Source organism: Alexandromys fortis, unplaced genomic scaffold (genome assembly GCF_014885135.2).
Source record: "Alexandromys fortis isolate MF-2015 unplaced genomic scaffold, M_Fortis_MF-2015_v1.1 scaffold_157, whole genome shotgun sequence".
NCBI classification, from domain to species: Eukaryota; Metazoa; Chordata; class Mammalia; order Rodentia; family Cricetidae; genus Alexandromys; species Alexandromys fortis.
The window spans coordinates 1,514,636-1,651,880 of record NW_026068041.1 but is presented as its reverse complement, the minus strand read 5'-3'; the positions used below and the strand labels follow the sequence as shown (position 1 = coordinate 1,651,880).

The following is a 137,245-nucleotide window of genomic DNA, read 5'->3' as shown; positions in this document are numbered from 1 at the left end:
AAACTGCCTTTTACCTAAACTGAAGATCACCAGACAGTGGACAGAATTGCTGGAAAAAACAGCCTAGCTTCTCAGGTCAAGGTAGGCTTATCTTCCTACAAATTTCTTAGCCCACAGGATCTTCTGGGGCCTGGCAGACCCTGTGCTAAACAACAAAACAAAAACAACCCTCAGAGACCATGGAGGACCGTGAGGAATAGCTCTAGATGCCAACCAAGGAAGTTCTCTGTCGTTTTTAAATCAATAACTCAAGTAAAATTTTATCTTTCTCAAAGATCTCTGATGCAGTTTGACAACTGAGAGGTTTTGTCAGTTTTAAAAGGACCTCGCCAAATAAATTTCAATAAGATAGTCTCTTTCACACTGCCTTTCGTAGTCTTAGTTTTTGCCTTTTGTGGTCTTAAAGATACTTTTCATTACAGTCATTCTGATACAAATATGCTGCTGTTTAAAACTTATGTTTTCATAAACCCAAAAGATTCTTGTAAGTTCCAGAGAGCTGAATAGAAGGATCCACCTTAAACAGGTCAGATACATCCCTCTCAATTCCCTCGTCCTAAATTTTTTTTTCTGTAAACTTAACATTGTCCTCTGTTCTGCCAATACCTTAAACAGGTGTAAGAGACACCAGACAGTTCCATACCACAAACACTGGACAGGAGCAAAGAGATCAGCTATGCCAGGATGTAACCAGCACCCAGCTTTCTCAGGTTCCCCACCTCCAAAGATGCCCACAAAAAAGCAGGAAGCAGTCTTGAGAATCTGCCATCTCAATTCTTTTAACCTGTTGTGCCTAACCTCCCGCCTTTTTATTATAAAAAAGAGATGGGAATGTAACGGTCTGTCCTGTCTCTTAAAGAGACAAGCCCCGCCCAGCCCTCCCCCATCTGCTGAGGCAAGCAGATCTTCCTTCTGCTTCCAGCCTGAGTCCCTTCCTTTCCCTCTCTCTCCTGAAGAGGCAGCTTCTGCCCCTCTCCCTTCTCCCCTCTTCTCCCCTTACTCCCCTTCTCCTTTCTCCACTTCTCCCTTTCCCCTCCATAACCCACTAAATAATTACCCACTTTCCCTGCATGGCGTGCCTAATAGGTCTCTGCCTCTCACCCGTGGCTCCCACCCGCCATGCAGCTCCCTGCCTAGGACCCACTGGCCCTCATGGCCTATGGGCCACTTGGGAGAAAGCCGTTTTACTTTTGCCATAACACCAGCTCCTTCTGGACACCAGCAGTTGCTGTGGGTCTCAGGAGATTGTGATAAGTAGTACTGTCCACTGGACAGATCTAAATCACTTTGGTGATGAGCTGCTGCGCATGCTTCGGGAGTTGACTGGGGTGGGAAGATCACCTGCTGTGGGTGCCACGTCCCCTACTGGGATCCTGGACTGTGAGTGGAGAAAGGGAGTGAGCGGCACCATGCGTTCAGAGCTCTCACTGTTTCTCAGGTGCAGACATGATGGGGTCAGCTGCTTCAGGCTCCTTCCTGACAGCTTGCTTTCTCCACCAGGATGGAGGGTGCCCTTGAACTGCGGGCCAGAGCAGAGCTTGTCTCCTTTAAATTGCTTCTGTCGGAGTATTTTAGCACAGCAATGGGCAAAGAAACTCAAATAGGAATTCACCAGGGAAGACGCTTTCTAGACAGTTAATGTTCTGGGCGGGGAGAGACACAAACCATAAGCGTGCAAAGAAATACATAGCGGTGTAAAGTGTCTGCCTAAATGTTTGGGTCAATCCCCAGTGCCATATAAATCTCCAGGCTAGGCTATAAAGACTCTGAAGAGAAGTAGAGATGTGGCTCAAATGGTGCAGTATTTGCTTAGCTTGCAAAAAGCCCTAAACCCCACCCACCCCCAGGGCTGGAGAGATGGCTCAGTGGTTAAGAGCAAGGCCTGCTCTTTCAAAGGTCCTGAGTTCCATTCCTTGGAGCTATAGCTCACAGCCATGTGTAATGAGATCTGGTGCCCTCTTCTGGCCTGCAGGCATACAACATGCAGACAGAACACTGTATACATAACAAAAACTAAAAAACGAAAACAAAATAAAACAAAAAGCCCTTTCCCTTGCAGGTGTGGTGGGACTCTCTGAAGGCGGAGAAAGAGGATCACAAAAGTTCAAGGCTACATGAGACCCTGCCTCCGTCGCCCCCAAAATGTGCCTGTGACTCCAAATCTGACTCTAAATCAATTTGACAAACGCAGTTTGGGCTTTATTCCATCAACAATTTTAATAAAAGGAAACCAAGAGGGCCAAGCCTATCTCGTGCTGGCTTTCGTCGAGGGACTATAAACACACATATCCCCTCTGTGTCTTCTGGGTTGCGGCAGAGAATTAAATGTCGCAGTGAACGATGGGTTCAGGAGAAAACCTCCCGAAATGAGGTCACTGTGGTTCTGCAAGGTGAAGCTAGATCCCTCCCCTAAGGCCACAGGCTCGCGGAACTGGATTCGCCGGTTCCTTGGTCTCCCTTTTAACTCTCCCTGGCGCGGGCTCGCTGGAGAAGGCACCCATGGTCACTTCCCAGTCTGGCCACCAGGGGCGACAGAGAGCATCTGACTGGGTCTTCCTGAGACCTACCCAAGGCGACCCGCAGAGGCTGAAAAAAGCTGAGGAAAGAACGGAGTATCTCGCATTGTCGCCACCTGAACTGCCCCAAAGCAAGAGCCAGACTTCGTCACTATCCCAGTTTGGGGAAAGAGCCCCTCTCATTTTGTTACCACTCTTCGGGCTTCCCTTGTGTGTGTCGTGTGTTTTAAGATATATTCCACATTGGCCAGTGCTGGCGTTAGGACGTGTGAGAACACGCCCAGCTCCCATCACCTTGTGGGATATTTATCTGGCCTGCCTTTCTCTTCAGTGATAGTCACACATAATACAATGAGCCTCTTCACGGTTTTGTAAGCTGATTGCAGAAGGAAGTACCCTGTGCAAGCGCTCTGACCCCTGGGTGACCGCAAGCAAACTCATTACCTGGCTCCCGGGTTTGAGTAATGGATTCACGGGGGGGGGGGGGGCACTTAGACCCTTGCTGGAAGTAGTGGAGCGCTCCTTTAATCTTAGCACTTGGGCGGCTGAGGCAGACAGATCTCATGAGTTCCATGAAGGCCTGGTCTACAGAGCGAGTTCCAGGACAACATAGTGAAACCTTGTCTCAAAGGGGAAAAAAATGTTTAGACCCATGCCTGAAGCACTAAGCGCTAAACAAACGTTAGCTCAACTTGATCATTTTCGCTGGGACCACTGTGTCCAGTCGCCCTTTTAAGGGCCATCTCCACTGTCCCACTTAAGCGGAAGTACCCCCGAGAATTCCGGAAGTGACTTCAGAGCCCATCAGAAACATGGCCCCGGAGCGTTGTTCCGGAAGCGGTCACGAGTATCTGCGTGACGCTGACCGACTTAGAGCGTCCCGTGGTGTTTCTATGGTGCCGCCCGCAACCCCCAGGCTCTCCGCTTCCTTTCCCGCCTGAACGCCTGGAGCTGTGAGACCGCCGGCGGGTCCCACCCGCGAAGCAGCCAGCCGCCAAGGGGAGGGGTTGGCAAGGAGCTGACGCTCTGGGCTAGAGCGCCTGCGTCTCGATGGTGCCCAGAGCTCCAGCGCCCCGTTCCGACTTCTCCAGGCGGACGCGGCCCCTTTAACTGGCCGAGGGCGGAGCCGACGAGTTCCCGCGAGAGCGGCGGGGGGCGGGGGGCGGTGCCGAGGCGGGGGCCCGTGGCGGATGGAGCCCGCGATGGAGCCGGAGACTCTGGAGGCGCGAATCAGTGAGTGTCCGGGAGGGGCGCGGGCCGGACCGGAACCGGAACCGGGGGCGCGAGGTTGGCCCCTTTCCCGACGGGGGCGGGGTCCGCGCGCCCCCTCCTCACGCCCCGCCCCCGACCCGGGAGGGGCGGCGCCCCAGTCCGCCGCTCGGACCCTGGCAGCTGCGCAGCCTGGCTGTGAGCGGGCGCCGCCCACCCACCCGGTGACCCAGTTGCCAAGAGCACCCCGAAACCCTGAAGGCCCTAACTGCTGCACTGAAGAGCAGTCCCCTTTGAGGGGTTCCCCCCCAGCTCAGGGCCTGAGTCTTCACTCTGCCCGCAGCTCTTCTCAGATCTGCTCATTCCCCGGTCCAGAAGGGGTGGACTCTTGGCCAACTGATCCAGCTCTGGCCATGCTGGGAGAAACTCCCAGTGCTTGAGCTTCGAAGGGTCCCGTCTCAGACTCCATAAAGTCCTCTGTCAATGCACCCAGCCCAGTCTCACTCTACATCCCAGATTGCTTCCCTAGCCCCTCCTGAGCTTCCTCCCAAGGCCTCTGGGCCCTTATTTCCTGTCTCCTCAGAAACAGCTTCCTACAGCTCTGGCTTCCAAGCCCCCAGCCCCTCCCTCTGCTCTCCCTGTCCCATCCTGCTGAAGATCCTTGGCTTTGCAACCCCCATTCCTAGACTCTGCCCCTGGGAGCTGCAGGCCGCCTCTTCTGATCCATCTAGTGACAGGTCTCTCCCGTGGCCTTTCTGAATGGGGCTGTCCTCAGCTGAACCTCTTGGCGTCAGGCACACACAGATCTGTGCAGGTTATTGTGGGAAGTCAGGGCCAGCACCTTTGAAGCCAGTCTTGAACAGAGTTGGACCGGGAGGTTGATTCCAAACCACACCGTCTAGGGGAATGTAGGAGAGTCAGCCTGCCAGTGGGGAGGGATGGGGCTGGAAGAAAACTTAAGAGGCCACTACTGCACAAGTCTCAGGAGGTCAGAGGTCAAGGGTAGCTTCTAGGGAGGACCATAGATGTTTTCACAGTCAGAAGAGTCACTCCCAGTTGTGAAACACCTCTCTGCTCCTCAAGTACTCCCCTGCCACCTGCCAGGGAGATGCTCCCCCAGGTGGAGGCCGGGGGAAGGGGAGGGGGGCTGTCTCCAGCGCCAAGATAGTCAGTTTGCTGAATGCTGGGGAGACGCTGGTCTGGGCACTCAGATTTTTCTCGTCCCTGCCTCCTGACTTCAGATTGACTCGCTCCACCCTGGCTGGAGCTCACGTGCCTTTGACACTTCGAAGGACTTCCTGTTTAGCCCTTTTCCCAGCTGTCATTGAGAGGCCAGTAGCCTGTATAGTCTCCCTGACTTCAGACTGGAGTCTCTTTCCATTGTTCAGTCCTTGGCCATTGTGGGGGACTGGGAGTAAATGTGCAGCCTTCGCCAAAGAAGCAGGGGGTGTTCCTGGTGTCGCTGGAGGCTCACTATGACTTCTGTTCCTCTCAAGGACTAGGTAGGGCCCCCACAAAGGGGATAGATTTGTACCAAGATAATGCTTCTTCCATCCTCTGCCCAGCCGTATTGCCTCTGAGCGCCTAGGAGAGAACATCCTATCCCAGTACCTTCCATCCTTTCTGCCTGCCCTGCCTTTCTTTATAGCCCTTGTGTGATCACTAATCTGAGTAGTCAGCGCTGCTTTGTTTAGGCCAGTGAGCTTCAGGAGAGCAGGGCTTTTGTCCACCACTGTATTTTTTAAAAATAAATATGGATCAGGTGATTGGCTGCCAGGCACTCAAGTGTCTAGGTCCCCAGCTGGGCAAGTGCCACATACTGGGCCCTGGCCTCCTCCTGTCTGCAGATCATTCACAGCCCCAGCTCTTGGACTGTGACCCTCTGCACCACCAGCTTGAGCAGAAGTGTCTGGGGATGAAGCATTTGTCATCCAACCTGTGTTCTACAGGTGGGACAGTGGGAGTTCAGGGATCTTCACCCAGCCAGTGTTGGGTGCTCGAGAAGGGGGTTATCTGGTATTACTGACCCCGCTCTTCATTGCTATTCCTTGTTCCTGCACTCTGACTTTCCCAGCCTCGCCCTACCTGCCACTGATCCCTCATACGTCCATTCATTCTCTCACACACTGGCAGGAGTGCACAGTAACACTGTAGAATAGTCCACTTGGGCCCACAGTAAAGAACAGTCAGGGACATAGCCGCTGCCACCCTGGGCAGAAGCGAAGGACTAGAGAGGATCATCAAACGAGGTGTTCCTGAGCCACTCCCCAGGGACAAGGTCTGGCAGACCAAGGCATGAGGTCCAGGGTACAGTCTTTCCCATGTCCGTACCCTTAACTGGGCAGATGAGCCCTCAGCCTGGTTGGCTCCTTCCAGACTTAGCTGAATTGTTACCTCCTCTTGGCAGTTGCCCTGACCCAAGGCTGACCCAAGTCTCTTACCCTGGGTTTCTATGGTTTCTTGGCCACTCTCCTTTTCTTGAGAGCCTGGCTTGTCTTGGTGCACTCCCCAGCTCTACAGTTCCTCAAGGACCAGAACCCTGACCTTTTTCCTTAGCCCTAAATCTCCTGAGTGCAGATTCCAGGAGAGTCAGGATGCTTTCTTGATAACAGAATCAGAGATGGTAAAGTCAGCATGCTGGGATACAACCATGGAAGGTGGTGCCTGAATGTAGTCTCTGAAGACGGGGCCCCTGGGTGGAAAGGCACAGTGAGCGACAGTCACATGTTCTTCTGCCCATTGATTCCACTGGACTGTTGGTGCTCGAGCTTGGGGCTGTCCAGCAGGAAGTGGAGGGAAGCCTTTCCCATGTGCTCAAATCCTTCCTGACCCATGCCAGTTGCAGGGAATAGTGAGGGGAGACAGAAATGCCACTGGCCTCACTAGCTCCCTCTGCTCCTGCAGATAGAGCCACAAATCCCCTGAACAAGGAGCTGAACTGGGCCAGCATCAACGGTTTCTGCGAGCAGCTCAACGAAGACTTTGAGGGGTAAGTGGCTCCACTTGGCTTACACACTCAATACAGCACACTGTGTCCCTGTCAGGCAGACTCCAGAACCTGGTCTTGGGCAGGCTAGAAACCCAGTTCATATTCTATATGCAGTCACAGTTAACAAGGACAGTGGCGCTTTTTGCTGGAGGCTACATATGTGCCACCCTCTTGAGGAAGCCTTCCTGGACCTGTTTTATAAATGAAGAAAGGCTAAGCTGTTTGCTCTTGACTCTCACCAGGACACTGGCAGTCCTAAGCTTGGTCAAATCTAAGCCTAATATGACTGATGATTTATTGGGGCCTTTCAGAGGGCAGGCTACACCGTCCCTAGCAGGCCCTTCATGTAAGAAAGAACTAGAAATGCACATGTGACCGCCCCAAGGGCTTGGATTGGACATGCCTAGGTTCCCTGGTGCTGCTGAATCACAGCGACAGAGTCACAGTGCACTGCTCTCTCTAGCAGCCCTTGGTTTGGGGTTCATGGGCATTGGGGCAAATGAGCCCCACCTCTGATTAGTCCTGGGGAGGTCATTTACCACTCTGAGCCTCGCTCTCCTCAGCTGGCACTGGGCCTGGCACTGGCAGTATTGCATATGTAGGGGTTACTGGGGTTTCCTGCCACTGAGGAAAGCAAGGAGCCGAGGTGTTTGTGAGCCACCTTGCATGGCCTTAGCACTCAGGCTGCGGCCACCTGTTCTTCCCTTCCCCTCTGCAGGCCAAGGACATAGCTGCTTTTGCTTTTGGTGATGAATTTGAGCTCAGGGTCTCACTCACCTATGCTGGGCAGGTGCTCCATCAAAAAGCAACATCTCCAGTCCCATGTCATAGCTCTTAAAACCAAAACAGGCTAAGTTTATACCTCTTAAAGGTCCCTGCCTACACTGGTTGCCTGGCACTGGCTGTCACCATCCCAGGTCCTGTTTGATCTGGAGAGAGATGGGCCTTTGTGCTTCACAGGGCCAGTAGAGTTTAAAACTAAACTGGTCCGGTCCACGCTCCAGTCACCACGCGCTACGGGAATGAGGCTGAGAATTTAAAATCATACACACACACAGACAAAGACAGACAATAGATGGGGCTACGGGGACATCCTTGAAGCAAGAATGCCCACTTGACTGCTCTGGCGACGCCCCAGCTCTCGGAATCTTTCAGCGGCAGACTCATCTGAACCCACTCCCCTGCCATCAAGGTCTCTGCTCAGAGCAGCTGCAGGCTGAAACTCAGGGTCTGGTAGCCCACGATCCCCAACAGCAGAGGGCTGAAGTGCTGCAGACTGACATGTGACTGTCCCTTTGAGTGAATCAGGTACCATGTCAGTCACGACTCTGTTCCTTGCATCCAGGCCTCCGCTTGCCACCCGTTTGCTGGCCCACAAGATCCAGTCCCCGCAGGAGTGGGAGGCCATCCAGGCCTTGACGGTAAGAAAAGATCCTGGGGTTCCATGAGCCTAGGGGAATTGTGACCAGGTGATCCAGGATATAGGTCTGGGCCGGCCCTCAGGGTTCCCAGCAGCAGACACTGGGCTAGCCTCCTGTCACAACTGGGCCTCTAATGGTGGTGGCAGGGATTCTCCACTTCAGCTGCCCAGTGGACCCCTCCCCAGGATACATGTTAAATACAGTCAGGGCCCGCAGCATGCATGGTTTTGGGTCTGTGTTTGTAAAGTTTCCGGGTTCTCTGCAAGGGTCATCCAGGCCACACAGGATCTGCAGACCCTGGGCAATACCATCCTTTCAGTGAGAGCAAGGCTCAGGATTGAGATTTCATAGCTATACCAGGAACAAAAGAGGGGGGCTGCTGTCTGTGACTCCCTGCACAGCCCACATACCGGCTACCTTAGAATGAGCTTGTCTGAGGCCAGGTGAAAATTGCTCTGAGTAACTATACATGTTCCAGCATGTTAGTTTTTGTTTGGGGTTTCTTCGTCAAGTATGCGAGGATCTTGTGATTTCACAGATTTAGGAAAGGCCAGAGTAGTGCTAAATTGTTTTGTAAAAGAAGAAAAATAGCCAGGCAGTGGTGGCACACACATTTAATCCTAGCACTTGGGAGGCAGAGACAGGTGGATCTCTGTGAGTTTGAGGCCAGCCTGGTCTACAGAGTGAGTTCCAGGACAGCCAGGGCTACAGAGTAAAACCCTGTTTCAGAAGAAAAACAGTAAAAAGGCCATGTACAAGTGATACATGGCCCACGGCATGGAGGAGCCTGTGGTCATCCTGCAGCTTGAGCAGAGCTTGTCGGTGGGGACTTCTGACTCCGTACTCTAGGGAGTGATGAGCAAGCACAGAAACCTCTGAGCCTCTGCACCTGAGCCCTCCAGGGTCCTACCCTTACTCTGGGCACTGACCAGGTCAGGAACTCCCTGACTCCTCCCTTCCCAGGTTCTGGAAACATGCATGAAGAGCTGCGGCAAGCGGTTTCATGACGAGGTGGGCAAGTTCCGCTTCTTGAATGAACTCATCAAGGTCGTATCTCCCAAGGTGCGTCCTAGCCAAGGCTTGAAGTGCTGGGTCTGATGGAGGCTGCAGAGAAAGAGTCCCTGGGGCCTTCCCTGTTAGGGACCTGGCTGAGTCAGGACAGCCTGGCTGCTGAGGAACCACTCAGTACAGAAGGAGAGCCAATCCCAGGGCTTACACATGCTGTCATTGGGTGTGCCCAGCCCAGGTTTCTTAGGTGTTTGACATTTCTCTTTGTCCCCATCACCTAGATGTGGTTTCCTTGAGCCTCAGCATCTGAAGCCACAAACCTGAGTCAGTTATGTTAGCAAATGGGCCACACCCTGGCTACTGGCCTTTGGCCTGAGAAATCCTCTCATAGGTTGAGTGCATATTTGATGCCCACCCCCCTTGCCCGTCCTCTGAACAGAGCTCCAAGTGGGCCGGGCAGCCCCATGTCTCCCAGTAGAGAACTGTGCAGTGAAAGTCTCTTGGCCTAGTTTGCTGCTGGAAATGGTGTGGGGGGGCTCATGGCTGCACATGAGCTTTCCCTCCACACCTGGAGCCCCAGGCCCCTTGCTGGAGTCACAAGGTTCAGGTCTCTGTGCTCTGAGCAGGATTTCCTGCTCTGGGCCTTCAAGATCCACATGCCCACAATGAGGAACCTGAGTCACAGACAGCTGACACAGCCAGTGGTGGTTTGGCTAAGAACTGATCTCAGTTTACACCAGGCTGGTTGCAGGGCATTTGAAGGCGTTGGTGGGAGGCTTGGGGCTCGAGTGAGTGGGGCTGAGCGGTCTCAGCTCCCCTTTTGTATGTCTCTGAAGTACTTGGGCTCCCGAACATCAGAGAAGGTGAAAAATAAGATCTTGGAGCTGCTGTACAGCTGGACAGTCAGCCTGCCTGAGGAGGTGAAGATTGCAGAAGCCTACCAGATGCTGAAGAAGCAGGGTGAGCATACCCCCACCCCCAGGCTATCAGGAACCAGAAACATGCCACACCTGTAGTCTCAGGGGCTCTGTCAGCAAAGTCACGGGGCTTCCCTTAATGTCTCCAACACACAACCAGCAACCAGCAGGGCTTCTCTGTGGCTATGCCCAAGGCCAACTTGAATGAAAAAAGTGGTATGGGGTCAAGCTTACCTTCAGAGGGTGTCCTTAAAGCATGGGTGCCCAGGAGCCAGGGATGTAGTTCAACTGGTAGAATGCTTGCCTAGCATATATGAAGCTCTGCCTTCCATCTGCAGCACCAAATACTCCAGGTGCAGTGGTGCACATCTGTTATCCCAGCACTTAGGAAGAGGGCAGGAGGACCTGAGGTCCAAAGGCCACCCTGGCTGCAGAGTGAGTTTGGAAGGATTACATGATAGCCTTTCACAAAAAGTATGTATAGGGCTGGGAGATGGTTCAGCAGTTCAGAGCACTTGCTGCTCTTCCAGAGGACCCAAGTTCAGTTTCCTGTACTCCTAAAGTGGCTCACAAGCACTTGTAACTCCAGCCCTATGGGAGTTGACACTTTTGTACTCCACATACCCATACCCACATGAGACACAGACATCGATCACATCATACATAATTAAAAATAAATCTTTGAAAACTAAAAAGGAACTATTATTTAAATTATATTTGTATAAATTACATATATATTAATATATATTGGACCCAAACCATCTCTGATGGAGTTCACTGTGCAGGTCAGAGGTAGTCCCATTGCCAAGTGTTGGTGGTGTATGCCTTTAATCCGGCACTCTGATGGCAGAGGAAGGTGGACCTCTTTGAGTTCAAGGCCAGCCTAGTCTACAGAGCAAGTTACATGGAGGGCTACAGGGCCACACAGAGAAACCTTGTCTTGAAAAAGAAAACCAAAAATGAGGGGGGCTGGAGAGATGGTTCAGAGGTTAAGAGCACTGACTGCTCTTCCAGAGGTCCTGAGTTCAATTCCCAGCAACCACATGGTGGCTCACAGCCATCTAGAATGAGATCTGGTGCACTCTTCTGGCATGCAAGCATACATGGAAGGAATGTTGTATACATAATAAATAAATAAATAAATCTAAAAAAAACTTTATTAAAAAAAAGAAAACCAAAAATAAAATAAAAGTTTAAGAAAGGTAGTCCTGTCTATTAAAGTCCAGAGCCGGTAAGCCAATGAAAGATTAATCTCCCTTCTGTAAGCCCCTGGAGCCACGAATGGCCAGGCCCCTCCCCCAAGGACCTCTAACTGCCCTCACTACTGGACCCTGTCCCCACCCTACAGAGTAAAAAGCCTAATCTCTGAACACTAAACCCCACCAATCTCCACCCTGGAAAGCTCCACCCTGCAAAGTTCCACCTGCTTCCCAAGAAACTCTATATAAGTCCTGATTCCTGTTCAGTTTGCTGCTGTTTCTCACCTGAGCAGAGGCAGCCACCCACCTGGTTCTTTCCCTTCCAGTAAATCTCTTGTGTGAGGTTTGTTGTTCCATGTGACTTTGTAATATTCCTTGGCTCCTGGCTGCCAGGATACCTTTCCATGCAAGCTGTAATGCTTACATTTGGTGCCGTGACTCAGACTCCCTTTGTTACACCTTTGACCTAGCCACTCTATTCTCATATCCCCCTCCTACCACCCCTGGTCCTGACACTTACTGACAGCCTTCCTAACCCTGTCTTCCCCAGGCATTGTGAAGTCTGACCCCAAGCTTCCAGAGGATGCCATCTTTCCCATTCCCCCTCCACGGCCCAAGAATGTGATCTTTGAAGATGAGGAGAAGTCCAAGGTAAGGCAGAGTGGCAGCCTGCGTGTCAAGGCTTCTGCCCCCTAGAGTAGAGGCTCATGCCAAATGTGATCCCCGTGGAGGTGACTGTGGGAGGAAGCAGCGCTTAGTGCCTGCTGAATACACTGACCCATGCAAGCATCTGCATTCAGTAAGCACAGTTTATGATCCAGGGTTGGTTGAGGAGCTGCAATGCTTTCTGTCTTTCTATACCAGTTGACTAGCTTTTAGCTAAAGAAGCATTTGTTTGGAGGGGAGCTGTTGAAATAAGGATTTCAGCCCTTCCCTACCCAGCCCCCAAGGCTACCACTGTGGTTTCTGGTGTGTCCGCCTGGAGATTTCCAAAGCCACAGTGCTCTAGGGAGGGCTGTGTGCTGAGGACATTCTTCAGTGCTCTGTGAGGAATGTGTGCAGTATCTCACTTATCTGCACGGACACCCATCAGATGTCAATCGCTTTTCACCATTTTACCCAGAGCTTTAGTATCTTGCCCAGGTCCCACATACAGTCACTGAAGGGTCGGGTTGGGGTTGTAGATTCTGGCCTGGTACTGCCCTCAGTCACTTGTTTGTCTCTGCAGATGCTGGCTCGCCTGCTGAAGAGCTCACACCCTGAGGATCTCCGGGCTGCCAACAAGCTTATTAAGGAGATGGTGCAGGAGGTGATGGCTGGCCTGGGGTACCAGGGAAGAAGGGATGGGTGTGGAGCTCGGTCACCAAGCAGGAGGAGCTGTGTATGTGTACATATGAGGCCCAATAGTGGCCCAGCAGGACAGTTGCCACAGCAAAGAACCATCAGGTGCTAAGAGGCTGATGTTTAATGAGAAGAACTGCCCAGTAGTCTAAGTGAACCTGCTATGCATGAGCTCCTGGGGGCTAGTATTTGTTAGTAATGAGGCCAAGAATTGGTGGCATGCACCTGTATATAGTCCTGGAACTCAGAGGCTGAGGCAGGAGGATCATGAGGTTGAGGCTAATCTGGGCCATGTAGCAAGACCCTGTCTCAGAAAAAAAAAAAAAAAAAAAGAAAAGAAAAGAAAAAGTAATTTGAGAGCATGCAAGATGGCACAGTAGATATAGGCATCTGGCGTCAACCTGAGCTGGATACCTGAGGATACACATGGTGCAAAGAAAGAAGCAACTCCCACAAGTTATCCTTACTTCCACGTGCACACTAGGGCACATGTACTCCCACATATACACACATAAGTAAGTAAATGCACACATTTGAAGAAGTACTTTGGGGACATATTGGGCCTATAGCTTAGTAGTAGAATTCCTTTCTGACTTGGATGAGGTCCTGGTGTCCATCCTCAGCATATACCCCCAAACAAATTGAATCATAAAGTATTTATTAAATATATATGTAAATATGTATGTATATATATAGATGTGCATACACAGAGCAAAACACAGATGTTAATATGATTAATGTGTAAATTATATATTTTGGAAGTGTACACTGAAACTTAATAAGGCCAGATCATCCAAAAAGATGTTCAAGACTGGGTGTACTGGTGCACACCTTTAATCCTAGCACTGGGGGGGGGCAGAGGCAGGTGGATTTCTGTGAGTTCAAGGTCTATATAGTTCCAAGACAATCAGGGCTACATAGAGAGAGACAAGACTCTCAAAACAGAAACAAAAAATTTAAAAAGTATTCAGGATGGTCAAGGTGACTCACACCTCTAGTCCCAACACTGGGAAGGTCAAGACAAGAAGATAGCCTTGACTTGAATTCCAGGCTAGCCTGATCTACAGAATGAAACTTTGTCACAAACCAAACTAAAGATTTCAGATTAGCACTTAGTAGCACAAACAGAAGAGGCCAAATGTAACACAGCTCTCTAGGCTAAAGATTGGCAGCTGGGAAATAAAGGCTCTAGGCCTCAAGGCACCTCTGAGGCAGAGACAGCCCATCATGTACCTAAGATGACTACTCACCTGCAGCCCTGTGTATCTAGATCATCAGGTGATTTTTTTCTATGAAAATGTAGATTTCAAGCCAGGCATAGTAGCACAGGCCTTTAATCCCAGCACTCAGGAGGCAGAGGCAGGCAGATCTCTGTGAGTTTGGGGCCAGCCTGGTGTACAGAGTGAGTTCTAGGACTGTTACACAGAAAAACCCTGTCTCAAAAAACAAAAACAAAAAAGAAAATGCAGACTTCTACCTCAGGTCTCCCAGATCACTAATGATAGCAGCATAGAAATTTTCCAGGTGTTTTAAAAGTGTGTTCCTCACAGAAATTGCTAGTTCACTCTTCCTCAGAGGCAAGATCTAGTCATGCAAGTTAGTCAGGCTAAGCCTGGGCCCCAGATTGACTGTCAGGGGCTACTCTTTGGCCCCCTGCAGTAGGAGAGGGTGTCACAGGCCTGGATGGCTTATGTTCAGGTTGTGATAAAGGGGCAGGCCATGTGAGACCACCCTGAATGTACTCTCCACCTGCAACGGAGAGACGTAGATGAGCTGGAGAGAGTGAGGTGGCCTCCTACAGCTGCCTTTAAAGGCTGTGTGTCCTCCGCACTTGCCAGGCACCTACAGACACAAGGAAGGACACCGTACTTGTTTCTAGGTTGTGAGTGCTGACCAAGGACCCTTTGCTTTCACTGTCAAGTGTGGGAACGTGGTCTTCAAGAGACAGACATAGGGAGGGCAAGAACAGCCCAGGACCACAGGCATGAGTCTGGCAACTGTTGAGGTGATCTAGGGCCACTCCTGGATTGGAGACTCTGGCAGAAGAGTAGGAAGTGGCACAATAGTGGTAGACTGCTTCTTGGACAGGTCTTAGCAGGACTTGGCCACACAGAGCTGAAATCCTGCCCATGCAGCTCTCCCACACTCCCGTCCCATCTCCAGGGCCAGTGGCAGGCCTGAAACGGCCTCTGACCATTTGCTGCTCCACAGGACCAGAAGCGGATGGAGAAGATCTCAAAGCGGGTGAATGCCATCGAGGAGGTCAACAACAACGTGAAGCTGCTGACTGAGATGGTGATGAGCCACAGCCAGGGTGCCGCATCCAGCAGCAGTGAGGACCTCATGAAGGTGGGCCTGCTCCAGCCCCCTCCCAACCTGCTCCCGAGCCCCCTGAGTGCCCTCATCCACTCACCCTGTTCCCCCAGGAACTGTATCAGCGCTGTGAGCGCATGCGGCCCACACTCTTCCGATTGGCCAGTGACACAGAAGACAATGATGAGGCCTTAGGTGAGTCCCCAGGTCACTGAGAGCAAATCCAGCCCTGTCCCTTTACCTCCTCCCACTTCAGGCCCTGCTAGACACCCGCAGTTGGAAAGAGCCACCACGAGGGGGCCCCCTTTCTCTAGGACTGACTTGAAAAGGCCGCAGACAGCAGAGACTGCTCTAGCGGACTCCATGAACAAGGTCCTGAGCAGGCATCTCATCTCCTGCCCAGGAGGGGGAGCTCTCCCCATTTCCCAGCTGGGGTTCAACAAACAAAATGGCTAGCTCGGGTCTCAGAGCACCAGTGTGGCAGCTCATCCCCCCTCAGCCTCTCAGGCCTTCTGTTACCTTGCTGTCTCACTCTCCTCCCTGCCTGACTGTCCCCTCCATATTCTGGGTACATTTCCACCTACAAGTCTCAACACCAGCTCTGCTCTCTGGACCCCATAGACGCAATGGATTGCATGACTCTTCCCCCTCACATACCCTTTGGGGGGGGGTGTGGGAGGCTCCTCTTGCTTCTCCAGAGGCCCCACCACTTCCCCAGCCTGACCTCTCCCCTCCATTCCTATTCCAGCTGAGATCCTGCAGGCTAACGACAATCTCACCCAGGTGATCAACCTGTACAAGCAGCTGGTCAGGGGAGAGGAGGTCAATGGCGATGCCACAGCCAGCTCCATTCCTGGTGAGAAAATAGGAGGAGTGCTGCGGGGGCCCAGAGTGCAGGGTGGTATGACCTTCAGTGTGACTCTGGCCCCTTAAGACCGTGAAGGTGCCAGGAAGGGAGCTGAGGCATTCTGTGGCAAGCCTAAAGCTGTTGGGGAAGGAAGCCCAAAGTTGTCATGGAGCAGAAGGAAGGTTTTCTTTGATATATCCGGTGCCAGCTGTGTGGGGCTGAATCATACCCTAGGCCTGATTGTAGAAAAGGAAAGAGCTTTAGACATAGACATGCAGACCACTCAGAAAATGGCAGCGTGGTATATGAGGGTGGGGCACAGGAGATACTAGTGGTGAGTGGCCCTTGGAGGGTGGGAGGACCTTCCAGAGGCAGTCAAGCATGAGTGGAGCCTTCGGGTATGAGAGCAGCAGCGATCTAAGGCTGTGTGTGCCTCAGTTGGTATCACTGCATTCATGCTGATGCCACATTTGGGGCACATCCCTGACCTTCAGCCCAGCTGATTGCATTCTAAACACAAGTGCCATCTGCTAAAGAAAGGGCTTGGCAGGCCATTTGAACGGGGCTGGAGTGGCCACAAGGGCCCAGGAGGCCTGTGTAAGGAGTAGAGAATGAAGACAGCTGTCCCCACTCCTGCTGTGCTGAGTGGTCCCCAGGACTTGCCCGGCTCTCCTTTCCACTCAGGGAGCACCTCAGCCCTGCTGGACCTCTCAGGCCTGGACCTCCCTCCCTCGGGCACCACATACCCAGCCACGCCCACCCACCCTGGCAACCAGAGCAGTCCAGAGCAGCCCAGTGCCTCAGTGTCCCTGCTTGATGATGAACTCATGTCTCTGGGTAAGGAAGAGGGCAGTACAGGGGAAGAGGGCCGTGGCAGGAGCAGCCTGTGGGTGCCAGCTCTGCTCTCCACTGGGAAGCTGGTGGAGGCCATGGGGCAATCAACGTGCCTTCCCTGTACGGGGTAAAGCCGAGGCTCACGGAGACTAAGAACAAGGTCAGCCTGGCAGAAGGCAAGGCTGGCCAGCTCTGGCTGCCTGGCAGAGGAGGGTGATTTCTGAGTGAAGCTGTCCTGGGGAAGGATCAGCAGGTTCTCCAGACAGGAAGGACACAGTTTGAGACACAGTTTCTGTGTAGCCCTGGCTGTCCTAGAACTCACTCTGCAGACCAGGCTGGCCTCCAACTCAGAGATCTGTCTGCCTCTGCCACCACAAATCCTTCTCTGTGGTCTTAAAGGAATGCCACAGGGAAGACCTGCCAGTTGCTGGAGATGGTTTGCTAAAAACAGCGCTTCTAATCTTTTCTAAGTCAAATACAGGGCAAGCATGGCTGAGGTGTTCAGGATAGACAGGGCTCATGCTGGCTTTCCTGCCAGTCGAGGGATAGTCCCCAGGGCCTCCAGCACCAGTTAATTGGCCTTGTTGACCTATGCCAGAGACTTCAGTCTACCTGATCTGCCGTGCCATTGCCCACATGGACATGGGCTCTCCCAGGGTAGCGGTGGACATGGACTCTCCCAGGATAGCAATGGACACGGGCTCTCCCAGGGTAGCAGTGGACATGGGCTCTCCCAGGATCGCACTTGCCCATAGATGGTCTCCTGGACCTGTGAGCTCAGAGACTCTTGCCCTCCTCACTACCTCAGCTCCCGCTCCTGGCTGCTGAGGGACAGAGGTTAAAGTTCCAACTTCTGCCCATAAGCTGGCTTCTGTGAGGCCTTGCCAGGAAGAGAGGAAGCAAGTGTGGGCTGCAAGATGGCTGTTGGGACAATGGTTTCTATTTTTGCTCTGCCACTAGTTCCCTCTGAAAGCGTGGGTTTTACTCCTGAGCCTCTAAGAAAGGGAGGGATCAGACATTGTTAGTCTTTAGCTCGCCAGTCCAACCTCCTGTCTTGCTTTCTCTGCAGGCCTAAGTGACCCCACTCCACCTTCAGGCCCCAGCTCAGATAGTGTGGGATGGAACAGCTTCCAGGTAAGAATGCTGAAGCTGGCTCAGCCTATGAGACACCCAGGGGTAGAGGCTGGAGCCAGTAGCCTGAGGGGTGACAAACAGCCAGGTGGGTACCAGGCAAGGCTCCCTGGGGCAGGGAAGTTCCACCCTAGGGAAGAGCCTAGCAGTCTCTTCTAACCTCCAGTAGAGGTGCCTAGGCCTCAGTCTCTGGTCCCTGAAAAGACCACAGCCCAGCCTTCAAGATTAAGCCGGGGGCTCTTCTTCCCTTTAAAGGTGACTCTGGGTCATACAGGGTGGAGCTCCAGCCAAGCCCAGTGGTCTGCTGCAGCTTTCTCAACTGTCACCTGCAGGGAGGGGAGGGCATCAGGACCCAGGTGGTAAATGAGACACTTGAGAGGGTCTTACCCTGTCTCCTCCCCCAGTCATCAGATGGCGTGGAGCCCTCAGTTCCTCCTCCAGCCCAGGCCCCCAGCATGGACTGCCGACCTCCGGCACAGGCACCCCCACCAACAAGCAGCGGCTTGGATGACCTGGACCTCTTGGGGAAAACCCTCCTGCAACAGGCACTGCCCCCAGAAGCCCAGCAAGTGCGGTGGTGAGGCTGCTATTGCCAGTGCCCTCCCTTTCTCCACAAGCCAGCAGGAAATCCTCCATCACCCTAGTTCCTGGGATCCCAGCATGTTGGATCACCCACTGTGACAAGGGTTTCATGCCACAGAGTTGATGAGAATGGGGCACTGTGCCCGCCAACATGCCCCCTAGAGAAAGATAAAAGGGGGGTCGGTCAGCATGAGAGGATGGGGAGGCAAAGGTACTCTCACTGCAGGTGAGGACGCCCAAGGCGAGAGACACTGACCTGCAGCCACAGAGCTGCAGCTCGGTCCCCAGGGCCCCTACCAAGAGCACCAGAAAGTCACTCGCTAATGCACTGTTCCCATCAAGGGAGAAGCAGCAGCCAGCCCCCCGGCTCACCCTCCGTGACCTGCAGAGTAAGAGCAACTGCAGCTCGCCCAGTCTAGGAACCACCAGCCTTCTCCACAACACATCCCCGGAGCCCCCTGGGCCTCCACCACAGCCAGCACCCACCGAGCTCTCTTTAGCCAACATCACTGTGCCCCTGGAGTCCATCAAACCCAGTGAGTGGGATAGGTGGGGCGGGAGGGCCGGGCTAGGTCAGCTCTTGTGCCCAGGGCTTGCCACTGCTGACTCCGTGGAGTACTAGGCCTCCCCTTCCTAGAGTGATGCAAGGCTACTTTCTAATCTCTGGGTCACAGAGGAGGGGACTCCTTAGAGTTGAACCCTGACCCTTCCTTCCTAGAGAAGGCAGGGGCCAGAACTAGAAGGTTCCTATAAGATTATAAAACGGAACCTCAAAGGAACATCCAGGCCTAAGCCCCAGGCATTTCTCACCCAGGAGCAGGTGGTAACACTGGCTGACACTTGGCCTGAGTTGACAACTAGCCAGGTTGCCTTGACATTCTCAGAAGTTGTGACCAAGGGCATCACACCTTCTCTATCCTCCTTACCAGTAGAACTGACCTGGAGCCCAAAGAGTGTATGACCCAGACTGTGACAGGAGCTCTTGACCCCAGCCTGGGAGGGAACCTTGCTGTGACTTGACTTGGCTCCGGGGTGGGCATCCTGCCTCCATTGTCTGATCCCAGTGCGCCTTCACCTCCAGTGGAAGCCAAACCCTGGGTGGGGGCAGATAGGCTCCACCCACTCATCACTCTCCAACCTTTCTCCCAACAGGCAGCATCTTGCCAGTGACCGTTTATGACCAGCATGGCTTCCGCGTCCTCTTCCACTTTGCTCGGGACCCCCTGCCAGGGCGCTCTGACGTGCTGGTGGTGGTGGTCTCCATGCTGAGCACCGCTCCCCAGCCCATCCGCAACATTGTTTTCCAGTCAGCTGTCCCTAAGGTGACAGGGCAGAACAGGCAGGCAGGGTGACCTGAGACTTGATGGGCAGCCAGATGGCTGAGCATGGTGGGGGACAGGATCTCCCTCACTGGGGAGCTGGGGGAAGGGCGGTGGGAAGCCAGAGGGGAGATCCCTGACAGGGGAGCTGGTTGCTCAGCAGCGGCAGCCTGACCAGCTGTACACTTCCTGCCCCCAGATCATGAAGGTGAGGCTGCAGCCACCTTCCGGCACAGAGCTGCCAGCATTTAACCCCATCGTCCACCCCTCAGCCATCACCCAGGTCCTGCTCCTTGCTAACCCCCAGAAGGTGAGGGCCCAGCCATGACAGGGCAGTGCCCCAGGGTGGTACTGACCTCTTTTTCCTGTTCTAACCCCTATACTTCTGCCATTTATGCCCAGGAGAAGGTTCGCCTTCGCTACAAGCTCATCTTCACCATGGGCGACCAGACCTACAATGAGATGGGTGATGTGGATCAGTTCCCCCCGCCAGAAACCTGGGGGAGCCTCTAGGACAGGGGGCCTGGAGAGAGGAGAGGCAGCAGGACCTATTCCTGTTCAGCCTGGTGCTTCTCTCCTTCCTGTGGCCCCCAGTGACTCTTTCTTCTCCCTAGGCCTCTTCTCCTGCTGAGCCCAACCCGACAGGAGGCTGGGCCTGGGCTTGCCATAGCTGCAGGGACCCCCATCACCAGTGGGAGCCTGGGACAGGGAGGGCCTCTGTGCCCTAGAAAGACTCTCAGGAGTGAGGGAAGAAGCATGGCCATTAGGCCCAGCCCTGACCCCAGCCTGAGGTGGGGTCTTTCCCACCTGTCTTTTATGCCTTATGGAAAGGCCCAGCCATAACTTGGAGGCCATGCTGGAGCTGGGACCAGCCCAGGCCGCCTCTGTGGGAACCCAGTGACTGGGGGTGTTGCCCATGCCCTAGCTGTTTGCACTCGGTGTGTGGTTTGGCTCTTTGCTTTTCTTTTGGAATGGCCCTGTGGTCACAGAGCTGAAGGAGCTCCACTCAGCTCCCAGTCCCTCTGGAGGCCTCCTTTTGCTCTCGGGCCTCCTATGGGGCAATGGCAACGAAAAGCAAAGCCAGAGGACATGTGCCCCCGGAAGGCCATGGAGCTCCCAGAGTTCCATGCTTCATTTATCAGTGCTGGGGTCTCCTGTGAGCACCTCACCTCTGCCCAACCATCTGTGGTCAAAAGTAGGGTCAGTATGGGTGACAGTGGGAGTATTTATGAATAAAATGAACTTTTCCTGGAGTAGCCGTTCTTGTCACCCCTGTGAGATTGAGGGAGGCAGGGAAGGTCCAGGAGTTGGGGGCCTAAGGACTGCCCTAAAGTCTTGTCCCCATCTCCCACCCATCCTAGCCCCTTAGCTCTGCCCCAGAAGAGGCCCTGCTGGGGACATGTGGTTGCCTAGTCGCTCAGGAAGCTTTGGTCTGTGGTGACCCAGAGCCGTCCCGGCTGGAAATGAGGAGGCCACTAGGAGGTTCAGCTGCTGCAGAAGCTGCAGGGAAGCCCTTGCTGCTCACTTCCTCCTGCTGCAGATTCTCTTGCTAGACTCTTGCAGCCCCAGGTGCTGCTCTGGGAAGCAGGACCCCATCAACAGATGCGTTCGGCCTAATCCAGGAGCCCCACACTACACCCACTCCCTGCTATCCTCACCTCTCCTGGCTGGCGTGATAAAGGGCTGTACCCAAGCAGGGTGCTGAAGCCACAAGACTAAGAGAATCTGCCAGTGGGGTGCGGTGAGGAGCCCCAGAAACTGCAGGAAGAGAGCCCCTGCATGGTGCAGGCAGCCCACTCTCCTGTGAGCAGCTGATTGTTGCAGACTCCAGGAAGTCCCACACGTGAGAAAACACTTTCGCTTTGTCTCATCTGCCAGTTCCTAATCTGAAGTTGGCTACTAAAACCCTTCCCTTGGATCCTATGAAGACCTTCTGCATGTGACACAGCTCCCCGAGTCCCACGGGAGGAACTCCTGGCAGGCCCACGCTGCACATACCCAGTAAAGGCGTCTGGGGCGGACCGTACAGCAAAATGACAGGAGGCAACAGCCCCTCTGAGCCTCTTCCGACCAGACTCCAGTGCGTGACTCAGCTGATGGCCTGTCCTAGTACCTGTCCTTTCTGCAAAGGGCCTCAGAGTCGTGTCCATTATAATCTTGTTAGATGACCCTGGATGGGTGAGGGTTAGCATGAGGTCATAGGACCGGGAATTGGCATGCTGGTTCCAAAGTCACTCACTGGCTTGTTCTCCCTTCTAGGTTCCTTGTGCAAAAGGGTCACAAGGTAGAGGCCCCTTCGAGGGATCTGTAGGCCCAAGAGCCCAGGCTGTCATAGGGGTATCCCTTCATTTCCTGGCCCCACGCTACCTCTGACCTTGGCCTAGTTGTCTGGTGCACAGCTCTTGAGCAGTCCCATGCCTGATATGGCCTATCAAAATCTGGTAGGAACTAGAGAGACTGGAGCCCAGTATGGCACTCTCAGCGAGTGGGGGACAAGGGGCACCCCTGGAGGTCTGCATCTGTCTTAGCATGGGGACCCTGGGAAGCATCTCCTCTGTCTCTTAAAAGATGAACTCCATCACCACACCAAGCCAGCGGGACTTCCCAGACCTCAAAGCCACACTTCCACTTATGGGACACTAGCCAGAGCCAGCAGTTAATTCTTTAGTAACCACAGTGCAGGCTGCTTATCTTTTAGCAGAAGCCAAGAGTGATGGAGAGGCTTCTGCTGCCCTAGGGCACCCTCTGTGGCCTCTACTCCCAGGGCAGGTGGAGGAGCCATCTACCCTGGCATGCTGCTGGGCCTGCTGCCTGCAGCCTCCCCTCCCCCCTGCCTTGAGTCCTCAGAACTGTCCTCTGAGACTGGACCAGCAGAGGAGGAGGTGGTCATCAAGACTGCAGATTTTCCAGCCACCTGGACCTGCTCTCCAGCTTTGTCACCTGCTCTACTTTGCTCCCAGCTGCGGCCAAGAGCACACATTGCTTCAGGGCTAGCAGTGGCAGGTGGAGTCCTGCCTCAGCCCCACCCCAAGGTTCCTGGAAAGGCTTTTGGACCTGTGGAAGTGGGAGTGGGCAAGGGCGTTATCAGTGCCCCAGGAAATGCACCTGTGCTGGCTGCTGTGGGCAGAAGCCTCTACTTGGAGGCTTTCTAGTATTGCCACAATCTAGCCATGTGGCAAAGTGCCTCAGCTGGTAGGATGAAGCCAACAGCCTCCACCCCACCCTGCCTACTGGCTACCCTGACCACATCCGCTCAAGTAGTCTCACTAGCAGATGCCAGCCAGACTGTCGCAGGGATGGCAGGCAAATGTGTGTGGAGGCTGGTTGGTCCTTCAGTGGCCACACTGAAGGCAGGAGCGAAGGCCTGAGGGAGTTTCCAGACAAGGCCATGTGTGCAGCAGAAAGGCTATGGCTCCTAGGCCTGAGGTCTGTCCTCTGACCCGGCCTCCACCACACAGCCAACTGGTGTGCACATCTGCTCGAAGAGCCTGGGTCTGCATGGCTGCCAAACGGAGGCAAAGACAGCATCCTTAGGGGAGGATGAGCTCTGCTATCTTAAGGCAGCTGGACATGTTTCAAGAGCGACTGAGGCAGGGATGGCCAAGGCTCTTGTCCCTCCTGACTTTCGGGGGTTGAGTAATGACTAACAGCAGGTAGTGCCAGGCACTTTTCTGAGAATTTTACATGCTTAATTCTTGTAATCCTATTAAGCTTGTGCTGTTTGTGGCTGAGGGGTGAGCTGCCTTATCCGTTCGGTTAGTGTGCTGCTGAGAGACATACCCCCCCCCCCCCCGAGTCCCATGGCTGTTCTTTGGGGATGCAGGGAATCACTGATCTGGTATCCTCCAAGTCAGTCATGACACCATACTGCTGAGCTACTGAGCCCCAGAGGGCTCAGCCGTGAGCTGGACAAGACCACGCTGCTGCTGCGTGGCTCTCCACTTGAGTCAACAGGCCTATAGTTTAGGGAGGGGTTAGCTGGTGACCTTGGAAGTACTTCTTCTGTACCATTCTGAAGTCTGTGGTCCTTTTCAGTGGCTCCTGTCAGCCTATACCTGTAATACCGACTAATGGGGAGATAAGAGCATTGCAAGTTCAAGACCAACTGGGCAGCTTAGCAAGACTTTCTCCCAAAATAAAAAGAAGGGCTGACAAAGTGGCTCCGTGGGTAAAGGTACCCGCCATGAAGCATGAGGACCCAAGCTCGACCCCTAGCACCAACATGGTGGAAGAAGTGACCTCTGACCTCCCCATGAGAGTAATGTATGCACATGTGCACACATGCAGACACTAAATTTAAAAATGTGGTTAAGGGCGCTGAGGTTCTTCCAGAGAACCAGGTTCGATTCCCAGCATCCACATGGTGGCTCACAATGATCTGTAATTCCAGTTCCAGGGGATCCAACACCCTTTTCTGGCCTCCAAAGGGACTGCACACTCACGATACATAGACATACATGCAGGATAAACACCTGTACACATAAAATGAAATTTTATTTTATTTTAATTTGCTGGGCAATGGTGGCACATGCCTTTAACCCCAGCACTCAGGAGGTAGAGGCAGGTATATCTCTGAGCGTTTGAGGTCAACCTGGTCTACAGAAGAGTTCTGGAACAGCCAGGGCTATAAAAGAGAAACCCTGACTTGAAAAACAAAACAAAAATAAATTTAAAAAAATTTTTTTTAAGTAAAAAGAGATCTGAGGCTGGGACTTGGTGGTGGAGCCCTTGCCAAGCAGCACAAAGCCTTGGGTTTGATCCCTAGTACAAAAACCACAAAACCAAAACACTGAGCCAGGGGGTGATAGCACGTGCCTTTAATTCCAGCACTCGGGAGACAGAGGCAGGTGAATCTCTGTGAGTTCGAGGCCAGTGTCTACAGAGCAAGTTCCAGGACAGGCTCCAAAGCTACACAGAGAAATCTTGTCTCGAAAAAATAAAAACCACAAAAACCAAAATACCCACCCCCATGAAAGAGAAGCCAGCCCGCCCATGATCTTGGCATTTACTAATCAAAACTTTCTGATTACAACACCCTTTGAAGGAATAGTCTATGGTCCAACCTCTGGGGCTTCCAATCGTCTATGATTCAACAGGTGTGACACAGGAGGGCTTCATTACAAGGTGACCCAGCCAAGAAGCACAACAGCACATCTGGCTGGACCCAGAAGGGCCCTGGGTCTGGCTGCAGGGAAGTTAGAGCTGGGGGCTGGGCAAGAGTTTGAGTGGTTAGAGACTCTGGTCATCTCTTTAAAACAAAACAAAACAACCTGCTTTCTAGCCCAGGGAGCTTTCCTGTCCCCAGGCTAGAGTTAGGACTAGGCCGAGACAAACCTAAGAAGCATAGGGCCTAGCCTATGCTGCCATAGGCTATGCAGCCATAGCCAGGCCTGCCCTCGGGAACTTCCAGACCAGTCAAGCCACCTGATAGCCTGACCAGCCCTAACACGATGGCAGAAGCACCATGGAGTTCAGAAACCTCCCTAGAGGCAAGAAGATGGCACCTGGAGCCAAGTGCTCACTCACCTAGCGGGTGTGTGCCCATTGCCAAGTCAGAGAAAACTGAATCACAAGAATGTTCTGGAGCTGGGCAGTGGTGGTGCATGCCTTTAATTCTAGCACTCAGGAGGCAGAGGCAAGCAGATCTTTGTGAGTTCGAGGCCAGTCTGGTCAACAGAGTGAGTTCCAGGACAGACTCCAAAATTACTCAGAGAAACGCTGCTTCAAAAAAATGAAATAAATAAATAAAACAAAAACAAAAAGAATGTTCTGGGTAGGACCTAGATGGTGGGAAAGGAAAGGGGCCGACCGAGATCAGAAGCTAAACATCAGAAGTCTCACATCAGGAGCCCAGGTCTATGCCACTCTGGTGTCTCCGTCAGTGTACCCCAAGGTTGGACCCCTCTCAAGGGGTCTTCAGCCATTTCTTTTCCAAACACTGGTCAGCAGCCTTCCAACTGGAAAAAAGAGGTCGGGAAGGAACCTGGCCTGCCCTCTCCTGTCTCGCAGAGCCAGGATTCCAGGGAGGGGCGCTGTTCCAGCCAGCTGCTCTGGCCCTTGCAGCACTAGCTGCTGGGACCCCTGGGGCTCCTCCCAGCTTCAATAGGACTTCCTGAATGAATAAAGGGGCTGCCTGCTCCCAGCGAGTGCCCACCGGGCGCCAGGCCTGTGCTGGGAGTAGGGTATGCAGAGGCGGTTGTCTTTGAGAAGCTCAGCGGCTGTGTACACACAGCACAGTAGGTGCACAAGCCGTAAGGTTCTTAACTGAAACTAAGCAAAACTGAGCAAAGTGTGGTGTGGTGCTCAGGGCTTCCTGTAGCCTCCCTCCCGCCTCCCTATGGCTGAAGGGTTCACACGGGAGTCAGCTTGCTGTTGCCCACAGGCTCTCTTGCCGTGTGGTAACTACCAGTTATGAACACCTACTGTATGCCCAGTGGCAGGTTCCAAAGGGAAAGCTTCTATCGGGTTTGGGGGTTCAGAGCAGCACCCCTATCAGTGCCTGACAAGAAGGAAGGTTAGGGAGCAGGAACATTTTCTGAGAGGGACGAGAAAGCTTTACAAATAGAGGAAACTGTCCAAACTGAGGACCCTTAAAAGTGGAGGACCTCTAAGGCCAAAAGCAGATCGGGGTATCTTGTTTACCCTGTGGTATGGGCTGATCCAGGACTTTGTCCCATCAGGCCACTATACACAGTGAATGAGAAATTTTGGGGACCGATCCAAGGACATTAGTCTCTGGTGGCCCCAGGTAGCCCAGGTTTCCCAGTCATGGTCTAGCAGGCCTGAGGGATGGCCACGGGATGGTATGGAGTAAGAAATCTCCAAGGAGCAATCTCTGGTTACTGGCCTGCACAGGTTCCTAAGGCTTGTCCCCCGCCTGTCTCTTCAAGGCACAGAGCCTTCTTTTCCCTTTAAGAGAGCAAAGGTTGTTTATGCCCAGGGCGGAGGTGGCAGGAGCGGCTTACCTGCTTCCCGCCACCCGTCGCCGCAGCGGGGCAGGGTGCGGGAAGAAGGATCCCGCACTCAACCGGCGTACTGCAGAGAGACAGACCGACTGACACTCGCCAGGCGACCAGCCGGGGGTCTTTGGGGCCCGGAAGCCGCGAGAAAGCGAGACTCCAAACTTGGAGAGAGGAGTGACCTGGGGGCCGGGGGCGGAGTCGTGAGCGGGGGAGGAGAGCGCCAGCGCCAGCGCCAGCGCCAGCCAGAGGAGCGCGGCGGCCCAGGAAGCCAGAGCGCCGCCCACCCATCCGGGGCGAAGCGCGCGGAGAAGCAGGCTGGGCCGGGGGTTGCCAGCCTCGACCCCCCCACGGTGACCCCTCGGCCCCCAGTCCGGACCCAAGATGATGAAGAGGCAGCTGCACCGCATGCGGCAGCTGGCCCACACGGGCAGCTTGGGACGGTGAGTGTCACCCCCTTCTAGCTCTGCTGTCTCCCCGCAAGACCTGAGCGGGCGCAGGAGAGTCGGGAACCGGTCAGGGAGGTCGGGGACATCTGGGCAGCGGCCCTCTAGCATGCCAGAGCCCCGACCTCGCTTCCTGGCGTCTGAAGCCACTGTGGTCGCACAGGCACTGCTGGCCTTTGAGGGGGGGAAAAGGCACCTCCATTCTTGGTTGGAAAAGCTGCAGAATGCGCCCTGAGCCGGAACGCTGCCCGGAGCCTCATTTGTCCTCTCTGGACAATGGGAACAATTAACCACTTCTAACTGCTGGGTTGGGGAGGAACAGAGCCAATTGGGGGCCCCAGACCCTGGGGGAAGGGACTGGCAGTGTTCTAGCCTGGGGAGGAGGGGCCTGCTCTGAGCTGGGTGTCCGTCCCCTCCCCCAGCCCAGGGGCCTCCTGCAGCAAAGTCTTGCTTCTGCTTTTCGCAGGCTCAGGTAAAGGCACCCCCTGTTCTCCTCGGTCCCCAGCTCCGAGAACTAGGGGAGCGGAAGTTTGGGGAGTTTCTCGGAGCTTTTCTCTCTGCTCCTCTTCCCCAGCCTGGGAGTTCCCCATTCTTTGGGCCTTGGGAGGGAGTATCCAGAAACTTGATCCAGTCCTCCGGTGACATAGACACCTGCGTGCACCTACGAAGCCAGGCCACTGTGCTCTGAACCCCTGTCCCTATGTGTCCCTGGCCAGAGTCTCGGGACCTGCCCACAGCTGCAGTCCAATGTCGTGTGCCTGTGGGCCTGACCACCCCGGAGGCTAGCTTCCACACTTCCCGTTCTGGGGGCCAGCTTAGACCTCCTCTTTCCGGGGCAGGCAAACGATTTGGGGGATGGGAAGAATAGAAACTTTTCCTCTGTGTCCCAAAGCTGAGCCCTGGGTAGCTCCCTCCTGCCCTTTCGGTGTCACGGTTCCACCCTCTCCCAGGGCACAGCCCTGGGTGGAGAAGGAAGCAGGCATGCATCCTCTAAAACTACGGAATGTGCTCCAACTGCGGTGGGGACAGGCCACCCAGGCTTGGTGGGTCCTGGAAGGAACTGGGGCCCAGGTGCCATATGCTGGGGACAGGGGGAGGCGGTGGGTTTCCTAATCCAGACTGACTCAGCAGAAGCCCCCCTTCCCCCGCAGCACCCCAGAGACTGCCGAGTTCTTGGGTGAGGACCTGCTGCAGGTACGTGCCTGGGCGGGCTGGACTGGGAGGCAGGTCCGTGCAGGCTGTCAGTATAGAGGCTGACAGGTGGGGACAGCAGAGGAAGGCCTGGTTGAGTCATTCCCTGCTGGCCAGGGGCGCTCCAGGAGGGAAGAGAAAAGTGATTCTTGCTCTGGGGGAGACAACAGAGCAGTCACCCCTTACAATCTACAGTGTGCCCCCCCCCCCTGCTCTCCCCTCTACCTCCCAGGTGGAGCAGCGCCTGGAACCTGCTAAGCGAGCAGCCCACAATGTTCACAAACGGCTGCAGGCCTGTCTACAGGGCCAAAGCGGGGCTGACATGGACAAGCGGGTGGTAAGTGGGGGGTCTCCAGGAGAAGGGAGGGGCCTGAGCGATGAGGGATGGGGTGGCAAGAAGGCCCTCTGGTTCGGCTGCAGCTTCTCCAGTTTGCTCCAAACCAGCACACCCCCAGGCGTTGTAGGTGGGCGGAGCGCCATGTGAGCTGGATGGAGGATGCTCACTGTTGTTACTCAACAGGCTGCGTTTATTGACTCCTGCCAGACTGTTGCTAAGACTGCCAGAGCATTGTCTCCCAACAGCCCTGGCAAGAGTCCCTTGTACAAGTCACTCGTGTTTAATGGGAGACCAGGACCTAAATTTACTAACCCAAGATCACATAGCTAACAAGTGGCAAAACCGACCCTGTGGTCCCTCTGGCGTGTTCTCCATAACTCCAGGTGGAAGTATGGGAATGATTAGAGATTCATGTGACTAGAGCTGGAGGCTTGGTTCAGGAAAAGGACTTGCTCTTGAAGAGACCTGGGTTGGGTTCCCACAACTATCCAGTCCCAATCTCAGGGATTCTGACACCCTGTCCAATGCCCTGAAGGCGTCAGTCATTCTTGGGCCTGGCTATAAGGCAATAGGCAGCCTTGGAGAGCTTGAACTAGATGGTGACCGGATTAAACCACCTACAACCCAAGGCAGGGAATGAGTTCAGGCCACCCTCCTCCCAGCCACAAGGCCAGCTCTCTCTTTGCTGTGGTGTGACCTTGGAACAGCTCCCAGCTCCCTTTTCCTGGGATTGACCATTCCTTCTTGCCTAGTCAAGTAACTGGAGAGGGAGGAAGGAAGAGAGGAAAGGAGAGAAGGAGATCTTCACAAACACACACAAACACACGCGCGCCATCCTGTTTCCACGCTTTACCTGTGACTGTGGACTTGATTGGTTGGCTCCTCCCTCTGCTGGAGTGTGGGTGTGGCCGGGTGCTCTGGGCTCAGGTTGGGTGGAGGAGACTGGTAAACTCACGCTGGCTCACCCCGCCCTCTCTGCAGAAGAAGCTTCCTCTCATGGCTCTTTCCACCACGATGGCGGAAAGCTTCAAAGAACTGGACCCTGATTCTAGCATGGGGTGAGCATGGACTGGGGTCTGTGGGTCCCGATTCTAGCATGGGGTGAGCATGGACTGGGGTCTGTGGGTCCCGATTCTAGCATGGGGTGAGCATGGACTGGGGTCTGTGGGTCCCGATTCTAGCATGGGGTGAGCATGGACTGGGGTCTGTGGGTCCCGATTCTAGCATGGGGTGAGCATGAATGGGGACCTGGCCTTCACTAGATGCCAGCAAACAATGAGGGGACCATATCAGCCACAGTGTCTGCCTCAAAAGGGTGACCAAGCTGGGAGCACTGTCCAGGTCAGTAAGACCTGAAAAAGCAGGAAATGGAGCGACAGGGACCTTCAAGTATTTCTAGGTGAAGGTGAGGGGCCAGGGAAGCCTTGACCTATTGTGTTCTCTGCACACAGGAAGGCCTTAGAGATGAGCTGCGCCATCCAGAACCAGCTGGCCCGAATCTTGGCTGAGTTCGAGATGACCCTGGAGAGAGATGTCCTGCAGCCGCTCAACAGGCTGAGCGAGGTGATCCTGCCGGGCAGCCCCAGCCTCCCTGACCTCCTGCTCCCCCTGTCCCACCCACCCAGGCCCCTGAACCCTCCCTGTGCCTACCCTCAGGAGGAGCTGCCTGCCATCCTCAAACATAAGAAAAGCCTGCAGAAGCTGGTGTCCGACTGGAACACCCTCAAGAGCAGGTGAGTACCTGAACCCAGGCCAAGCCATAGCAGAGCTCTGCCGGGCCCGTTGGGTACTTGTGGCCATGCTGGTTCTTGGGAACACATGTGGGAAAGACATATATATGTGAGGGTGTGCATGTGCTCCCCTGTGCCACAGGTGACCCCAAAACTAAGAAAGCCACTCGTTTCCAAGATCCTTATATGGTTGTAGGGCTCCTATTCTGCATTCTGGAGCTGGATTGCTGTGATCACCAGGAACACCACCAGAGGGAGCCCTACAGCACTTTGGCCTAGTCTGGGCAGAGGCCCAAGGAATTTCTATTTTGCCTCTATAAACCCTAGAGTCCTGTGTGATTACGTGTATGGAGGGGACACTTAGCTCTGGCCATGCAATGGGGCCAGTGACCACCCACCTTGGGACCTTCCCCAGGCTCAGCCAGGCAGCCAAGAACTCAGGGAGCAGCCAAGGCCTGGGTGGCGGCCCAAGCAGTCACAGCCACACCGCCACTGCCAACAAGGTGGAGACACTGAAGGAAGAAGAGGAAGAGCTAAAGAGAAAGGTGGAGCAGTGCAAGGTGAGGTCACTTGGGATCGCCACACGGGGGACAGGTGCGGGTAGCCTGTGCATTTGACAGGTGGGAGAATTAAGCTCAGAGAAGGGACAAAGCTGGCCTCGGCAGCCCTGAGTTTTAGTTCCAGGCAGTTAGGGGTCATCATCTACGTAGTGGAGCACGACCCAGAGCCCCTGCCATCCTTACCAAGTGTGTTAGCAGCTGGGATGTGGTTGTTGGGACTCTCGGTGTCTAGCGAGTGAATGAATGAATGAACGTGTTTGCCGAATGGATGAAGAGCATTTGTATGATGAGTGATTGTTAGAGAGAGTTAGCATTTGCTGGATAAGTGAACGAAGCGAGTGGTGCTTGCCAAGTGGATGAATGAATGAATGAATGAATGGGTGGGTGGGGGAATGATTGCATGGCGAATACGAACCGATTGTGCTAAGGATCTGAGGACCCAATGTAAAGAACTGGAAATCGTAAAGAACAAAGTGTAGCCCCTGGCTGAGCGAGAAAGCTAACTGGGACCCTCCATGTGCAGCTGTTCAGCTCTGGGCAGCTGATCTTCCAGTAGCTTCCCTGCCAGCCCCCAGCCTCACCTGCCCTCTCCCCTCTGTCTCTAAGGATGAGTACTTGGCCGACCTGTACCACTTTGCCACCAAGGAGGACTCATACGCCAACTACTTCATTCATGTGAGCCCATGACCCAGCTCCAGCTACCTGAAATCAGGGTGAACGCCACAGGGAAGGACTTCTGGGACCCCCTCCCCCAAGAGCCCCTGGGGAATTCTCCACTTCCCTCATTTCTCCGGGGGACGTCCTTTGTCCCCACAGCTCCTGGAAATTCAGGCTGATTACCATCGGAGGTCGCTGACCTCACTGGACACGGCCCTAGCAGAGCTGAGGGACAACCACAGCCAATCAGGTGGGGACATGAGTAAGCCAGCCTCACACCTCCTACGGTAGAATACTTAGGGTTCTATAAAAGTTTGCTCCTTAGCCAGGCATGGTGGCAGACACAGTTAGTACAGGTACTCAGGAGGCGGAGGCAGGTGGATCTCTGAGTTCAAAGCCAGCCTAGTTTACATAGAGAGTCCCTGGACAGCCCTGTTTGGAAAAACAAACGAAAAAAGTTTGCTCCTTACCCAGAAGGGCAGAAGGGAGCCATGGGTGAGGTGGGAGTTGGGAGAGGCCCGGATCCGGTCTTCATGGGTGGGCTTCTGCTGCTATGGGGAAGGAAGAGGACAGGAGCCAGGAGACCTTCTAGAAGGTTGGAATCTGGACGAGGTAGGGCAGTGGAAGTGGGCAGACTCAGGAGGTAGACTAGATGGCTGTGTGTGCCACTGAAGTAGGTTGGAAGGCAGGTTCCTGGAGGTGCCCGGTCTGCCCTGGCCCTACTGCCTGGGGCAGGAAGAACCAGGCCACTGATGTGTCTCATTTCCACAGATCTCTCCCCTTTGATGACGGCTACCCCCATCTCCAGAGTATATGGGGTATCCCTGAGAACCCACCTGCAAGAGCTGGGTCGTGACATTGCCCTGCCCATTGAGGCCTGCGTTCTAATGCTGCTATCAGAGGGCATGCAGGAGGAGGTGAGAGCTGAGGCATGGGGGTTGGCAGGGCCGCGTGCCTCCCCCACGCTGCTATCCATAGTTCCCCTCTCAGGGGGAGGCGTAACCTCCCATTGCCAAACTGACTCTGACTCACTGATTGGCATTTCAGGGGCCTGGCACCATGCCACAGGTAACTGAGCTGTCCTTGCTCCACTTACTAATCCCAGTGGCCCTGGGTGTGAGTGGGGCTTCTCATTGGCTCTGTTTGGCAAGGGGGGAGACAGAGGCAAAAAGTAAATGTGCTCAGAGTCACATGAGGAACCAGGGGTCCCCAGTCCAGTCCTTGTTAGATGCTGGCCCTTTCCTGAAGATAGACTGCTGGGTGAAAAATTACCCAACAGCAAGTAGATTGTAGGCTCCCCACCAATCATACTGAGACTTCTCCCCCCCCCCCCCCCCCCCCCCCATCCTCCCCCCCTCTCTCTCTCTCTCTCTCTCTCTCTCTCTCTCTCTCTCTCTCTCTCTCTCTCTCACACACACACACACACACACACACATACTGCCATTTCCCAGCCCTGCCTTGTGCTCAGAATTCCAGACCTTGACATTGGGAGGGTGCATAGACACCACAATGCCATCTCTGACCACCAGGGGTGTGGGATACTGAAGGCCAGCAGCCTGCTCCTGCCCCCCTCTCTGTGACACACAGTATGTCCCTTCTTGCGCCCCAGGGCCTCTTCCGTCTGGCTGCTGGGGCCTCTGTGCTGAAGCGCCTCAAGCAAACAATGGCTTCAGATCCCCACAGCCTAGAGGAGTTCTGCTCGGACCCCCATGCTGTGGCAGGTACCTGATCCACTGGGAACTCTAGGCAGAAGGTGGGACTGGGCAGAGCTGCCTAAGGTAACACTATCAGAGTTTGGCTTTAGGCCTGATACGCTACCAAAGAGACACCTTGGGGCATGTAGGAGTTCGCGATGCAGATCTGTGATGAACCCTTGAAATGTATGTGCATTTATTTTTAGGACAAGCTTTCTAATTACTGTGCTAAAAGGGCCTGTGACCCACAGAAACTATCAGACTTAGACACATTAATAGTAAGAATACAGCTAGAGGTTCTTTCCAAGTGGAGAGCGCTGGGTCCTCGGGCACACGGAAGGGGAGCTGGGGGTCTGCCTTACACCTTCTTCCTCCGGCCTTGTTTCAGGTGCTCTCAAGTCCTATCTCCGGGAGCTGCCAGAGCCCCTGATGACCTCTGACCTCTATGATGACTGGATGAGAGCAGCCAGGTGAGGAGGTGGGGTTGGGGGTGTGGGGAGGTGAAAGGGCTAAGAATGTGGCCCTGAGCTGGCTCACTGGTGAGTCTCCCTTTTCCAGCCTGAAGGAGCCTGGGGCTCGCCTGGAGGCCCTTCATGGTGTTTGCAGCCGCCTGCCCCAAGAGAACTTCAACAACCTCAGGTGAGCCCTGGCCCACCCCTGCACACCCAGCCCCGCAAAGCTCTGGTTTCGACTCTAACCCTGTGTTGTGCCTGAGCACAGAACCTCACCTGTGATGTCCTGGTCCTTTGTTTTATATTAAACTGTATCCCAGAAGACACAAATGTAGCCAGCTTGTGCCTATAGATGCCGGCACAAGGGAGGCTGAGTTTGAGGCCAGCCTGGGCTACGGAGTGAGACCCTATCTTAAGCAAAGACAATCTGGCTAGGGATGTAGTTGTTGGTGGAGTACTTAACTAGTACACCTACAGTGTACAAAACCCTGGGTTTACTCCTCAGCATGCTATAAACTGGAGGTATTGATGCATGCCTGCAGTTAAAGAAAGCGTAAGGATCAGAACTTCAGGGTCATCCTTGGCTGTAGAGAGTTCGAGGCCAAACTGGGCTAGGAGACCTTGTCTTAAAAGACAAACAAAGAAGCCAAACCTCTTACACTTGTGAAGCTGTGTTGCCTGGCTTCAGACCCCACCCCTGCCACTCTCGGACCCTGGGCATTCAGTCTGGTGTCAGCACTGGAGACAGTCCCTACTGCCTTTGGCAGTCAGAAGATTCTCAGCTTAGCTTCTCCTCTCACATACAGTTGACCCTCAAAACAATAGGTCAGGGAACTTAGCTGGTAAAAACGTAACCATACCGTGTGTTATCTGTTCCCCTCTGGAAACTCAAGGGTATGAAGTTCTCAGGCCTTTAAGGGCATTGGTAAGCATTGCTGACCCTCTGTCACCCACCAACCCAGGTACCTGATGAAGTTTCTGGCACTGCTGGCTGAAGAGCAAGAAGTGAACAAGATGACACCCAGCAACATCGCCATTGTCTTGGGGCCCAACCTGCTGTGGCCTCCTGAGAAAGAAGGGTGAGGGCCGTGAGCACAGAAGCATGTTCCCAGCTAGTCTCCAGCCTCTAATTTCCCCAAGCCTCCGTTCCCTATCTCTGTGGTGGGCTGAGAAGGTCTTATTCCTGAAGCTGCTGCGGGAAACAGCCTGAGGGACCAGGGTAATAGAAGTGATGGGGCACCTACGTGGTGACTTGGTGTGGGTGCTGGAAACCATGGAGGATGATGGAAGCCTTACTCCCAGCCCTCCAGACATGGGCCTTGGAGAACTTCTATGCATTCTAAGGGAGTTGCTGTGGGAATTAGATGGGCAATGCTTTACACACTGTAAGGTGTGGTGACTCAGGAGCATCATCATTGCGCTCCAGGCCACAGACAGATGACAAGGTGTCATCCCGTGTGCTGAACTGTGGTTGCTCAGTGGGGGCAATCAGTTCAAGAACTGTGAAGAAAGAGCCTGGAATTGATGAGTGATGTCTGTCATAGGGGAAGGAGTGGGAGATGGGGAACGGGAGCTATACGTGTGCCGTAAGCCATGCCCAGCGGAGTCACATGACGCTAGGGTCGCTAAAACTCTTGCTTCTCTTTTGTGCCAGGGACCAGGCCCAGCTAGATGCAGCCTCTGTGTCCTCAATTCAGGTGGTGGGTGTGGTCGAGGCGCTGATCCAGAGTACAGACACCCTCTTCCCTGGAGGTGACGTCCTTTCTTCATATCATCTCTAGCCCCCCCCCCCCACTCCATTCCTGGACTCCAGCCCAGTCTCAGTCTTTGGTTTCCCCCACAAACCCTCCTTGTGGCTTAGAAGAAGCTGCTTTTTCACTCTGGGCCTCAGTTTCTCATCTGTGAAATGGGAACAGTCCTGCCTGGCCCCTGGGACTGAGAAGGCCAAGAGCAATCCCGTCATTTCAGGGAAAGCCAGTAGCCTTGGGTCAGGTTGGCGAAAGCTCTGAACTTGACACCTGTTCATTCTGCCTCTAGATATCAACTTCAGTGTATCAGGCATCTTCTCAGCCCTGGCCCCCCAGGAAAAGGTCAGTAGCCAACGGACCTCTGAGGAATTGCCACCTGCTGTACCTGTGCCAGCTGCCACCCCAGGTCCAGCCTCGATGCCCGTGAAAGAAAGGTAAGGGCTAAGTAGAATGACTGTCTTCTCCCTGGCCACGCGGACTTTCGCCTGGGGCACTGTCTCTGAGGACTTAGGGATGGTATGGCGGTATTTGTCTTGCAGATCTGGTCCCACTGGTTGGAGTAGGTGGAAGGAGCCTGCCCTTAGCCTTCCTCATTGCATGGCTATTTCTATACCACCTACTATGTGCCAGGCATTGTTCATGCCCTGGGAATTTAGGGAATTGGGAGGGGATGGTTGGGCTCTATAACTGTCCTGTATCCAATTCTCTAAGTCTAGAAGGGTTTTGTGGCACCGACAAGGGCCTCAGTGGCTCACACCATGGTCATGTACTCCCTCAGATGAGGCAGGCATATGCCACCCTCAGCCCTTGACATGGGTGGGGCAGGGAGAGTGGCCCTGTGATGCCAGGCTGGATGCATGCTCTACTGTGGGAGGAGGCAGTGTATGTGCAGTGTGAAGAGCTGTAACAGTTAAGGAGGAAAGGAAGGCCGCCCTGGAATCCAGGCTCTCATGGATTATTTCCTTCAGCTCGCATGCTCTCTGACTTCTGTTGGCAGAACATCCCCTAAAGATCGCATGGAGGTCTGGGGGTGCACCTTACCTGGTAGAGTGCTTGCCCAGTTCCAGCCCAGCGTTGCATAGCATGGACTTGGTGCTAACCTATAAGCTCTCACTGGAGAGATGCAGGCAGAAGGATCAGGAGCTCAGGATCATCTTTCCTACTTGGAAAGTTCAAGACCAGCCTGGGCTGCACAAGGCAATCTCAAAAAAAAAAGAAAAGACCACCTGGGACACCAAGGCAGGGAGGTCACCTGGCATTCCACCTCTCACTCCATGGGTTGTCCACCAGATTATCGCTCATGGTGTTGTCCTAGATGCTCTCTGCTGCCGTGGCGAACAACTTGGGAAGAACAGGGCTTATTGGGCTTGCACCTCCAGGGAGCAGTCTGTGACAGGTCTCAAGCAGGAGCAGGGTCAGGAGAATGCTGATCACTGCTTTGCATGCCCTGACTGGTTATCAGCCAGGTTGTTTCCTTCCTTCCTTCCTTCCTTCCTTCCTTCCTTCCTTCCTTCCTTCCTTCCTTCTTTTCTTTTTAAAAAGATTTATTTATTATGTATACAGTGTTCTGCCTGCATGTATGCCACATGCCAGAAGAGGGCACTATATCTCATTATATTATATATTATTATTATATTATATTTTATTATTATATAGTTGTGAGCCACCATGTGACTGCTGGGAATTGAACTCAGAACCTCTGGAAAAGCAGCCAGTGCTCTCTTAACTGCTGAGCCATCTCTACAGCCCCAAAAGTCCAAGTCTCCTGCTCTTTGGAGCTGTTTTATTTTCTGTTTTTTTGTTTGTTTGTTTTGTTTTGTTTTGTTTTGGGGGGGGCATGGTTCAAGACATGAGTTCTCTGTGTAGCCTTGACTGTCTTGGAGCTTTCTCTATAGTCCAGGCTGGCCTCGAACTTACAGAGTTCTGCCTGCCTTTGCCTTCTGAATGCTGGGATTAAAGCCTTGCACCGCCACCTCCCATCAGCCAGCTTTCTTATACAGCTCAGGACCATCAATGGTCCAGGCACTGCACAGCCCACTGTGAGCTGGGCCCTCCCCCATCAGTCAGCAATGAATACAGTTCCCCACAGACATGGTCACAGGCCCGTCTGATTTGGTCAGTCCCTCAGTAGAGACTCCTCCTTTGCATGTGACTCTTGGTTGTGTCAAGTTAGGACACAGACTCCTACCAATCCCAGAAGTATCTACCAAGGGACTGAGAGTGAGGACGAGTCTCCACACGGCCATAGGCAGTAGGGAGCAAGTCCTTCTACCCACCAGTTTGGAATCATGCCGGACTCTAGAAGATTGCCAGGAGATGGCCAAACTTGACTGTTGCCCCTCTCCTTGCCTTGTCAGGACAGAGTCTGAATTGCCCAAGCCAGCTTCCCCCAAGGTCAGCAGGAGCACCACAGAAACGGCTGCTTCAGCAGAGGACATGACTCGGAGGAGTAAGTTGGGTGTGGGAGAGAAGAGCCGGAGAGCTGGCAATCCTAGTCCTCCCATGTCTTTGGACCACCAGAAAGGCCAGCAGTAGCCGGAGTGAGATGCTCTGGGTTTGTAGCCTGGCACTCTGGACCCAGATTCTAGCTCTTATCCCTTGAGCAGGTGATGCTCCTGCCTCAGCACCCTCCTGTGCAGTATGGTAGAAACTGTAATTGCCCTGACCCTGAAGAATTGCATGGACTGGGAGCTCAGGGAGCGTGCTGTACTCCGGCACACAGAAAGGGCGAGAGAAAGCTAGCCAGTGTGAGCGTGATGGGTGTTTCAGCCCTCCAGAAGCCCAAAGGACTACAAAGCATAGGGCCAAAACTGTGTTTAAGGGTAGAGGGAAGAGAGGTTTGGAAGGAGTCCTGGAGGCTCCTGACTTATATGCCAACCTGGTCCAGAATGGAGAGGTAAGAGAACAAGGATCCTTGTGGGGGCTGGATCACTGGGAACCCCCACCCCAGGCCCTGAGGACGAGGGGGTTTAGAGCTGGCTGCTTCAGTAGAGCTAGGAGAACAGCAGCAGGAGCCTGCAGACCACACAGGGACCTGGAAGACAGGGATTGCTGGAGTCACCGGACCTGGCCCTGGCAGCTGTGGGAGGCTGGGCCTCTCTCCCCCTCTTACCAGCGAGGAAATGGGCTCCACGAAGCAAACGAGTCACCCCAGACAGCCCAGTGCAGAGAGCCAGGGAGAGATTTGATCTCGACTCCACTTAGCCCCCCAGCTGCCTCACAAGGTCGAAGCTTACCGGAGGACCTGAGGCTTCTGAGAGGCACGCAGGACCCGTGTGTTAGCAGGGACGGGTGACATTTATATAGTCAACAAATGTGTTGTCCCACGCTTGCTTGACACTCCGACTGTGATAGCCAGTGGCCATGTTGGGTCTGTGTGCGAAGGAGAGGCACAAGTAAGGGCCGAGTAAGATGAAGATGGACAAGATGGTTTCAGAGACCAGCGAAACTGGGAATGGTGACAGCGTTACCGTGGTGGGGGCTGGGCATCTTCTGTGAGCTGAGACTTTGAGGACAACAGAGGAGGAGTGAAGAGACACTTACTAAATGACAAGAACCCACCGGGGAAAGTGGCCCCACCCCCACCACACAGGAGGAATGCACCCAGACACACAAACCCCTAACTTTCCTACTTCCCTTCCTCCACAGCCAAGCGCCCGGCACCAGCGCGACCTACCATGCCACCTCCCCAACCCTCCAGTGCACGCTCATCTCCTCCAGCTCCATCCCTGCCCCCTGGCTCTGGCAGCCCTGGCACTCCCCAAGCTCTGCCACGCCGTCTGGTGGGCACCAGCCTCCGGGCCCCCACCGTGCCTCCCCCATTACCCCCTGTTCCTCCACAGCCTGCCCGGCGCCAGAGCCGGCGTTTACCAGGCTCCCCCAGCCCAGCTTCCCCTGGCCTGGTCATTTCAAACATGCCTGCTCAGGTGGACCAGGGAGGGGCTACAGAGGACAGGGAAGGCCCTGAGACTGTAGGTGGGCATCCCACTCCCCCAGTTCTGCCACCCCAGCCCCGGCCCAGGGGCCTCACCTCAGAGACAGATTGAGCAGGCCTTCCTGCCTGAGATATCCTCAGTGTACCCTCCTTCCCCCTCTCTCTCCCTCTCCCTGCCTCCCTTGTCCTCCCAGGACAGCCCTTGCCCCGTGCCTGGGTGCCTGCTGGGTCGGCCCCCATGGCTAAGAGGGCTCAGGTCAGCCCTCTACTTTCTGACCTTTTCCTCTTCCACTTTGAGCTTGGGGGCTCCCACCTGACTCCCCACTCTCTGGCAGGGGTCTCAAGGGAGCTACCAAAAGGAAGGACGGACCTGCCCATTCCCTACACAACTTTTATTTTTCTCTTGCCAATGTATTTTTGTAAGGCTCGTAAATAAATTATTTTTAACGAAACTGGAGCAACTGGCCAAGCAATAGCTTTCTCTCCTGGAGATCAAGAATAATCTGCTTCCACAAGGAGGGGTGGGGTCATAGTTTCTGCCTCCTTCCTTTCTCGGGCCATGTGCTTGCCACTTTCTCGGAGCTGCTGGTATGGTTCCCATGTAATAGTTTCTCGTCAAGGTAATGCCACCATTGCCGGTGAAGTTACTGAGGCCAGTGAGAAGAGACTGCACAGATCACAGCTAGCAAAGCCTGGGCCTGAGATGAAATATCTTAAGATTAGCTCTGAAGCCTGGACTCTTCCTCCCACCCAGGACAGTTTGCTCAGCTTCTTAGGACCGTGGGCTCCTCCTCTGAGACAGTCGACAAGTGTCACGCTCTGTTCTGAAGACCAAAGCACTTATTGGCACACACACACGAACAGCTTTCCCACGAGCAGAGATCTGCCTTCCCATGACCTTCCTGAGTTGCTCGGTGCCAGACCCTGGGTAATGGCCCATTCAGCTCTGTGCCTGAAGAACTATAGGGAATGGGCATGCAGGAATGACAGACTCGGTGGATTTCCCCTGGGCTCAGCTTCGTTTTCTCTGGAGGTTGGACAGCTCTGCTTAGAACCCCAGGTTGTGACAGTACAGGTCCCGAGTCATTCCCGGTCCCACACTTGGAATTACTGGTAATTCAGAGGCTCACCAGATTTGAAGGTCTCATCTACAAAATAGGTATCCAGCCGGCCGGGTCGCCCCATTAACAATATGAACAGACAACGCCTTGGCAACCAAAATAATGCCCAGGGTAGGTCCCACATAGACAAGTAATAAAATCAGACCTGTGGGCTCCTTTCTTAGGGCCGTGTATTAGAATTTTTTAGCATTTATTTGAGGGTGTCTACACGAGGATGCGCATGTGGAGGCCGGAAAACTTGCACTAGTATTGTTCTCTCCACCGTGAGGAGCTGTCAACCTGCTGACCCTCTCACTGACCCTGCATTCGTGTTTTGAAAAGCATTTATCTAAAGCCATCGAACTGTACATTAAAGATTACACATCTTACTGAGTGTAAATTATACAAACACATAAATAAAACACCAAGCTCCCCCGGGGACTCTACAGCACAGCCAGAGGGCCCCAAGAAGCACTGGCTTGGCCCAAGAGCCCAGAGTCTGAGAAGACAACGGGTACTGTGGCCTAGCTCCACCACAGCCACTCGTTTCTCAGGACTCTGCTTAGAACCACAGCGGCAAAGGTTCCGAGGGCAAAGTCTCTCTCTCCGCCTGTTTTCCTCCTAGCAACTAGTTGGCCTATGCTTCTAATTGGCTGAGAAGCGCGCGGCGATTCGCTCCAGACCAGGCAGGCTCTCCATGTCCCGCCCCTTTCTCCGAGCTCCTTCGGGATCGGCTCGGGCCCTCGACTAGATTCTCGCCGCCATTGGCTGAGGCGTGAGGCCGTAGCCCCGCCCTCGGCCCTTCCTGCGCGCCAATTGGCTGAGCTGACCCGTGGCCGCGGAGGGAGCGCGGCGCGCGCGTGCGAGCGGCCAGCCGGCTGCATGGCGCGCTGCGAGCGGCTGCGCGGCGCGGCCCTGCGCGACGTGCTGGGCCAGGCGCAGGGCGTCTTGTTCGACTGCGACGGGGTGCTGTGGAACGGCGAGCGCATCGTCCCGGGCGCCCCCGAGTTGCTGCAGCGGCTGGCGCGGGCGGGCAAGACCACGCTTTTCGTGAGCAACAACAGCCGGCGCGCGCGGCCCGAGCTGGCGCTGCGCTTCGCCCGCCTGGGCTTCGCGGGGCTGCGCGCTGAGCAGCTCTTCAGCTCAGCGCTGTGTGCCGCGCGTCTGCTGCGCCAGCGTCTACCCGGGCCGCCCGACGCGCCCGGCACCGTATTCGTGCTGGGTGGTGAGGGGCTGCGCGCCGAGCTGCGTGCCGCGGGGCTGCGCCTGGCGGGGGACCCTGGCGACGACGGCTCGCGCGTGCGCGCCGTGCTCGTGGGCTACGACGAGCACTTCTCCTTCGCCAGGCTGAGCGAGGCGTGCGCGCACTTGCGCGACCCCGACTGCCTGCTCGTAGCTACCGATCGCGACCCTTGGCACCCGCTCAGCGACGGAAGCCGGACCCCCGGTGAGCGTGAGGCTGGGCGCGGGGACTTGTGGGCAGGGCCCGACGTGCGTCTCACAATTCCTGCACCTGCCGCCCGTGAAGGGTAGTGGCCGAGGACCCGTTTGACAGACGAGCCAGCCGAGGCTCACTGTGGCTTAGGGAATTGCAGGTGGGATCCTAGTCTGGAACTGACCTCCTGGGCCGGTTTGTCATTAGCCCCACCCACTTTGCAGGTGGGTTTGGAGAACCGCTCTGGAAGGATGATCCGAGTGGGGAGCTGGATCCTCGCGTGCAAAGGCAGGATGGAGGCCGATGTGGAGCCTGGAGGGTCGTGGAGCTTGACCTCACTTCCAGTTCTGAGCCCACTCGGTTAACCCTCTGGAGTTACATAACCTCGGAGCATCCCTGCCTGTGCGAGGGGCGCTCCTCATCGTGCCGGTGATTCCAGGGCCCCTGACTGGAGGTTCATGTAACCAGCCTGCCAGCCCTTTGATCGCTTTCTGAAGCCTCTTAATGCTGTTTTTAATTCTTCCTTTCCAGATTGCTCCAAAAATAAGAATATTGGCCCATTTCTCAGTTACAGATATCGAGGCTTAGAGAGGGGAAGTGAGCTTCCAGAGCAGACACACTGAGCATAGAGTAGGGGAATCTGAACTTGGCCCTGGGAACGCCCCTCCTCCCATCGGTCCATCTAAGGGCACTCCTGGCTGTTGTTACTGGGGATGTTCAGCCCTGCACCTAGGCCGGAGCAGTGAGGGTTGGAGTGAAGCAGCAGAGACTCTTGGGTAGTGATGAATGGGGTAAGGACAGATTCGTTACTCCAGTATGTGGCATGGACATATCTGCCACTCCACTCTGCCGGCCTTTGGCCCAAATAGTCCTTAATGCCAGATCCTAGGAGGAGGCAGTGGGCTTCTGCAGGGTGGCATTGCAGAAAGTGAGGTAGGCACAGCTTGGTGATGGGGCAGTGAGGCAGGTGTGTGTGGAGAGGACCTGGGGGCCTTCCTGGAGGAGGTGTGCTTCAGGGCAGGGTGACGGTGCACAAGGAGATATTGACATCCTGTTAGAATGGTGTTGCTGAAAAGGATGCTAGGACCTTTCCTGGCTCCCCCTGAGACCTACTTTCCACCCAGTACGTGCGCCTTCTTCCCATAAATCTGAGAGAGGTCACCGCTGCAGCATCCCTTCCCCCACCCCGCTACCATCAAGTCAGATTTCCCTCCGCTTGGGTTGAGGCTGTGGGACAAGGGCTTCTCCAGGGTCTCAGAAAGTGGTGTGAGGAGCCTGAGACAGACTGGAGCTATCCCCCATCCTCTGCTGGACCCTTCCTGACTTCTGTCTCCATACCTACCTAGCTGTGCTCACCCGACCTGCTGGTCACGCCTACTGCCTGGAGGGGGAGACAGATTCGCCACCACACTTGTGAGTGGTGCAGCCTCCAGCTCACGGGTTTTAACTGCTGGTCCTGGCACACGCCTTTAATCCCAGCACTCGGGAGGCAGAGGCAGGTGGATCTCTGTGAGTTTGAGGCCAGCCTGGTCTACAGAGCTAGTTCCAAAATAGCCAGAGATACACAGAGAAACCCTGTCTTCAAAAAAAAAAAAAGAAAGAAAAACAAAAGAAAAACAAAAACCCTGCTGGTCGTGTGCTAGTAACCCAGGAACAGGAGGCGCTATGCAAGCAGAAAAATGAATGAATGTCCCCATTAGGCATCAGATTTTGTAATAATTGAAACTGCACCCCAGTTCTCCCCCTCATCACAGACCTCTTGAAGAATATTATTGTAAGGTGTATGACTTTGGTTGTGCTGCCTTTGTTTAGCCCTGTGAAGCTGTGATTCTTGCCCGTCTAAAACACCTGATGGTCCTAATAAAGAGCTGAAGGGCCAGCATCGAGGCAGGAGAGGGATAGATGGGGTTGGCAGGCATGGAGAATAAAGAGGAGGAGAAACAAGGAAGAGGGTAGGAGCAAGAGAACGAGGAGAGGAGGATGTCAGGGGTCAGCCACCCAGCCAACCACAGAGTAAGAGTGAAAATAACATATAGAAATAAGAAAAGGAAAAAGCCCGGAAGCAAAAGAAAAGCTGGCAAGAAACAAGCCAAATTAAGGTCTGGCATTCATAACTAAGAATAAGCCTCCGTGTATGATTTATTTGGGTGGCACCCCTAAAAATAAAAAAAAAGCAAAAACATCAACACGGGCATATGAAATTATGTGCGAGTTTACTTGAGCTAGGAAGAAACGGCCACAAATACAGGAATATGCCATTGTACACAGCAGTCTTGAGTGAGGTGTTATCAGCATGGGCTTCCCTACTGGGATGCTTGCCTGGCTATCATGGTGACTGTGGGGAGACTCAGTAAAGCTTAGTTGAATGACTGGCATGAGATATGAGAACCAACAGGAACCAGCTCTGTCCTGGGAGCTGGGAAAAGAACAGACTCACAAAGCTGGGGTCAATCTTTTTGTTTACTTTTGTGTTTTTGAGACAGGATCTCGGCCTTGACATGCCTGCCAAGTGCTGGGATTAAAGGTATTGAACCACCCCCCCCACACACCCCAGGAAGACTGGATCTAAAGGTTGCCCATACTGGCTTTGAACTCTTGATCCTCCTGCCTCAACCTCCTGTTTGGTGGAAATATGAGTATATGCCACTGTGGCCAGCTTGGGCCTATTGCACTGAGGGAAAAAAAAAATCTGAGGTGACTCACAGAGGTCTCCCATTCTAGAAGGAACCTCTAACCAGGGACTGGGATGGTGGTGGTGTCTGATCTGATGGCTGGGGCAACTCCTTGTCTGAGGGCCTTGGGGCTGTGGCTCTTGCTGTCCTACCCACTCTCTGAGGCTGGCGGAGTGCCGTGATGTATCCGTGGGAGTAGTGAGAGGAGGCCCTGAGTGTTTGTGGTCAGACTGAGGTAAAGTAAGAGATTTTAATCATGGGGAGGGCCTTGATTTATATCCCCAGAATGATATCTGATAGAAACACTCCCTTGTTGGCTGGTGTGCCAATTGCCAGAGTCACCTCAAGAATACAACAAAATTAGTGGAGGTCACAGGCTTTTAGAAGATACTCTGTTGTAAATAATTCATCTGATTTGTTTTGTTTTTGAGACAGGGTCTCACTTGTATGTAGCCCAGCGTAGCCTCTCACTGAGCTCCTGCTCAGGCTCCAGAATGCAAGTCTTTGTGCTGCTCCCGAGTATGTTAGGACCTTTTTTGTCACTGTGTGAGACACCGTGACCAAGGCAACTTACAGGAGAAAGGGTTTCCTTGGGCATGTAGTTCCAGAGGTGACAGGCTTGGTGGCTAGGACAGCAGGTTGAAAGCTCACATCTTAAACTGCAATCAGGAAACCGAGAGCGCACCCTGAGATGGTGGGAGGCTGCAGAGCCAGCCCCCCTCTGAAATTGTCCAGACACCCCCACGTGAGGAGAAAGTTCAGGTGACCCAGACTGAGGGGTAATGTCATCCAAACCACCACACTGAGGAAGCTCAGCTCTGGCCAGTTCTTTTCTTTCCCTTTTTTGGGGAGTTGGTGGGGGGTAACTTTCTTGTCTGTGAAATGGGCTTTCAGGGGTACACTGAGTAAGTGGTGGTGCTTCTCTTTGTTATGGTTGTTGGTGTAAAGGCAGGATGTTCTGGCACGAGGACATGCCTGTGGGCAGGGATAGCAAGCTCGTGCCACCAGGATGGTGCTGGGGGTGCGGGTACCAGGACTGCTTTTCTAAACAGACCTCCCATTGTCGGGCTCCTGGACTCCTTCCCCAGCTTTGGTTTCTTCCCATGGTCACTGGTCGCAGACATCTTCCAGCGTGTAGCTTTTTGTCTCCAGCTGGAATTTTCTCTAGGGGATCATTTTCCCCTGCAGGGTTGATTGGGTCAGAGGTGTGAACGTTTCTGTGCCTTGCTGCATTCCAGGCGGGCTGTGCCAACTTTCCACGCCAGGATCTTGGCTTCTCAGAGCAGTAACCACCACGGCTCTCTAAAGGCTTTTCCGTTTACAAAGTGCCTCCCTGTAAGGCCCACAGCATCCCTCCAGGGGAAGTGTTACTTGATTCCCATCTTACCACAGTTCAGAGAAAGTCAAGGGAGACCGAAGGGCTTGCCCCCAAACACACAGCTGTCAGGCAGAACTGATGGGATAGGCCTGTTCACACATAGGCTTAGCGTATACACAGGAGGGGACAGCCATTGCTACCTGCATGTTAGACAGAGAGACCAAGCACACGCGTACCCAGAGCAGTGGTGATGGATTCTGAATTCAGGTGTCTGGCACAGGCTGCACCCAGCCTTTAGGTCAGCCTCAGCTGCCGCCCTCCTGCTGACCAAGTGTTCCCTCCCCACAGGTACCGGAAGCCTGGCTGCAGCAGTGGAGACAGCCTCAGGACGCCAGGCCCTGGTGGTGGGCAAACCTAGCCCCTACATGTTCCAGTGCATCACTGAAGACTTCAGTGTGGACCCCACCCGCACACTGATGGTGGGTGACCGCCTGGAGACCGACATCCTCTTTGGCCACCGCTGTGGCATGACCACCGTGCTCACACTCACAGGGGTCTCACGCCTCGAAGAAGCCCAGGCTTACCTAGCAGCTGGTCAGCATGACCTTGTGCCTCACTACTACGTGGAGAGCATTGCAGACTTGACGGAGGGGCTGGAGGACTGAACCCATCTCCCCCATTCCCCACTCCTATAGATGGAGGCTGCAGGCCATGAGTCACATTCGGCAACATGAGCTGCCTGGCCCAGGCGTCTACTCCAGTGAAGGGAAGCTGGAATCCAGGAAGGTTTGTGGGCCCTCATACCCCTCCCAGCAGTGGCTGGACACTCTGCTGTTCAGAAGCTGTCTCTCCACATCTTGAAGGTTCACCCTGGCCTGACCCCACCAGGTAGCCTTATTTCCTGCCCTGTCACCTATCCTTCTTGAACTATATATATATGGGCCCCAAAGCCAAATGAAAATTTTCTCCAACCCTGAGTACTTAATTAAGCTCCTTCCCTTCCCTGGGAGCTGTAATGCTCTGTCCTTAGGTCCTTGTTGGCCAATCACAAGCCTAGGGAACTCCAGCTATTCCTGGCCTGCACAGGCCTGTGGAAGGAAAGCTACCAATAGTGACTGGTATGTAGTGTCTCACAGTGGGCCCTCTGGACCAAGTAGGAGCTTAAAGATCACCTTGCATATCCTGGAGCCCCAGAACACCAGTCAGCAGAAGGCTAAGGGACATTGATTGACCTCTGGATGTCCATCAGGACAACAATGATCCACTGGCCTCTTAGATCCCAAACAGAACAGTCTGCAAGTCTGCGACACAGTGGCTTTTTGATAATCCTGGGCTGACTGGATCAGCCAGGAGACTAGGCCCTAGCAGGACAGGATGATGAATGCCTGTACTTAAAGCACTTGGGAGGCTGAGGCAAAAGGATTACTCTGAGTTTGCTGGCCTGGGTTGTAGAGTAAGACCTCATTTCAAAAAGACCAACTTGAAAGTCAGCCTCCTCCAGGAACTGATCCGTGGGCCCTCTGTGACCCTGGGTGGGATGGAGAGGCTCGCACCGTAGTACCGTCCAGTATTGATGGTTGCCACAGCTTGGGAGGGGCCCTTGTGTCCCGCCCTTGAAGTCAGTGTTTGCTGTGCCACCTCTTCAGCTGCTCATTCCCAGCTACTTGTTTATTTATTTATTTATTGTGTGCCAGTGAAGATGGGGGCAGGGTGGGGCCTTCCCACCACCTCCACCCTTGTAACCAGTCCTTGAACTTAATAAAGTGTAAGTGGGAGTGTCTGTACCCCAGTCTGCAGTGGGGAGTCCTGCCCAAGCCTGACCCTGCCTCCTTGAATTACCGACGCCTCCCACTTTTGTGTTCTCAGCACAGATGTACTTTGACTCTTGAGCTTTTAGCAACTCAGACCTTACGTGTCCATTTAAGTCCTTTAAAAGCCCAGTGTTGGGCAGGGGGTTCATGCAGTTGGTAAAATGCTTACTTTACAAGCACAAGGGCCAAAATTGGCTCCCCAGAACCCACATGAAAATGCCAGGAGTGGTGGCATGTGCTTGTAATCCCAGCATGGGAGGTGGGAATAGGTGGATCCTTGCGCTCGTTGGCCAACCCTTATAGACTACTACGGGATAGTGAGAGCCTGTCTCAAAAAGCAAAGTGCATGTTGCTGGAGGGGTGATACTGGAAGGTCTCTGGCCTCCACACACAAGGGCATCCACAGGGACATGCATACACAGAGCTTAGTGCTTGCATTGCTCTTAGGAAATAGCAGGTATGCGATGCTGAGGCCAGGGATGTGGTTCTGGGAAATCAAAGGCCTCTTGTGCCTCAGGTCCCAGCACCATAAAGAAGAAATGTGATGTGAACCCAGACCGGGGCGGACAGCTGATCTTGGCTTTGTACTAGATTGATGTTTGTGTGCAGAAGGCCGCAGCACCCTCTGGAGAGCGTAAGAACAAGAAGGCACTGGATGAAATCACCACCCTCAGGTTGTCCTGCCATGCCCCTCCTTAGCTTTTAGATAGTTTAGCATTATGTACTCCTTAAAAATCTGTCAGACTGCGATTTCTTTAAAGGATGACTCATTCCTGACTCCCTCTCCCTGCTCTGCAGCCTTCAAACCTTCTATCACTGCAATTTATCAGAACAGACGCTATGAATCCACAATCCATTTGCTTCTCTGTCTCCCAAGAATGATACATTTCACACACCACACATGACACCAGCATTCCTAGGGCGCTGTGCAGGGATTTAGAGCTTTCTTCAACTTTTCAGGCAAAGTGCAGGACCTTAGGAGGGTGGAGGGACTCAAAACAGCTGGAGAGATGGCCCACTTAGAGCACTGACTGTTCCTGTACTCATAGTGACAACTCAAAGCCACCTGTAACTCCAGCTGCACAGGATCTGATTGACACCCTGTTCTGGCCTCCGACAGACAACACAACATATTTAAAAAAAAAAAAAAAAAAGTAACATCTTTGAAGGTAAATGGAGCCCAACAGGAGAGTGATGTAGAACACGTGAAGACGCAGCATGTGAGGGAACTAAGAACTCCTTTATACTTTTGTTTACATGCTGTTTAGGGGCGAACGAAAAGATAGAGCGTGGCCCTCAATGGCTGACTCACCCGAGTACTTGGAAATTCCGAGAAAGAAAAGCCTAACCTGCAATGCCACTTTCAAATGTAATGGAAGGTTTGAGACTAGTCCAGTAATATTCCATCGTGTTTGAATACAGTAAACAATTTCAGCAGTGCAGTAATTTTGCTTTTTACCTGTGTTTAACCCCAGCACTTGAGAGGCAGAGGCAGGTCTACAGAGGAAGTTCCAGGACAGCCAAGGCTGTTATACAAAGAAACCCTGTGAGGGGTGAGGGGGAGACAAGTTTGTAGGCATTTTGCTTGATTGTATATATTGTGTGTGATGTGCCTAGAGCTTGTAGAGGTGAGAAAAAGGTATCAGGCTCCCTGGAACTGGAGTTACAGGCAGTTGTGAGCCACTGTGTGGATGCTGGGAGGAAGACATAGCTTGGAGGATGTGTATGCCTGTCCAGACGTTTAACTAAAGAAGGAAAATCAACCCTGAATGTGGGCAGCACCATTCCACAGGCTGGACACCCAGACTGAAGAAAAGGAAGGAAGAGCTGAGCTCAGCATTCATTCTCTCTGCTTGCTGAGAGCAAACACATGACCAACTGCCTCACACTTCTCCCACCATATCTTCTTCACCATGATGGACCGGACCATTTCCCTTCCAACCATGAGCCAAAGCACACCCTTCCTTCCTCCGTTTGGTTACTTACCATGTAGTCACAGCAGCTAGAATTGGCACAGAAAAGTCTCTGTTGGAGGTGGGAACTGGTTTATGGGGGGGAATGTGGAAGAGTCTGGAGCTGCTGGCTAGAGAAGCTCAAATGCTATAAACAGCTTAATGGGCCATTCTGGTCCTTTGAAGACCAAAATACAAAGAAAAAGATGAATAGTAAATACCGTGCTCATAGGATTTATAGGGGGATGTGGACTCCATCAGGAACTGGGCTAAAGGCCATTCGTGTTCTATTCTAGCCAAGAACTTAGCCATATGTCCTGAAAACTTGTAAGAGGCTGTATTCAAAAGCAATGGATGAGTCTGTTTAGAATTTTCAAAACAGCACAACATCCAAGCTGTGGCATGGTTGTGGCTCAGTGTTCTTGGGTCTAAAGCAAAAGTACAGAAAGTTGCAGAGAAGTTATAATGGTTAAAAAATATTAGTGCCATGACAGAGAAGCTGTATGCTACAAGAGGAAACATCTCTTTGATAGCAAGACTACAACCTCTGAAAGAGACTCAACTTGTGAAAATGCAGTCTTGAACCAGGTAGTGGTGGCCACACTTTTAGTCCCAGCACCCAGGAGGCACAGAGGCCAGCCTGGTCTAAGAGGGAGTTCCAGGACAGCCAAGGCTACACAGAGAAGCCCTGTCGGGGGGGCGGGGGTGGGGGTGGGGAACGGACGACGACCTTGAAAGCAGCCTAACAGAGACTTCTGGAGGGATCCCTTGCTCAAACGCCACCGCTAGGGAAAGGTTTTCCAGGCCCACCCACCAGGGCACACAAAACACACTACACCTGTGAGCCAGGGGCCCAGCGCATGCATCAGGCCGTCAGCAGAACCTCGGAGCATCTGCACGTGCTAGCTTTACAAACATACAAACTGCAGGTCGCCAGGTCATGGAGGCTCCATAAAACTACCAGGCAATGTGCAACAGGGTTGGAGTCCGAGGCCCTAAGAGGCCATCCACGATCACTGGAAGCTATGAAAGCGAGGCTCCCGTTAACTGGGGCTGTAGGGCCCAAAAGAGTTTCCGCGTGTGCTGTAGGCCACAGAATTGGAATGGGTGGGACGACTAAAGGACGTGAGGGCCCAGGTGACACGGCTGAGAGCACCAGGTGCCAGACACGAAGCTCCAGGGCTGGTATTTTCTCTGATGGGTTTCAGACTTGTTTGCATCTGATCCCATTCTTTGGGGATAAGAATGTTTAGTGTTGTATACTGGAAGCCACTTGTTTTCCAGTTTTTCTGAGTTCATGGCTAAGATTGCCTTGAGTCTCAGGAGAGATTTTGGACTTTCAAACAGTGTTAGAACTGTTTGGGCTTTTAGAGATGGACTAAATGCTTTTTGTGATAAGAGATAAATTGGAGACTTTGGAGCCAGAGGTGGAGTATTGTGTATTCAAGCATTTGAGTATCAAGTTGACAAGAAATGGATTGCACCGGTTCATTTTCCCTGTCGACTGGACTTAAAAGCACCTAGGCGACACGTCTCTGGGCACACCTGTGAGGACGTCTCAAGAGAAGTCTTAACTGATGAAGCAAGTCCCATCCCGCACCATCCTCTGGGCTAGGAAGAAAGGAGACAGTGAGGTGAACATCGGCTCTCTCTCTTCCAGAGTGCAGACACCATGGGCCTGGCTGCCTCCACTCCCCCACCATGCCTTTCTTCATATGATGGATGGTGACTTCAACCATGAGTCAGACCCTCCTCCCTGAAGTTGCCTTTGTCAGAGCCATGAGAAAAGTAACGAATACAGTCATTTCAAAGCAATATGCTGAAGCATATAGAAGGCTTAGGCCTGAGCCCTGGAGCTTGGGGCTCGTGATCAGAGAGGACCGACCCCAGAGACCCTAGGTGACTACGTGGATGAGAAGGTGGATGAGAAGGATGAGAGCCTGGAAAGGTGGAACAGTGGGCAGTAGCAAGAAAGTGCAGTGTGTGTATGGGGGGTGGGTACGAGCACAAGCTAGCAGAGTTGGAGGCACCCTCCACACACACCCTTCTACCCTTCATGAAGCAACTTTTGAAGTCGAAGTTCCCAGGTCCACTCTGTTTTCTCAGCCCCAGCTCCCTGTGAGAGCAGAGCCAAACGTCCTCCCTCTCCAGTTTCCACATGCTTAACCTGCAGTATAAGATGTGGGGGAGCAGGTCAGGCGCAACATCTCTGGGGTCCCTCCCCGCTCTGTCTTCAAGGACTCCACGTGGGAGCCAACTTGGTGGGTGCCGTGGATGGTACCCGTGTGCTCCATGGCTTGCTGCCAGCGCTGACTGAAGGAGGTACAGACTGTGTCAGGGCCGAGGAGGAGGGAAGGGCCCTGCTGGCTAGGATCTGTAAGGATAAACTAAGCCCAGATCTGAGGGCTAGGCTGGCTGCTGCGGGACTTGATCTGAGGGAGAATCCCCAGGGCTGGGCTTTGGCCTTGGGAGAGGAGGAGGAGAAAACACTCAAACTCAAGACCTGCAATCCTCAACTCAGCAGGAATGGCCGGCATCCCTGATTCCAGCATCGGAACATAATTGAGAGTAGCCAAGGTCCTGGGCTACAGCCCCCCCCCCCCCACTCCTTGCTCTCCACTGCTCTCCTGCCTCTGCTTGGGGTCTGGGCACAGCTGCTGTTCCCTGGGCAGACGTTCGCCAGGTGGGCAGACACTATAGAGGAGATATGCTCAGATGACATAGGTTATGAAAGCCAGGCGCCGGGCATTGAGCCTGACGGATAAGTGGGTGCCCTGGGTGCCACTACCAGGAAGCCCTGAGAACTTCAGGAAGGGTACAAAGGGGACTTTATCTCTGTCCACCTTACCTTAAAATCCACAGTGCCTGTTACAAGAGATTTTAGCATCTGGCAAACCCACACTACAACCCAGGTGGGCGAGGCTTTGCCAGACCCCAAGGAAAGGTAACCTTGGAAGAGGGGACAATAAAAACTAAACTTAGCCAGGCATAGTGACTCACACCCATTATTCCAGGCAGGACTGCTTCAAACTCCAGACCAGCCTGGGCTACTGAGTGAGATTGTCTCCAAACCCCTATGGGCTCCACTGAAAAAAAAGGTCACCTATGGCCTGAGTCCTGCCCTACATTACCCTCAGGCAGGAAAGCAGGGCTTTACACACAAATGGAGACCCTGAACAAGCAGGACTAGAAGCAGAACCTGAGTCTCCAGTCCCCATTCAGCAGACAGATATGGGAACCCTCATATCATGTTCCTTCATGGTCAGCCTGTGAAGACAGCACCTACAGAGAAGGGTTCCCCCACTCAGACACTTCCTGGTGTGGGTCCTTCCTTTCAGGCCATGACCTGGCAGGGATAGCTCCCGGAGCCCTGAGCTCCCAGCACCTTGGTCGGCCTGGGCCTAGCGATCGTCTGACTCATCTCTGGTCCTCTACCTGGAACTGTGCCTAATGTGTCCTGTTCTTGATGTGGCAGGGGGCACACATTGGGAAGAGTGGAGGACGTGGGTGGGGCCCTGACAGTCCCTCCCTGTGCCTGGTGACTACAGAGGCCCCAGAGGAAAGATCGAAGCTTCTGTGTTAGTTTCCCTGGTAGCTGCCTGAGGGTTGGGGTGGGGACTGGTGAGGCAGCCCAGCCTCACCAGATCTAACAGTTTCTCGGGCTTCCCTCTCCTGGAAGAAGGAGCTATAGGCAAGGCAAGGTGGATTGCTGGCCTGACCTCCAGAGGAGACTCAGGGTTCCACATCTGCATCCCTCTTCCAAGATGGCAGCTTTAAAAGGGGAATGGCAACAAGGACTCCCTGTACTCCCGATGCTGTCTCCCCGCCTATTCCCCAGTGTGAACTGAGAAGGCCTCTAACTAACCAGAGAGATTTTAGGGTATCAAAGTGAGCCCCAGGCGGGGCTTGGCCTCTATGTCAATTAAAAAGTTAAGTAGTTGGTAGACTGCTTGCTTAACACATACAAAGGCCTGGGTTCAGTCCCCAACAAGACATAGACCAGGCATGATGTTCCAGGCCTGTAATCCCAGTACTTAGGAGGCAGGAGCAGGAGGATCACAGGTTTAAGGTCCTCCTTGGCATAGCAAGTTCGAGACCAGGATGTACTGCATGAGACTCTCAAAAGAGGCTAAGAGGATAATGGTAGGAAACACAGATTTATTCAATGTGGCCACACTGGGAAGAGTTACAGGGATCCAGTAACCCAAAATCTGTTTTTAGGGTGCTAATGTGTGTTGGTTTCTTGCGGGGGTCAGTTGTTGCTGCTGTATTAGCTGTTAATGTTTTATTTACTTATTTTTGTTTTTTTTTCTTTTGAGACAAGGTTTCTCTGTGTAGTTCCACCTGTCCTGGAACTTGCTCTGTAAACCAGGCTGACCTCAAGCTCACAGAGATTTGCCCGCTGAGTGCTGAATTAAAGGTGTGTGTCACCGCCACCCAGCTAGCTGTTAATTTTTTTTTTTTTTTTTTTTGAGCCAGAGTCTCCTGTAGCCGATGGTGGCTTTGAATTCCTAATCCTACTACCTCAGCCTCCCAAGTGCTGGTATTACAGACATGAGCAATCATGCATTTTAACCTTAAATATTGGAAGAACTGGGGCAGGTAGCAGGAGGTATGCCTACTTGAGCAGATGGGCCCTGTAAGGTGGTTCAGAGAAGTCCCATTGTGTAAGGGGACAGGCAGGTTCTCAGGAGAGGGCCACTCCTGCTTCAGGGTGTACAGGCTCACTCGGAACACTTGCCCTCACGTGGGGGAGGGGCTCTCCTGAAAGACTTTGCTCTTTCCAGAATCCAAGGGGATTGCAGATTTGAGACAGCGACTTGTCTCTGTGCCTTCAGCTTAGGAGGCTGAGGTAGGTAAGGAAGGCCAAATCAAGCAGGAGTCTGAGCCAAAGTAAAGGAGACGGTACGACTCATCCTGTCCATAGCCTTCTGGGGTCCAGGCTTTCCAGCAAGAGCAGCTTTGAAGTGCCTGTTTTACCACTTAACCCTGCACTTTGCTCATAAGCCTCCCAAAGGCACACCTCACTCCATCACTATCTGAAGCTCCCTAAGACCCTCAGGTGAAATGACAATGAAACCCTTCACCTGGCCCACAAGGCCGTTCCTGATCCTTGATCCTATCTCTCTCCTAACGCTCATCGACTTGCTCCCCAGATGGAGCAAAGCCTTTGCCCACTCTGAATGCTGGGTCCTTCAAGACCCTGCTTCACATTCGACAGTCTCCATCCCCCCACACTGTATGTCTGTGCCTTCCCCAGAGCCAACGCAGCGTTATTCGATTAGACTTATGGTCAGATTTTAGCCAAACCGAGGATTCTGAGAGCAGGGCCTGGGAGCGGCTCACCTATGGACCCTGCGAGGCCAGCCCAGGGCTAGACACATAGTTGGTGCTCAGGAAAATACCCGCTAAATGGATGGCCATGTCTGGTATCCAAAAGGGAGAATGAGGCCAAGGGTGTAAAGTTGGCAGTCCCTAGGCTGCCTCTCAGGCCCAGGGATGTCAGAGTCAGGCTACTCAGAACTCTCTGCAGGCCCTGCAGTGGGCTGAAGTCCAAGGTATGAGCCAAGGACACCAGCGTCAGGCCTGGAGCCCAGCCCAGTCTTTCTTTAGCCCTAGTGAGCCGTGGCGGTGAGCTGTAGCCACAGTCTGCTTCTTCCGGGGAAAGCCCGGGTGGGGCCTGGGCTTTGTGGTCCTTCTCAGCCCTCTACAGAGGTCCAAAGCCAGCCACAGCCGAAGCCACACCCCGGTCTGCCAGGGGGCAGCTTCTTCTAGCACGGCTCTAATTCTTTGCAGACCTCGACACACACACATACCCCCACCCGCTGCGCTGGGCCCCAGGGGCTCTCTGCCTTCTGGCCCCAGGCCCCTTCCCGCCAACTCTTGCGCCTAACTCATCCTCAAACTATTTTCCACTGGCTCCCCCCAATCTCTGCCACAGCACAAATCTTTTTTTAGTGGGAGGAGAGGGATGGGGGAAGAATAAGGGGCGGCCGCTTGGACCCCGAGGGAGGGACTAAGGAAAGGGCGCTCTCCTCTCTGACTGGTCACCTCTGCTCTAAAACGGGCTTTATAATCAATTGACTCCACCTCTGGTGCCCCCCCCCATCCCTTCCCTGACATTCAATTGGCTTAGCCTACGGGGGGGGCGGGACTCACTGGGTCTGGTCCAGTTAAAAGGGTCGGGCGAGGGCTTGGGGCCGGTCACTCGGGTGGAGTCTTCAGACAGCTGGTGTAGCAGATCGCCGGAATCTTCGCTTCAGTCATGGCCTGTGTGAGTGCGAGACCCTCCACTTCAAGGTCTAGGGGACTGAGCAGACGCAGATGGGCATGGGAGAGTGGCCAGTTTGGGAGCTGCTTCTAGTCCCAGCGTGCGGCCTTGGACAGGTGTTTTCTCTGACCCTCAGTAGCTACATCTGTAAAATGGGGGTGGGTGTCATAGTTCCCCCTAAAACCTTAAGCCTCTGTGGCTAAAGAGTATTCTGGATTTCTCCGAGTTCCGGCAGCATACTTATGTCTTGCAAGGTCCCAAACTGCCACTTTGCAGTTTTCTGAGAAGTGGGAGTGGGAAGGGTGTGGCCACCTGGGGAGGGGGAAGGAAGGAGGACATTTTGGCCAAGGCTTCTCACTGCTTCCCTCTATTCTAGAGGCTTCTAACACACACACACACACACACACACACACACACACACACACCCAGCAGCTGTCCCCAGTCACAGAGCCAGGGCCCAGTAGATCACCCTCTGCTCCAGAAAACCTCCTGGGCCCTAGATAAGTTGCAGGCCAGGCTGGGACTGTTCCTGGTTGCTGGTCAGATGACGGCGTGCATTTGCACAAATAGAAAGATATAGATTGAGGTCCGAATCCTCCACAAGCCCTCAGGGAGAGGGTTCAAATGCCAAAGAAACCCTTCAGACAAATTAACTTCTGTCTACCCACCCAGGCAGGTGCCCAGCAATGCCCAGATTTATCTGCTGGGCTCTCTAGCCCGCTGGCTGCACTCTCCTGCCCAGCGGCCCTGCGCCTCAGCTTCTCCACGCGGGCATGGCTGTGTGCCTCTGGCGGACGAGGGGAACTAGAAAGGTCCAGACTGCTTTCTCTCTCCCGGAGACACCCCATCTTCCCCTTCATTCTAAGTGAAAAAAAAATTCTCCAAGTGGATGATGGCTGAATCTTCTACACTCTATCCTGCATGTAGGACAGCCTTAAGTCCTAGGGAATGGGGACTGTCCCTAACCACAGGGACAATCAAGACTAAGACTTACAGCTTGTCCTGTCCATCCCACCCCACCCTTAGACTTCTCCTAGAGCTAGTCAGGACACCGAGAGTGGGGTGACCCCATGCCCACACCCCAGGCTATTGCAGATAGTGCAGACCATGTCCTAACTCGGCCCTAAATGCAGCTAGGTGTTCTTGTCTACACAGGGTCTGGTCGCAAGCAATCTGAATCTCAAACCTGGGGAGTGTCTCAGAGTTCGGGGCGAGGTAGCCCCCGACGCCAAGAGGTGAGAATGGAGCAGCACGGGGTGGCGGAGGCAGGGGCGCGGTTCGCAGGCCTCGGGTCCCGAGGCTAGGGATGGGCGTGGCCGGCCAGAGCCGCTTCTCCACTGCCCGCCCGCGGGGGGTTAATGGCCAGCTGCAGTTGCTGCGTTTTCTGGGTGAGTCACTTCCTCGCTGGATCTGGTCAACCTCACCGTGGTCTCTCTCTCCCTCCCGCCCCTCTCTCTGCGTTGGAGTTTGTTAAACTAAACCAGCTGCTGCCTCAACAGCTACCTCGGCTTACTCCCTCCCCTTCCGCCTGGGGTGGGTAATGTGGGGCGTGGCAATGAGGGAAGGGTCACCCACGTGCCAGCTGACGGGGGGGGGGGGGGGAGGGTCGCCGGGGCTCGGTCTTGTCTTTCAAAGCTGCTCTCTCAGTTGTACAACCCCGCCATGTGACCTTGGACCAGTCACCCAAGCTCAGGAAGCCTCGGCTTTTCTTTTTTTTCTGGGGAGACAGGGTCTCACTATGTATCCCTGGCTAGCACGGAACTTACAATGTCTGCCAGGCTAGCCTCCACGGAGACCCACATGCCTCTGTTTCCCCAGTGCTGGGATTCAAAAGTGTGCACCGCCACACTCCACACCCGGAGGAGCCTGGGTTTCCTAATAAAGCCAGAGGGCAAGCTGTGGTGTGGAGAAAGCCATGGGCCAGATTTATCAAAGCAGCTGGCTCACTGCTTGTAGTGAGTTCCTTGGCCCTCTTTTCTCTTTCTTCCTGAAACCAGACCTTGGTGGCAAGTACTACCAGTCCCCATGCAACAAATCAAATCCCATATTATTATTTACTCTTTTTTTTTTTTTTTTTTTTTTTTTTTTTGGTGGTTTATCAAGACAGGTTTCTCTGTGTAGCCGTCCTAGCAGTCCTGGAACTCACTCTGTAGAACAGGCTGGCCTCGAACTCACAGAGACCGATCTGCCTCTGCCTCCCGAGTACTGGGATTAAAAGCCTGCGCCACCAGCACCCAGTTTATATTCTCTTTTACTCCACAATGATGGAGCATCTGGCGTGTGCCCTGAGCAGTGCTGGGTACCAGATACACAAGACAGACAGGACTGTACCTAGGAAGTCACACAGCCCCCCCCCCCCTTGACCAAAGGGACTGACACCAATCCATATCTGGGAGAGAGATTCCTTCAGGGAAGCACCCCCCCCCATTGTACAGATAGGAAAAAACTGTGGCTCAGAGAGGAATAACAGGGTCTAGCTCAACTCACACAACGAGGGGGCCTTGCGGGGCTCTGTCTTTTCTTGAAATAGCTGAAGGAACCGAGCCAGGGTTCTGGAAGGCTTTGAGTCCAGGTTCCTGGTCTTCCTGTTGACCAGGTTTCAACGAGGTGCATTAATGTTTTCTCAATGAGCTTTGGGTCTAGAGCTAGCCAACACGGCCTCAAGCCTACCTGTCACTCCCTAGCTTTGTGCTGAACCTGGGGAAAGACAGCAACAACCTGTGCCTGCACTTCAACCCCCGCTTCGACGCCTACGGGGATGCCAACACTATCGTGTGCAACAGCAAGGATGGCGGAGCTTGGGGGACCGAGCAGCGCGAGCCTGCCTTCCCCTTCCAGCCTGGAAGCATCGTAGAGGTGGGCAGGACTGGAGCCGAGCGGGGCCCTGGGTGGGCTGGGCAGTGCTGGCTTTAGTGTTCAGAGACAGGCTGGCCCTGCCTGACTCTGATTACCCGTGTCATCCCATTCGGAACCTGCACAGGGACTCCCCTCTATAGGGGCTGTCATCCAGGCTCTGAGATGCTCCTGGGTGTCACTCATTGGTCTTCTCTACCCACCAGGTGTGCATCACCTTTGAACAGGCCGACCTGACCATCAAGCTGCCAGATGGGCATGAGTTCAAGTTCCCCAACCGCCTCAACATGGAGGCCATCAACTACATGGCAGCAGATGGCGACTTCAAGATCAAGTGTGTGTCCTTTGAGTGAAGCCAGCGAACCCATGGCTGTCAATAAAGGCAGCTGCCTCTGCACCCCACAACCCGGACCTTCATGTGAAAGTGTTTGTGTCTGTCTATGTGAGGGGCCCTGCCTGGGCCTGATCAGTCTCCACTCCCATTCGTTCCTCCATGTGCCCCTTTTGGTCCAGGTGGTCTCTCTTCTTCCCCCATATTCAAGAAGAGTCCAGAGCATAGGGGACCTAGTGTGAACCTGTCCCAGGGTGACAGAACTGGGGGGGGGGGTGGGGAAATGAACAACAGGACCCTATTACCTTCACAAGGGCCAGAAAGCCACTGGGAATGGTGGCACATACTTGAAACCTATGAGATCGCCAAGTGTTCAAAACCAATCTGGGGCCAGGCAGTGGTGGCACACGCCTTTAATCCCAGCACTTGGGAGGCAGAGGCAGGCGGATCTCTGTGAGTTCGAGGCCAGCCTGGTCTACAAGAGCTAATAAAAGACCAAACTGGACTAGTATGCAGCCCTATACTACTATCTACTTGGGAGACCAAGTCAGTGGTTTTTAACCTCTGAGCCAACTCTCCAGCCCTGTTGAATGAGATTTTTAAGGAGGAGGCCAAGTCCTGCTCTGGATACATCATGGTCAATGTCCTGTAATTTGTAGTCTTTTATGCTACCTTTTCGGGGGCGGGGTTTTGAGACAGGGTTTCTCTATGTAACAGCCTGAATATCATGGAACTCTTTGTAGACCAGGCTGACCTCGAACTCAGAGATCCGCCTGCCTCTGCTTTCCAAGTGCTGGGACTAAAGGCATGTGCCACCTTATTGCCTTCATATTCCTACCAATGAGAGGGGAGAAAACAGGTCCTGTGGGCCCTGAGGGACAAAACGACTCCTCGACAGCTGAGCACACTGAGCACACAGGGAAGCAGGCTTCCTAGCTTCCTGATCCTCAGCCACATGGCCACTCTCGTGGAATCCAAAGGCATCTAGAGGACTAGGCTAAAAGCTGTTGACACTGAGACCCTGGAAAGGTCCCCTCCCTAATTGTGGGAACCTAGGCTGGCTAGAGTCAGCCCCTTAATGTGATTGGAGGTTCTGGGTTGGCCCCTTCAGAGACTGGGATTGGGAGGCTGCCTGGAAGACCCACAAGCAGGTCTTCCTGAGGGCAGATAGCTCACTGATAGGCGGGCCTGCCACTGTGGTCTCCTCTTGGCTTCCAGAGGCAGGTGTCTTCCCAGCACTGGCCTAGGTTCTGCTTCCTTGGGATGCCCTGCTCTTAGCTGAGCCCTGACACACCAGCACAGGTAACTGCAGTAGATCTGCGGGCCACCATTGTCCACCTCCACCACACATACACACACTCACTCACTCAGGAAACAGCTGAAGGAACTGAGCCAAGGTTCCGGAAGGCTTCAAATGTGAACCCAATTAGGCTCTCTGAAACTCTCAAATCCTGGGTATAACGCCCTGCAGCTGGGGCAGGCACACGCGAGAGCAGCAGATCTTACTCTCTAGGACATCTGGCACCCACCTGGCAGGGTTTCTTGCATCTTCCAGCCTCAGTTTCCCCATCCATAGCAGGATGTTCTCATGTCGATGGGTCCCCTGGGATTTAGGAAGGGGGAGGTCACCCAAAGGAAAAGTTCAAAGAGAATGGAATGCACATGCCTTGGGCTCCCCTACTGCTCTGAGGCTCCTAAGTGGCCCCTAGAGAGAAAGCTTTGAAGTGTGGTTGTGGAAGAGGCGCCCTCTGCTGGGCTCCGAAGAAAATGTTCCTTAGACTGTCTTCCCGTCTTCACAATTCACCACGGGAGTCTCCCCATGGGCGCTGAGCACTAACCTTGTGGGAAAGATGACTACAGAGCAGAGAGAGACCACTGGGCATAAAATCAGACAGACCCGAGTTCAAACACCAGCTCCACCGCTGTGTGTTCTTGAACCCGTTACACAGCATCGCTGTGGCTCAGCTTCCTTTTCTGGTAAATCGAGTTAACAGTGGCTCATATTCTGTGTGGTCACTGAGGTTCCCCGAGGTGACGTACAGAGATGTGTGATGCCTGGCACCTGGCAGGGGCTCTGAAAATGCTGGTTCCCTTTAAAGGCTCAGTGTCTCCCAGGAGCCTAGCAAACCAGTCTAGAGAAATTCAGCTACCTCAGCACACACCCACCCCTCTGCCCAGCAGGCCTCAAGCTCCCTAAGAAGCCAAGGATGATCTTGAACATCTGAGCCTCCTGCCTTAGCCTCCTGACTGCTGGACCAGCTCTCAGCTGTGTAGCCTCAGGCTGCAGCTGACTGAGCCTGTCTTCTCGGTGGAATGGGGGTCAGCCCTCCAGACATCATGTAAAAATAGCTGAATAAACAGTCGTTGCTCTTGTCTTCCTCCCGTCCATGTGGCATCCCCGGCTGCCTCTGGCACTCATTAGATACTCAGTAAATGCAAAGAGAATTGCAGGCAGAAATCTCGCCAGTACGAGTGGAGTGCGGGACTGCAGAGCCAACACAGGGAAGCATATTTCACCCTCCCTGGGAAGCTATCATGGAATTGCCATGGCCTCCGCAGGCCCTGCAGTGCCCACAGCTGAACTGAGGGAGGGGCAATCTTGCAGGGCTCTCTCCTGAGGTCCCCAGCCAGCAGCCATCTCATTCCCCGCTCTGGAACACACAAGAATAGTGGGAGGGTGGGGCCGCACTGTGCACAGGGCTCTGGCCCCACCACCTACTGAGTGGCTTCGATCCAGCCACTTTTCCTCTTTAAGCCTTATCATCTGTACAGCAAGGATAAGAACCGCACTAGCCTGATGGGAAGGCCCGTAAGGATCGCCACAGGGCTGCAGCTGGAGAGATGGTTTAGTGATTAAGATCACTTAAGAGAACCAGGGGTCAATCCCCAACACCTACATGGCAGCTAACAACCATCTACAACTATCTGTAACTCCAGTTACAGAGGACCCAACACTCTCATTTGATCTCCTCAGGCAAAACACCCACATAAGTACAATAAATTACAAGTAATAGCAATAATAAAAGTGCACAGACTACCAGCTAAATGGTACACACCTTTAATCCTCACTCAGCAGCTAGAGCTCTGTGAGTTCGAGGCCAGCCTGGTCTATATAGGGAGTTCCAGGACAGACATGGGTATAAAGAGAGACCCTGTTGGGCTAGAGAGATGGCTCAGCGGTTAAGAGCACTGACTGCTCTTCCAGAAGTCCTGAGTTCAATTCCCAGCAACCATATGGTGGCTCACAACCATCTGTAATGATATCTGGTGTCCTCTTCTGGCGTGCGGGCACATATGCAGGCAGAATGTTGTATACAGAAAGAAAGAAAGAAAGAAAGAAAGAAAGAAAGAAAGAAAGAAAGAAAGAAAGAAAGAAAGAAAGAGAGAGAAAGAAGAAAGAAAGAAAGAAAGAAAGAAAGAAAGAAAGAAAGAAAGAAAGGAGCAGCAGAGGCCACAGCCTCCACCCAGAAGGCATCAAGTGAATGATACAGACCAGGAGGAGTCAGAGGGAGGAGTCTGAGAAGGGGCTCGCAGGAGAAGCGGACTTATCAAGTCAGGCCACAGAACGTCTGTTTAGTCAGCAGCCACAGGAGAGGAGGGAGCAGTAGGTGGGAGCCCTGCAGCAGAAAGCAGTTCAAGACTTCTCCATGAGGTACAGTGTGGCCGGCCGATGCCTCTTTCCAGAGGGGAGATGCCAAGGGTCGCAGGAGGGCTTGACCCTCAGGGAGCAGAAGTGACCACTCAGAAGCATGTCTGTCTAGCACCCTGAAACCTTGTTCTTTCGATGAGGTCTCAAGTAGCCCAGGCTGGACTTCAATTTTCTATGTTTCAGAGAATGACCTTGAACTCCCGATCCTCCCGTCTCCACTTCCCAGAACTACAGCCCAGTTTGGGGACCCCCACTTTGAAGATAACTTCTCAGCATCCAACATGGAGTCTCCAAATAGAGGACCCTTGTGGGAGGAACCCGACATCTATGGGGTGTCATGCCTACTGTAGGTGAGGCTCCTTCTGAAAACCACCCTCACAGTCTGCATCCTGCCTTCCAAAATGCAGACAAATCAGCTTCTGTGGGAGTGGCCAGGGAGCTGGGAAGGGAGACCAAAGACAGGCTGTCTGGCTCACCCTGGCTATCCTAGAACTCAGTCTGCAGACCAGGCTGATCTAGAACTCACAGAGCTCCACCTGCCTCTGCCTCCTGAGTGCTGGGATAAAATGTGTGTGCCACCAATACCCGGCAAGCACAGTCCTTTCTTAAGTGACATCTTGCCTCTCTGAGTGCTTGGCATTCAGGAGGCTTTCAATATGTGTGGCTTACTGGCTCTCTGGGCTTCCATCTGGAAGAGGACTGGATCCTAAGAATCTGTTTTTTGCCTGTTACCCTGTATATCATCACCTGCTCTGGGCTCCTCCCTGCCCTCCACGTTGCTGGAGGCAATCCTGACCTCCTGTAGCCTCCTCAGCTTCTTGCTACAGAGGCCTCCTCCCTGGTACACTCACGATCACCTACTTGGCCACAGGCCTTACAGAGTCAAGAGCATCAGCCGTGTCTTCAGCACCCGGCACAGGACCAAATGCACATAGTCTTGAGAATGGGGGAAGTCAACTGCACAACAGAGTCACTAAGAGCCCTGTCTGCTGTTATTTTACCCAGTGCCCCACATTCAAACGTGTGTGATAGATAGTAGAAGGTTTGTTGGTAAACTCCCTTTCCATAGTTGGGGAAACTGAGGCACATAGCTGGATGTGGTTTGTGCAGCAAACCTGAGCATGGCAGAGCACTGTGTTGCATACTCCTGACACAGCTCACTTGTGCCACTACTGCCGTGGCTCTCAAAGTTTGTTGCGAGCAGGAGCAGTGTTCGGGCCATCCGAGAAAGTGCTAGAAACGGATATTCTGTCCACATGTGCTGACCCACAAACCCTGGATCTGGATTTCATCAAGTCTTCTAGGACATCTAGTGCATGCCCAAGTTCTAGAACCCCTTCTTTGCAATAATGCCACAAAGTCACTACAATTATCTGTACTTTATAGATGGGTCAATGGGGCACAAAGAAGAAGACGATGGGGAGATGACTCTGGAGAGATGGCTCAGGGCTTAGCAGCTATTCTCTTGCAGAGGACCTGGACTTGATTCCCAGCACCCATGTGATGACTCACAACATCTGTGAGTGACTCTAGTGGCAGGGGGTCTGATGCCTTCTTCCGGGCTTGCAGGCACTCCACTCCTGTAGTACACATAAACTCACTCAGGCAGGTAATTTTCCTTCTTTTTTAAAAATCTTATTTATTTGTTTGTTTTTTAAATATTTTTATTTATTATGCATACAATATTCTGTCTGTTTGTATTTGTTTTTGAGGCAGGGTCTCTCTCTCTATTATGTAGTTCTGCTCTGGCTATCCAAGAACATACTATGTAGACAAGGCTGGCTTTGAACTCTGCCTCTGCCTGCCAAGTGCTGGGATCAAAGGTGTGTGCCACCACTGCCCGGCTATTTTAATCTTTTAAAAGCAAAAAGGCAATTGCTCTAGGGCCACACAGCTGGTAGATGAGTACCAGTGTTCGAATCCACGTAGTTTCCTTATGGAAATCACTAAAGAATTGACATCAGAACTCAATTAGGATCAGTCGTCCCCCCCTTTTGTTTTTTTGAGACAGGTTTTTTCTGTGTAACCTTGGCCATTCTGGAACTTGCTCTGTTGACCAGGCTGCCCTCTAACTTAGAGATCCGCCTGCCTCTGCCTCCCGAGTGCTGGGATTAAAAGTGTACACCACCGCCGCCGACCATCTAAGATCAGTAGATTTTAGCCATTCATGAATAACTCCATATTAAGCGCCTGTTAGGGCCAGGCTAGGTGATGGAATCGGGGAGCCTAGTTCTCACTGAAGCCATTTTGGGAAAATTGCTCAGACCTGAATCAAAACTGTGAGAGACAGGATGGGAGGCTCCCTTAAAAGGCGGAGACAAATCGGCGGAACGGAACTGTAGAACAAGGCCACTAAGCGCGCTCTCCGGAAATCTGAAACTGCTACACACGGAAGTGTTTTAGGCTAGCAGCAGCCACGCTGCCGGAAGCTTCGCTGTAATGGGCCGCAACAAGAAAAAGAAGCGAGATGGAGATGACCGGCGGCCCCGGCTCGTCCTCAGCTTTGATGAAGAGAAGCGGCGGTGAGTGGTCGGGTCGAACCCAATTCCCGTCGGGCTGCCGGGAGAGGCCTAGCCAAGCCCAGGGTGCGCACGTTCACGCAGAGAGCTCTTCCGGCTCCGCCCCTGGACGTGCCTGAAGACCTCGGTCCGCTTTCCCCACGTAGCGGGATGCAGACTCCCGCTCTACCCCCGCAGGTCTCAGTCTGCGCAGAGCAGTGCCCTGGACTTCTCGAGTCCAGCCCGGTCCATGGTCGCGGCACACAGCCGGCTGCCGTAGACGAACGACGAGAGAATAGGATGAGAGAGGTCTATGTTCATTCTCTCATCGTACTGTGTTCCAACCAAGCTTGGGTCCCGGAGGCTGAACTTCTGTGCTTCGGTGTCATCGCGGATAAATGGCACGTTGTAGTGGGTCTGCGAAAACCCTAGTGCAGAGCACCAAACGAAACCTCAGTTGCCAGGCCTGGTTGTGAAGACCTATAATCCAAGCCACCCGGAATGCTGAGGCAGGAGAATTGCAAAGTCAAGGGCTACAGAGAGAGTTCAAGACCAGTCTGGGCGTTTGGGCGATATGTAGAGTCCCTGTCCCTGTCCCCAAATCAATATAAAGTAATTAGTTTAGGTTTAACTCTCCAGTACAACCACAAAATCAGGAACAGCAGATACCAGATAGGAGGAAGCAAGAGTCGGGAAGGTGGGGGGCACCCCTAGGCCCCACCCCACTGGTGGATTCAGGGCTCAGATGTCGTTGAGGACTGGGTGTTGGTTCAATGAAAGAGTTTTGGGGTCTGGGTGAAGGCGTTCTTGGAAAGCCCCACTAGAGACGACTCCTACCGGTGTGGACGCAGCTTTCACCTGCTCTGTGTCTCGTCTCGACTAACTGGCATTGTGTGTACCCACCAAGGAGCAAGAAACACAGGTGAAGGGGGCTGGAGAGATGGCTCAGAGGTTAAGACCATTGCCTGCTCTTCCAAAGGTCCTGAGTTCAATTCCCAGCAACCACATGGTGGCTCACAACCATCTGTAATGAGGTCTGGTGCCCTCTTCTGGCCTGCAGACATACACACATACAGAATATTGTACACATAATAAATAAATAAAATATTAAAAAAAAAAAAAAAAGAAACACAGGTGAAGTAGGTACCCAGGAGAAAGAAGCCTAGGAAAAGGCAGCATTCTCTGTCACACATTGTGTGGTGACGTGCTCAGTGATAGAGTGTAGTAAGACTTCCAGCAAAGGTGTGTGGTAGGTTACACCACCTAGGATTACAAAAGTACTCTGTGATGATCCAGTCAGGACTAGCAACTCATTTCTCTCAAGGTACCCTTGTCATTGAATGATCCATACTGCGTTCTCTGTGACACTGGATAAGTACCCTTGTCTCCCCTCAGTGTCCTTATCTGTAAAATAAGGACAGGCTGTTGAGAGGGTAGAGGTGTTAGTGGGTAAGTTAGAGCCTGGCTCTATGTCACTGGAGGGTTTGTCTAGAGCCCTTCTTTCCTCGTGTCTCCTCCCGACTCTGCGCACTCCCCTGCTTCCTTCCTGCAGGGAGTACCTGACAGGCTTCCACAAGCGGAAGGTGGAGCGGAAGAAGGCGGCCATTGAGGAGATAAAGCAGAGGCTGAAGCAAGAGCAGAAGAAGCTCCGGGAAGAGGTGCAGTACAGAGGAGGATGGAGAGTTGAAGGGGTGGGGACCCATCTACCAGGGGAGGGGCAGCAGAACAGAGAGCGTGTGAGCGTAGCTGGAGCTGTCACAGGAGTAGAGACCCTGGTGTGTGTGTGTGTGTGTGTGTGTGTGTGTGTGTGTGTGTGTGTGTGAAGGGCAAGTCTCCTTTTGAGCTTACCCCATGAACTGTGGTCTCACACTGTGGAAGTGAGCAGGGCTGTTGCCCCGATGGGCTGAAAGGCCATTCTCACTGTGTTCATTTCTGTTTTAGTGTCTTTTTCTGTGGCTGTCATGAGATACTCTTGACAGAAGCAGCTTATGGGAGATAGGGCTTGTTCTGGCTCTAGGGTCAGGTGACAGGAGCTTGAGCTGGCTGGTCCCGTCACATCCCCACTCAGGAAGCAGAGTGATGATCACGTGCTGCTGTTCAGCTCTTTCTCAGCCAGGGACTAGCACCACCCACAGGGTGCAGGTCTTCCCACCTCAAGATAATATCCCATAGGTATGCTCAGAGGCCCATCCCCCGGGCCTTCCTAGATTCTGTCAGCTTAACAGTTAACACCATCACATCCTCCTGTCTGACTTCAGCGCCACCAGGAATACCTGAAGATGCTGGCAGAAAGAGAGGAGGCACTAGGTAAGCCCCCACCAAGGTCTTCTGTGGATAGCATCTAGTGAGCCTGGGCTTGTGTGTCCCCGGGTGGGGATAAGGAAGAATGGGGAGAAAGCTGGATAGAGGGTGATTTTCTTAGCCATAGAGATCTTGGTGGTGACATAGGGGCCAAGGGGGAGGGGGTCTACGTGCATGTGGATCAGAGACCAGGAGACCCAGACCACATGGTAAATTGAGGCTGAACAGAGAGCCTGGAGATGGAACAGCTCTTGCTGTCACTCAGTTTCTCCAGGGCAAGGACAGCTGGAGCACAAAGGGAAGAGAGGGTCATTTCCAACACTTGCCTGTGGGTGGAAATCTGGACCACTCTGGAGGTGCAGGAACAGAGGGTGGGGAGGGCTCTAGAAAGGCACACTGCACGCCAGTCCTCATCCCTCTGGGGCTCAGAGGGAGGCTGCAGAGGTGTGGTGGCTGAGCCAGGGCTGAAGACTGGTTGTGTCCATCTTGCAGAGGAGGCAGATGAGCTGGAGCGGCTAGTGACAGCAAAGACAGAGTCAGTGCAGTACGACCACCCCAACCACACAGTCACCGTGACCACCATCAGTGACCTGGACCTCTCCGGGGCCCGGCTGCTAGGTCTGCCCCTGCCTGAGGTAGGTCCTGGGACAGCCCTGAGGAGGAAGGAGTAGATTGGTCTGTGTGGTCTGCTCAGTGCCTGCCCATGTCAAGGGTATCCTGCAGGAAGTGTGCCCCTTGAAAGCTCAGTTCATCAGTCAGTTGAGTGTTGCCATGGTGACCTCCCAGGATATGGGGGCGAGTATAGGAATTTCTATAATCAGGGTCTTTCAGCTCTGCAAATGTTCAAGTCTTTTGAATAAAATGCTATGCTATTTACATAGAACCTACACAGGTCCTCCTTTGTCCTTTAAATCGTCCTCTCGTTACTTAGAAAATGCCCAGCCAGCGAGATAGAGAGTAAAGGTGCTTCCACCACCAGAGTTCCATGGTCTGAGTTCAGTCCCCGGAGCTCTGGAACGCCACATAGTGGAAGTAGAGAGCTGGCTCCTACAGGTTCTCCTCTCACCTCCTACACACACCCCCATCCCAACTCACACACACTAAATAATACAAGAACAAAATCCGAATACCCTGAAGGTCCTGGCTGAGCTATTACAGTGCAGTGTTCAAAGGATAGCGAGAGTCTGGGTCCTGGAGATGAGAACACTTTCTGCTCTCGAAGAAGCCCCAGCTTCAATTCCTAGTACCCACATGATGGCTCACAACCATCTATTACTCCATTTCCAAGGGATGTGACACCTTCTGACCTCTGCAAGGACCCAGGTGTGCCTTTGCTGTACAGATATACGTGCAAGCAATATATTTATACACATAAATGGCTTTAAAAATTAAAACAAAGCCGGGAGATGGTGGCGCACGCCTTTAATCCCAGCACTCGGGAGGCAGAGGCAGGCGGATCTCTGTGAGTTCGAGACCAGCCTGGTCTACAAGAGCTAGTGCCAGGACAGGCTCCAAAGCCACAGAGAAACCCTGTCTCGAAAAAACAAAAAAAAAAAAAAAAAAAAATTAAAACAAAAAGAAAAAAAGACAAGAAATCTGGTCTCAGCACAGACACTGTGTTTCCTTCCAGATGTTTTATTTCTTTTCATTGTGCAGCTGGTCAACTCCAACTTACCAGAGAGCTCAGTATAAAGTGCATTTCTGGGCTGAGGATGCAGCCTGCCCAGAATGTGAGACCCTAGGTCTAGTCACCAGGATACAAAAACAACAGAGCAAAATCCCACCCATTGCTGAGGCCCAGGTGTGGAAGCACACAAGGGGGTGAAGGCAGGAGGATCATTAGTTCGAGCTCAGCTGGGGCCTGTCTCAAAGAGAAGTTCGTTCTCTGAGTTGAAGTGTCTCCATCCTGGAAAGCTGCGGCCTGACTTCATGCACGTCCTTTAAAGCCTGACCCAGAGTCTTGTTGTCATTGCGCGGATTTCGCTGTTGGTGAATGCTTGGATGCAGGCTGTCCTTTGTCGTTCTGGTTCTCAGATAGTGTCCTAGTTTCTTTTCTGCCAGTGTGACAAACACGATAACCAAGACAACTTAAGGGAGGGAAGGGTTTCTTCATCTTGTACTTCCACATCACAGGTCATCATAGAAGGAAGTGAGGTCAGAAACTCAACACAGGAACCTGAGGTAGAAACTGTGGAGGAATCCTGCTCGCTCACTCAGACACACTCACTAGCTCAGCTTAGCTAGCTTTTCTATACAGCCCAGGACCACCTGCCTAAGGAATGATACCACCCTGTGTAGGCTTGGGCTTGTCCATAGACCAACTTGATATAGGCAGTTTCTCAACTGAGGATCTCCCAGATGACTTTAGGGTGTGTCAAGTTGACTGTTGAGCCATCCACAGTGCACTACCCAGAGCCTTCTCTGGGCCCTGCTCAGACTTCTGAAGTCAGGACTGCTCGGTTTGCTGGTCCACTCCCTATAACAGTCCCTATCCTTTGTTTCTCTAGCAAGGGGACCAGGAGGAGGCGCCATCAACGGAGAAGCCAACTAAAGCCTTGCCCAAGAAGTCCAAAGATCCCTTGCTATCCCAGCGGTGAGCTCTGGCCTGTAGTTTCTGGTCCCATTCCTATTTGCACTAGTGGCTAGATGTGTGGAACTACCCTATACCCTAGCCAGAGGGGTTGTGGGGGCAGGGGCGGGGTCTGCCTGGCTCTGTGGAGCCAAACCAGCAGAGTTTGAGATGTGTGGGGAGCTTGTCCCAGACGCTGGCCTCACCAGCCTCCACTTCCCCCGTAGCATCTCCTCCCTCACAGCCACGCTGCACGCGCATGGCCGGAAAAAGGTCAAAAGGAAACACCCTCGGCGGGCCCAGGACTCCGCCAAGAAACCTCCTAGTGCCACTCGTACCAGCAAGACCCAGCGCCGCCGGATGACTGGAAAAGCCAGGCACAGCGGGGAGTGAGCGCTCGAGAAGCCTGCGGGTCCCCAGCCGAAGTCCCTGGCTGTCCCTGTAAGCCAGCTGTGTTGAGGAGGAACTACAGCCTAAGCCTGGAAAGCAGGACTTCTCCAGCCTGGGGCTGTCCCTGCTTGGGGACCATCCTGGGGTTGAGCCCAGAAGGAATGGACTTCCTAGAGCCCAGGTCCTGGAGCCTGCAGAGCACTGCCAGGGCCTCCTCACTAATGTACATCACCTGGGCCTCAGCAGTCCTTGAAACTCCTCACGGTGTGCTTGTGGTTTGTCCTGGCTTTGCCTTCTGGGGCGGTGGGAATGGCCAGGGGTCCACCTTCCACCTCGAGGTTTTCCTGAGGCTATTACAAGATCCTGTCATATCTGGGTCCCCTAGTCATAGCTGGAGACCAGCGTGTTCCATGTAGACTCCAGAGCTGTGGCCGGCTGTGGTTGTGTACAGTAATACCGCACCAAGGAGGCTGAGGCAGGAGACTCAATCCACAGTCATCTTTAGCTACATGGGGAGTTCTGTGCCATCTTGGGCTAGCTACCAGGTGTACCAGGTGGTATCTGAAGACTGAGGACTTGAGTCAGAGGCCACATTCAGGGATGGAAAGCTCAGCTCAGGCAGGGCCTTTCCTGGGACTCAGCCCCTTCCCTCCTTCCCTGCCCTCTCTGCTTTGGGAGGGGTAACTTTACCATAGGCCTGGGCCTCATCCTCTAGACCACTGAGCAGAACAACAAGCCAGGAGCTGCCGGGATTTGCTCCCCATGTGAGCCTCAAGCAGCGCTGTCCTGCTGGGTGTTTCCCTGTGTGAACCTCCTTCAGGCTGCCCTGAGGCTCGAGTGTGAGGAGTACAGGATTCTCTACATCACACTGGCTCACCCCTCACAGCTCACAGCGTGTCTCTATCTTGTCAAACACAAGAAAAGGAATGATGACGTCATGAGGCCACGTTTGCAGTTCCTGCAGCTCAAGAGGCCTAGGTGGGAGACCCCAAGTTCTAGGCCAGCTTGGGCTATGTAGCTTTAGGACAGTGAAGTTCAGCTCCACACATCAAAAGCTCACAGCTGGATCATCGTGTAGTAAGGACTCTCAGGCTGACAAGAAGAAAGTTACCAGCCCGGAGCTGGGAAGGCTAGAAGCTGGGGTGGCAGGCTTTTAGATTTTCCTTTTATTTTTCTTTGTTTCTTTCTTTCTTTCTTTCTTCCTTTCTTTTTTTAATAACTTTGCCTCACAGCCCAAGATAGATGCATTTCAGCTAGCAGGGAAGAGAAAGCGATGAAGAAGGACATAATTATCCTTTTAAAAGGCCTACACACTTGCTGTGTTCTGCTGGCTAAATAGAAGGCAAAGGCCAGGGGTGTGGGGTGGGGAGGAGGACGCTCCCTGCTGGGAGGAGCTGTTTTAGGAAGGCAAGTGCCCATAGGACTAGGGGTTGGTCTGCTAGCAGAGGAAAGAAGGATTGGGACACAGGAAGAGTCGGGAGGCTGTCCAGCAGCACAGAGTGGGAAAACAATGGGCAGTGACTCAGTCCAGGGAGGCGGCCGGCCGGCCGAGGCATCAAGAGCAGGACACGGGCATCTGATCAGAGAAGTCCCTTCACGTATTTGGAGAGGCTCTTCCAGAACTGGGCAACAGGAGAGAAGGTTGTGCAGTTCAAGGTCCCTGGAGAGCAAGGGGTTGTAAGTTAGGGGGGAGGAAGCCCATACCCAGGCGGAATGGAACCAGAGTCTGGTCTTTGTATGTTAGCGAGGCCCCCTGGTGGCAGTGAGGGTGTGTGCAGACAGATCTGAAACAAACCCTGGATGAACCGGGAGAGAAGGGAGGGCCTCCCCCTGCAGGCCTAAACTCTCCAAGGATTTTCAGGCCGCTAGCCAGGTTCAGGACACTGCAGATAAGCCGCAAGCCAGGCAGCTCAAGTGCCATGAACCTGTGGTGAGCACTCCAAGGAGGGCACCCAGGAGAGGTGGTAACTCCAATGTCAGTGGCAAAGACCAAGTCACCAAGCTGGCTGACCGTACCCAAAGAAACCGGCCAAGGTTCGGGGCCTCGCCTCCAGAGGGGGCCATTCAGGGGTTGCTGAGGTGAAAGACAGCCCTGCCCAGGATCTCAGCTGAGCGCTCTTGCTCCCTCTTGCTCCGGGTGGGGGAGACAGAGCCAGCTTTCCTGGAGAGAACTTGAGCCCTCACAAGGCAGTGAAAATATGCTGTGGTTCACCGATTCAGAGACGGCACAGGAGAGGCCTCCAGCTTAGAGTCAACTTGGCGTCATAGCAACACTTGCGTTCCCTTGGATAGAAGCGAGCTTCCATCACCACAGTCTGATTGTGCCACCATTCCTTGGACTGTACCTGTGAGCCACAATCAGTGTTTATTTTATTTTATTTTTTTTTTGGTTTTTCGAGACAGGGTTTCTTTGTGGTTTTGGAGCCTGTCCTGGAACTAGCTCTTGTAGACCAGGCTGGTCTCCAACTCACAGAGATCTGCCTGCCTCTGCCTCCCAAGTGCTGGGATTAAAGGCGTGTGCCACCACAGCCCGGCCTCAGTGTTTAATTTTAACTCTGTTTTCCTGTGCAAGTAAACAGGTGAAAACAAGCCTGGCTGTGTGTGGTCCTCAAGAACAGCCCTGGCTGCAGCTCTGATGACCCCAGGGCAGTCATCCATCCTGCTCCCCTCTGTCAGGGCCTCTACCTTGCCCACCCAGGCTCTGGCCCTCCATTGTCCATGGGAGGAAGAGGGCTGGGTGCTCCTTCCCCTGGCCGGGTGAAGATAGGTTCTGGGCTAGAACAGAAGTCATAGCACTCTCCAGCTCACTGAGGGGTCTCAGCTAGGGCCGTGAGCCAAGCAAATGCCCAGTGAAGTAATGAGCCAGGTAGAGTGTGGCTTAGTGTCATCTGTTGCTGTGATAAAATACCCTGACAAGGGGCTGGAGAGATGGCTCGGCAGTTAAGAGCACTGTCTGCTCTTCTAGAGGACCCAGGTTCAATTCCCAGCACCCACATGGCAGCTCACAGCTGTGTATAACTCCAGTTCCAGGGGAACTGACAGCCTCACACAGACAAATGCAGGCAAAACACCAATGCACATAAAAGAAGAATAAATAAATAGTCTTAAAAATGATACCCTAAGTGATTAGGTTACTAGCATCTCAACCAAGGGAGCCTGCATACTTTGGAGAAGCTTAAAAGAAAAAAACTGACACTTCTGGGTCTTTGCTGAGGTGCACGAGCCACTTCTCTAAGACCTCGCTGACGACCTTCTTGGAAACACACTGCCCAGGCCTCGCGTGCCTCTCTCTGCCCTGCTCTCTTTTCTCCTGAGCACCAGTCAGCCCAGTCATGCTTTGCTTGTTTCTCTTGCCTGGGTCAGTTTTCCTCCACCATACAGACACACAAAAGCAGTGCACGGGTCTCTTGTTCTTTGATGAACCCTCAGCAATCTTAACTGACAAAGGGCTCCATAAATGTTTCATGGCTGGGTTGTCAGGCTCATCCGCCTCAGTCGTCTCTAGGTTGCATTGCCTTGTAGGGCCAGAGGGCTGGGACCTTGCTCAGTTCCAACTCAGAAATACCCATTCCACCCCAGGCTCAGAGAGGTCAAGTAACTGTAACTGTCTCAAGGTCACCCAGCCAAGAAGCACTAAAAGGCTGACCCTGAACCCAGATCTCACTAGCCCGTCTTTCTTACAGCTAGCCAGGCCACGGAGGAAGCCCACTGTGCTTGTCAGCCAGCTCCGTGCTGGGCCAGGACGGCTTGTTCCTGGTCTCACTTCTGCCCTCACTTGGGAAGAAGCCACCGTTTATTCATGCTTTCCTTTCTGAGCACTTCACCAGACACGGGCAAATGAGCGAATGAGGATGCCCCACAGTGGTCTGCAGAGTCAGACATCCCAAGATTTTTGTCCTGATTCTGCTCTTTATTAGCCGGGTGACCCTGGCAAGTCAGCTGACATCTCTGATCTTTGTTGCTATATGTAAAGGACTGGCTTAGGAGCTGGTGTGTAACCAGTGCACAGTAGAGCTTAAAAGCTGGGTCAGGGCTGGGCGGTGGTGGCTCACGCCTTTAATCCCAGCACTTGGGAGGCAAAGGGAGGCAGATCTCTGTGAATTCGAGTAAGCTGGGGTAGGGCTGTACATTTCACTTTGTTAGTTGGTTTCAGTTTTTGTGTTTTTGCTTTTGTTTGACAGGGTCTCCTGTAGACCAAGCCTCCAACTGATTCTGTAGCCAAATCTGGCCTTGACCTCCTGATCTTTTCTTCCCTCTCCCCCCCTCCTTCCCTCTCTCCTCCCCCTTCCCTCCCTCCCTCCTTCTCTCCCTTTCTCCCTCTCTCCCTTCTTTTCTTTTTTCAAGACAGGGTTTCTCTGTAGCTTTGAAGCCTGTCCTGGAACTCACTCTGTAGACCAGGCTGGCCGCTAACTCACAGAGATCCACCTGCCTCTGCCTCCCTAGTGCTGGAATTAAAGGCACCACCAGGTCCACCTCCTGATCTTGCCTTCACTACCAGATCACTGCTCTACTGTCTCCACCTCCCGACTGCAGGACTTTCAGATGTAGGTCACCAGCCTCTGTTTTTTGTTTGTTTTTTTTTTAACTTTTTTTAAATTTATTTATTTATTATGTGTACAGCATTTCTTCCATGTGTGCCCGCAGGCCAGAAGGGGGCGCCGGGTCTCATGATAGATGGCTGTGAGCCACCATGTGGTTGCTGGGAATTGAACTCAGGACCTCTGGAAGAGCAGTCAGTGCTCTTAACCACTGAGCCATTTCTCCAGCCCCCAGCCTCTGGTTTTACTTTCAGGAAGTGTCTCATTCTTGCAGCCAGGCCCATCGAACTGTGGGCATCCATCCTCCTGCTTAAGACTTTAAAGAGTTAGGTGACAAGTTTAGTTTGTGGCACCACCCCCAGCTAGCCACACTTTCTACTTTCCACGTATGCATTAGTGTCCTTTTGAAGACCTTAGCCAGAACGAGCCAATGGGAAAGAGATAAGAGGCCACAGGGCCAGCAACAGCACTCAGGTCCCAGGGGAACCCAACTGGACAAGGTTGCGGGTAGCGCAGGCAAAACGTGCTGTGCATCCCGCGCTCCAAGGCGCCTGGGCACCGCCCTCCTCCGCCCTGCCCCCAGTCCTCGCTGTGTCCAATCCCACACTGATCATGCAAATAAGGCTCTGAGGGCGAGCCTATTGGAGCGCGGCAAGGGTGTGGTCTTATGCGCACCTCCCGGGCAACGTTTTGATTCATTGTTAAAATAGAGGCTGTGACCCTGGCACTAGCACCTCCACCGCCCGGTAAGTGGAAATCCGAGCCCAGGTCAGAAACCCGCCGCTAGCGGAACCTAGAGGGCCAGGGCCGAAGGGGGAAATCAGGGGAGGGAGTTTGAGGGACCCTGAGGAGCTGCCAGACCGGCTACTGGAAGAGGGGACTAAGGGTCCATTCTCCGGACCGTGTGTTCAGAATGCGCGACGGCTTTTTGTGGTTACATCCTTACCATTTAATGTGCATTTTAGGGAAGATTCGTGGAGGAAACTGGAGTCACAAAGAGCACACGAAGAGTCCTTGTCTAGACCCCTGGAAAAGGAGCCTCGTTCTCCTTCCAAGACGATGCTCCACTTGGTGGTTGAACCAGGAAAGAACAGCCCTGGTAGGTGGGGCATATCTATCCTTCCACCATACAATATAGGAACTAAGTAGTGCAGATAGATGGTCGCCCAGGGAGGAAACCAAGCCCCGTGGATCTTCCTGTGGGGGTTCCACTCTCCAAAGGAAGAACCTGGAGCCCCAGGGGAGGACCCAAAATTCCTCAACTCAGCTGAGATTGGCAACAAAGGTTTGATCTCCTGGGAACTCTGTCGTCACCAAGTAGGTCAGGTATGACGTGACCCCACGGTGCCCAGAGGTACTTGGGCTTTGGGGGATGCTGGATACCCTCCCTTCCAATATCCTTCCAGGCTGTATCAGTCTCCTGACCCAGAGTCACTTCCTGGGTGTGGACACTGTAGCCTCTAGAACAGAGAGGACTGGACTTGGTTTAAGAGCCCCAGCTAGGATGGAGGTGTAGCTCAGTGGTAGAGCAGTTGTCTAACACCTGCCAGGGCTTGGGTTTGATCTTCAGATCTGGGGTGGGGGGAGGTGTGTGTGGGGAGATGCCAGTGGTTCCTTTTCGGCTAAGCGCAGTCACATATGTGCTTTGTGACCTTAGGTGGCTGTCTAAGATTTGTCCTCAAGTCTGAAAATACCTGGCCAGCCCTTTATATCACTCTGTGTTTGCCAAGGGACCTGGGGGACTTGGCAGTGTGATCCAGTACCCTCACGGTCACCTCTGAGCCTTTGAAGACAGACCATGGCCTCCAGCTGGACCAGCGCCACTTGAGTGTCAGGGAACCTCTCAGAGCCTTGATTGCACTCCTGAAACTGGCATTAACTTTAGCAGAATAAGAGGGGATCTCTCAATTTACAAAGTTAGAGACTTTGGGATGAGTTAGGGATTCTCTTTTATGTTGTACCCCGGGACTCAGCGCTGGAGATTCTGATTGGATAGAGCAGCAGAGAAAACAGACTTATGAGGGTTTTGTTGTTGGCTTCTTTATTTGTTGGGTGTGCAGGTGTCTACATGTTTGTGTACATATGTGTGTGCATATGTATGTGAGACATGTGGAGGGAAGAGGATAATGCTGGGATTTCTTTTCTTTCCTTTTTTTTGAGATTTGTTTATTTATTATGTATACAGTGTTCGGTCTGTTTGTATGATAATGCTGGGATTTCTTTTCTTTCCTTTTTTTGAGATTTGTTTATTTATTATGTATACAGTGTTCGGTCTGTTTGTATGACTCGTCACAGAGGTCTCGTCACAGATGGTTATGAGCCACCATGTGGTTGCTGGGATTTAAACTCAAGACCTCTGGACCGCTGGAAGAGCAGCCAGTGCTCTTAACCTCTGAGTCATCTCTCCAGCCCCCCTTTTTTGTTTTTCAATACAGGGTTTCTCTGTGTAGCCCTAGATGTTCTTGAACTTGTGCTATAGACGAGGGTGGCCTCCAACTCAGAGACCCACTTGCCTCTGCCTCCTGAGTGCTGGGATTAAACACGCGTGCCACCACTGGCTGATGGGTGATGCTAGGTTTCTTTTTCAGTCACTGTCTACCTAATTTTTGGAGATGAGGTCTCACCAAGCCTGGAGCTGAATGATTCAGCTAGACCAGCTTGCCAGTGAGCACGAGGAACACCCCCCCCCTCCATTGTAAAGAACATCTTACTTGGGTTCTGAGTGTTCAGATGCAGATCCTCACTTTGTTGCAGCTCTTTGGGTTTGTTTGTTTTTGTTTTTTTTTTTTTTCAAGAGATGGAGACTATATATGTTGTCTACACTGATCCCAAACTTGCACTCACAGGATCCTCCTGCCTCACTGTTCTGTGTAGCTGGGATCGGGGTGCACATCACCACATATGGCCGGAAACTTGCCTTTATTGTTGATTTGGTTTGGTTTATCTGTTTTTCCAGACAGAGTTTCTCTGTGTAGCCTTGGCTGTACTGGAACTTGATTTGTAGACCAGGCTGGCTTTGAACTCACAGATATCCGACTGTCCCTGCCTCTCCAGTGCTGGGATCAAAGGGGTGTGTACCACCAATGCCCGACTTTGTCAAACTGTTTTTTTTTTCCCCCCTCGAGGAAACTTGCATTTTTATGAGCAGTAGAGTGCAATTCAGGATCCTTGGAACCTTGACCAACTATATATATATATATGGCTTAGAAATCATATGTAAATGCTTGACAGTATGTTTGGAAACTTAGTTGTGACTGTCGATGAACACACGAACAGAAAAATGGATGACAGCTTTGCCTGGCTTGGACAAATGAGACATAGGTCTACACAGTGGCCACCAGTTATTAGGTTCTTGTTCCCAAATCCTTTGCAGGCCCCACCTAGAGAGTCAGCCACTGGTTCACAGGAGCTGCCTGGTGTGACTCCCCTGCTATGGAGGAAGTGGCTATGAATGTCCCCAGTGTACATTTTGAAGCCAGCATATCTCCCAAGAACCGCTGTCTGAGCTGCTGCCACCCTGAGAAGGTTCATGGAGCAAGAGAGCAGGTAGGCTGGCTTTCCGTTGTAGGGTGGTTTGGAATGTGGGGTCAGTGATGGGTTGGGCCACAAACTTGCATCAGAAGGAGGATTTTGTTGCCTACACTTTATCCACTTTCCAGAGGTCTTATATTTATGTATCTGTTTATTTTTATGTATATGAGCGCTCTATTCGCCTGTATCCCTGCATGACAGAAGAGAGCATCGGACAAAGGAGGTCATCAGATCCCATTACAGATGGTTGTGAGCTACCGTGTGATTGCTGGGAATTGAACTCAGGACCCCTGGAAAAGCAGGCTCTTAACTTCTGAGTCATCTCTTCAGCCCCCCTCCTTTTTTTGAGACAAGGTCTTATTGTGTAACCTTGACTGCCCTGGAATTCACCATGGAGGCTAGGATATCCTTTAATTCAGAGATTTCAGACCCCTGAATACTGGGATTAAAGGCATGCACCACCATGTATGACTTATTAAAAAAAAAAAAAAAAGGACAGGGTTTTGTTTGTTTGTTTGTTTGGTTGGTTTTGTGTGTGTGTGTGTGTGTGTGTAGCCCCGGGTGTCCTGGAACTTGCTTTGTAGACCAAGCTGACCTCAATTTTTTAAAAAATTTTTTGATTTTTGTTGAGCTCTACATTTTTTCTCTGTTTCCCTCCCTACCTCTCCCCTCCCCTTCAACCTTCTCCTAAGGTCCCCATGCTCCCAATTTACTCAGGAGATCTTTCCATTGTGTAAATGTACCACACTTTCCTTATTCATTCTTCAATCGAGGGGCATTTAGGTTGTTTCCAGGTTCTGGCTATGACAAACAAAGCTGCTATGAACATAGTTGAGCACATGTTCTTGTGGCACGGTTGAGCATCCTTTGGCTATCTACCCAAAAGTGGTATTATTGGGTCTTGAAGAAGGTTGTTTCCTAATTTTCTGAGAAATGGCCACACTGACATTCACAGGGGTTGTACCAGCTTGCATTCCCACCAGTAATGCAGAAGTGTTCCCTTTTCCCCACAACCTCTCCAGCATAAGTTGTCATCAGTGTTTTTGATTTTGGCCATTCTTACAGGTGTAAGATGGAATCTCAGAGTTGTTTTGATTTGCATTTCTCTGATGACTAAGGATGTTGAACATTTCCTTAAGTGTCTTTCAGCCATTTTAGATTCTTTTGTTGAGAGTTCTCTGTTTAGGTCTGTACTCCATTTTTTAAAATTGTATTATTTGTTCTTTTGATGACCAATTTCTTGAGTTCTTTGTATATTTTGGAGATCAGACCTCTGTCTGATGTGGGGTTAGTGAAGATCTTTTCCCATTCTGTAGGCTGTCGTTTTGTCTTGTTGACCGTGTCCTTTTTTTTACAGAAGCTTTGCAGTTTCAGGAGGTCCCATTTATTAATTGTTTCTCTCAGTGTCTGTGCTGCGGGGTTCTATTTAGGAAGTGGTTCCCTGTGCCAATGTTTTCAAGTGCACTTCCCACTTTCTCTTCTGTAAGGTTCAGTGTGGCTGGCTTTATGTTGAGGGCTTTGATCCATTTGGACTTGAGTTTTGTGCATGGTGATAGATATGGGTCTATTTTCATTTTTCTACATGTTGATATCCAGTTATGCCAGCACCACTTGTTAAATATGCTTTCTTTTTTTCCATTTGATTTTTTTCCTTGTCAAAAATCAGGCGTTTGAAGATGTGTGGACTGATATCTGGGTCTTCTATTTGGTTCCATTGGTCCTCATGTCTGTTCTTATGCCAATACCAGGCTGTTTTCAGTACTGTAGCTCTGTAGTAGAGTTTGAAGTCAGGGATTGTGATGCCTCCAGAAATTCTTTTATTGTACAGGATTGTTTTGGCTATCCTGGGTTTTTTGCTTTCTCATATGAAGTTGAGTACCATTCTTTCGAGGTCTTTGAAGAATTTTGCTGGGATTTTGATGGGCATTGCATTGAATCTGCTTTCGGTAACTTTGAACTCTTACACAGATGATTGAGTCCTTCCTACCCGAGCAGGGCCACTATGCAAACGATCTTCTCCCAGCTGAAGGGAGATGGAAACATGGACCAGAGGCTGATGGACTCAGTCAGATCTGACATAAAGCCTCGGTCCCACCATTTCCCAGCCAAGATTTCGGGTCAGCTTGTGCAGTCGTTTGGAATGAACAGTTGCTTGATTTGAGCCAGGGTTGCACTGGTTGCTATGGCAGTGATGTTAAACGAGGCTGTCACATCCCTGCTCCAGGGGACTGGTGGTCTAATCAAAACCATGGGCAGGAAGAAAGGAACCACAGAAATGGCTGTTTCACCATGCCTGTGATCCATGCTCTGAAGGAACAGGGGTTGTTAGGCCATGGGGAGGACTTACAGCGGCTTGGTGAAGGATGAAGGCTTGCCACTGGCGCTAGGGAGAAATGGAAAGGGAAAGGAATGGTGTGGCATGTACAAAGGTTTTAAGACAGAAAGGATGAAGCGCATCAGAGGGCTGAGGAGAGGGAGAGTCACAGAGATACAGGATGGAGAACTAGTTGGGGCTTGGCTTCCTCTGGCTTTGTTTGTTTGTTTGTTTTACTTCTTTTAAGATTTATTTATTTTATGTATACGAGTACGCTACCTACTTGTGCATCTGTACACAGAAGAGGGCATCCGATCTCACTACAGATGGTTGTGAGCCACCATGTGGTTGCTGGGAATTGAACTAAGGTCCTCAGGAAGAGCAGTAAGTGCTCTTAATGTCTGAGTCGTCTCTCCAGCCTGTGTGCTTTGGTTTTGTGGACACTTTGAGGAGCTTAGATTGCATTTCAGTTGTCGTGATTTAAACAAGAGACTAAGGTGATCCAGTCTTCATTCTCTCTGTTGCTGTGATGCTGGCAAAGTGTGGGGTGGCGGGAGAGAAGGGAGCGGGGACAGGGGTGGAACTGCTTCCTCCAGAGATGATGGTAGCCTTGGGACGAGGGCAAAGGACTGTCCAGCCCCCAGAGTCAGAGTCAGTTTTTACTACCATGTCCCCTGCACAGAAACTTGTGTCCTTCCTGAATTTGGGTGCCAGGGCTTCCTCAGTGACCTTCCTGTACCTTCAGAGCTGAGCAGTTATCACTGAGGTTAGCTGGGTCGCCACTGAAGCCAATGGGGTCTGACTCCAGTGAAGAATCCCCCTAACCTCCTGGGAAGGAGGGCCCACAGGGGAGCACGTCTCCAGCCCTCCGGCTGCTCGCCTCCATCTTCCGGGCCACCTCTGCCTCCTGTTACTTGAAATTAAAAACTGGTGGCCAGCAAAGTAGCTCAATAAGTAAGGGATTCTGCCAGTTCTGATGATCTGAGTTCAGTCCCTGGGCCCACGTGGTAAGAGGTGAGAACTGACCCTTGCAATTTGCTTCTGTCTTAGATACATGCGTGCATGCGGGCGCGCGCACACATACACACACACACACACACACACACACACATTTAAAGAAGCTGGGAGCCAGGTGTTGGTGGCAGGCACAAGCCTTTAATCCCCAGCACTCAGGAGACAAAGCCAGGCAGATGCATCTCTATGAGTTTGAAGCTAACCTGGTCTACAGAGCAAGTTCCAGGACAGTCAGGACTACACAGAGAAACCCTGTCTTGAAAATCAAAAACAAAAACAAAGAAGAAGCAGGTGCTGAGAAATGGGTCAGCCATTAAGAGCGCTTGCTGCCCTTGCAGCTGAGGTTTGGTTCCCCGGCCACAGGTCAGGTAGCTTACAACTACCTGGATCTCCATTCCAGGGAATCTAGTGCCCTCTTCTGGCCTCCATAGGCACCTGCGTAGGGCAGTGTGCATCTATACACCCAGGTGCACGCACCCATGTGTAGAACAATGTAAGTATTTTAAAGGCTGACTGAGGGCTGGACAGCTGCTGGTGCTGGCAAAGAGCTGGCTCAATGAAGATCTCCCTTGGCCTAGAACGTGATGCTCTGAGATCCAGCCCCAAGCCGGGCAGAGGTGGCGCATGCCTTTAATCCCAACGCTCAGGAAGCCGAGGCAGGTGGATCTCTGTGAGTCTGAGGCTAGCCTGGTCTACAGAGCAAGTACAGTCAGGGTTGCACAGAGATACCCTGTTTTGAAAATTAAAAAAAAAAAAACACACAAAAACCCCTTTGCCAGCAGCACCCAAAGGCACAGTGATTCCAGCCTCCATCTAGAGCCTTTTCTCACTCCCCAGTGCTCTGTGAACGCAGGCTACTTCGTGCTGCCAGAGCCCCAAGCCCCTGTTTCTGCTGTGGTCCAGCCACTGAGCTGCAGCTCTGGATCATCTCCGCTGTGTCCTCTGGATGCTCACACTCACTGTGCCTGAGCAACCTCATCCCTTAGCCACGGGCTTCACCTCTCCATCCCCAGTCTTACCAACTCCTATTCCACCAGCAAGCATGAGGACCTAAGTTCTATTCCAAGCACCTACATAAAAAGCAGTGGCTGCTCTTCCACAGATCCTGAGTTCAATACCCTGCAACTACACGGTGGCTCACAACCATCCGTAATGAGATCTGCTGCCCTCTTCTGGCAGGCAGATGTACATGCAGGAAGAACATTGTATGCATATAAATAACTAAATCTAAAAAAAAAAAAGCTGGGTGTAGCTGGGTGGTGGAGTCAGGTACCTCTCTTCCCAGCACTTGGGGGGGGGGCAGAGGCGGGAGGATCTCTGTGAGTTTGAGGCCAGACTGGTCTACAGAGTGAGTGCTAGTGCCGCGACAGCCAGGGCTGACTGAGGAGTAGGCGATGAGAGACTTTAGGTCTGTTTGTTTTGCACAGAGAAACCCTAGATCCCCCGCCCCCTGAAGAAGGAATAGAGCGGTGGGAACTGCAGGTGAGGCTCAGTGTATAAGAGCGTTTTGCTGCTCTTGCAGAGGACTCGGTTCTCAGGACCCACATGGAGGCTCAGAACAAGCTGTGACCCAAGTTCCAGAGAATCCAACACCTTTTCTGACCTCTGTGCACACCACATGCGTGGACATACGTGTACACAGCAACCACACACACAGACATAAAATAAGTTTTAAAGCTGGTGGTGCACACCTTTAAATCTCAGAACATGGGAGGCAGAGGCAGGTGGATCTTTTTGAAGAATTCAAGTCCAGCCTGGGCTACAGAGTGAGTTTCAAGCCAGCCAAGGCTACAGAGACTTTGCTTCAATAAATAAATAAAAGGTAAAAAATGATAGAGGAAGGACACCTGTGCGGTGTCAATTCCCAGTCTCCATGTGCACATATGTTCATGTGTACCTAACACACACACATACACACACACACACACACACACACACACACCTAACCTTAGTATAGGGATGTAACTCAGAAGTAGGACACTTTCCTAACATAAACGATTGAGTCCATGACTTGCGTTCCCAATGTTACATAAAACAAGTCAAGGTTTTGTTTTTTAGTGGGATTTTTGTTGTTGTTGGGTTTTGTTTGTTTGTTTGAGACATGGTTTCTCTGTAGAGCCCAGGCTGTTCTGGAACTCATTCTATAGACCAGGCTGACCTCGAACTCAGAGATCTTCCTCTGCCTCCCGAGTGCTGGGTTCAAGGCGTGTGCCACTCCGCTCTGCTAACAAGCCAGGTTTTTATCTGACGCTTATCAATCACCTCTTCTGGACCTTTCTGGCTGCCTCCCTGAACCCCATTCCGTGATGCTCTGAGGATGGAGAATCTCTACTGCTTCCCAGGGAGCCGGCATCTGCCCACCCAAGTGCGGCTGTGGGGTGCCCGCTATCCCCACTCGCTCTGTCTACGCTGCCTGCTATCTCTCCAGATCGTTATTACAGCGCATCTCCAAGGAACCAGAGGCAGCCAGTGCCCCACCTTGCCCCAAAAGACTCTGAAATCTTGGCCCCATTTGCTTCTACCTTTCAATCCAGACACATGGAGCACAAAGAGGTCTATATTTAAAAGCCTCACCGGCCCGAGTGGGGGTAGTGCCGCCCCTAGCTAGGTCCCCACCACATCTGCCACAGGAGATGGCCTAGGCTTCCCGGCTCATGCCTTCAGCTGTTCTAGGATATGTAGAAATGGCTCTGGTCACAAAGTGGAAATGATTAGTTTCTTGGCATCCCCAGCTTCTGAACCCCCAGGGCTCCAGACACACCTGAGTCCACAGACTGGGAGGCTGGTGGAAGTTGAGCCCTTGAAGTCACGTGGTATTGAGCAGGCTAGGGCCAGGTTTGGAGAGGGGGGGATAGTTTGGGTGGGAGAACTACACAGATCTTTATAATTTATTTGCTATCCTCAGCACTCCCCCACCCTCTTCAGACAGAGTGTCTCTACATAGCCCAGGCTGGCCTTGAACTCACAGTCCTCCCATCTTTGTGCTGCAATTGCAAGTGTACATCACTAGTTCTGGATAACTTATGTGTTCTTAATTGTATTTAATATTATTCTACTAATTTAACATTTATAAGATTGTACTTAACGTTCTCTCTTTTTTTTGACCTTATGTCACGTCATGTAATTCTCCTCATGTCCCCTAGGGGGCGGATGTGGTTATCATGACCGTTTGATAGGTAAGGCAATTGAGGCCAAGTCACCTAGCCAAGGTCTTGGTCACACACCTCCTTTTCATAGATAGTTAGGCCCAGAGCAGGGAAAGCCACTGAGTGAGGTCATCCAGCTGGGGTGGGACTCAGGTCTGTCATAGGCAGAGACTACGACACTGACTAGGCAGGAAATCAGAGCCAGAGACTGACCACTGGACACGGTCATGTGAACAGGGGGAAGGGATGGGGCTAAGGGTGCCATGTCAGCCTGGGGTTCATGCTGGGTGGGGCCTTTGGAAGTGCCGGGGTTGGGTTGAGATTCGGCTCCCTCCTTCATGCCATGCTGTCCCCTGGGTAGCCACGGCGCCAAGCCCGGCTGTGGATCTGACACCTCCGGCTGCCTGGCTTTGATCAGAATCTGGCTATGGGGCAGGTGTGAAACTGAATCCTAATTCGCCCTTTTTGGCCTGGATGTGGCTGCAGACCCCTAGGTCTTCCTTCACACAGCCTGGCCTTACTCATGGTGGCTTTCTTGAATTCTAGAGCACTTCTGCCCACCCAGGGCGCTGCCAGGGCTACAGCCACTGTCCCAGGCGCCGGGCTCCAGGGTCCCCAGGGAGACTCCCACCAGGCCTGCTCTCAGGTGAGCCGCCAGGATCGGGTTCCTCTGGTTTTATGTCCTGCATTGTTCTTGGCTGGGCCCCGGCTTATGAAACAGTAATGAGGGGCCCTGCTCCCGAGGCTGGCCCCTCTAAGGTTTCGGCAGCCTGGAGTACTGCAGCCACCACGGCCCAGAGTCAGGGCCTGGGAGGGCGGCAGTGTGGGGGCCTGAGCCGGAGCCCCCCGGTAACGAGGGTGCTGACAGCCGCCAGCTGCCACTGCCGGAGCCCGCTGCCCAGGTAACCCGAGAGGAGGCGGGGCACAAGGTGCCCTGGCCCTGTCTCCCACCACCAGGGGAGGGCCCTGCCATTCTGGGAGGTGGAGGGAATAGGGGGGGGCCTTCTTTGAGGGGAGCAGCCGTTCCTTCTGGCTGAGCCCAATATCAGTCTTTCCAGGGGTGGCCTTGCTGTGGGCAGTGCCAAGGGTGCACCTCTAGTTTGGGGCTGTGACCCTCTATTTGGGGCCTCTCATGTAGTGGAACAGGGCCCTTTGTTTCTTCTAGATCTTGCTAGAAGATCATGCTCGTCCCTCCACCTTCAGACCCCTTCTTCCATTTCAGACAAGGCCAAGCTTCTCCTTCCCACTTACTTTCTGGATGCAAGGGTGCTCTGGGGCCTTCGGTGCAGTTCCCATTCTCGGGCGTGCACACGTACATTTGTGTTTGCATGATCTTGCACACACATATGCACTGGTGTAGCTGACAGGCCTGTACACATGCAATTGGGCACATATCCCTCAACAATGATATACACATGGGTGCCCCAAACCACAGGTGTTTATATACACACACATGCATATGTACCTGTCTCCAGACTCATACATGTACACGTGTGCATGTGCCCTCCAGGCACCCTGCTGCCTCTGACCAGAGTCCCCAGGGTAGTCCAGCTGATGGAATGGCTGGTCTCCTTGAGCAGGGAGATTCCCAGGAGATGACTTCTGGAGACACCCACCAGTCTGAGCTGGGAGGGGCTGTCTGGGGGAGGGGGAAGGGGAGTCCCACGTGGGCCTGAGCTGTCTCCTCTCTCCGATGCGGGCCCAGGAGCCTCACAGTCCTTCCAGTGCCGAGGCACCTTACTGCGACCTGCCCTGCTGCCCGCCGGCCCCTCAGGACCCACTTGGAACTACCACCTGTGCTGGCCACTCTGTGGAAGGCCTTGACCTCAGGCAGGGCCCTCAGAGGTGGGTAAAGCCCCAGGCTCCAGGGACCGGCTCCCTTGGGGAAGAATGTCCATACCTTCCCTACATGCAACACTCTTCATGGTGGCAGTGTCCACCTACAACAGCTGGCATGGGTCACGTGGTCAGCCCACAAAGTGGGCAGAGAGGGCTCTGACAGTGAATGCATTTCAGGGGTCCTTGGGAAACCCTGGAAAGCTCACATTGATCTGTCCTTGTTTTATCTGAGTCTCTGATCCTGACCCTGGGTATCTTTCCTGGTAACCCTGACCATCCCATAATTCCATGGGGTAGGGGACAGTTATGTACTTCTGGTTCCTGTGTACGGTTTTAAGGGATTGGAGGAGCTGGGTGTGGTGGCAGATGGATGTAGTACCAGCACCCAGGAAGTGGACCCAAGAGGATGTGGAGCTCAAAACTCGGTGGGTTACATAGCTAGACTCTGTCCCCCAGTCCCCCAAAAGATTGAATTGAATGGGCCTCTCAGCCAGGGCACCTGCTGTTACCCCGCTTGAGATTCCCTCCAGTCCAGGCCTGAACAGACCCAAAGTTCCCTGCTTGGGTCATGAGACCTTAGGAGGCCACGGCTTGAGGGTCCAGAGAGCTGGGTCCCAGTTTCCCATCTGCTGTGATGGGCTGTGGGGCCTTTGACCTGCTAGGCCATCTTTTATGTCTCACTTTTCCCATCTGCAGAACAAGGGCCGGAGAAAAGTAGCTCTGTGGCAGGCAGCATGCCTAAGATCCTGGGTTTGACTTCCAATATTGCAGAAATACATTTGAAAAAGAGAGGCTGGACCAAGCCCTTGTTTGAGGGCTTGTGTTCCCCTCAGGTGAGCGTTTAAGTGAAAAAGAACAAGGAAAGGGGGGCTCTGACAGCCAATGCGTTTCAGACAGTCTAGGACAAATTACGAGGACTCTTTCCTGCAGAACTGGACAGAGCATTTGATTTGCTAACCTGCACTGCAGGGTTTAGGCTTTAGGCGTGAAGGTTGGGACGTGTGCAGATGTTCCGCGGTTCCTTAGCTAGAGATCCCTTTTCTAGCGTTGTCACGTCTTGCTGGTGGTGAGCCACTCTGGGAATGCCGTGAGCTGTAAGCCTCTGGAGCGGGGCCGCAGGGATTGCGTCTGTAAAGTACCCTATTTCTGTAGCTCCTGCCCTTGGAACTCACTTCCCCTCACACTGCTAAACAGCCCTCATCTGCCAGCCCGGCTCAGTGAACCCACACCTCCTCACTCAAGCTGTTTCCCAGGGCTGCGGCCTTGGCCAGGCTCTTGACCCCTTAGATCCTGGGTTTCTTCATCTATGTGGTGGAACCCTCTCCCTTGGGAGGCAGCTAGAGCTCTTGGTGACCCACAGAGAGCCCAGACCAAATGCCCTTGGCACTGGCTTCTTGGTCTGTAGCTGCAGACCCCTGCACCATGTGAGTAGGCCCACATGTACAGGGGAGGGCAGTGGGTATGTGGGACTCAGTCTCTGACTCTGTTACCCCTTAGGGGAAAATAACTGGTCTCTCTCTTCTCCCAGGGGCTGGTCCCCAACAGCAGCTCTCCCTGCGGAGGGCCCTGCAACAGCCCCAAGGAACAGGCACCAGGACCCTGAGGCATTACCCTATCTGGAGGGCCTGGCCTGTAGTAGCCGTGACAACGAGGGCGCCAACTCTGACACCAGCTCCAGCCAGGACAGCAGTACCCCTCATGAGACCAGTAATTCTTCCTCTGTGGTGAGCTGAGGGCCAGGATCTGGGAGCAAGAACAGGATCAGCCAGTATCCTCAGTCCTGGAGATAAGAGCTCTAAACTCCAGAGGAGGGCTGAGCTTCCTTCTTACAGAGAACTTGGGGGGGGGGGGCTCCTGCTGGGCGGTGGCAGTGTGGGCAGGTGGAGGGAGGCTTTCCAGTTCAATGGGGACTTGGGATGACTCACCAGCTGGCTCAGGTCTCAGGACTGGGAATTAGGCATTGTGTCCAGAGCAAGTGTGAGGCTGACCCAGCTCTGCCCTGGCCACATGCTGCTGAGAACGAGCCCATAGCCGGTCCTGATGTTGAGGTCCAATGGCAGAGGGAAGGGAACAGGCTTGGGAGCTGGCAGGAGAGAGGAGCCAAGAGGCTGCCCCTTCGCCTTCACGCTTTCAGACCTGTCCTATTAGATCATACCCCCACCCCCAAAAGAAAACGACAAGAATGGGCTCCGCATAAACAGCCTCACCTGTTCACACATGTGTGAGGGCCGTGCAAAGGTCTCAATGGGTCTGAGCTCAAGCAAGGCTCTCCAGCACCCTCTATGCTACAGACCACTGTGCCCCTGCTAGGGGCTGAGGCCAAGAGCAGGGAAGTCACTCACTTGAGACCACACAGCCGGGAAGCCGTGGACCTAGGATTTGAACCCATTTCTTCCATTTTTGTGACTTTGGCCCAGATTTTGGTTTCAATGGCCGTACCTCTTTCTCAAAGCTGACAGAGGGTCCACTGAGAGCCCCGCTTAGGTGGCAGGTGTCCTTAAGAACCCCTTTTTCTACCCTTCGTGCTGGGGTGCAGGCCTAGGGCCCTCTTCTCCTCCCCAGCAGGATTGGGACACTGTTGAGAGGCCAGGGGTCGTCTCCAACGCGTACAGACTCAACGTGATGATTCCGAGGAGGCCTCAGGAGGGGTTGAGAGCTGACAGTGCTCGAAGGATCACCAAGTCCCCTGCCAGAGGGGACACAGTGGGCCAGAGAAAGGAAGGTGAGTCTCAATGACCACAACGTGGTGATGGCCTGGGGCCCCCACACAGCCATCTTACTGGCTCGGCTTCCTTCGAGGGGCAGGATCTCTCTCTTTTTGAATTTATTTATTTGTATTTTATGTTCATTGGTGTTTTAGCTGCATGTATGTCTATGTGAGAGTGTCAGATCCCCTGGAACTGGAGTTACAGACAGTTGTGAGCTGCCGTGTGGGTGATGGGAATTGAACCCAGGTCCTCTGGAAGAGCAGCCAGTGCTCAAATCACTGAGTCGTCTTTCCAGCCCTGAGGGTCCAAATCTTAATAATAGAAGTTCTTATTTCATGTGCCATGCTGCCTAGCTTAAGGATGATTTCCCTCAGTTGAAAGATTAGGGCCTCTAAATTCTAAGAGATTGAAGCTGGCTGACCACAAGTGGGGCGCCCGCATTAATAGAATGGAAAGGGACTTCAGGTGTGGCTGGACCAGTGTTCAGACAGTGCCCAGATCTCCTCTCCATTCTGAACTTCTGCTGAAGTGGCTCCATTCTTGTTTGTTTGTTTGTTGTGTTTTGAGTCAGTGTTTCACTGTGTAGCCCTGGCTGTCCTGGAACTCCCAGAGCTTCACCTGCCTCTGCCTCTCCAGTGCTGGGATTAAAGGCCTGTGCCACCACTGCCCGGAGTGGCCCCATTCTTAGTCAGATACTTCTCTAGAAATAGCATGCTGACCACCAGAGAGGCCAGCCTGTATCCCACAGAAGAAGGGCACATCTTTCCTGTGACTACAGTCTCAGGAAGGTTCTCACAGGGACCACTGGGGGTCATCTTCATCACCCAGTTTGGCCTCCTATGCAAACCCCATAGTCTGAGCTAGGAGGAAGGGAGGGTCCCCAGAGAAAGTCAGAGTGCTGTACTGAGAAAGAGAAAGAGAGAGACAGAGAGATGGGGGAGGGGACTACTGTTATGCCAAGTCCCTGGAGGTTGGAGAATTTGGCTGGCATCTTGTTGGGATGTGAGTTCAGTACGGTGGGCACCAATTCTGATCAGGTATCTCATTTCAGCGTGGTCAGGAGTTGGAGCTAGAATGCCGGAAGCCCCACCTCCTTCCCTGATGGCAGTCCTGGCTTTCCATGGTCCTTGCAGGAGTCTCATCAACACATGTGATGTTTGGGTGAAGAGGCTAGGGGTCTCAGGTTGAGTTAGCATGGACCCTTGCCCTAGAAAGCTCAGCATCTGGCAAAGCAGGCAGACAGGGACTAGCTCTAGTGGTCCAGAGCAGAGGAGGAACAGACGCAGGCATTGGGGAAGAGAAGAGATCTTTTGTTTTGGTTTGTTTTTGCTTTTTGAGACAGGGTTTCTCTGTGTAGCCCAGACTGTCCTGGAACTTACTCTGTAGACCAGGCTGGCCTTGAACTCACAGAGATCCACCTACCTCTGTCTCTTAAGTGCTAGGATTAAAGATGTGTGCCACCACAGATGGGTACAGGGCTGGCACAGGAAAGCAGGGCAAAGAGGCAGGGCTATGTGGCCCATTAGCAGCTGCAGTTTAAATGTGGATGGGGTGCACACACACGGGTAGGTTCTGCTGGGCCTCCTCAGCCTTGCTAAGGAGTTGGAATTCATTTCTCTAAGCACGGTTAGGGCAGGGGGTGAGGAGTGACGTTATCAAACCTATGGCTTGGGATGGTTCTGGGTGCAAAATCAGAATGCATTGGAGCAGAGTGAGGCAGCAGGATGAGAAGTCAGGTGAGCCACCTAGTAATTCCCAGTTCAGCCCGGAGTTGTCACTGGCTAATGCCGATGCTGAATCCCAGGGCAAGAGGTTCCCTGCCAACAGGATGATCGAGGATGCTCACAGTGTTCCTCAGACCACACTCGACCTGCAGGGAAAAGGCTCTCTGAGGCTGGGGAGCTTTGCAGATGCTGCAGCAGCCAAGAGGCCACTCAGTGTCCCCATTGGATGCTTGGGGACAGGATAGCACACAGCACCTCATCCTTTCCCTTTCAAATCCTGATGCTAAAATGTTCCGATTGGGTGTGGGGGGGTACATGCCTGTGATCCTGGTTCAAATGAGCTTTGGATTCTGTAGCTTCAGCTGCTCTGGAATTCCTGACCCTCTTGTCTCTGCCTCCTCCGTGCTGGGATTACAGACAGGCCCCACACAGCCAGGCTTTGCTTCCTGGCTCTTGAAAGTCCCTAGGCAGTGGGTGGTGTCCTCCCTGTGACCTACTTAGCCAGACTCGGTGGCCACTGTCCACCTGGTGGCCACTTGCAGCATTGCAGTCAGGGACTGAGCCTCTGCTAGGCGCATCCTGGTTGGCACTGCTCACTGGGGAAGAGGGGGACATAGGACACAGGTTACCCAAGCACAGCTGTGTGCCTGTCTTGCATGGAGGCCTCATCCTGTGAGACAGGCTCCTGGGGCATCTTGATGGGTGGGGTGGCAGGAGACAGCTAAGCCAGTATATGGCACAAAGACTATGCCCACTTTAGGCGAGGGAGAAACAAAACCAGAGGGGGGGGGGGAATTGTGTGAACTGCAAACCTACTGTGTGCCGCAAACATACTGTGTGTGTGAAATGCAAACCTACTGTGTGAACAGCAAACCTACTGTGTGCTGCTCACCTCTGCAAGTTCCAGAAGCACTATGGGATCGCCAGGCCCTGTCACACAGCACTGCTAGGGGAAGAGCAGCTTATCAAGGAGATAGACACAAGGAAGGTCCATGGAAGGCAGCCCTTGGCCAGGAAACAGATGCACTAGAGGAACCCTGTCCACTCCAGACAGAGGTAGCAGCAAGAGCAATTGCCCTTGATGGTGAGGATCCTGTGTTGTGTTGGAGGACCTCAAAGAGTGGGTGCTGGACCCTGGCAGGTGGGCGAGGGTGGGATGGAGAAAGAAAACAACCCCTGCACAGCCTGGGTCTCATTCCAAATCTGGCAGGAAGCCCCTAGAGGGTATTTTCTTTCTTTTTGTTTTGAAATAATCTTAGATTTGCCAAGATGGTAGCTATAGTGACTATTGGGCTCTTTGCCCAGGTCCCCGGATGTTAGCTTCATGAACAGTTGCATGCAGAGGCTGGAGATAAGAAACATTATCCCAGCACTCTGTGAGTTCGAGGCCAGCCTGGTCTACAGAGTGAGTTCTAAGACAGCCAGGGCTATTATGCAGAGAAACCCTGTCTCAAAAATAAATAAATAAATAAATAAATACATACATACATACATACATACACAGCATGGATGGGGGCTGGGATGTGTCTCAGCACTTGCCTAGCAGTGAAACCCTAGGCCCATATTCATAAAGAACATTAAAACAACTGTAAACTGCAGGCTAATCAGATCTACCGCTTTTCCTTCTATGGTCCCTTTGGGTTTCTTTGTTACAAGATCTTGTTATGCAGCCCTGGCTGACTTCAAACTCTGAAGCCCTAGGCAGCCTCAACCTTGCAGCAATCAATCCTGCTGCATCCTCCATCTCTCAAGGCTAGGGCTAAGGTTACGGTCACCACCAGCCCAAATCCCCTTCTGTCCTGGGACTTCATGCTGGATCTCTCATGGCATTTAGTCACCTGGTCTCCTCTGGTCCTTCCTTCTGTGACAGGTTCCTGGCTGTTCCTTACCTGCCTGCCCCTCAAGGGTTGTGAGTAGGGCAGACTTACTCACCATGCTTTGTTGTGGGGACAATGACTCTGGGAAAAGGGCATTCATGCTTTGGGGGAAAGCTACTGGGATTATCTGAGCAAAAATGACATGACCTTGGGTGTGGGGCTGTGAACTGGAGATGACAGAAGCAAGTGGATTTAGGGGACATCTTAGGGGGCCTCAGGGCCACTCCAGTGTTGAGAGTTCAGACTTCAGGGACACCAGCTACCAGTGTAGCAAGATTGGAGGGGTAGGGGAGGTATGTAAAAGGAGGCATGTCCTGGTGAAGGCACTCATGGCTTGCTACTTCAAGAGGAGGGAAAGGCGCATACACAGCTGGTGGTTCAGGGATTGAAGGGGTGGTGGTTGACCCCCAGTTTATGGCAGCCAGGAGCCGTGACATGGTCACTGTTGAGGGCAGCACATTTACCCCTGAGGCCAGCACCCCTGTGAAGCCCTTGAGGTGCCTAAAGTGTTAGTTACTTTATACCTGGCAAAAGAAATTTAAGGACAGAAAGACAAGGCTACAGTCCAGCGTGGCAGGGGAGGCTTGGTGGCTGGTCACCGTGGCTCTGCAGTCAGGAGGCCTCTAGAGCAGTGGTTCTCAACTTTCCTCATGCAGTGACCCCCAACCATGACATTATTTTTGTTGCTACTTCATAACTGTAATTCTGTTACTGTTATGAATGGTGGTGTAAATATCTGTGTTTTCCTATAACCTTAGGTGACCCCTGTGAAAGGGTCATTCAACTTTCCAGGGGTCACGACCCATAGGTTGAGAACCACTGGCCTAGCTGAATGCTGGCACTCAGTGCAGGCTCTCCTGCCCCTGTGTGTCCTCTCTTTTTAAAAATGTATTGCTGGACAGTGGTGGCGCACGCCTTTAATCCCAGCACTGGGGAGGCAGAGGCAGGTGGATCTCTGTGAGTTCAAGGCCAGCCTGGTCTACAAAGTGAACTACTCTAGGACAGGCTCCAAAACTACAGAGAAACCCTGTCTTGAAAAAACAAAACAAAAACAAACAAAGATTCGTTCATTTATTCGTGCGTGGGTGTGAGTTTACACACATGTGTGTGCACATGTGCCGAGGAGCTTGCGTGAGGATCAGGAGACAGCCTCCTGGAGTCAGTTCTCCCCACCACATGGGTCCTGGGGTCGGACTCGCAGTATCAGGCTTAGACACAGCACATTCACCCGCTGAGCCCTCTCACTGACCCTCGCTTCTTTTCTCCCTCTTACCCACTCTGGGACCCAAGCACATGGGAGGATGCTCCCCATATTTTGGCCAGGCCTTCTTCAATTAATCCAGTCTAGAAACTCTCTCACAGACATGCCCAGGGGTTTGTCCCCTGGGCGAGTACATCCTGTTGACAATATTAACTGTCACATGTGATAGCTCGGTCAGGTACCGATTCTGCCCTGTGCAGACACACAGGTGCCCATTCATCAAGGGCGGCCTTAGCTGTGCACACTTCCAGTGTCTGGGATGAGCCTCTGGGGCAGGAGGGGTAGCAAGAGTCCTCAGGTGTAGATATAGGCACGGTCCCTATGCTCTGGCACCCACAAAAGGGGTTCCTTAGAAGTTGGGGTGATTTGTGGGCATCCCATCTGGGAAGTAGAAGCGAGGAGTCGAGGTCATCAGACAAGTGCTCCTGGTCTACCTCTCCCTCTCTGGGGTCGTTGCTCTCCATAGTTTTGGTCTCCTTTGACATATTCATGACCTTCTTGCCCTGGTACCTTTCCATGAGTGATTGTGAATCCCTGGCCTGGCAGCAAACTGGTGTCTAAGCTCAGTCTCAGCCTGAATGGCAAGGGTGTGTCTTTTAGACCAGACACTGATACCTACTAGAATCAGGCTGGGGGCTGCCTTGATTTTTCTGTCCTTCCTGGATCCCTCTCCTCACCTTAAACTTCCTCATTTCTCTCCAGATTCCGGCAGTGGGGGACAGAGTGCTGGCCAGCACTGGGCAAAGCTGCGGGCAGAAAGCAGCTACTTCTCCTTGGAGCGACGTCGCGCAGGGCAAACCCAGGCTTCTTCTGGGACACCACTGAGTGGGCCTCGGACCACCACCCAGGCTGCTTCTGCTCAGAGAAATGTCTTCCAGGATGTTTCTGCACCAGAAACCTCCCAAGTTCCCTCTCTATCCCATAACACCCAAAGAGACACCTCCAGGAGCTTAGTCACACAGCGGAATAGCCCCGGAACGTCCTCTCCTTCAAGAGTTTCCCAAAGGGACATTCACAGAACCATGTCCACCCAGCAAAACAGCACTCCACTTTCCTCTGCCCTCAGAGCCACTTCAGAGAGCCTCAAGTCCTCTACACCCAAAGATGGCCCCCACATTGCATCATCTCCTTGTGCCCAAGCCTCCTCTGTCAACAGAACCACCCAACGGGACAACCCCAGAACCTCATCTCCCAACAGAACCACCCAGCGGGACAACCCCAGGACTTCCTGTGCCCAGAGGGACAACCCCAGAACCTCATCTCCCAACAGAACCACCCAGCGGGACAACCCCAGGACTCCCTGTGCCCAGAGGGATAATCCCAGAAGCTCCTCTCCCAACAGAACCACCCAGCGGGACAACCCCAGGACTCCCTGTGCCCAGAGTGACAACCCCAGAAGCTCCTCTCCCAACAGAACCACCCAGCGGGACAACCCCAGGACTCAATGTGCCCAGAGGGACAATCCCAGAAGCTCTTCTCCCAACAGAACCACCCAGCGGGACAACCCCAGGACTCTATGTGCCCAGAGGGACAATCCCAGAAGCTCTTCTCCCAACAGAACCACCCAGTGGGATAACCCCAGGACTCCCTGTGCCCAGAGAGACAACCCCAGAACCTCTTCTCCCAACAGAACCACCCAGCGGGACAACCCCAGAACTCTTTGTGCCCAGAGGGACAACCCCAGAAGCTCTTCTCCCAACAGAACCACCCAACGGGACAACCCCAGGACTCCCTGTGCCCAGAGGGACAACCCCAGAACCTCCTCTCCCAACAGAACCACCCAGCGGGACAACCCCAGGACTTCCTGCATACCACAGAACACCCCCAGGACCCCTTCTACCCAAGGAGACAAGACTACAGCCTCCTGCAGCAGATGGGAGCATCTCCGAAGTGCCTGTACCCAAAAAGACAACCCAGGACCATCATCTCCCCGCCGTGCCACTCAGGGCAATAGCTCCAGGAACCCTTCTCCCCACCGTACCAACAAAGATATCCCTTGGGCCTCCTTTCCCCTTCGGCCGACCCAGAGTGGTGGTCCTCGAACCTCATCTCCACCTCGCACCAAACAAAATCAGGTGCCTTGGGCATCCATTTCTCTCCGACCAACCCAAGTGGACAGGTCTCAGACATCAGCTCCTACCAAACTAGCCCACCACGACCCTCCCCAACACTATTCCCCATCCCTAGCCTCCTCCTCTCATAACCCAGGCCTTCCCAGTGCCTCTCGGACTTCATCACCTCTGCACCCAGCACGAGGGGCTCCCCAGACTGCTTCAGAGCCCTTCCAGCCACCGTGCGCCGTGTGCATTGGGCACAGGGATGCACCTCGCGCCTCTTCGCCCCCTCGCTATTTTCAGCATGACCCTTTCCCCTTTTTTCCAGATCCCCGCTCTTCTGAGAGCGAATTGCCCCACCACGAACCCCCCTACATGCCACCTGCAGTGTGTATTGGGCACCGTGATGCCCCCTGGGCCACTTCACCACCTCGTCATGCCCAGTTCGATCCCTTCCCCTTCCTCCCAGACACGTCAGATGCTGAGAACGAGTCCCCTCAGCATGATCCCCCACAATTTCCCCCACCAGTATGCATTGGGTACCGTGATGCCCCCCGGGCCTCTTCCCCACCACGCCAGTTCCCAGAGCCCTCCTTCTTCCAGGATCTCCCCAGGGCCAGCACAGAGAGCCTGGTCCCTTCCACAGACTCTCTGCATGAGCCTCCCCACATCCCCACTCCTGTATGTATTGGCCACAGAGATGCCCCCTCCTTTTCCTCCCCACCACGCCAGGCCCCTGAGCCTTCCCTCTTTTTCCAGGATCCTCCTGGGACCAGTATGGAGAGCCTTGCCCCTTCTATTGACTCTCTGCATGGTTCCCTACTGCTGCCCCCCCAAGTATGCATCGGTTATCGGGATGCACCCAGAGCCTCCTCTCCTCCCCGTCACCCGCCCAGTGATTTAGGTCTCCTGGCTCCCTCCCCTCCCCCAGGTAGCTCAGGTTCTCGGGGCTCAGCACCCCCAGGGGAAACCAGACACAACCTGGAAAGGGAGGAGTACACCAAGCTGGCTGACCTGCCCCCGCCCAGGAGGCTGGCCCAGAGGGGGCCAGAGACCCAGGCACAGGGCAGCAACGAGGGCCGTACCCGCAGCCCTGGCCGGGCAGAGGTGGAGCGCCTCTTCGGGCAAGAGCGCAGGTGAGCCAGGGCAGGGGCAGTCAGGTGAGCTGGGGAGGAGAACAGTTGGAAAGTTTCCGAAGCAAGAGTTCAAGCCCTGCTGTGTGGTCTTGGGCAAGCCATTGTATCTTTCTGTATATTAGGGTATTTTTTTCTGAGGTTGAAGTAACACTGTGTAGCCATGTAATCAAAACCAAACAAGCAAGCAAACAAGCAAAACTGGGTTTAAACCTGGGTTCAAAGCTACCCTGTATCCTGTGATATCTGCTTAAAGCAATTTAGTCTACTTGGGCCTCAGTTTCTTCATCTGTCAAATGGGAAAGACGTTGGTTTCTTTTTTTATTTATCTATCTTTCTTTCTTTCTTTCTTTTTTTTTTTTTTGAGACAGGGTTTCTCTGTGTTGCTTTGGAGCCTGTCCTGACACTAGCTCTTCTAGACCAGACTGGCCTTGAACTCACAGAGATCTGCCTGCGTCTGCCTCCCGAGGGCTGAGATTAAAGGCATGCGCCACCACTGCCGGACTGAAATAGGATTTTGCAGTGTAGCCCAGGCTAGCCTTGGACTCTAGGTCCTTCTGCTCCAGGTTCCCGAGTGCTGGGATTACGAGCATACAGCACCACACTGGGCTCACACAGTTACCTCTGTCCACTTCATTCCCCATCCTAGTACATTGTCTTCCCACCCCAGTTAGGGTATTTTTCCTATCTAGTACTTTTCCAGGTGGAATTCCATTTGCCCTCTGAGGACAGCATGCATTTGCATAAGAGGCAGAATTTATGAGACTGGGGGATGGGGCTGTGCAGGGCTGTATTTTCATTATCTCCTAGTTACTCCTCTGATGTGTACATTTATTGAGCATCTACTTTGCCCAAGCCTGGAGCATTTTTCTAGAAGGATCACATCAAAGACTTAGGCATTTGACTGGTGTTTTAGCCCTTCCTCCCACCCCACTCCCTTAAATGTCTGAATTTTGAGAGTTTTCCTTGGATCTGCTGAACGCAGTGTCTTTGTTTTGTTTTTAAGCAGGGTCTCACTATGTAGCCCTGGTTGGCCTGGAACTCATAGAGATCCACTTGCCTCTGTCTCCCAGTGCTGGGATTAAAAGTGTGCACCATCTGTCCTGTTGCTTCTTTGACACTGTTTGGAGGCCCATATAACCATCTGAGTATCCAGAGGAAATTCATTTCCTTGTCATCCACGATACAGTCACATCAACCTCTGGGAACAGGTGGCTCTGCGTGGGTCCTATTGCCAAAGAGCTGGGTTCCCATGAGGGCGGCTCCGAATCTTCTAGGGTTCTTTAGCCCTATCTTTCAAAGCTTATGAGGGGTGAGGGAAGACTTATTGGAAGGAATGACCACTGAACAAGCTGGAAAATGGGCGTTCAAAAGAGACCAAAAATTTTGCACTTCCCTACTGGGTCCCCATCATGTTTGGGACTTTGGATTTTGGTACTTTCATTGAAGTTCCTAGACCTCAGTGCTGGGGGAAACTTGTTCAAAGGTCTCAAATTTGACTAAAAATGGAGCCTACTAAAAATAGCAGTAGTGGTGCATACCTAGGACTTGGGAGGCAGAGGCAGGCAGACCTCTGCATTCAAGGCCACCATGGTCCACAGAGCAAGTTCCAGGACAGCCAGAGCTACACAGAGAAACCCTGTCTTGACTCATCAGGGAGTCCTCAAGCTTAAAATCCAGGGACCTTAGGGCTTCTAAGAACCTCAACAGCTTCCAGTTCAAATTCTAAGAACATCAGCAAAGACCACAGGACAACAAAGCCCAATATCATGCTTCAGTTTGAGAGGCTGGTCTCCCACTCTCTGTGTAGCCAGTGATGCCCCCGAACACCCAGCTTCCCTGCCCTACCTCCCGAGCACTGGGATCACAGGGGTCATCACCACCCAAGGTCCATTCCTTCTGCAAACCTCTACAGTGTTCTGCGTGGTTCTTCAACTGTGGGCAAACTTTAGAAAGACAGTCCTCACAGACACCTACACAGCCTCCCTCTTGTCTCCTTTGGGGACTCACCCTGGGCTGCCTGAAAGCATCTCTCCTTCCTGGTTCTGCTCAGCCAGCGGTCATGGCCCCACTGATTCGTGGGTTTGACTTATTTTTGCTGTGCTGGGGATGGATCCTAGGGTCTTCCACAAGCCTCTCTCCATGGCTAGTTTAGATGAAGTCCGATAGTCAGACCCCACAGGAGGTACCTGCTCATGGAGTCTTAGTCTTTTGTCTCTTACTAGGAGAAGGGGCAGACTGTGCCCAGAGTCTGTTAGATCAGTAACGGTGATGCTATGTTGAATATAACCATAGCCACTCATTGTTAATCCACACACATATCTGGAAGTGAGGATTTTGGCACAGGCTAAAGGTGATCTCTATTGGGTATGGTGACCTTTGCTGGTGACCTTTCTGGGATTGTCAAGATCGAGAGAATGTCTCTTCACAGTCACCTGGCTAGGAGCTCTTTCGCCCATGGCTAGAAGGGCCAGGGTTTTCAAAGCTGAGTGCCGGGGTTCCGTTAGCTCCCAGAGGCTTGAGAAATCCTGTTTGCAGATGGATGGAGAAGGGGAGAAAGAATGGGAAAACGAGGCACCTAACAGCCACTGCTCTTGTCCCTGAAGTAGGTTGTGCAAGGCTGTGGGACTCGGCACACAGATGCTTGTCATCCAGAACATAGGAAGCGCTCAATAAATGCTTTCTTAAACATTGTCATTATTTTTTTGCTCAGTGCCTGGTACACAATAGATGCTTAATAAATCTGAATTCCCACAAGGACCAGTCTAACCTTTGTCGGGGGTGGCTTGCTGATGGCTAGTGAGTCGTAGGAAGTGCCGAATGAGGCGGCAGGGAGCCATGGCCAAGAGCTGCCCCCTCCGTAGATTCTCCTGTCATCTTCATGGCCTTATGAGTCAGATTAGATGGTGTTGACTGTCCCTGTTTTCCAGAAGAGGAAACTGAGGCTCCGAGAGGGTCATCCTCACTTTAGACTTTCAGTGAGTCTCTTTTCTGGGGTGGGATGGGAATGCTGGGTGCTGGCATGAAGTCCCAAAGGCCCTCTGGAACAGTGCATTTGCTCTTAGGAAGTCGGAAGCACCAGGGGCCTTCCAGGCTCGGGATGAGGGACGGTCACAGCGGCCCGGCCAAGGTCAGAGCCAACTTCGAAGACAGTCCAGCCCCACCCCCAGCAGGCAGGTGAGCACTGCTAGCTACCAGCCCTCATGAGTGGTCACTGCCTCTCTCTACACCCTCGGTTCCTGGCGGGTGTCCTGGGCAGGGAGGTCCTCTGTGGGAAAGCCAGGGCCGGAAGCTCTTGGCAAGGTGTGAAGGACTCCATACAAACCCTTGAAGACAGCCCCTCGGAGCTGTCCCCATGGAGGTGTCTGCTATCTTGAGATCTCAGGGAGCCTCAGGTGCCTCAGGGGCTGCCTTGTCCAGCATAGGGATTGGATCTCAAATGAAACTCAGAGGGTGATGCACACCCCAAGGGCACAGTTACCCACGATGGAAATTCGGCACCTGATAGCTCAGCTCGGAAAGACTATCTTACGGAGGGGGAGCCCAGAAAGTGAGCTGCTCTCTTTCTGGAACCGAGAAAATTGGGTGAAAGGAGAAAGAGCCGCAACTTTCCACCTGCTTTGGTCTAGGCTTCTAGGAAGATCCAGCCTCACCTCGCAGTCCCCCTTTCTTCTGGGGCTTGGCTAAGACAGACAGCGACTATCCCGTGCAGTCCGGAGCCTCACCCACCCCTTCACCTCATCCACAGGTGATCAAGCCCTCTGTCAAGCAGGCAGAGCCAGCCCGGCGGAGCCGAACAGAGCCCCCACATCCTAAGAGCCCCGAGAAGCGACCTGAGGTAGACCGGCGACTCCAGAGGTCCTCAGCACCTGTCAGGACATCAGCCCAGTCCCCCGAGAGGAAGGCTCAGACAGAGAGACATCTAGAGAGTGGCTGCACTGGCCTAAGGCAGCCTCTGGGAGGGTGGCAGAGTCAGGAGGAGCTGTCAAGACCCCAGAGTCCTAACAGACACCCAGAGAAGATCTGGGGCAGCCAGGAGGGTCCAGGCCTGGGGGGCTGGCCAGAACTTGAGAGTTCCAGCCTGGAGGGGATATGGAGGGGTCCTGCCCAGGAGCACAGGGAAAGGTGGGGGCAGTCAGAGGCCTGGGAGCAACCTCCCAGTAATGGGCAACAGGGGGGTTCCCCAAGGGGCCAAGGTAGCCTTCAGGAGTTGTCCAGGCCTCACCAGCCTACAACCCCACCAGACAGCTCTTGGGCAGGCCCAACAGAATGCTTGTGTGCCCGGCAGCCTGAGGCCACCACCGCCACAGGCTGGAGGGCTGAGGGAGCATCTCCACATCAGTATAGCCCTGAGAAGTCACCCGACCTAGACTGGAGGGACCTGCTGGGCCTTCTCCGGGCACCTGAGGATGGAGCCTGGACCCGGCTCCCAAGTCTGGACTGGGAAGGCCTGTTGGAGCTCTTGCAGGCTCGGCTACCCCAAAAGGACTCAGCCAGGGCTTTAGGACCAGAGTTGGGTTCCCCGGGAACAGAGGACACCCTGAAGACAGAGCCACCGACCCAGCCTGAAGGATGGGCCAAGGTTGCCCAAGCCAATGGACATAGCCCTGGGCAGCAGTCGGAGGGTCCAGCACAGCTACCCAGCCCTGCCTGTACCTCCACCCAGTGGCCAACAACCAAAGTGACAAGTGGACCAGAAACTTCAACTCTGGCTGCTCTGGAGCAAACAGATCACCTAGAGAGCCACAGCCCACCTGACCTGGCGGTAAGTCTGTCCCATATCGGGAGGGGGTTCAGCAAAGGCGCTGTTCCAAACTGTGTGCACCCTGTTCCCCGACAGCACCTGGCAGTGGTGTCACCAGCTCACAGACGGTGTGTTAGGTCATAGGTGCCACGCGCAGTGAAGAGGCAGCTGCCACTGTTCCCAGCCTATAGATGATAAAACTAAGACCCGTACTCAATAGAATTTCTTAGAGGCCATACCTGCCGGAGTTTTGATAAATGATATTAAAGTACCCACTCCGAAGCCTGTGCTTACCGCACTATGAGACTCTCTCTCCCACCACCTTGTGGCTGTTCTCAGTTAACGATCTAATTCAGCACTAAGACACCAGGGGTGCAGGGTCAGATGACACAGCCCTACCCTCAAGTTGCCATCGGGCCATGTGGAGGCAGGGCCATCGCCTGATGCTCAGAGGAGGGTATGTGTGTGCAGTGCTGTGGCTCAGTGGCCGCTGTCAAAGGGGAGGTGGGAGGTCACAAAGATTGGGGTTCCTCTACTTGAGGCTCAGCATCCCTTGGAGACTAGGGGATGGTGACACGAAGGATGGAGAACCTCTGGCCACTTCAGTAGCTCGGGCGGGGAGAAGAGGCTGCAGAGTGCTCACTGGGTAAGTAAGCCTAGTAGCCAGGATGGGTCCGGTGCTGTACCTGGTGATGCCTCCAATCCCAGAGCATAGATGGGGGCAGGGCGGGGCTGCCCTCAGGCTCTAGCTCTATAGAAACACCACATGTGTCTTACGTGTGTCAATCCTGCATGAGGGACATCTCCTGGATGGCAAAGCAGAGAGTTCCCCAGGTCCTGCTGGGGTTCCGGGTACTTCTCTAGTGATCCTTTTGTGTCATTCAAAGCCCCTTCCTCTTCCCTCCTCCCCATATCTTCCTCTCACTGTGCTGGCTGGAGGACTCTGCATGGGGTTTTGTACACACTATTCCTGTTGCCGAGGATGATGCTACCTTCCCTTGTCACCTGCCAAATGTCTGCTCATTGTCTAAAGTCCTGTCCTCCAATACTAACCCCATCCTGGGGCTGGTGACAGTCCCCTCGTGGGCCTCACGGTTTTGCTTCCATCCGTCACATCGGATATCCACTTCCCCTTAGAACCATGGGCACAGGCTAGGCATACAGCTTAGTGGTAGAGCACTTGCACAGCATTGCCCAAAGCCCTGGGTTCAACCTCCAGCATCATCAAACAAGCAAACATGAGTTCCATGGGGGCGAGGACCTCTGCCTCTCAGCCCAAGGCCTGATAGACAAGAGGAATTCATCTCAGTGGATGGCAGACCAGTGGAATCCACAGCTGCTCCATTGCACACACGAGGGAGATTGGGTGGGACAGTAGTTAGGTGGCAGGTGGGCTGTGAGTGGAGGATGGTCAGATGGTGGTGTTAGGTAGATGGTGGGGTGATGGATAGCGGTGGTTGTTCCGTGATGGCTGAGTATATGGTTATTAGGTGGAATATGATGGGTGGATGTAGCGGGGATGAATACATGGTCAGTCAATAACAGTGAGTGACTGCTGGGAGGATGGAGGGATGGGTGGATGGATAAGTGGACACATGACGGTCAATGGACGGCTAGATGGTGCCTAAACAAAGGCAGGGTGCAGACTGGGTGATGGATGTGCAGGGTGCCAGGAGGGTATGGAGGACAGAGGAGGGATGGCTGTGTTGGCAACAGGGATCTAGTGACATTGGATGTACAGAAAATAAACGGACAATTTAGAAGGTAGATGGATGGGTGAATCGTGGGGGATATAGGCTAAACTGTGTTCTTTCTTTTCTTCCTGTCCAGCCAGAGGAGCCTGAGGCATCAGAACCAAGCAGAGGCGAAGACTCACTGGCTGACCAGAAGCAGGCTGACTCGGTAGTTGGGTCCTAGGCTTGGACACATGGGGAGGGAAAAGGACGGGAAATCAGGCTGGAGGTGGGATGAGCTCCTTCAAAGAGTCCTGAAGCCATCCAGACCCAGGCTGGCTCTGCTGAGGCCTTAAGGAGAGAAACTTTGGAGGAGGTGGTCAGCAGTGTTATCAATGCTATGGGGACTTGGTTGGGGATGGTCCTGGAGTCAGAAGCCCAGGGCACAGCTTCCCACTTACTGGCACACTGTCTTTCCCTGAGCAAGTGGCAGCTTGGCCCCAATAGTTCCTGAGGGCAGTGTTCTTTTGGGTTTAGAGGGCTGGGCCAGGCTTCCTGGGTGGGGCTGGGCCATGCTTCCTGGAGCTGGGGTCAGGAGCGGTAAAGTGGGCTAAAGGAGGTGCTGCAACAACCTGGAGGGCCCTGGAGGCTGGAGCTTTATGCAGGGGGTGGACCAGGGAGGCTGCCTGGGGCCCAGCTGTAACAGCATGGCTGTGCCCTGATGCTCTCTGCAACTTGCAAACAGAGCTTTCTCACCAGAAGCCTCTGGAGGGGTGAAGGCAGAGGCAGACAGCAGGTGGCAGACAGCGTGAGCTGGAGACTCTGGCTATGTTTTTCTCTTCCCCTGTGCTGCCTCCTGAAAAGCCAGAGGTGAAAGGCCACCTGAGTCTGGCCCTGCCACTGATTAGAGTCGTACACAGCCGTATGCTGTCCAACCCATTTGTACAGACAAGGAAACAGCCAATGTGTGGCTGGACTCAAATAGAACCCAGGACTCTGGTCCCCCTACCTGGCTCTGTACCAGGATTTTTCTTTTGGGCCACCAACCAGCTCCCAAATCATGACACAGAGACTTATTATCAGCTGTAAATGCTCCACCTAGTTTAGGCATATTTCTGGCTAGCTCTTTTAGCTTAAATTAACCTGTTTCTCTTTATCTACTGCTTGCCTCTGGGCTTATTATCCTTCTTACTTCTGTAGATCTTCCTTCCCCTGCTTCTCTATGTCTGACTGGATGGTGGCTGCCTGGCTTCTTGCCCCAGGTGTGTGCCTTGTTCTCTTCTTCTTCTTCTCTTGTTCTTCCCTCTCTAGAGCCTGGATTTCTTCTCCTATTTATTCTCTCTGCCCGCCAGCCTCACCTGTCCCTCCTCTGCCTAGCCATTGTCTGTTCAGCTCTTTATTAGACCAATCAGGCACCTTAGGCACTCAAGGTAAAAAAAAAAAAATCAGCACATCTTTACATCATTAGACACATTCAGCATAAACAAGAGTAGCTCACCTTTCTGTATTCTGTAGCATAGTAGTCTGCAGCATAGACAAATGTAACACATCTCTGCCTAGTTAAAACAATGTTCCACAACAAGCATCCCTGGGCTCCCCATGCCCACCCCTGTCCACGCTGCTTCCTGGCTCTGTCCCATCTATGCGCCTCGATCTACTTGGTAGCTGGTCTTCCCTCCTGTGAAGTGGGGTGGGGACAGAGGTCTCCCATTGCTAACAGGGGCACTGACAACTTCACTCTTCCTCTTTCGGGCTGATTTCTTCATGCTTCCTGAAGCCTGGGCTCTGTGAGCAAAGAGGAAATTAGCAATGTGGAAAGCCTCCCCCAACACACACCCCTGCCACCTCTCCTGGACAGAGTATTAACTACTCATTCATTCATTCATTCCCACTCACAGCACTTAGTGAACACCTTCTGTGTGGTGGTATGAGTTGAGGTGAGCCACAGTGGGGCCGTGTGGTGGTCAGGGCTGTGGGCTGTGGGCTGTGATGGGTTGTGATCTCGGGACGCTCTCCTTTCCTCAGTTCTCTCAGGTTCCTGGGCTTCAGATTCTGCTTCCAGAGGCTTGCAGATTCCAGCCAGAGGACAGGAGGTTCTGTCCCCTTCCTCAGCCTGGAGCCTGCTGTGTGGCTTAGGGCCTCTGCTTTGCTAGTGACTCAGTTGCCCCAACAGAGGTGACTTCAAAATGGAAGCACTAGGGCTCTGAGACAGGCATCTGTGTAAGTCTGTGTCCATTCCTTTCATGTTAATGTCCCGAAGGCCAGGCTGGTAACCAAGGTGATAGGAACAGGAGCTGGGGCCACATGCATGACCCCTTGTCTCCAGGTGGTTGCTGCTGAGATACAATGGACCTAGAGTCTCCACATTTTCCCCACATTTCAAGAGAAATCAGATTTTTTTTTGTTTTTTTGTTTTTTGTTTTTTTTTTTTTGTTTGTTTGTTTTTTGAGACACACTGTTTCTGTGTAAATGCTCTGGCTGCCCTGGAACTGTCTGTAGACCAGGCTGGCTTTGAACTCAGAGATCTAGGCTGGCTTTGAACTCAGAGATCTGCTTGCCTCTGCCTCCCGAGTGCTGGGATTAAAGGCGTGGGTCACTACTGTCCCGCTTTTTCTTTTTTTAAATTTTTTGAAATGTGCTTTTAATTTGGGCTTCATGTAGCTCAGGCAGGCCTCAAGCTTTCTCTGTTGCTGAAGCTGAACTCCTGATCCTCCTGCCTCTATCTCTGAAGTGCTGGGATTACAAGTGTGCACCACCACACCTGGCCCAGACTTCTTGGTTATTAATGTTAGAACCAAATGCAAGATGATGGATGCATGCCATGTGAGCTAAACATACGTGATCTGTAACTTTCTCCTTTGCAGCCTGCAGTTTGACCTAGGCTTTTGGACACAAGTCCCAAGGATGCATGGAGTCCTAGAGACCCTGTTGGTCAAACACTATGCAGTGCGACCAAGATAACCAGTTTTTTTCCTTTGTAGCTCTGAACGGGGGAGGTAGGTGGGAGCCCCGGGCCTTTGCAGTACCAGAATGGTCAGGGGAGGCTGTGACCAGGGATACCCCATCCCATCAGGGACCTACAGCCAACACTGGACCCTGTTTGACAGGCAGCCAAGAGGCCAGCAGAGGGCAAGGCTGAGAGCCCACTCAAGGGCCGACTGGTGACTTCGTGGCGGATGCCAGGGGACCGGCCCGCGCTGTTCAATCCATACCTGCTGTCTCTGGGGGTCCTCAGGTGGCAAAGGGTAGGCTGGCCGCTGAGGGGTTGGAGGGGAGAGGGTGGATAGACAAGGGAAGCAGGGAGGAGGCTGGTCCTAGCCAAGAAAAAATGGGAGCTGAAAGGGAGGAGTGGGAGAACCTCATGGAAGGAGAGGACGCTATAAAGCTCTGTCAGGCTCTGGACAGTGGGCTTTTCTGCCTCCGGTGCACGGCACAGATCCTGAAAGCTTTTAGGATGAAGGATGTTTGGGTACTATCCAATCAGCAACTGTTGGCCTGAGCCAGGGAGCCAGGTGGTGGGAGGGAAGGAGGAGGAGGGCCAGAAGGGGTTCTGGATTACAGAGTGTGTCTCAGACCTGGGCCTGGGCCAGTTTCACAAACATCTGGCCTTACGTAACCCGTCCCCTGCCCAGAGAGGCCTGTAAACACTGGGGCCTCTGGTTGGGGCTTCCTCCAGGGCGGAGCAAGGAGGTAGCTACGACTTGACCCCTCCTGCCCCTTCACAGCAAGCAAGAAACAACCAAGGGCTGACTTTGGGGGTTAACTGTTGGTGACTGGGCAACTCTTGGACTTTCCTGTTGGTGCTGGGCCCTGACACTGCAGGGCCCTTGGCGGCGCATGCCGATTTTACAGAGGGTGGGCACAGACATGAGCCGACAGCCAGAATATCACAGGGCTGGATTTTGCACAGTCCCAAGTGAGAGTGTTTCAGAGAAAGTCAGAGTACTAGATGTCATGCCTATCACATCTGTCTGCTGGGGTAACTGCTGGAGCTGCCCAGGGCTAAGGGGAAGGTACCAGAAGCTTAGAATGCCTAGAGGCCTGGGGACCAGGGCTGCCCTAGTACTGCTTCCTATTTGTGTTATGGTTCCTCCCTGCCATTCCCTACAGGCAGGGGCACCCAAGGCAGTCAAGCAGACTTGGCTATCTGGGTGCAGTGGTCCTTCAAGCCTTGGGCAGGATTTGCCTTATCAAACTAACTAAAGGTCACCAACACACGGCAGGGCTGGGAGGAGCTGCTGGGAAGGCCTTGGTGGAGAGAGGATAAGAGAAGCGGGGATTATGATAATAGATGTGCTTCTGGACTTCTGGAACCCCCTGGAAGGATAGATCTTTGTAGTCTGTGCACAGTGTCTACACTACCAGCTGTTACTGTGTATCTACTATATTCCCTGGTGTCACAGCCCATGCAGGACGTGCCTGACTATGTTTGGTCCTCTTCTTAAGGACAATTAGATTCATGTTGTCCACATACTAAGTAGGAAGTGAAGTCTCTTGTTCCATGTCACACATGGGTGCATCTGAGATGCAAACCCTGCTCTGGCCGATCTGAGCATTGAATACTTACAAACCCGCCTGGCAGCTCTTAGTTACCATCGTGTTCCCTACCGGCCATGTGGCAGCTGAGGCTTGGTGAGTCCGGGGCAATGATCTTTTTCTCTGGGGACTAGAATTGTAAAGTACCAGAGATGGAACTGCCTGGGGCCTCTCTGAGGATTGCTGAAAGAGCCAGAAAACTAGCAGGAATTCTATCTCTGTCCATACTGGGCCGTGTGCTCTGGTCCACTCCCCTTCCCTGAGTCATACCTTAGAGTCCTCAGGAGAGATGTGGCTCCGCGCTGAATGTCGCTGAAGTCTGGTGGCTCCAGTCTTTGCCAGCATAAGTCACTTCCGGGCCTCTGAAGTCCCGCATCTCTCTTGTGCTAGGGTGATCTGTGATCTTTTTGTTTGTGTACTCATTCAGTTAGCCAGTGTTTACTTAGGGTATACCGTAGGTTAAGGCCCTGGGCTGGCCTCCAAGACAGAGAAAGACATGCTCCCTTATTGCCCACAGAGAGCACATAGAGGCAAACACCACGACAGGCTCCTGGGTCAGTGACACTGTAGCAGAGGGACAGGCAGAAGTCGGGAACATTAACAAGGGGTCAGATACAGGGAGCACTTGACAAAGATGTGGATTCAGGGAGCATGGAGCCACATATTGGGAGCACCGAGTGAGGAGCAAGAGGTAAGAAGACAAGGAAAAAGGGAGACAGAAATAGGGAGTATCAGGCAAAGCAATGGGCATAGGAGACATGGGCAAGGGATCAGATGCAGGGGCACAGGATGCGGGGCCAGATGCAAGGAGTACAAGGCAAAACATTTCCCCCCAGTGTTGGAGATGGAACCCAGAACTTTGTGGGTGCCAGGCTATATCATGTAGCTATGCCCCTGGCCCTGCTGGGAAAGGTGCTTGGATGAAAGGAGCACTAGGCGAGGAATGGGAGCACTAAGCAGTGAGGGCTACGTCTGGCTGGGGTATGTGGCTCTGTTATACTGGGGCTCCAAAGGTGAAGGGAATTTTCCATGCATCTTTTTGTGAGGTAGTAGGAAAGGAATCTCTCTCTCTCTCTCTCTCTCTCTCTCTCTCTCTCTCTCTCTCTCTCTTTCTGTCTCTGTGTGTGTGTGTGCGCGCGCGCGCGCACATGCATACAGAAGGCAGCAGTCTAGAGTCCAAAGGTCAGCCCTTCCACAGGGCTCCAGGAGTTCCGCATTGTGTCTGTCATATGGAAGAGGCATGTAGAAAATGTAGTGCGGTCCCAGGCAGGTTATAAAGGAAGCTGACTGTGCAGAATCCAGTGTACTGAGCTGGTCACCGTCACTCTGGTCCTTGGGTTGAGCTTACCAGTAGGCGACTGACTCTCAGGGCCAAGAGCCAGGAAGCTGATGCTTTCTGTTCCCAGGCACCCGGTGGGAGGTGGTTTCTCTTCTTACTCACTTTCCAAGGGCTGACAACCTTTAAGGAGTGCAGGGGGAGGGTGGGAAGCAGATGGGCATCAAAAGACTAGCATCTAGAGGAAGTGAATTTAATGTGTGTGTTGTTGCGAGGAGACTTCAACAGAGACGCTAGGAAAAAACTCACTCCCTGGGCCTCGGGCTCCTTATCTGTGAAATGGGCAGAGAATCAGAGCGCCATAGTAATTGCAGTATACAATACACTTTTATTTATTTCTTTATTTTTGAGACAGGGTTTGATATGTAGCCTTCAACTCATTACTTGTGGTGATCCTCCTGCCTCTGTCTCCAAGTGCTGGGATTATAGCGGTATACTCCCACGTTTGTTTCTTTGTTTGTTTGGGGTCTTCCTATTTAGCGCAGGCTCAGGTTAGCCTAGAATTACATACTTTGCTCAGGCTGGATTGGAACTCTTTTTTTTTAAATATCTATTTATTTATTATATATACAATATTCTATCTGTGTGTATGTATGCAGGCCAGAAGAGGGCACCAGACCTCATTACAGATGGCTGTGAGCCACCATGTGGTTGCTGGGAATTGAACTCAGGACCTTTGGAAGAGCAGGCAATGCTCTTATAACCACTGAGCCATCTCTCCAGCCCCTGGATTGGAACTCTTGAGCTCCCTGTCTCACCCTCTTCCTCAACCTATACCAGTATGCCCAGCAAGAGCAATGCTTTTGAGCTCCAAATTTAGTTGGCAGAGTATCCTAAACTGCAAGTAACCCAGGTTCCCTGGCCCACACCTAAGGGTGGCTAACTAGAGATGGAGAAGTTGTTTTAGTTGCTTGACTTGGTTAACACCCATGGGTCATTGCATCAGCTCATTTACCCAGGGTGAGATTGAGGCTTAGAGTACTCAAGTATCTTGCTTGCTTAAGCTAACAGGGTTCAATGGCTACTGTCACACAAACTTCCGGTGCAATCAGCAACAAATTCCACCGACGTCTCTCCTCACCTAAAGGACCACGATGAGCTGCCTTCCATGGGCAAAGAGAACACAACATATTGACAAGGGAGCTGGGAACACGAGCAACAGGTGCACACCCACACCCGGTAACCCCGCACTTCTTAATGGAAAGTCCCACTTGGGAGATTTCGAGAAAGCTTTCTCTTTCTATCTACCAACTTCTGATAAATAAGCTGCGCAATTTACTTGTTAGAATCCTCTCTGCCCCATGTCTCTCACCCCCACCCCGTGAGAACTCGGGCAAGTAGATCCATCTTTGAACCACTGCGTTCTCTTGGGTAAAACACAAACAAATGAGCCCCAGGTCCGTGGGAAGCACGAATGCCGACTCCGTAGATAACGAGTGGGGCTCGCTGAGTCGTTAGTATTGGGTGTTGTACTCCGTCTTGCGACCCAGGCGCCAAGACCGGGTGCGTCCATCATCCCGACGGGGTTGGGGGACTCAGGCTCTCGCCCCAGCAGTGGAGATCAAACTGCTCCGCCCCTGCGCCGTCGCCGGCAGTCACCTGCATGTTGGCCCTTCCTTCCTGCAGGCCGCCGGCCGGAGCCCGGCCCTCCTGGCCCGCCACCCCATCCGCCCGCCCCGTCGCGCAGGCCCCGCCCCCGGCCCGGCCCTCGCCCCCATTGGTTCTCTCATCGCCCCCGCCGCTGTTCGCCGCGGCTTCCAGGCCTCCCATTGGACCACCCGGGTCCTCCCAGGAAGTTTGAAAAAAAAAAAAAGTTTTATGGGCGGATGGAAGGGGCCGGGGCAGCTCCGGGGAAGGGAAGGGCTGGAGCTGAGGCGGCCGGCGGCCGAGAGGGGCGGCGGGCTGGGTGCGCCGCGGAGCCCGGCCCGAGAGTCCCGTGCAGCGTCCCGGGGCGCCGCCATGACGGTGAGTGGCCCCAGCCCGGACCCGGCGAGGCCGGGAGCTGAGTGCGGGGCAGCTCGATCCAGACTTTTCTCCCTGGTCCCCTGCCCTTCTCCCCGCCGTGGAGCCCGTGCGGCGGAGGGTACTAGTCACTGACAGACTCAGGGAGACACTTGCCCCGCCTGCCAGCCCCCTGGTGGAAGTCCCACTCCCCCCAGGCTGCTTGGCTTGGGCCTAGAAAGAGGTGCTCCGGGCCTTGGTGGGTCGTGTGATAGCTGTCCAGCCCATGTGGGCTCTAGCCAGAGTTTGGGGGGTCCGGCCCCGCCCACCCCCACGGTTGGGAGCCCCCTCCTGGGGCGGCTGAAACTTGAGTCCTCTAGGCGTTGGGCGCTGGGGACCTTGGGCGGGGTCAGAAGTTTCAGTTTCTCTTGGAGGTGGGCTCTACCAAGATTTGTCAATCAATGGCTATGCTCTGATAATTCTATCGAATTTCACAGCTGAGAGCACTGTTCTCCCCATTTCACAGCCAAGTGAGTTGAGGCTTGGGGAGGGGCGCTGGTGAGGTGTAAAAGAAGAAACAGCCTGTTTTCCAGGACGGTTTGACCACCTGGCCGTGGTGTTCTGGAATGGAGGGGTGGGGCTGCTTTTGATTTCTGCCTGGTGACCCAGACTGGCCCTCCTGGGGTTGGGAGGAGGATGAACAGGGTGTGTATGCACATGCGCAAGGGTAGGCCTGGTGAGGGGTGGGCTGTGCTGCTGAGGGTGTGGCCTGTGGGGTCCCTGCCGTGTGCGTGTACGTGTGTGTGTGTGTGTGTGTGTGTGTGTGTGTGTGTGTGTGTGTGAGATGACCTGGCTCTGTTGCCTGGATTTCCTCGGCCTCCGCACATCCTGCCACCTCCCTACTGGCCTTTCCTGGCGTCAGCAGCCTCCCCTTCCCTGTTACTGAACGGAGGGATGTTGGGGGAGGAGTTGAGTCAGTGTCCTGGGTTAGGGGGAGGTGGTTGCCTGGCTCACTGGGTGCCTGCCAGATACTTTGATAGTACCAGATTGATCCCCTCAAGGTTGATGATAGCATCTCCGTCATTTAGTTAGAGAAACTGAGGTGCACCAGAGAAAAGTATAGCCCTGGTGATGCAGTTTGGCCTTTTACTAGACCAAAATTTATACCCTGGTCTGTCTCAGTTTGCTTTCTGGGGAGAGATAAGAAATGTACACAGTTGCCACTCCCAGGAAGCACGTGCTAAGCAGGGTGAGTCTGCTAAGCGCCACATGTGTGCCTGAATCCTGAAAAAGGGGTGCCAGGGGGCGGGGCAGCGCATCCCTGCTGGTGGGAGGAGGGCTTCCTGCAGGAGTTGTCCTCTGATTGTGTGACTCTGTCAGATGGCGATGGACTGTGGAGGAAGGGGCGTGTCGATAAAGGGACGTGGCTAATGACCATCTCAGGGATGCTGGAAACTTAAGGAAGGGGTCTGAGAAAGGGCCCTAGCTTGAGCCAGGAGCAGTGGGGAGCCACGAGTGGTTTGGAGCCAGGAACAGGCTTGTGGTCACCGTCCACAGTGCTTCCCGGGCTCGTCCTGGGCACCATTCAGACTTGAGCCTGTCCCAGGTCCTCCTTGTTCATGGAGCCCATCCCTCTGACATACACGCCTTGCTATCAGCTGAGTGTTCTGTACAGAGCAAGTGACCAAGGAAGACTTCAGGGAGCTGGTAGATCCGGGCTGACCTGGACTCCAGAAATCTTTCTCATTTCTCCTTTGCCTGGGAAGCTTTATGAAGGAGCCTCAGTCTGCAGTCACCGCTGGGCATCAAATTATATACTTGTTCTGCGTGTTTACAGTCTGTCTCCTAAACTCCCCGCCAGGGCAGGGACCACAGCTCCTGTTCACAGCTGATAGCTTGCCCTAGAACAGTACCTGGTGCCTTTGAAAGAGTTTTGTTGTGCTTTTTGTTTGTTTGCTTTGGTTTTGGTTTTGGTTTTTTGAGACAGGGTTTTTCTGTGTAGCCCTGGCTGTCCTGGAACTCGCTCTGTAGACTAAGATGGCCTCGAATTCACAGAGATCCACCTGTCTCTCTGCCTCCTGAGTGCTGGGATTAAAGGTATGTGCACTGCCACCCCCCCCCCCATCTTAATCAGCCCACCTGGAGGGAAAACCAAAGTGCTTACAGCAATCTTAATGCAGCAGAGGCCTATTGGGGTTATGGGAGATGGCTGTGGGCAGCAGGTGGATGGCGTGGAGTAAGCCCTGAGAAGAGGCCTCAGATGACGCAGTTAGGCAGGTCTGAAGGTTTGGTCGGTGGAAAAGGACATTTAGTATTTCAGGTTGAGGACATAGCGGATGTAAAGGACTTGGGGGATTGTCGCCGTGTGTTGGGATCTGTGCGCACTGTGGTAGAATCGTTGGGATAAATAGGTGGGGGCAGGCCAGGCTGGCATGGGAGATTAAGGCATTAGATGACCCCTTGAAGGTGTGTGCTTAGAAGGGGCTGCAGCTGTGGCTGAGGTGACGGGCAGGAATGACTTGTGGTACTGGTTGGGGAGGAGGGCATGAGAGCCTCTGGGTGTTCCTGCCTTGCAGGTAGAGAATGGGCAGCTGAGCCTGAGGAGCTGGGGAGATGGCGGCTTTCTGGATGCAGCTTGTCAGATTCAGTTTTATTTGTGTGTGCCTCCGTGTATGTGCACACATGCATGCGTGTGTGCACACACCTAACTCTGGCAGAAGCTAAAGGGTGACTTTGGGTATGTTGCACTCCACTTTATTTTCAGACAGGATCTCTCAGTGAATCTGGAACTTTCTAGTTTAGCTAGATTGGCTGACAGCAAACCCCAGAGCTCCTCCTCCACCTTCCCGAACTAGGATTATAGGCATGTACCATCGCATCCAGGCTTTTATGTGGGTGCTGGGGTCTAGCCTCAGGTCCTCATGTTTGTGTGGCACATGCTTCTCTGACTGAGCCTTCCTTGCTCTTGTCAGCAAGGTCCCCCTCCCAGAAGGATTAAACGCTCACTCTGCTGCTCTTCGCTCCTTGAAGTTGCCATGCTAGGTCACACCAGACCTGCCGTGCCTCTTTTGGTACTGGTCTTGGGAGTCATCTGGGAGCTGTTCTGACCACAGTATGTTCAGTGCCCTTGGAATACTGGGACTGGGGCAGAACCCCTAGTCACTGCCACACATGTGAGCCAGAGCCTGGAGGGGGCTGCACACATGGTGAGGGGAGGTGGTGGTCACTGTCGCTTAGCTTCTAATGCAGCACTCTGGGTCCCTGTCTGTCACTGTGCCTGGGGACCTTCCTTTTTGGGTCAGCCTCACTGAGAGTGCCAGCTCTATAGACCAAGCCCTGACTTTTGACTCCTTGGGGCCAGTTTGGGGCCAGGGGATCTACCCCAAAGCACAGGAATTTATGACAGGAAGGTGGACGATATTTATACACTGTTTCTCCTGAGACCTGTTGTGACTGGGCCTCTCTTCCAGGTCCTGGGGCTGTGGGGGTGGGCGGACCATGCTGAAGGGAAGTGGAGCCAGCTACGGTTGGTCACTGTCTTCAGTCTTAGTTGGGGGTCATCCTGGGTTGCCTTGTCACAGATGGGAGACTGACAGAATAGGGAACAAACAGGGCGAGCACAGCCCCGGGGTTTCCGGGTTTGGAGCATAGCCCGCCTCCTCCCTCAGACAGGTATGCAGGGTGAGGGAGCCCCAACCTCGGCTGTGGATGGTTCTAGGTGTTCAGACTGCTGGCCTGGGGCTCTCTCAGCACGCTTACTGTACCAGAGGAAAATGGGGTTCTCTAGCGGAGAGCAAGCCCACAGAGATGGCCAGGTCAGGTGGCTCTGGTTCCCAGCTGCCGCCACCCTTCTGCACTATGTCACTGACTCCCTTCACGCAACCAGACACCTTGGCCCGGTGAGGCTCACTTGCTGCAGACTCTGATAGGTGGGCTCGGAGCCATGGCAACAGGTGGCCACTTCCTCCCTGCCAGCCTGTTTGGCCAGCCCAGTTCCCTTCCCTGCCAGTGGGCAAGAGCTGAGGCTACTGAAGGACGGGGACCTAGATCGGCGAGGGCCCCAGTGGTCAGGGAGGGTCTGGGGGATGATGCCCTCCAGATGGGCAGTTCAGGACGAGCAGCTTCATGTAGGCCTGGGCAGAGAGAGCTAGCTCACAGCCTCCCTCTGGGACATGCTGCAGCTGGGAACCCCCAACTCCAGGGCTCTACCTCCCTGGGTAGGACCTGCCAGGTAAGGCTTGCCAGGATTAAGGTGCCATGGCCTGTCCTAGGGGAAAGAGGCCATCTGGTCCTCAGCCTGAGCCTGGCTCGACCCTTAGGGTCGCAGGCTTGGTGGGAGGATGAACAGAGGCTTGGGTAGAGCATTGGATTGTGTTCTGCATGGTCCACCTGGATCCTGTTGAAGAGGACGTGGACTTCTGCTAGGCTGTTTCTCAAGGTTACGCTCTGGACTCCCTAGAGCTCTCTTCATAGGCGAACTTCTTCTGTCTCCTCTCTCTCCATCTTGGGTGGGGCCAGGGAGCTTGGACATCTGGGGTGTGTGTCTTAGCCACTCAGCCCAACCTCTTGGCTCTCAGAGAATGCTGAGGAAAAGAGCCAAGGCTGTCTCTGTGGCTGGGAGCCTGCTTGGTTCTGCTTGGTTTGGGGGAAAGTTCCCTGAGTCCCTTGCCCTCTTCATTGGTCTCCCAGGACCAGTGTCACAGGACCAGGGCAAGATGACTGTCATGGTCCCTCTTAGCAGCCTGCTTGGCTTTCCTCCCGAGTCTGACCTTTTGCCTTTCCATCTCCCTGCAGCCCGACCTGCTCAACTTCAAGAAGGGATGGATGTCGATCTTGGATGAGCCTGGAGAGGTAAGAGGCTGGGCTGGAGGGGAGAGTTTGACTGCGCTGATGCAAGGCTTCTATGGAAAGGCTCTTGGAGTAGGCATGGGGGGGAGGGAGTCCGAGATGAGGGCCAGGTGAAAACCCTAAAGGAGTCGAACTGGTCCAGGGAAAGGGAGACCAGCTATGAGCTTCCTCATCGGTTTTAACACACACGTCTCAGGGTGGAGCCTCCCTGCCATGCACACTCTGGGTGCTAGCCCCAGTTCTCACCAGGAGCATCTTGGCTCTCCTTCCTTATGACAACATCAGCTAGGAATCCGAGGGTCTTGGGCCGAGGCGTCACAGAAGCCTGAGTTGTACAGATTGCCAGATACTGGGGTAGAGTGGGGCACTCTCAAATCTGGGGCTCTGTTGGTGAAATCACAGCCTCAGTTATGAGGTCTATGACATGCAAATGATGGACAAAGTGGAGAACAGAGTCACGGAGGTTGCTGTGTGAGGGGGCAGAAGCCTCTATTGCCTGCTGGGAGCTCAACTTATCACCCTCCATCTATCTAGTCTAATGTATCTGTCCTTGGAAGTGTCTGGAGCAGCACCGGTCACTTGCTCTGCTCTGTCAGCTGCCAGGCAGGCTGGAGGCTGGGAGCTAAGCTGGCCCCCTGCCTACTCTGCCTGCATGTGCCTGTGGCTCAGATCTGCGTGCGGCCCGCATGCCGGGCAGGGCTCCGAGCCAAGGGGAATCGCATTGTGTTTCCTGCCCACGCGCTTTATTCCCCGCAGCCAGCAGTCTTCTGTCCCTGCTGCCTGCTCAACGTCCCTTAGTGGCTGCTCTCCAGGCTCACACAAGCCCTGGCACCCTGCCAGTGACCCCTTCCTGGCCTCCCTACCCAAGGTCCCTGGAGGGCAGAGGGATTAAGGGCCCCACCCAGAACTGGCTGTTACTCATGCTTGTTCATAGGATTTTGGAATGTCCAAATTGGAAGGGCTTTGGGAGTGTGGCCAGCCCGGCTCCTTGTGCACAGATGGGAATCAGGCCCCCAAGAGTGAGACCTCTTTTGGGCAAAGTGATGTCTTGGGCAGCCCAAGCCTAGACCCTGGAACCTTAGGTCCTCAGAGCTCCATCCAGCTTCTATTGCAAACAGTGACAGAGTAGGCCTAGAGGGCCGAGACGCCATTTTCCACAGAACCCACCCACTTTGCAGAGACAGTTGCGGTTCCAAGTGTTACCTGAGTCCACTCCAGGGGCAAGAAAGAGGCTGACCTCTTTGAACTGTTCCCAAGATCAAGTACCACATGCCATGAAAGACACATGAGGGGTGGATGCCTCCAACCTGACTCAAAGCCTGGGGACTTCTTATCATCCCCACTGTACATCAGAACACTAAAGACTGGGGAAGTGGAACACTGACTGATGGGCACACAGCAAGGCAACACTCATACTCTGGGTTTTTGGTGCTAAACCCTATTTCTCCGGGGAGAGCACATAGAAAGAAGTAGAAAGACTCACCCTCAAATGCTAGAAACCGTATCATGTCTTTAGGGAACAAAAGCAAGAAACAGCACCAACAGGGATGGGGTGTCAGGGGAGCCCCAGGAGGGCTGGACAGGGAAACACCCATCCTGGCAGTGGGCTGATCCCAACTGACATTCCAATAAAGTGGCAAGAGCCCAGGGGGAAGCTGAGGTTGGCGCGTGGGATGCCAGGTTTGTCTGCCTGTCCCTTGCCCACCTGGCTTGGTGGCCTAACCTTGGCCTCCTAAGAGGCAGAGCAGGGACACTCAAACTGCAGCTCACAAACGTTAGGGTTCACCAATGCGCTCTCCCAGTGGAAACTGTGCATAATCGGCCCACAGCACAGATGGGGAAGCAGAACTTAGTTGCCTGCCCCAGGCCTCTTTCTAGTCCTGTCTGAGAGATCTTTGTTCTTGACCCTGTGTCAATCCAGTGGGCATGTGGAAAAAGACTGGCAGAGGTCTGGCCCAACTTAGTCACTGACTTGCTAAGCATTTAACCTCTCAGAGCCCTGCCCCTTCCCTCGTCTGACTGGAGGAAGGCACATGCTGAGCTTTGATGTCTTCTGAGGGGTTTGGAGTGGCCTGAGAATCCTTCAGTTGACAGAATGGTTGGATTCAATCCCCAGCCTCACACAGTCCAGGCATGACGGCGCATGCCTGTAATTCTAGGACTCGGGAGGTGAAGGCTGGATGATGAGAAGTTCAGGGTCGGGCCAACAAGACAGTTTAGCTGGTAAAGCACTTGCCACGGCAAGCCTAGTGACCTGAGTTGATTCCTAGAATCCAGGACGGGTAGCAGTAAAGGAAAGGGAAGCCTCTCCACGGTTGTCTTCTGATGCACACGCACACTGTGGTACATGTATCCATACACATCCTAGTCACGCTGGCTACATCACAGACTGAAAGCCAGCCTGAGCTACATGGGACCCTGTCTCAAAAAACAGTAACATGGGGTGAGCAGGCCAAAGAAAGGCTGTCCACTGGGGCCGCAGAAGACGTAGTTACCGAGACGGGCCGGTTCACAGCCACTGTCTGCTAGTTCAGATCTGCCTTTCTAAGCTGTGACTCCCGCCACACCCCTCAGCTGTAAAGATGGGAGTAAGGGATGGGACAAGCGCACATAGTCTTCCTTGCCCCTGCCTTTCCCTCACCATCTCCTCCTTCACAGTGGAAAAAGCATTGGTTTGTGCTGACGGATTCAAGCCTCAAATATTACAGGGACTCCACCGCTGAGGAGGTGAGGTGCCTGGGTGGGTGGGTCCTCATGGTTAGGGTCTGTGGAGTGGGACTCCACAGGGCCCACGTAGACCGCGGTGGATCCTCTTGCTTTAGGCGGATGAACTGGATGGTGAGATCGACCTGCGCTCCTGCACAGACGTCACGGAGTACGCGGTACAGCGCAACTATGGCTTCCAGATCCATGTAAGGCCGCATGCAGATCCGGGAGGTGGAGTGTGTAACCCAGGCCTGGGCAGGTGTCAGTCTGACTCACTTGCTCATTTACTGTCAGACCTTCCTCTGCCGGTCAGCAGTGCTGATGCCCGTACTTAGCATATTTAGGGAGACTTGGAGCAAGACTGGCAGAGGGTTTTATACCTTTTACCTACCTGACCTCATACACCCTCCTGGGAAGGAAGGACCACCTCCACAAGGGGAGGGGACACGGGGCTGGCCATGTGGCAAACTACATGTAGACTGCCCTTGTAGACCAAAGATGCCATTTATACCTTGTCGGCCATGACCTCGGGCATCCGGAGGAACTGGATTGAGGCTCTCAGGAAGACTGTGCGTCCAACTTCAGCCCCAGATGTCACCAAGTATGTGTTGGGCTGGGCCCTGGGGGAGGGATGATGCCGTGTTTCTGTGTGGGGCTTTGCATACTCACCTGAGGGTCCTGTGGCTGTACCTTCTGGGGCTCAGTTCCTCCAGCAACCAACTGTGAAAGAGCAGCACATGCTCTTGGCCATCCGGAATCCATTGAGAACCTAGACCTGGCCCCTGTCTCATTAGGTCCCCTTACATTCTAAAAGCTGGAGAAGGTCTTGGTGATTCAGAGAGGAGGCTCAGGAGGCAAAGTGGGCTCTTCTGTGTGCTAGGTACTGTGGCTTCTGCACATGGCCCCCTCTGGCTGCTGTGGTAGAGGGCAGGGGTCTGTGAGTGTGTGAGGAGCTGAAGTGGCTGCAGGACAGAAGTAAGGTAGGCCACTTGAGTCCCCAAGCCTGGCTGCACCGTGGTTGTTCAGCCCTAGGCCAGAGGCTTTCCCATCTGCACTTCAGCTTCCTCACCTGGCACGTTAGGTATCGGATCTGTACCCATGTAGGCATGTATCCCGGGGCCTTGGTGAATTCTGCAGAAGCGTACTGTTGGACTGTTTAGTGTGCAGGCTGGAGTGCTCTGCAGGACTGGCTCAGATGTTTAGTACAGACACAGTGCACAGCTCAGCAGCCCTTAGCTTACTGCTTGGTCGTCAGGTCAGAGGGCACAGCTGAAGTGCTGAGGAGGCCCTTTAGAGGGAGTTGCTTCTACCCCACGCCAGAATGTGGTCACATGATTATAGTGCTGCAGAGGATGCTGGGAAGTATAGTTTGGAGCTGAATGGCAATGAACACTGCTGGACTGAGCTGCAGCTGTCACTTGGTGTCTCAACCGCCTGTGCTCTGTTCACTCAGGTATCAGTGTCTCCCCTCATCAGCATCGCCTACTCTGAGCCTGACCCGAAACCCAGGGCCTAGCCTTATGCATTTTGTGTGTGTGTGTGTGTGTGTGTGTGTGTGTGTGTGTGTGTTGCCTGTATATGCATCATGTCGTGCAGGGCCCTTGGAGGTCAGAAGCAGGTGTTAGGTCCCCTGGGTTGTGAACCACCATGTGAACTCCAGGAACCAAACCTCTTAACTGCGGAGCCATTTCCTCAGCTCCTCGTGAAGCTGTGTTACTGTTTTATGCCTGTAATAACACAGGTGTTGCAGCCGTGTTACTGTTTTATGCCTGTAATAACACAGGCGTTGGCACTTGTAAAGACTCTTCCGTTTACTTTGCACATTGAGCCCCCACACCCGTGCCGTGTGAGGCCTTGCTGCCCCGTGTCCCAGATACGGTCGATGAGACTATGAGAGGGAATCTGCTGGCAGATGCTCTTGCTAGGGTCCTCCCAGGGTCTGATAATGAGGTGGAAGGTCTCCACCCCTAGTCAGAACTGCCTGCTCCCTGGAGTCCCTACCCAGTCCCTGGCCTGGACCCTTCTCGAAGTGCTCTATGAGCTGGAGTGGGCAAAGATTGCCCCCTGATGCAGCTCCACTGATGTCCTAGGCTCTCAGATTGCAATAAGGAAAACACGCTGCGTGGCTATGGCACCCAGAAGGGTTCCCTGAAGATAGGCGAACAGCGGACAGGCTCTGAAGTTATCGGCCGCGGTGGCCCTCGCAAAGTGGATGGACCACGACAGTCGCTGGACTACGTGGAGCTCTCTCCATTAACGCCAAGCTCCCCCCAGCGCGTGCGCACTCTGTCCCGCTCTACTCCTGAGCGCCCAACCAAACATGAGGATCTGGAGCGGGACCTGGCTCAACGTTCTGAGGAAAGACGCAAGTGGTTTGAGTCCACGGACAGCAGGACGCCAGAGACGCCCAGTGGTGATGGGCCTCGGAGGGGCCTGGGAGCCCCCCTAACTGATGACCAGCAGAGCCGCCTCAGTGAAGAGATTGAAAAGAAGTGGCAGGAATTGGAAAAGCTGCCCCTGCGGGAGAACAAGAGAGTGCCACTCACTGCCCTGCTCAACCAAGGACACAGCGAGCGACGGGGGTCCCCAAGTGACAGCCATGAAGCCCTGGAGAAGGAGGTAGGCCTCTCTCCCCATCAGGACTCTTCTGGTACCAGTGTGCATGACCTGATATTGGCCTTGCAGCCCTACAGTGTCTAGGATCTCACCCCATATCTGACCTGCCAACTGACATCTTAGGCACCTCATAGGCGACTATTTCCCCCAGCCCTTAGAGCTGACTTTGTTTTGTATGGCTTTGTCTTTGTTCTGCCACGGCTTCTACAGGGAAGACACATGAGGAGAGGCAAAGAACAGGCCCTTTGCTTTGCGAGGTGCCTCTTTGCCCTCCGTGACATCTGTCCTGCTAGGCCCCAGTCCCTTCTCACACATGGAAAGTGAGGCGCAGCGATGTCCCCCCATTACAATCATGGGTGATAGCTACATCCATGATTGTGTGCTGTTCCCAACCTTGTCTGGGTCAAAGCTCACCCGGGTCATTGACCTAGCCATCCTGGACCCAGCCACGAAGTCCCTTTGTCTGCACTGCTTGCTGGGGCTGCTGCCCCTTCTGCAAACCAGAGCTGTTACTAAGCACGCTGGGGAAACTGGGCTCCCTGCCTCCTACCAGCACCCTTCCCCATTTCAGGATGCCTGTTGACCTAGTCTTCCTGTGTTCAGGTCCAGTCTCTCCGTGCCCAGCTGGAGGCATGGCGTCTCCGAGGAGAAGCGCCTCAGAATGCCCCCAGACCCCAGGATGACAGCCATGTCCCTCCAGGCTACATCTCTCAGGTAAGCTGAGGAGGTGCTCTGTGGGGTGGGGGCAGGTTTCTGGCTGCTGTGTTGTCAGAGAGCAGCTGTGTTTGGGGAACCCTCTCTGTGTGTGAGAATCGTGCCAGCCATTTGCTACACAGCATGTCATTTAATCTCCCCACAGCTGGTGGGCATGATCACTGTGCCCATTTTACAGACAAGGCCACTGAGCTCTGAGAGGGTATGTGACCTGCCCGAGGTCCCCCAGCCTGCAGGTGTCAGAGGTGGGATTTGAGCATGGGTCCGGCTGACTGCAGAGCCTGTGTGTGAGTTCCCGTGCAACACTCTGCACTTGGATCTCTTCCGGCCTCACTGGGGAAGCGGGGAGCCAGTGGCCCTGGGTGTCACTCTCTACGTGCAGTGCAGGGAGGAGCTTTCCCTGCCTACGAGGAGGTCTGTGGGACTTGGGAGCCTCTTTTGTGTCCTCAGGAGTTTGCTTGGGACAGCAGTTCTCAACAAGGGAGGGTGACTTTCTCCCTCTAGGGCAACTTTGTCCTCCCTGGGAAATGACTTTGTCCCCTGCGGACATTTGTCTCTGTCTGGGAATGATTTTGGTTCTCACAACTGGACAGCTAGTTCACCAGAAATAAACTGTGTGTGCATATATTTGTTATAAATTATAAAAGGTTGTTTAGTATATAATGTATGTAATGTGCAAATAAAGTGTACAATCCTTGTTACTGTGAATTCCATATAGAGATGGGTATTTCTCAGGCTGCTTTAATGATTTCTCCTTATCCTTGTGGCCACAGTTGATTAACAAACACGGGTGGTTCTCTGTGTCTTGATTGATGTTTTATGCTAATGAGTAAGATGAAAAGACGTCAGAACTTCTCAAGATCAGTGTTGTAAGCATATTCTTTGCTGAACTGCATGACTGCTTTCTGTGGAGACTGAGAACATTGTAGTCAGAAGTGTTCACCTTTTCCGCCTGTATAAATGTAATTCTAGACGTGACACCCGTGCGAGGCGAATCTGCATTCCTAGCATTTTCTCAGCACTGGCTTAGCTCCTGACAGTGTAGAAACAATAAACTGAGTCCCAGTGTGTGGCCTTGAGCAGTGTCCACACTGCGCCTCCCCCTGAGTAGGCCCTGAGCACTCGCTGCTGTCCAGGTGAGGGTCAGGGTGCACACACACAATATAAACGCATTGTAGCAGTGGGGTGGACACATATTGGGTACCAGCCATGGCATTTTCTGTCTTGTTGCTTTCTATTTCTGCGATAAAATATCCTGGCCAAAGTGACCTGAGGGAGAAAGGGTCCATCAGCAGGAAGCCGTGGCAGCAGGAGTCTGAGGTAGCCGTCCCATCGCCTCCACAGCCAGGAGAGATGAGTGCTTGTGCTCAGACACTGTTCTACATTTTGTGCAGCCTGGGCCCCCAGCCCATGACGGGTCTCCTTTACAGTGGCCTCTCCACCTCAGGTGAATTCGAGACAGTTTTGCAGAGGCACGGCCAGAGGCTAGCCGTAAATAATCCCTCTGTGTGTCTGGAGGCTTGTTGCCTAGGTGACTCTAGATTCGTCTAGTTAATAATTAACACCAACCTTCACAACCTCCTTTTTTTGTGTGTGTGTATGTGTAATTCATTGTAAGCATATGTGTTTAATTTTTTAAAAGTACTTTTGCTTAATTGCCGAGTCACAGAATCTGAATAATTTGGCAGTCAGCTGTCTGTAGTCTATACCATACATACCACTGCCAGGAGGAGAAGAGAACGCTGGGGTCCCGGGTGTGTGTGTGTGGTATGTGAGACGCTAGGAGGTTCTTGGAAAGTACCCTGAGGGTCACAGCCGATCAGAGCTCTAGTGGTGAGTGGGTGGGGATATTGGCTGTGGTGAGGGTAGAAGGCCAGTTGGTGCCTACAGTAGAGCCCCAAGGGCAAGCTGAAGAGCCGGTTCCCTGCAGAGGCCAAGAGTTCTACAGTGACACACGGGTGATCTTGGGGTGCTGCGGATAAGGAGAGGACAAGGCCCAAGCCTAAAGGGCCAGGACAGTGCTGGCAGAGGTCTGAAGGAAGAGCTGGGGCCCTGGTGCCTAGGGTCTGGGAGGGCACCCTTGGGGTCCCAGGCTGGACCACCACACAGGTGGGGGCTGGCTACCACTGGTTTGTGAGTGGGGAGATCAGCTGAAGAAGCCAAGGTTTGGGAAACTGTTGAGGAGGCTATCCTGGGCTACCTGGGCTAAGGGAGGGTGAAAGTGGCCCAGCCCAGTGTTGTCAGGTCCTGCCCTGGGTGGGGCCTGGCACGCAGGCTGAGTCAATACTACAGTCTGGAGTCACTGAGTGGAACTGGAGACTCCTCTCTGGGAGGGTCTACTCGCTGGGAGCAGAGCAGCTGTGTGCGCTGTTTGCAGTGAAAGCCAGCTGCAGATTTCACCTGACAACAAGCTCGCTTTACTCAACTGAAAACTTGAAAAGCACGGTTGTGGCGCTTAAGCATCTCAGTGAGAAAACTGGGGCTCAGAAGTGTGGTGTGACCTTTGAACTGTAGGCAGGCCTGGAGCCCTTGCTTTCTGGTTCTCTCCTGCCCCATTGGTGCTGCCAGCACTCCATCTCAGTAAGTCGGGGCAGGCGTAGGGCAGTAGAGCTGAGGTGGTAAGAGGTGAGATGGAACCGCTCAGGAAACAGTGGTGGCCGGGATGGCAGCCGCTGGAGAAAAGAAGGGCGGAGTCACTCGTCCCTCTCAGGTGCAGGAGTGCAGGAGGAGGTGGTTAGAAGCTTAGCTGATCCTGGAGAGGTGACTTCCAGGAGTGATCCCACGGTCTGTTCTCTCAGGCTGAGTGGATGCCCTTCTTGAAGGGCCGGGGGTGGGCTCACCACTGCAAACAGCTGGGCAGGGGTGGGATTTCAGCAGTGAGCCTGCTGCAGCATGTAGCAGCTGTAGGACACTCTAGCTAATGCAGTGGGGTCACCAGCACTTCTCCCTCTACTGTGATGTCATGGCAGAGACAGGCCAGTGTCAGGACACCTCGGGCACTAAGGAAGGTAGGTCACAGTTGGCACCTGGCTGACCCTCAGCCCCGTGCTGCTGAGCTCTCCACAGATTTGGAGTGCTGGGCCCAGAGAGGCTCACAGGAGGCCCTTGTGAGACTTCTATGATGGAGCCTGAGGCTCACAGGTGAAGCATGGAGTATAGTTGGCTCATCTCTACTCCCGAGGTGGCCTGGTCTGTAAGGGGCAGTCAGAGGACAGGAGCAAAGGCCCAGCAGGACGGGTATCTCCTGCCACCACACACACTCAGAATAATCTGAATCCAGCCTCTCTCTGCCGTAAACCTACTGTGGTCCCAGGAGTAGCTGCAGGAGACGTGGGTGGGGTCTTGGTGGGGGAAGAACTATATTCCTTCATGTGGCTGTCTATGCCTTGGTTTCTTCCCAGTCCCAGCCCTTTTTAGTGATCTTAAATGTGTTTATTTTCCTTTGTGTTTATGCATGTGGCGTGCATGCTAGTGTGGAAATGTGGAGAATGGAAGTGAACTGTGAATTGCTGCTGCTGCTTTTTTTTTGTTTGTTTGTTTGTTTGTTTGTTTGTTTGAGACAGGGTCTCTGTAGCCCCGACTGTCCTGGAACTCACAGAGATCTACCTGCCTTGCCTCCTGAGTGCTAGGATTAAAAGCATGCGCCACTACACCTGCCTTGTCTCTTTACTTATTTAAAATTTTGTGTGTGTATTTTGTATGTGTAGATACCTACCAAGGTTAGAAAAGAGTTTCAGAACCTCTGAAGCTGAAGTTCCAGGGGACTGGGCCACCTGACCTAGATCCCCTGGAAGAGCAGGAAATATTAACCACTGATCCATCTCTCTTGACATTCCCTCCTCTTCCTTTTTGAGACCCAGGTTTCACTACGTAGCCTTGGCTGGCCTGCAACTTAGTATGTAGACAGACTAACCTCAGATTCTCAGAGATTCCCCTGCTTCTGCCTCCCAGGTACTGGGATTAAAAGTGTGTGTCACCATGCCTGACTTATGTTTTTCAGACAGGGTCTCTCACTGAAGCTAGAGCTGGCTGTGTGGCTGGGGATCTGTCTGTTTTGCACCCAGCACTGAGGTTACTAGTGTGTTTTTATGTGGGTGCTAGGCTCTGAACTCAGGTTCTTACACACAGAAAATAGCTTGCCTATCCAGCTATCTCTTCACCTCCCAGGCATTTTTGTAATTATATGTGAAACATAGCCTGGCGTGATGATGCACACCTTTAATCCGAGCACTCAGGAGGCAGAAGCAGGTGGATCTCCATGAGTTCAAAGACAGCCTGGTCTACATAGTGAGTTTCAGGGTAGCCAGAGCTACATAGTGAGACCCTGATTCAGAAAACCAAAAATTTGCCTGGTGGTGGTGGTGCACACTTTTAATCCCAAGCACTCAGGAGGTAAAGGCAAGTGGATCTCCATGAGTTCAAAGACAGCCTGGTCTACATAGTGAGTTTCAGGGTAGCCAGAGCTACATAGTGAGACCCTGATTCAGAAAACCAAAAATTTGCCTGGTGGTGGTGGTGCACACTTTTAATCCCAAGCACTCAGGAGGTAAAGGCAAGTGGATCTCCATGAGTTCAAGGCCAACCTGGTCTACAGAGTAAGTTCCAGAACAGCCAGAGATATACAGAGAAACCCTGTCTCAACAAAACAAAACAAAAAATAATTAAAAACAAATTATACAAGAACCACATTTACATTTTTTAAAGTAATACAGATGCCAGGCATTGGTGGTGCAGAATCCCAGCATTTGGGAAACTGAGGCCAGATAGTAAACACCAGGCCAAACTTAACTGGAGGCTGCAGGCTTAGACGAAGACTTCGTCTTTAAAAAAAAAAAAAAAATCAAGTGAAGGTCTGGGACTGTAGCTCAGTGGTAGAGCTAGCATACTCAAGGGTTCGGGTTCCACTGCAAAATTTATCTAAATTAAAAGGTTAGAAATGAGCCCTCAAGGACTGTCAAGATGACTCTGGGTAAAGATACTTGCCTCCAAGTCTAAAGACCTGAGTTCCATCCCAGGCACCCACACGATAGAAGGAAGGAAAGAATCTTTGACCACCAGTATACTGTGGCATTAGGGACCCCACCCCTAAAAAAATGTAAGAAGAAATGGACCTTGAAGCTGCCCCCAGCCCCATGTGTACCTCTGTCCACCATTGTACGTATCTAGATCAGCTTCCTGTGGCCAAGGCGACAAACCCCACCGACAGCTGGGTCAGGGACACAGACTTGCTAGTTCTCTTGCTAAAGCCCAACGCAGGCTAAGTGGGGTGGGGGTGGGGGCCTGGATCATGCTCCTCTCCTAGGCTGCAGGTGGGACGTGGGCTCTGCAGCCTTGCCTGTGTTCCCTTCCTTCATTTCAAAACTTGTCACTCACAGCCTGTGTCCTCTCCTGGTCTCTAGATGCTTATCTTCTGTGCCTTCCCTGCCCCCATCCGGCGGTCTGTTCCTTGGGCCACCAGATTGTCTAGGACAGTCTTCTGCTTCTAGGGTCAGCTGGCTAGAGGCCTTAGTTCCTTTCTTCACGGACCAAGGCAGTCCCAGGTCTTATATGGATATCCTTGGAGAACTGTTATTCAGCCTGCCATAATATCCTTCCAGCATTTTCTGTTTTCGCATACCTGGACTAGGGCAGGCCGGGGCCTGTTCTGCACCCGTGAATATTGTCCGGAGTCAGCTTTCATTCCACAGCAGTCTGCATGGCATCTCTGCCTTCCAGCAGCTGCCAATTGCCCTTTGCAGGTTTAGACCCCACCTCTATCCCCTGGTCTTTGTATGCAGGTAACTTCCTGTGGCATGTCCCTAGGAGTGGACCTGCCCAGGCAAGGGCTAGAGTTGCAAAAAAACCGCAAGGATGCCTGTAATCCTAAGCACTTAGGGGGCTGAGGCAGGAATGTTGTGAGTTCAAGGCCAGCCTGGCTATGTAGCAAGACCCTCTCTCAAAAGGACAGTGATGACAGCAATCTGCCCATACCCATCAGCCGCAGTAGGTACTCCAGCAGCACACATGGGTCTACCTACATCTTGTCTACAAATCCATTTTTTATGGCATCAACAGTTCCAGCTCACTTACTCAGCCTCTGCCATGTGACTTACCCTGGCCTGCACCCCAGGCCTAAGCTAGGCTAGGTCAGGTGTTCCTTGTCACCAGGCTATTATGTTCTTGGAGAAGCAGGACCTTGGGAGGCAGGGGAGAGGCTGCCCAGAGGCAGAACTAGTAAAGATATTTAAGATAGGCTGTGGGGAGCCAGGTGGTGGTGGCACGCACCTTTAGTCCCAGCAGGCAGATCTCTCTTCTGTATCTCTGTTTGTTCAAGGCCAGTCTGGTCTACAAGAGCTAGTTCCAGGACAGGCTCCAAAGCTACAGGGAAACCCTGTCTCGGAAACCAGAAAGGAAAAAAAAAAAAAAAAAAGATGGGCTGTGGAGAATATGAGATATCCAGGAAGGAGCGCAGTTCCCACTGCAGGCAGACAGAGTTGCTTTTTCTAAGTTGTTATTATTGCAGGGGGGTGAACACATGCATGCCACGGCATGTGGAAATCAGAACACAACTTCATGGAGTCAGTTCTCTTTGCATTCTCAGACTTACCCAGCAAGTGCCTTTGCCCACAGAGCCGTTTCACCCTCCCAAGAACTGGTTTTATAGCTGTGAGGTTGCTTAGCTGTGGGCTGGACAGAGATGGAGCCAGGGAAACCAGACTTTGTCTTGCAGCTGGGGAATCATTGCAAGACTCGAAGCAGAAAGGGGGTGAGTGAAGACTGTGGGTGAGGAGTGGATGGCAATGGGAACGGTGTGGATGCATAGGGCATCATTCCAGAGGAGTGGATGGCAGGAACTGTGTGGACATGTGGTGCATCATCCCAGAGGAGTGGATGGCAGTGGGAACCGTGTAGACACGTGGTGCTGCATCCCAGAGGGGTGGATGGCAGTGGAAACCGTGTGGACACGTGGTGCTGCATCCCAGAGGGGTGGATGGCAGTGGAAACTGTGTGGACACGTGGTGCTGCATCCCAGAGGGGTGGATGGCAGTGGGAACCATGTGGACATGTGGTGCATCATCCCAGAGGAGTGGATGGCAGTGGGAACTGTGGACACGTAGTGCTGCATCCCAGAGGGGTGGATGGCAGTGAGAACTGTGTGGACACGTAGTGCTGCATCCCAGAGGGGTGGATGGCAGTGGGAACCGTGTGGACACATAGTGCTGCATCCCAGAGGAATGGATGGCAGTGGGAACCGTGTAGACACGTGGTGCTGCATCCCAGAGGGGTGGATGGCAGTGGGAACCGTGTGGACACATAGTGCTGCATTCCAGAGCAGGGTCATGAGCCTGGCCCTGGGCAGGTGTGCACTGAGGCTTGGAGCCTGGAAGGACTTCTAGCCCAGGTACTGGGGACAGCCTCGTGACCTCCCTGGCCTCTGGCCCACAGGAAGCCTGTGAGCGCAGCCTGGCAGAGATGGAGTCCTCACACCAGCAGGTGATGGAGCAGCTGCAGCGGCACCATGAAAGAGAGCTACAGCGGCTGCAGCAAGAGAAGGAATGGCTGCTAGCCGAGGAGACGGCAGCCACAGCCTCAGGTGAGGACCAAGGATGCACCATGGGCAGGGCCTGTGCTTCCACATCGAGCTGGGAAGCCCCTTGAGGAAGGATTTGGGGTAAGAAGTCAGTAGGGGTTGGAAGCCCCAGGAGTGATCTGTGGTCCAGCTTGAACCAGGGAAAGTGAGGCAGTAAAAGACCTCCCCTCCCTTGAGTTCTATAGACATTGAGGGGTACATACCACATACTACTTCCATGTAGGGGATCGACACTGATCCGCTACAGTCAGTTCTGGCAGAGTGTCACCTGCCTAGGTACTTGGGTCAGACCCTGGGATGTTCAGAGAATGGTCGTGACCTTTGCTGTACTGGCAGTGTGTACCTCTCTATGCCCACATATTCCTCACGGGAGCACCCTGCATGTTTATGGTATCCAGGGAGTAGGGAAGCTGGACCTCAGAGATGTTAGTGACTTGTCCAGATGGCCCAGCTTGGAAATGACAGGGCAGTGCTTTGAGCCTAGAGTAGCGACTCTGATTGCAAAGCTGGGCTCTAAACAGCCTCACTCCTCCCAAACCAAAAACAGGAAACACCCGAGACGGACAAATTCCATTCCCTCCTCTGTCTACTGCACACCTGCTGTGTGTGCATGGCATATCCTGGGCAGCCCCTCTGACTTTGTAGAGGCATGAGTGAGGTCATGTGACCTGGAGCTTGCATCCTGCCGATACTGGCCAAGTGTTTCCTGCAGTCAAGTCTACATGGTCATTTCTACCAGCCTTGGGCCATGTTCATGTTTTAGGGCAGGCAGCCTAGAGTAGCCACCCCTCCCCACCAGGATGCAGGCACTGCCCAGTGATCCAGCCCCAAAGTTTTCACAGTGAACTTGAACTTGATGCAAGTGATGCTGTGTTGGATAGCAGACCACCAACAAACAGCCTTGTGTCCCTCTGTACAGCAGGGACTACCACCAAGGAGGAATGAGATCCTCCCAATGTTCAGAGGTGTTGCATTTTGGAATTGTGGATAAACTTAAGGCTGGAGGCTTGCATACTCCTTACCCCACCCTGTGCAGTATGGGGAAATGCTGGGTTCTCGACAGCTCCCCGTTAGAAGCAGCCAGCAGGAGCCAGCACTTGGGCCTTACTCTCCTTGGCTGGCCTTGCTCTAGTCACCTCTGGAGAAGGAAAAACCATGGTTAAGCACCTTCCAGAAAGGGTCCTGAGGCAGAGGATTGAGTCAGAGTTACATAGCTTTGTAGTGATCACAGGCCAGGCAGGGCAGATAGGCCTTGAAGGATGGCCTCCAGGCTATGGGGATGGTGCGAAGCACTGTGCAAGGCTAGCCAGAGACTGCTGGTAGAAGGTGTCAGTAGTTAGATACCGACGTGTCACCCCAGAAGAGCCCCTCCCACAGGATTAGTTTAAGCAGGGCGCAGAGGGTTGACCCACTCACCCAAAGCCACTGGGTTCAGGACACAGCTTCGGGCCTGTCTGCACCAGTACAAATGGAATTGTACGGATCCCCTTCCAACCTTTCCTTTGCCTGTCTGTTCTGCTCCTAGCCATTGAAGCCATGAAGAAGGCATATCAAGAAGAGCTGAGCCGGGAGCTGAGCAAAACACGGAGTCTCCAGCAGGGTCCAGATGGCCTTCGGAAGCAACACCAGTAAGATGGCAGCAGGGTCTGGGGTGGGTCTGCCTCTGCGCCAGGAGCACCACTCACCCTGATAAATGTGTCTGGGGATTTGCTCAGGGCCCTGGGCAGAGGGTCCTGGCCTCTGTGCCCCTTTAGTGTGTCTCCTGGAGCTGGGTTGCAGTGTTGCCCTTGGCCGCTAGGGTGCCTCCTTGCCTCAGCACAGTCCAGGTGCCTGGGCTATGGTGGTGTGAGAGGTAGTCCCTGAACTCACCCTCTCACAGAGAGAGGAGGATATGTTACTAGCCCACAGCCTCAGTGGGCTGAGTTCAAAACCACAAGGTACCTAGAACCAACAATGCTGAGACATGACTCCAGGCCAAGCAGCGGCAAGAGAGCCCGCAAGGTCCATCTCTGTCCCATCCTGTGCTGGCTAGGTTGGACATGGAGGCACTGAAGCAGGAGCTGCAGGTGCTGTCTGAGAGGTACTCCCAGAAGTGCCTGGAGATCGGGGCCCTGACACAGCAGGCGGAGGAGCGCGAGCACACCCTGAGGCGCTGCCAGCAAGAGGGCCAGGAGCTGCTGCGCCACAACCAGGTAGGCTGGCCCCCGGGAGGCTGTGAGGAGGCAGTAGGGGGCTGGTATCCCCACCCTGACCATCCTGTTCTCTCAGGAGCTACACGCCCACCTGTCGGAGGAGATCGACCGTCTGCGCAGCTTCATCGCCTCACAGGGCACGGGCAACAGCTGCGGGCGCAGCAATGCAAGGAGCTCCTGTGAGCTGGAGGTAGACGTCCTCCTCTCCCCTCCCCTCTTTTGCCTTGTGCCAGGCAACCCTGCCTCTGGGATCTGTGTGGAAGCTCCCTAGCAGGCTGGGTGTCACCTGCAGATATCACCCAAATTCCTGGGTCTTCCAGGCTAAGTCAGAATTTTAGACTCTGATCTGATCCTGTCATCTACCTGCTATGTGACCATCCTCACCCTGCTTTTGTGAGTCCCAGTGACTTAAGTATAAAACAGTTAACATGTTGGGCATAGTGGTGCATATCTGTAATCCCAGGACTCCAGGAGCAGAGACAGGCAGGTCTCTGTGAGTTCAAGGCCAGCATGGTCTACAAAGATAATTTCAGGACAGCCAGGGATACACAGAGAAACTCTGTCTCAAAAGACCAAAAATAGGGCTGGAGAGATGGCTCAATGGTTAAGAGCACTGACTGCTCTTCCAGAGGTCCTGAGTTCAATTCCCAGCAACCACATGGTGGCTCACAGCCATATATAATGAGATCTGGTGCCCCCTTCTGGCCTGCAGGTTTACATGGAAGGAATGCTAAATATATAATAAATAAATCTTTAAAAAAAAAAAAAAAAAGACCAAAAATAAATTAGAAAATTAAAAAAAAATCTAAGGGGCAAGGGCAGCACTCTGCTTACAGGGGGAGTTGAAAGGAAAAAGTGAGGGATTCCAGGATCACCCAGCTTTTTGTTTCATTTCTTAGCAAACATGTAAGGCAGTGGTTCCCAGCCTTCCTACTGCTGCGACCCTTTAACACAGCTCCTCATGCTGGGCTTGGTGGTTAATTGAGTTCCAGGGCAGTCAGAGAAACAATGTCTTGAAAAAAAAAATGAAACAAAACCCAGAACAGTACCTAATGTTGTGGGGACCCCCAACCATAAAATTATTTTCGTTGCTACTTCATAACTATAATTTTGCTACTGTTAGGAATTGTAATGAAAATATCTGCTATGTAGGACAGTTTTAGGCGGCCCCTGTGACAGGGTCATTCAACCCTCAAAGGGGTCGTGACCCACAGGTTGAGAGCCGATGCTATGAGGTTTGTCTCTGTGCCTAAAAGGTCTAAGCCCTTTGAGTGTTCCCTTCTGTCAAGCTCATTAGTCAAGCCCTGTTACTGTCTGCATTAAATCGATGGAGGAACAGGAGTTAATGACCTTCCTGAAGGTCACACGGCTATTGGTGTGAAAGCTGGGTTTGGAGCCAGGCGTAGATCACCAGTCTGATGTTTAAGGCTTTCCTGCCCCGCTGAGCTTATGTACCCCACATGTCAATAGCACGGCCCCTCAGAGTTCAGTGGGGGTGCTCCTGCAGTAGACATATGGCTACAGTTCGTAGTTAGACCACAACACAGTCTCCTGTCCACCCCCTCGACCCTAGCACCCAAGCCCAGCACTGTGTCCAGCTGCCACTGAGTTGCAGGGAGAGTCCCACTCACAATATACATGGGTTAAGAGTGAGGAAAAGGACAGCAGAGGCACAGGACCTCCTGGGGCAGTAGGCTGTAGGATGCAGGGGCTCTCAGTGAGGGTGCAGGCTGCACAGGGAACTTTGAGTCACCGAGGTGCCAGGCTGCAGGGCAGTGTGGATCTGGTCGCCTTGGCCGAGGGCCCTGGCTCAACCTGGCACATGTGTCCCTAGGTGCTACTGCGAGTCAAGGAGAATGAACTCCAGTACCTGAAAAAGGAGGTGCAGTGTCTCCGGGATGAGCTCCAGGTGATGCACAAGGTAGGCAGCAGCGGGAGTGGGGGCTGGGGGTGCTCCAGGTGCCTGCCTGCACCGTCCACTCTGGGCCTTATCCTCCCCTTGGGCCTACCACATAGGTCTCACCATCCCATTACAGACTAGCTGGAGAAGGGAGAAGGGTGTGACTCACCCAAGGTCACACGCTTTTGGGCATTCAGGGTTGTTTGACTTTATTATTATTGAACACCTGCTGGGTGCCAGGAATAAACAGAACAGGTCACTACCCCAGCCTGCCTGTGGGTTCACTCCAAGTGTTGCTAGAAATTGGGATGCCCATGCAGTTCTGTACAGCCATTGGCTCATTCCTGCCCTCATCGAGTCATGGATGTATGTATGAGCCAGCAGTACCCTGGCTGTGCTTGGAGAATCAGCAGAGACAAGTCATTGAAAGATGAAAACCCCTGGCCACGCCCTTCTAGGGCTCATCCTGCCACTCATTGTGACCGTGGGCAAAGGCTACACCTCTCAGGGCCCTAACTGCTACTCCTCTAATGGGACAAGGAAGGACAATGAAGTCTCCATCACTGGGGGAACCTGGCCTTCTGTGCTACCAGCAGGGGGCAAGGTGGGTGTGTAGCAGGGCTCAGGACCTGCAGCTCCAGCCCTCAGTGCTTGCTTGGTGGCCCTAGGACAAGCGCTTCACGGGGAAGTACCAGGATGTGTACGTGGAGCTGAACCACATCAAGACACGCTCGGAGCGCGAGATCGAGCAGCTGAAGGAGCACCTGCGCCTGGCCATGGCTGCCCTGCAGGAGAAGGAGGCTGTGAGAAACAGCTTGGCTGAGTAGAGGTGGGTAGGAACCTGCAGTGCAAATGCATGGTCACTTACATGCAGCTTAACGGGCCAGGGAAAGGAAATGCTGAAAGTGGCACATTGTGGTACTGGCTACAAAGGGTCGTTGTGGCCCTACGACAGTTCAGAGTCTGTTATGTCAACCTGTGCATGTTCGTCCCCAGGTGATGACACATGGCTGGGTCAGGACCCCACAGCCCTGCATCTTAGCCACTGTCATGTTCACCGCCCTCAGTCTGCCTTTCCATGGGCTAGTGGGGACCCTGGGTGCATTCCGAGCTCCGCACTACAGCCAGCGCTGACCATAGAGCCCTAGAGATGCCCTCCTCTAGGGGGCTTGAAATGCTACCATGTGATAGATATTATAAGATATGATATTATATATGATGTGTGATATGATGTGACATGACATGGCCTGTCTGCCTCTTCATCAGTCAGGCCACCCCAAGCCATGTGCAGAGCAGCTTCAGGGCCAGCAACCATGGGCAGTTTTGCCTGTACTTCGGTTTGGCCCACGCTGGCAGGCTAGAGCCTGAGTGAGGCCCGCCTTCCCAGTGCTCAGGAATCGCTCTTGCCTTCCAGGTCCCTGTGGTTCAGCTCAACTGAGAACCCTCTGGCCCCAGGGGACCAGCCACCCTCCTCCTCTACAGAAGTCAGAAGCCAAGCTTTGTCCCCACCCTGAGTCACATGTGCACTCACACCTGCCACACACACACACACACACACACACACACACATGCACACACATACATGTACACACACACACTGCGGATCTGAGCTCGTCCCTCGCACTGGGTCTTACCTTGCACCTTCTTCAGGATTTTATATGTGAAGAGATTTTTATATAGAACTTTGCCTTTTTTTTTTTCTAAAACACTTTAAACTTTTTTAAAAGGCATATCTCTTGGTGGCGTGTGCCTCTAGCACTGGCTCCTGTCCCTTCTAGTCCCCTGCTTGGGCCTCCTTCCTACCCTGGGCATCTTGCAAAGGCCCAAGCAGGGCCAGGGTGAGTTGCCCAGAGGGAAAAGACTGGGAGCAGCCCTCTCTTCCTGCCCTACCTCTGCTAACTACTTCTGCCCTGGCCAGGTCCACACCATGGCCTCTGGACTGGGGAACGAGTGGACAGAGAGAGGAGCCTGTAGCTGTCTCCATAGCTCCACTCCTCTGAGGGGCGCTGGGTGTGGCCTACTAGCGCTACCCATGAAGACGTATCTCTCCTGTTCCATGAGTCACCCTAACTTAATAAAACCTTCCAGCAACTCTGGCTTTGTGGATGGCTGGGCAGGGTAGGAAGTAACAACCAGGTTCTGAATGGCTTCTGTATTCCACCTTACCTGAAGCAGGGGTCTGTGGGTTTCTGAGGATGGAGCTGAGTCCAGTTCATCCCCTGGGCCTTGGACATTTGAGTGGTTTGAGGGGCACTAAGCCAGTAGTGGTAGGGGGACCAGTCTCTACTCTGACAACAACAGAAGTTGCTCTCTAGCCTGGCTTGCTGGTGGATCACCAACTGCTCATTTCAGGCTCGCTGGTGGATCATCAATGGCTCATTTCAGGCTCGCTGGTGGATCACCAATGGCTCATTTCAGGCTTACTTATCAACTCATTATTTGAGAATCTGTGGAGTTGCAAAAAGAGGGCAGGTGCCGAGACTGTGCTGACCCACACACCGTAACATCCTCTTCCGAGGCTCAGTTTGCTGCTCCAGAAAATGGGTGTTTTCTATCATTCCCTACACTGGGCTGGGGGTTCTACCCAGAGGTTCCCCAGCCCTGGACAGAGGTGGTGTGGGAACAGTGAATGTGACCCTCATGGTAGTCTGTACCCACGGTCACCAAGATCCAGAAACCACATTGGATTGAGTCCCAGGAGCCTGGGATCCCACAGGAGACACTGGCTTGACCTAATGCTGGTTCAAGAACAGCTTCAGGATCAGTTTTCCCAAATGAAAAATTCAAGAAGGGTATTCCAAGCAGAGCCGTCAGCAGGAAGAATTGCTCTTTGAACATCCCTGGTG

At 53.2% G+C, this 137,245-nt stretch overlaps 6 protein-coding genes and 1 long non-coding RNA gene across 11 annotated transcripts; all 7 read left to right on the top strand.

Annotated features, from left to right (window-relative positions):
- Window positions 1-3,315: 3,315 nt before the first annotated feature.
- Window positions 3,316-20,879, top strand: Gga1 (golgi associated, gamma adaptin ear containing, ARF binding protein 1). Its single transcript, XM_050165728.1, has 17 exons — window positions 3,316-3,749; window positions 6,630-6,714; window positions 8,060-8,135; window positions 9,099-9,197; window positions 9,980-10,103; window positions 11,810-11,910; window positions 12,488-12,568; window positions 14,812-14,949; window positions 15,027-15,108; window positions 15,662-15,769; window positions 16,445-16,597; window positions 17,664-17,728; window positions 18,130-18,302; window positions 18,650-18,843; window positions 19,460-19,629; window positions 19,826-19,936; window positions 20,029-20,879. The coding sequence occupies exons 1-17, from the start codon at window positions 3,707-3,709 to the stop codon at window positions 20,137-20,139; spliced, it is 1,914 nt and encodes a 637-aa protein (XP_050021685.1). The 5' UTR covers window positions 3,316-3,706; the 3' UTR covers window positions 20,140-20,879.
- A 4,922-nt stretch (window positions 20,880-25,801) lies between these two features.
- Sh3bp1 (SH3 domain binding protein 1) lies at window positions 25,802-39,791 on the top strand. 2 transcript variants are annotated; one of them, XM_050165742.1, is made up of 18 exons: window positions 25,802-27,028; window positions 28,183-28,225; window positions 28,455-28,559; window positions 29,541-29,617; window positions 30,011-30,122; window positions 30,216-30,292; window positions 30,705-30,849; window positions 31,456-31,524; window positions 31,666-31,756; window positions 32,278-32,423; window positions 33,116-33,227; window positions 33,589-33,670; window positions 33,759-33,839; window positions 34,615-34,731; window positions 35,307-35,404; window positions 35,690-35,834; window positions 37,758-37,849; window positions 39,049-39,791. In XM_050165742.1, the coding sequence occupies exons 1-18, from the start codon at window positions 26,970-26,972 to the stop codon at window positions 39,444-39,446; spliced, it is 2,049 nt and encodes a 682-aa protein (XP_050021699.1). In that variant the 5' UTR covers window positions 25,802-26,969; the 3' UTR covers window positions 39,447-39,791. The 2 variants fall into 2 exon arrangements, with proteins under 2 accessions (XP_050021699.1, XP_050021700.1); XM_050165743.1 differs by having other exon boundaries at window positions 26,473-27,028; window positions 28,166-28,225.
- Window positions 39,792-41,308: 1,517 nt separating this feature from the next.
- Pdxp (pyridoxal phosphatase) lies at window positions 41,309-47,679 on the top strand. The gene is made up of 2 exons (XM_050165793.1): window positions 41,309-41,881; window positions 46,208-47,679. Exons 1-2 carry the CDS (start codon window positions 41,317-41,319, stop codon window positions 46,522-46,524), a joined length of 882 nt encoding a protein of 293 aa, XP_050021750.1. The 5' UTR covers window positions 41,309-41,316; the 3' UTR covers window positions 46,525-47,679.
- An 8,092-nt stretch (window positions 47,680-55,771) lies between these two features.
- Lgals1 (galectin 1) lies at window positions 55,772-59,163 on the top strand. The gene is made up of 4 exons (XM_050165807.1): window positions 55,772-55,896; window positions 57,049-57,128; window positions 58,578-58,749; window positions 58,953-59,163. Exons 1-4 carry the CDS (start codon window positions 55,888-55,890, stop codon window positions 59,097-59,099), a joined length of 408 nt encoding a protein of 135 aa, XP_050021764.1. The 5' UTR covers window positions 55,772-55,887; the 3' UTR covers window positions 59,100-59,163.
- Window positions 59,164-65,099: 5,936 nt separating this feature from the next.
- Nol12 (nucleolar protein 12) lies at window positions 65,100-70,742 on the top strand. 2 transcript variants are annotated; one of them, XM_050165791.1, is made up of 7 exons: window positions 65,123-65,248; window positions 65,423-65,625; window positions 66,777-66,882; window positions 67,483-67,531; window positions 68,018-68,160; window positions 70,033-70,118; window positions 70,322-70,742. In XM_050165791.1, exons 2-7 carry the CDS (start codon window positions 65,525-65,527, stop codon window positions 70,485-70,487), a joined length of 651 nt encoding a protein of 216 aa, XP_050021748.1. In that variant the 5' UTR covers window positions 65,123-65,248; window positions 65,423-65,524; the 3' UTR covers window positions 70,488-70,742. The 2 variants fall into 2 exon arrangements, with proteins under 2 accessions (XP_050021749.1, XP_050021748.1); XM_050165792.1 differs by lacking the exon at window positions 65,423-65,625 and having other exon boundaries at window positions 65,100-65,248.
- A 4,968-nt stretch (window positions 70,743-75,710) lies between these two features.
- Window positions 75,711-78,410, top strand: LOC126515772 (uncharacterized). The gene is made up of 3 exons (XR_007595923.1): window positions 75,711-75,768; window positions 75,988-76,121; window positions 78,396-78,410. It is a non-coding gene; the product is annotated as an uncharacterized lncRNA (long non-coding RNA).
- Window positions 78,411-78,436: 26 nt separating this feature from the next.
- On the top strand, window positions 78,437-136,495 carry Triobp (TRIO and F-actin binding protein). 3 transcript variants are annotated; one of them, XM_050165683.1, is made up of 26 exons: window positions 78,437-78,568; window positions 85,574-85,673; window positions 86,733-86,872; window positions 88,395-88,590; window positions 89,432-89,588; window positions 95,139-95,586; window positions 95,773-97,626; window positions 100,689-100,800; window positions 101,372-102,388; window positions 102,795-102,824; window positions 104,198-104,269; window positions 107,148-107,285; window positions 116,648-116,704; window positions 118,697-118,718; window positions 119,343-119,428; window positions 119,524-119,613; window positions 119,899-120,008; window positions 121,498-122,026; window positions 122,627-122,737; window positions 130,163-130,310; window positions 131,833-131,935; window positions 132,340-132,499; window positions 132,576-132,689; window positions 134,334-134,420; window positions 135,068-135,228; window positions 135,814-136,495. In XM_050165683.1, the coding sequence occupies exons 1-25, from the start codon at window positions 78,552-78,554 to the stop codon at window positions 135,224-135,226; spliced, it is 6,057 nt and encodes a 2,018-aa protein (XP_050021640.1). In that variant the 5' UTR covers window positions 78,437-78,551; the 3' UTR covers window positions 135,227-135,228; window positions 135,814-136,495. The 3 variants fall into 3 exon arrangements, with proteins under 3 accessions (XP_050021640.1, XP_050021641.1, XP_050021642.1); XM_050165684.1 differs by lacking the exons at window positions 78,437-78,568; window positions 85,574-85,673; window positions 86,733-86,872; ... (8 more) ...; window positions 107,148-107,285; window positions 118,697-118,718 and adding an exon at window positions 111,704-111,877 and having other exon boundaries at window positions 119,360-119,428; XM_050165685.1 differs by lacking the exons at window positions 78,437-78,568; window positions 85,574-85,673; window positions 86,733-86,872; ... (15 more) ...; window positions 135,068-135,228; window positions 135,814-136,495 and adding exons at window positions 111,704-111,877; window positions 122,883-123,456 and having other exon boundaries at window positions 119,360-119,428.
- The last annotated feature ends 750 nt before the right edge of the window (window positions 136,496-137,245 follow it).

Bases quoted from the DNA above. Each gene is read 5' to 3' on its own strand.
- Gga1 (XM_050165728.1), top strand. From the start codon at position 3,707: ATGGAGCCCGCGATGGAGCCGGAGACTCTGGAGGCGCGAATCA. The intron at 16,598-17,663 runs GTAAGGAAGAGG...CTTTCTCTGCAG, and splicing joins TGATGAACTCATGTCTCTGG to GCCTAAGTGACCCCACTCCA. The intron at 19,630-19,825 runs GTGACAGGGCAG...TCCTGCCCCCAG, and splicing joins TCCAGTCAGCTGTCCCTAAG to ATCATGAAGGTGAGGCTGCA.
- Pdxp (XM_050165793.1), top strand. From the start codon at position 41,317: ATGGCGCGCTGCGAGCGGCTGCGCGGCGCGGCCCTGCGCGACGTGCTG. The intron at 41,882-46,207 runs GTGAGCGTGAGG...CCCTCCCCACAG, and splicing joins CGACGGAAGCCGGACCCCCG to GTACCGGAAGCCTGGCTGCA.
- Lgals1 (XM_050165807.1), top strand. The intron at 57,129-58,577 runs GTGAGAATGGAG...GTCACTCCCTAG, and splicing joins GTAGCCCCCGACGCCAAGAG to CTTTGTGCTGAACCTGGGGA. The intron at 58,750-58,952 runs GTGGGCAGGACT...TCTACCCACCAG, and splicing joins AGCCTGGAAGCATCGTAGAG to GTGTGCATCACCTTTGAACA.
- Triobp (XM_050165683.1), top strand. The intron at 86,873-88,394 runs GTGGGTAAAGCC...CTCTTCTCCCAG, and splicing joins CTCAGGCAGGGCCCTCAGAG to GGGCTGGTCCCCAACAGCAG. The intron at 122,027-122,626 runs GTAGGCCTCTCT...TCCTGTGTTCAG, and splicing joins ATGAAGCCCTGGAGAAGGAG to GTCCAGTCTCTCCGTGCCCA.
- Sh3bp1 (XM_050165742.1), top strand. From the start codon at position 26,970: ATGATGAAGAGGCAGCTGCACCGCATGCGGCAGCTGGCCCACACGGGC. The intron at 30,850-31,455 runs GTGAGGTCACTT...TCTGTCTCTAAG, and splicing joins GAAAGGTGGAGCAGTGCAAG to GATGAGTACTTGGCCGACCT. The intron at 35,405-35,689 runs GTGACGTCCTTT...TTCTGCCTCTAG, and splicing joins AGACACCCTCTTCCCTGGAG to ATATCAACTTCAGTGTATCA.
- Nol12 (XM_050165791.1), top strand. From the start codon at position 65,525: ATGAGAGAGGTCTATGTTCATTCTCTCATCGTACTGTGTTCCAACCAA. The intron at 65,626-66,776 runs GCACGTTGTAGT...TCCTTCCTGCAG, and splicing joins GGTGTCATCGCGGATAAATG to GGAGTACCTGACAGGCTTCC. The intron at 67,532-68,017 runs GTAAGCCCCCAC...TCCATCTTGCAG, and splicing joins AGAAAGAGAGGAGGCACTAG to AGGAGGCAGATGAGCTGGAG.